The 144,179-nt window shown below is 44.2% G+C and overlaps 1 protein-coding gene and 1 pseudogene across 2 annotated transcripts in view; both read right to left on the reverse strand.

The window, feature by feature from the left end:
* Positions 1 to 979: 979 nt before the first annotated feature.
* magi1b (membrane associated guanylate kinase, WW and PDZ domain containing 1b) lies at positions 980 to 119,697 on the reverse strand (the record flags this gene model as incomplete). The annotated part of the gene is made up of 24 exons (XM_079218201.1): positions 980 to 2,903; positions 5,689 to 5,827; positions 7,693 to 7,836; positions 8,632 to 8,719; positions 8,883 to 8,976; positions 12,140 to 12,343; positions 14,190 to 14,567; positions 15,408 to 15,600; positions 16,153 to 16,244; positions 19,632 to 19,878; positions 21,733 to 21,777; positions 22,214 to 22,245; positions 30,719 to 31,375; positions 31,483 to 31,668; positions 33,485 to 33,607; positions 34,856 to 34,962; positions 35,917 to 35,974; positions 38,954 to 38,989; positions 39,763 to 39,845; positions 40,598 to 40,829; positions 43,214 to 43,453; positions 46,090 to 46,209; positions 66,188 to 66,310; positions 119,400 to 119,697. 24 exons carry the CDS (start codon positions 119,695 to 119,697, stop codon positions 1,705 to 1,707), a joined length of 5,118 nt encoding a protein of 1,705 aa, XP_079074327.1. The 3' UTR covers positions 980 to 1,704.
* Positions 119,698 to 129,211: 9,514 nt separating this feature from the next.
* The window catches only part of LOC306737055 (arg8-vasotocin receptor-like), a 26,940-nt pseudogene continuing 11,972 nt past the window's right edge, over positions 129,212 to 144,179 (reverse strand). Inside the window, exons 2-3 of the transcript in view lie at positions 129,512 to 129,666; positions 129,212 to 129,232 (exon numbers count right to left, since the gene is read on the reverse strand). The product of the transcript in view is annotated as an arg8-vasotocin receptor-like (transcript). The remainder of the gene's footprint in view (positions 129,233 to 129,511; positions 129,667 to 144,179) is intronic.

Consider the following 144,179-nt stretch of genomic DNA (forward strand, 5'->3'; position numbering starts at 1 on the left):
TTTGATCTTGATGCTTCATCTCTGACTCCCATTTCCTCTTATGAGCTGCACAGATTGTGTCCATGGGGTAATCTTGAATGCATACTTCTGAACATATGGTATTAAGTACCTTGGCATGCGTTGAAGCAACTGGAACAAAGCGCAGAAACTTGTTTCATAGTTCTCTGCATGTTAAAGCAGACATATGGGCATGCATTGAGGGAGTGAGGAAGGTTAACATGACCTTAACAGTCATGCACGTGCCCTCTTGCACATTTAAATGGCGGCATCTCAAAACTGAATCTATCTTGGATTGAAAGCAGCAGTTGCAAACGCACGCTGTGCCTCCTCTGTCTCTGAGTCTCAGCATCAAGCGACGCCCAGACGACACGTTTAATTTCTCTGCAGCAGTAAATCCCTGCCGGCGTTCACAGGTCACCAGGAGTGACCACTCGGTTCTCTGCTGTTTTCCTCTCCTCTCCCCAGAGACACGCACAGCCCTCCCCATCAGCTCTCACATACCTCTGTCACCGTCCTGAAATAGGGACGCAGCTTCTCCGCTGTCTGTTCTCTAATCTTTCAGCAAAGAGAGCGGATACAGGAAGAGGAGGAAGTGTTGAGGAAAACAGGAGAAATAGGGCAGAGAAAAGGCACAAATCAAAGTAAGCAGTGAGAGGAGGAACATTTTTCAAGAAGGGTCTATCCAGGCTTTGATGTTGTGAAAGGATGGGAGCTCCGTGCTTTACTTTTCTTCAAAGACTTTATTCCCACACACACACACTTTTGGGAGGCCTGCGATAACAATGTCAGCCTCTTTTGTTTGCCCAAATGATGAGAGCTGAGTACTCTACAGACTACCACCCAATATCTGTCTTGCTATAAGATTCACACTCCCATGTGTATTATTCCCCTGTTTGGAACCATAATGACTTAAATCTAAAGGGTTCCAATGGCTGTGAAGCAAAAAAAAAAAATAAGGACAAACTTGTTCATTCGTTGAATATATTATTTTATTTTAACATCATCATCATAGTTTAACTTTTAATTTCCCCTCATTCATTTAAAATGATCACCTCTGAATGTACACATACTGCAAACTGTCAAAAATATACAAACAAATGCAGGCTTGTGCTATAGTCTGGTCAAATGTCTAAAAAACAGTGGCACTGGGGAGGGGAGAGAGATAGAGATAGATGGAGAGAGAGAAAAAGAGAGAGAGAGACATTGAAACCGGTAAAGACATGCACAGCATCATTGTGAGCACCAGTTACATGATCAGGTGCGTGGTACTTCCATGGGATCCTCGTGGAAAAGTACATATACATTTCATTATCTGACAGTGCGGCACAAAACGCCCGTCACTTATCAAATCAAAAACAAAATGTTGCTCGTTAATGGAACTGTTAGGCACATCATTGTTTTTTTATGGTTTTACATTTTCTGCAAAAGTCAGAGTTACTGTAAATGTCGAATGCTTAACCAAAAACAAGAAGGAAAAAAAAGGGGAAAAACATACAAAATAATAATAATAAAAAAAAAAAGTTTTCAAAAGTCATTTTGGAATCACTGTCTTGTTAGTAACTCAACATTGTTACATAAAGTGTGTGTGTTGTCTGGTGTGTGTGTGTTCATAATTGGGTGCATTTCTGTAGAACCAAGTGGTGACGTAAATGAGTACTTGAGGTGTTTGCGGGTGGTGGTTTTGATTGGCTGGCAGCCGTCCATTCAGATGCTCAGGTCTTTGGGGTTATCCTTGTAGGTCTTCTTGGGCTCCGGCAGGGCGGATGAACGACTGCTGCCGGTCTGCAGCGTGCTGTAGTACTCCCTCACCTTGGCCGCTACAAAATTGTCATCGTCCTCTTCGTCCTCCGAGTCGTCCCTCCTGGAGATCCTGATCGGGGAGATGTCTCGTCCCAGGCTGCGGGCTCGGTACTGCGGCGCGGGAGAACTCTCTCGACTGCCGTAGCGCCCGTCCCTCTCCGTCCTCTCAGGCGAGCGCCCCCTCAGCAGTGAGCTGTACTTCTTGAAGGCTGAATCAGAGTCGGGGGTGCGCACTCTGGGCAAGGTAGCATCTTTGAAGGCGTCTCTCTGGCCGCGGGACGCCACGTCCCTCAGCAGGCTGTCCCCCTTGTAGGCTCTCTCCATGGAGGAGGCCCTCATCAGCAGACTGTCCTCCCCGTACAGGCGCTCATCCCTGCGTGGCGGCGGTAGCGTGGCCTCCCTGTTCAGGCGGTCCATGGCCGGGGCCTCACGGAGGACGCTGTCATCAAGAGTAAAGCTGAGCTCGGGAGTCCTGGGGGGCTCCCTCGATACGGCCTTGTCCCCGTTGGGCTTCTCGTTGCTGCGGCCCCGTCTCTCTGGGGAGGCGAAGCGGCGGTAGGGATCTGAGGAATGGGCGTGGCGTCTGGTTGGGGAGTGGTGTCGAGAGCGGTGGGGGGACCTGTGGCGGCGAGGCGAGCGGTAGGGAGAGCGTTGGCGTTGAGGAGAGGAGCGCTGACCGCGGTGTTTGTCGGGGGAGCGGCCGTGTCGGCGTCCGCCATGGCGGCTATCCAGGTTGTTTTCTGCACTGCGCGACCGGCCTTGCACCTTGTCAGGTGAGCGGTGGCGGCTACGGTGCTGCCCGCTGGAACGTTGGCGGTTGCCTTCACCTCCCTTGTCATCCTTCTTCTTTGACAGCTTGTTCTTATCCGTGGACTTCCTCCCCTTTTGTTTTCCCTTGCTGGTTTTCTTGTTGGGGGAGCGGTGTTTGGAATGGTGGTGCTTGCCGGTGCCGGTCGGCTCCTTCTTGCTCCGGGATGGTTGTTGGGGTTCTGGTGGGTAGCTTGACTCCGATGGCGCGTTGGTTGAGGGCAGGGCGCTCACTTCCGCAGCGTTTTGTAACCCTGCGGCTGGGTCTGCTGCGCTGCCGTCGTTGGGGCTGCCGTCTGTAACAAAGTGTGACATACAGACGAGGGCACGGGGATCAAACATGCATCGAGACTCGAAAAGAAACCCATCTGCTCTCACATCGACCATGCCCAATCATCCAGACATGAAGCCGAGAACATTTCCAATGGAAGCCATTCTGATGTTAATGCTAGCAAAGATGGCTAGTTGTTAGATGGCACAGAAACAGCCGATGGTAAAAACATTAGTGTGCTTTACACATGAGAATAAAAGGCAGTGACAGAGAGGCAGCCAGTACTTGTTGCCCACAACAAACCGGGGTCACCTCTCTGAAGCAGAACGGGACGCGGCTGGTCGGGCGGCTGGAACGGAGGCCGGTCACAGTGCTGCATGTTGATGATGCTGCTTGATTGTACTGATTAGCCATGCTCTTTCATGCGCTGCCATGATGCCTGAGACACTTTGTAAATGTTTAAAGCAACTTCAAATGCTCAAGATGAGATCCAAAAATGATTGCTGTGCTGTGCAGTAACGGTGTGTGCACTTAAGGTGGCATTTTACTAAGCCAAGAAGAATAAAACAATTCAGGAACATTTTTACCTTTTAGGAACTGCGCCGTTAGTCTCACTAAATCATCTACACATGCAGCTGCCACAATGCTTTGTTTATCAGATTCTTATGAGTTATCCGACCCATTTCTACTTGTAAATATGTCTTCAGTTCTACATTTAACTGCAGGAATACAACTACAACTGATACTAACAATAACAAAGAGGATGTTCTTTTACGGCCTAAAGCAGGGTAAATAGCAGGAACTAATTAACATGTTGCATTTCACCCTTGAACGTGTCGCCCAGAGGTTGAATGCAACCGGTGCTAACATTTGCATAAAAAGTATCCATAACGGCGGCTACGGCAGCGGCGGCACTGGCAATGGATTCTGGGTGGATGGATTTGTTTGTATGGCGTAGAGCATGGGCACATGTGAGCTGAGGCCACATCACACAGAGATCAGGATGGCGAAAGAGCGAGACGGAGAAAAAGAAAGTGAGGAGGGAGAGCCAGACGACATGGGAGGACAGTTACAAACCGTGGTCTGATTTTGGAGGACAGAGGCCTCCCCCATCTTGTCATTTCTCATACATGCAGTGAGATGGGGAACGACCATCCCTGAAGGAAGACAAGAGCCCAGTGCAATACAGGAGGAGAAAAAGAGAAGAGCACAGGGTTTAGATCGCTCGCAACCAACTTGAAGGAAGAAAAGGAGAATTATTGTGTTGATTTTTCAATGAAAAAAAAGTGTTTATTTGATCATTGAGACAGTCCAGGAAATTGCCCAAACCCTTCAGTGGAACCCCTCAGTTACAGAGAAAAGTCCTAGAACCAAGCGCACACACACTCTGACACAGTAACCCACACACACCTAAACATGTGGACAAAGAAGCAGCAGAAACCCAGAACCAAAGACAATAAAGACAGTGAGACTCACACCCACAACAACAGCGTATGAAGCAGTTTCACATTGCTGACAGAAATCAAAAGAAATACAGGCAAAGACTGTCAAAGGTTGTGCCAACTAAAAAGTACAAACAATGATCCAAAAATATACAAGTTCACATGATGTCATATTGGTGCAGGTTAAGACGGCACATTCTTAGCGCAAATTAAATTACATTGACGAACTTTTCAAGACTCCACTTAAAAAAACAAGAGTAACAAAAAGAAACACATTTAAGATGACTCGTGAATATCAATCAAAACTGGTCAGTACGATTTAAAAAAAAAAGAAGAAAGGTTCCATAAATATTATGGAAAATAGACAATAGAAGAAGAAAAAAATCCAATTTACACTTTTGACAAGTTCATGCAGCAATAGACTTTTATCCATTAATATGTGGCTTTGATCATGGCTCTGTACACGGAAACAAAAATACTTGTAAAAATGCCTCTATTCTTTTCATCACTGTACAAAAACGTCTCTATAACTGGAGCGATTCTTTTCGGTTCTGAATGGGGATGGGTGGCGTTCCTATCATCACAGCTTTTCAATGACATTAACAGTGTGGGTGCAAATAAAATCCATGGATTAGTGAGTAATGTCAAACACAGTATTGTGAGATTTTCCTCTTTAAAATAGCACAAAAAAAAAGCATCAGATTGCCTTTTCTTTTCAATACAGTTCTCACTTACAACCCTTAAGAGTTCAGTAGCTTACATTCACCTTCAATAAATATCATAAATACGTTTGTGTCACGTCCTAACCAAAGCTGCGAGATGTCCCATTTTATCATGGGATGCCAAGAATCAAGTTTTCCTTTTCCTCCTAACGCCAAATATGTGTTTAATGAGGATGTGGAGCCCTCGTACTCACAAGAAACCCTGATGTCTCACTACTCTGGTCATTCAAACCTTGTAAACAGTTTCTGCTTTCATGGAGCACTGAAATCAGACCCACCACCTTTCTGTAAAGTCCCAGCAGAGTGCTCTTGCTCACTGGCCAGAAGGTGAAAAGTGACAGCGGGATGACATGGAAACTGAGAGCAGGTGACAGCAGGAGGGGGCGACAGCATCCGGAGGAGCGAGCTCCACCTCTGCTACCCCCTCCAAAAAAATCCCAAAGCCCAGTAGTGACCGCCACCAGAAAGAGACCCAAGACCAACCAACCCCTCCCCCCTGCCTGGTGGGTTTGTCCCAGGGATGGTTGAAGGGTCCTGGGAGGGTAATATAGTTCTTTCCCCTTCGACCCACCACCGTCCACTGGGTGTCCCCCGGCTCAGGGTGTGAAGATGGGGGAGAAGGGAATGTTTTCGTAGATTGACCCACCATATTCAGGCACAGAGCCATCACCCCTCTTGAGCACCAGATGGACACGCCGGCCTCCACTCTTGATGAGCTCGATGGCTCGCGCGTGCTTCATGCCCTTGGTACTCTCGCCGTTGATCTCCAAGATTTCATCGCCGACCTACGGAGAAGGAAGAGGCCCGGGGAGGGGAAGGGAGCGAGGGAGGAAGCAAAAGGTGGGAGGCAGAGAGTCGTGACGAAATGACAGGTGAAGAGGAAGTAAACCAGAGGGGCGAAGGAGAGACAGCCAAAGCCAGAGGAAGGAGAGGAGACAACAGAGCGAGGAAGAGTGCAGAAAACAAGTGACAGTGGGGGGAGAAAGTACACAAGAGGGAAGATGACAGGCACGAAGGTTCAAAGGGACACGATGGCAGCAGAAGGGAAGGAAAGGGGGGACAGAATGAGGAAAAGTTACATGTCAAATCCTCTGAAAGACAAATCGCATTAACGTTTTCTAAATCTACAGTTTCCAGAGAGGGCAAATTGCGTCGAAAAAAAAAAGCAGCAACTGTGATGCTGAGAGAGGAAAACGAGGGAGAGAGGGAAACAGGAGCCAGAAGCTTCCCGGTTCTTTGCCTCTACGCCTCAAGTTATCCGACAGCGTCTGTCTGCGCCGAGGGAATTCCTCTCTGGCAGAATATGGATCTCTCTCTGACACCTCTCTCCCATCACAGAGCTGCTCCTATTAATATCTCTGCTAATAAGGTGCACAAGCACAAATGTATATTATGTGCTAATACATGCACACCCACACACTTCCTCGGTGTAGCATATTAACATAGACCAGAAAGTCACTTATAGCTCACATGCAAACAGTAACTGCCGACAGTTATATCACATGCAAACACATCAATTAATCACTTTAGCTCTCATGGTCTATTCAATCAAGCAGCCCAGGGGCAATGCTGCTGACTTCAAGCTGTTCATCAAAGTAAAGGTTAAATGTTACATTTTTATGACAGCTTCTGCAGCATGCATGAAAGCCACTTAACAAGCTAATAGACAAACATTAATCAATTAAAATGTATTTATTCTCTTCGCAGGTATCCTCCATGACTCTGCAACGTTTGCCTTGTGTTTTGATATTGCAGTCACACAATGAACCTCTTGTGTGCTGAAGCCTGGAGGTGGCCTTGTTTGTATTCAGTGAAGCATAGCTTGCAGTAATTGGGGGGTACATTATGCACAAGCAAATTTATTGATAGATAATATTATTCTGATGGCTGTAAAGTCTATGAGACAGTATCATCAGCCCCCCTTGTTAATCAACACAGTCAACTGGCTTAGACGGCACCTGAGAGTAGGGAATTATCAAACCAGAATCAGTAGAGTACATTAATCTCTTTGGAGACAAGTTGTTGTGCTAGAAGTGTAAAAATGCGCAGCACTGTCCAAACCCCATATCTCCAGCTTTGGTGTTTTTTCAGACAAATTGAAGGATTAAGTGTTCCTTTATGTGGTGAGAAAATTCTCCAACTTCTTGAGTTAAATAAACCTTTTAAAAACCCACTGGATTATCTGAAATGCACTGTTGCAAAACTGGAAGGACGTTTCTGGAGACACAAATGTCTCTCCATGTATTCTACAGACTTATTGCAAACCCGTGTATGTGCCATAATAAGTCAAAACAGTCCCAATGGACAATGGGCCCCAAGAGATCTTTTGGGTGGATCCAAAGAAAGCAGCTTAATAGTGCTCTAATGTAATTTATTGTTTACTTAAAGTATGACTATTGACAGTTGCATATATCCTTCATTCAAAGTAAGTCCCATTGAGCCTGATGACATCATCCGGGTCATTTTATAATATTAGAAAACTCCTCGAGAGGCACAGAGGACTTCATGCAACTGTTTTTCAGGGTATGGGTATTACTTCCTCGGACAAGTAAACTGAATAAATGTCTGTGGCATCTACTGGGACTAAACAAGGCCTTATATTTGGAAACACTAGACGACGTTCTGGCGTGTGAGTACACATCGTTCGTACCCTCATCTTTCCGTTGCGGACAGCTGCTCCGTCCTCAGCTTGCCTCAGCACGTACAGGTCCATGTTGTATTCTCTGCCTCCCCGCAGGCTGAAGCCAAAGCCTTTGTTGTCCCGGTCCAGGTCCACAGAGTAAAACTCAGCATCCTGATAGAAAAAGACCACACAGACAGACACACACACAGAAAGAGAGGGAGGGAGAAAGACACATTTTGCATCAAGGTTTGTGATCCAGATTTGAAGTGTGTGTGTGTGTGTGTGTGTCCTTTGAAGTGGGGTCCTATTTCAAGTGCATGGGACAAATGCCACCTTCAGGAAAGTCATACCTATCTGAAAGGTGTACCAGGCTCCGTGTGTGTGTGTGTGTGTGTGTGTGTGTGTGTGTGTGTGTGTGTGTGTGTGTGTGTGTGTGTGTGTGTGCGCACATGCATATGCTCAGGTGGTATAAGGATGCTGAATTATTGATGCTTTGGGCTCTGGGCCGGGCACCACAAGGACAGGCAGACAGCCACAGCAGCTCCCGTCTTCACGCTCTCCTAATCTCCTTTGCTGCGGGATCAATGCTATCTGAGCGAGCCATCTCCCAACCGCCAGATTAATTCAGCAATGAACACAGTGGGCTGAGGGGTTACTTTGAAAGCAAACAGGCTTTCCTTAATGCGGAAAGTCCGATAACGCCGGCAGGTAGAGGAAAAAGGAATAATAAATAAATAACAATGCACTTTGCTTGTCCTTGGGAAAGGGGGTGGCTACAGTATATCGGTTGATGCATGAAGAGACAGAAGGATCGGGTGCTCCAACAGCTGGATGGATGGATGAAAAGGCCGGTGTGGGGAGGGAGTTGTCGGAATGGAGATGGAGAGCGCAGATTGCTGGGTGTTTTATGAAGACATGAAATGGACGGGTGTGTGAATGAAGGATGACTGGAGTGTCCTTCCTTACCTGAGCTGAGACTTGTGTCGGGGGTTGAGGAGGAGGCCCTTGGGGTGCTTTAAATTCAAACGATTCCTGTTTTGGTTTGGTGTTGTTCCTGAGGCAGAAAGATAAAGCAGTCAGTGTCAAAAATAACAATCAGGGATTGAATGTGTTTCCGAGAGTTACAAAGGAATTTCATTTGCATATTTTTGACACTTTTTACTGCCTTTACATTACTTTTTGGCTCAAAACCCTCAATTACCCAGCGTGCCCCTTACCTGGCCTCAGGTGCAGCCTGTTGCTGAGATGTGTGAGTGGTGGTTATAGTGGCGATCTTCTCCGCATTGGTCAACAAAGACGCATTTGATGACTCTGTGGAAGGCGAGAGAAGGCCAGTTATTGCTTTTCATGTCAGACATTTTTCACACAGTCCAAGAGACTTTCTCCCTCATGCATGAATACACAAAACGTTCTTGCTACACTGAGGACATTTTACTGACTTTTGCTTTTTCCCACACCGCGCATAATACATCATCATTTCAACATAAAAATAATCATTCAGCAGCCGTCAGCTCCAAACATTTGCTGACCTACGCGAACCACAGCCAACTTCACCAGCTCCCAGGCTTCTTCCACAAGAATTTTACTGTACAGTGATTCACATCTGTGCTACCCATCACTTTGTGTTGGTGCTTGTAAAATTGCATTTCTTTTTGCAAAAGGTGTTAATCTCACTGTCGACTGAAACTCCGCCTGTGAGCTGTCGAACAGTACGCATGCCGACTTGCAGCCTTGAGGAAGATAAAAGCTCTCTTATCTTAACCCTGCTTCAATCATGTTGTGTCATCACTGAACAACGCTGGGCTCCAATGGCCAGAGCCCACTGTCATTACATCACTCTTGCTGCATAAAGAAACCCATCTTCCCCTATCAACTGTATATCTCTTGGCTAATTACAAGAATCCTTTATTGGATTACAGCTCTCCACTCTCCTCCAAGTCCCCTAATCGTCATTCTTCTCACGGTTCAGTTCCCCTTTTATCTATTTATCTCCTCCAGCAGCCCCCTTAGAGCCTGTTGGCTTAACTGTTTGATTGCCTGTTGACCAAAAGGTTCAAAGTCAACCAGTCAAGCTGCAGCGTGGGTGGGGCTCGCTAGGAGTACCATAGACTGTAAAGATATTGACGTAGTCTCCGTGACGTCACCCATAGGTTTCTCAAAGCTGGAGGGGCTCCAACTGTCCCCATCTTGGCAGTGAAGAACTCTAAAACTGAGGTGGATCTTCGGTGGAGCTGAGGCGGGCTGCCAGCGACCTTTTACGACACCCACCACGCTGTTAATTATGCATTACTTTTATACCTTGATACAATTTAAACAGGTGAAATTCACCCACTGTACGATTGTCATGAACTGGGGTATTAGCTGCAGAGACATTAACCGTTTGTTTGGTACCAGGCTGTAAAGTTTAACATGGCGGTCTATGGGGATTGACTCGCTTTTGGAGCCAGTGTCAAGTGACCATTTGAGGAACTGTAGTTTTTGGCACTTCAGTCGTTTCACTTTGATGAATATTTCATTCCTCAGCACGCGGTCCGTCCTGCATTCATTGGGTTTTCTGGCATCAACCGCAAACTGTGTTACAATCTCACACATTTTCTGTTGCTCATTTTTCACTTTCACTGCCTAAAATGTGTCCCTGTAAACACTATTCTCCCCTCCATCTGCTCATTTGCACTCCTTCCATTCTGTTGCCTCTCTCCATTCATCTCTCTTCCAACTGTTGTCTGTCTGGAAATTAATCGAATAAGCTCCATTTCTCCCCGTCCTTCCGCTCCGCCAGCGACCCACTGCCTCCTTTCTCTATACAGTGTTTCTGTAATTATGCCCTGGCCATATGTCCCTCTTGCCCTGAATGGACAGAGAGAAAGAAGAGCAGGTACAATCACAGGGAGAAATACGGGAGGGGGAAAGATGAGCGGGAAGGCAAAGAAAGGGAGAAGATATAAGAGAAGTGGAGGCAGGGGGCTGTACTACACAATATCCCTCAGGTTTTGCTAAAAAAAAAAAACAGCCACATCATATCAACTCAGGCACGTCTGTCTCCCTTCTCGAACACAATATGAAGCAATGAGGTGTGCTTGGTCTGCACCTCGACTCTACGCTGCAGACATCAGCTTTGATGAAAGTACGCGCTGTTTGTGCAACAGCAGGAAGACTTCCTGTTTTCCTTGTCATTGCAGTATTGAGCATCAGTCGCAAACAAAACACCGTCTGCGTTCCCACGCGGGGAGAGGCGAGCTCAGTGGAAAGGAGCTGAACCTGACTTCACCTTGAAAGAACCTCTTACGATGGTATTAATTCATGTCAGAAGGTTTAGACAGGATAGATCCACACAGAAATGCAGGCGCACTCAGTCATGTGTGAACAGACGCACACAACTGAGAAACACAAGCCACAATCTTCCCCCGTCACTCTCCCCATCTCCATGTCAGACAGCATCTGTTTGTTTGACACATGCACCTAAACACAAACCAGAACTTTTCGATAGAGCATATCTAGTTATTTCTCTCCGACGCCTTCACGCTTGCTCTCTGCGTCTTCTTGGCAGAGCAATTTTGACTCACTGTTCTCATCAAGCGCTCTATGAAAAAGAAGAAGAAAAAAAACTCTTCATCCACGAGAAGTGAGGCGGAAAGCAACGAGCGGTGGACAAATAGCTCCAATTTCTACCAGTGAGCACGTTGACAGGGAGTATCGCCTTCCTCGCGCACACACACACTTAATTAAACAGCATTTGTGAAGCATGCCAGGGTGATCTGTCAGCACAAAGTAGAGAGAGCTCTCAGCGGCACAGCACAACATAAAATGTGCACAAACCTTTCCTTAAAATCACTTTGACAATAGAGACACAGAAACAGAGGAAATTCTGCAACACACACACATACACACACACACTTTTAAAAGTAGCGATTTTGTCAACACAGCCGGAGTGTTTCTATTTGCTTTGAAAGTGAAGAAAGTGGAAGCGTTATATAAAACACTTCAGGTATACATAATAACCACTCAGGAAAGGGATGACTTGTCCTGCTTCTTAAAACCACTCAGACTATGTAATAATACTAACGACAGTTGATGATTTTATTATTTGACTGCCATAAATGTGCCAGTTAGCAAAGCAACTTGCTATGCACTCCTACTATGACAAGAACAAGCTCTTGTAAATAGTATATCAATATTTGGCTGAAGGCAACCAACTCAATGTGTCGGTTGGAAATATCCCACACTGTTGCAAGGACTCTGAAGGCACCTTTTAGGACCCTGTAGCAGGATACCCACCACTCAGTTGTGTGGAAATATGAACACCTTGCAAAGTATTAAAAACTTCTGGAGTAGTCGGGGTCTTAAGGACCACATTTTGCCATGATGACCTGCACACAAACACATGCACAGACTCACAAAGTGTCACGACTGATAACCGGTTATTATAATACACAATCTTGTAAAGTGGAGTCCTCAACTGTCGCTCTCTACTCACCGTCTCCAGGAATGATGCGTAGTGTGACGGTGTTCCCGGCCTCCTTGATGAGGTTGACGATGTCAGAGTGGGACTTGTTGGTGATGGAGACCCCGTTCACAGCCAGGATGCGGTCGCCAACCTTCAGCTTCCCGCAACGGTCCGCTGGGCTGCCCTCGATGATGCGCCCTATTTTGTGGGGCATGGCCACACATGCATTGCCAGCTATGGTCACCATTGACACGTTGTGATGCGCAATTCAGTGCGTTTATGTGCGTGTGTGTTTGGGGTGTGTTGGATTGCGTTTGGAGAGAGAAGGGAAAGGAAAGGGAAAGGAAAGGGAAAGGGGAAAGGAGTAGAAAGAGAGGATCAGAAGGTTAAGGATTAAATTCATAGACAGCCAACAGCCAGCCAAGCTGCAGTCACAGAGAAGCTGATCAGAGAAACGACGCAAGCGTTGGCAAAGAAGGGCAAATGTGTGCTCTGCAAAGAAATGAGAGCATCTGTCATACTATAGTTCTCAGGCTGTGATCTTTTTTTCAAATTAATCATTGGAAAAATTCATTTTCCAACGGGTTCGTCGTCGAACTCTGTCTCATAATTTGTCGAGCTGTTCCAGCACCTACTTTTTTTAAATGGGTGTCATTATTATATTTGCACGAGTCTCTCGGCAGCAGAAAGGTAATAATGAAGGAAATGTGTTGTGTCGTCTGCATCCCAAACACCTGCACCCGCATAAAAGTTGGAGACGACAAACATACATCAGAGCCGACGTCTCACCAACTACCCCGAGGTCTCTCAGTTTCTCTTCCTTACTCTCTCTCTGTCTATCTGCAGTCTGACATCAGTCACTGCAGAAAAAAGGATCGTGCAAGCGCTCCTTCCTTTCACCAATCTTCTTTATAATTTTAATTCATCTTCCCTTCAACTGCTTCTCTCTCTTTTATTCCCCTGACAAACTTGTCCAACCCTGACCCCTCTCCTGTCTTTTTCACTGCATATAGCTGTAAACAATTGAATGGAAAGTAGATGACGGAGGGTCAGGGAAAAAGAGGTGCTGTAACATTTCTGAACAAAATAAAAGGGCTTTTCCAACTACCAACAGTATGCGCGGACTGGTTTCATGTTGCCAATTGGTTTCCATTAGGTTTTATATGTCAGGTAAAATAAAGCTTATCTGCAGGCCCATGCTTTCCACACTGGCCTGCTAAAAGGGAGCTCTGGCACTTTATAAGCCAACCTGGAAAGTTGAGCATTTTCAGTCTACCCACACTGACAGAGATAAGAGCACAGAGGGAAGTGGAATGCCATAGTGGTGTAGGCAGAGAGCCGCGGCAGTAGGGAAAAGAGTGCCCTGCACAGAAAAGAGACAACTAGTTTGTAAAGCAACGTATTCATATGCCAAACAGTAAATACTGGAACATCGGAGTCTGTCAACAATACAATGATTCCTCTATCAGCTAAATGGTGCAAAATAACCTAAAAAGAAAGCGTAGAAAATGTGGTTTTGAGTCAGTGCATCTTCCTGATCTACGTTGTAACAAATACATATTATTCACACCGATCATTTCCCTTATCTATCCAGCTTATAACACTCATTCTCATTAAGTTGTCATTAGGCTTTTAGTGCCAACCTGCTCGGCAGGAGCCATTTAAGTTCAGCTGAATAATACAAATGCCTTATGTAAGCCCCACTTCACTTGTGATCAATTATAAAAAGCCATGTATGAGCGTAGCAGCGGCTGCAGGCGGAGAAAGGGTTTCAGTGTCTTGGCTTGACAGGCTCAGACGAAAATGAGAAAGAAGAACCACTTCTTTGAAGAGAGTTGGTATTGATCTGGTGGGACTGTAAATAGCCAAACCGGTGCTGGTTGTCAGGCTATTTAGTGTCTTAGTGGTTTTTATGGATGATACAAAGGCAGCCCATAAAGAAGATAGGAAGATAAAAGGCCCCAGTGATGAGGAGTGTGTTTCATGTTTTACTGGGTGGAACTGGTTTTTGTAGTATTGGCATGTACAATCAACGGCTGTGTGTGTAACACTCCGAGGAGAAAAGTGTGATTTTTCTTACCGAAGGTGGTGCCAGCTTCGGGCCGCGACACCGACGAGACGATGACGAAACCGAATCCCTCGTTCTCTCCGCGGCGGATCTCTACGTCGTAGGGCTGAAAGGCGGAGGGGGCGTTGGAGATGACGTTGGGTGGCTGAGAGGAGGTAGCAGCGACCGCTGAGGCCACCACGGCGTTCCCGCTGCCGCCCGCACCTCCACCTCCACCCCCTCCCCCGCTGCCGATGCCGGAGGTGGAGCCGCTGCCGGAGCTCACGGTATTGAGGGAGTTCTGGCTGCCCTGTGGGGTGCGCTTCCCCATCTCCTCCGTCAGGCTGGGTGCCTGGTTGCTGCTGTGGTGGGAGGACGCCGGCGATGGAGGCACATCTCCCTCTGCTTTAACTAGACACGGCAGAGGAGGAGGTTGGTGAGAGAGGAAGTGGTGTGGAGAATGAGATTTAAGGAAGGAAGAAAGAGGAAAACATTTTGGACAAAGGGGTGAGACGCGACAGATTCAGGAAGATCGGGAAAAGGCTGAAGATGGCTGGACAGTGTTACATCAGAAGCTCAGGGGATAATGGGACAGAAAGAGGCCGCTGCATAAAAGACACATTTAAATGTTACATCATCTGTACAATCTGAAAAAGCTTGTGAATAAACAGTTAGTACCGATATGATAAAGGACATCTTGGGGAAAAGAGCCCCGCCGTCAATAGCTCCCCTGATCTGTTTTGAACAAAAGATGAACTAAAGACACGGCTCGACAGTACTCTCTGGACATTTCATTCCACATTTAATTTCCTGTACAGCTGCTCGCGGAAGGCGCCTCATATTTTCGTTGCTCTGAGGCAGACGGGGAGCAGCAATGCACTAATGTCTGTCCGTTGTCATTGGGCCAAAGGTTGACCATCCTCTCCATCATATTTATGGGCCTTTCTTTATCGCCTGCTCAGGAGCGGGGTGGAGCTGAGCAGAGCAGTGGAATGGCAGTAATGAGCGTGGGGGCTGGCGTTCGCTCACTGTAGCGGCCGAGCGCAACCAAGCGTTTCACACCCAGACTATTACAGAGGGAAGCAATCCCTGCACATAGCAAGCAGGTTCGAGGGGCAATTACTGAAAGTTCAAATATGTTAACTATGCACTGTGATTGGGTATCTGTTTGACATATTGACCTATATCTCTATCTTTGTATGGTTGCCGATTGGCCCCGTCAGCAGGTCTCTGATCCCTCTCTCTTCTTACCGGCGTAGTTGGCTTTGCGGCGCACAGTGAGGTTGACGTGGCCCTGCTTGGCGGCCTGCTGCATCAGCTGCACCACCAGTTGGTGCGACTTGCCCACCACTGCTGTGCCGTCCACGCAGATCAGCTCGTCGCCGGAACGCAGACGTCCGTCCTCGTCTGCCGCGCCGTACTTCACGATGTGGCCGATGTAAATCTGAAGCGCAAGCAAAGCAGATGGATGATACGTGTGAGACTGCAAAAAGCAAAGACTTCCAAAAGTGTGTCAGGAAAAAATAATAATGAACCTGTCTCTGTTAAAGCATTGTTTAAACAATGCTTTAACAGAGACAGGGATTTTGTTTTATTAAGATATGACAAAATGCCCCAACTTTTCAGCAGGTATAACGTTGGCATGCAGTACTGGTCTTGTACAATTTAAAGCACACTACTACTTCCCAGCTCCAAGGTAAATCATTATTTATTTTTCCTTCAAGAAACGCAGTGCAGGACCGCAGGCCAGTGAATAAGAACAAACAACTTTGCCGCCTTAATAATGAGAAGAAAGAAGTTGTCTGTGATGCTTCTCTTTCCACAGAAGCTGTGTTGTAGAAATCACTGATATGAAGTTGATAATAAGCTCAGACCTCCAAACTGGTGTAAAACCCCATAGATGCTGCTCAGACTAGTACTCTGAATACAGAGTCCATTTCCTCATTCAGGTGACTGAATCTGGTCAGCTGTAGTTTATACATTGAGAGAGACTCACCGGCTCTCCTGGCTCATTGCCTCCGAGGATCCTGAAGCCGAACCCCGTGTCCTTCCTCCACAGGAAAATGTCCTGCTCTTGGAAGTCTGGAACTGGAAAAATCAACAGACCACCGTTAACATATCTACATTAACACCAACGGCCAGCACCAGTGCTGTACAAGAAGAGTTCAGTCCCAGCATGCAGTTCACCATTTAGTAGTATTGCAGCCAACGGTAAGGCCCCAATGGATGCACCCATTGTTTTGTTTTTTTAGGGACTCAAACCACCCGTCATGCAAATATTCATCCTCCCAACTGTTCCAAGCTTTGTCTCCAAGATAGCACTTTGGTGGAAGAACAAACAACTGATCCGTCAAAAGATGAAAGAGGATCTATTTTGGGTAAAGAGCACAGGTATAAAAGATGAAATAAGAAGACAGACTGCCAGAACAATTCAGAGCGCCTTCATTCGTTGGTCCCATAATTAGAAACAATCAGGCTGAAGTTTCACTCGGGAGTCTGAATTAGCATCGTTATATTTTGTTTCAGCTTTTTACAACATTTTCAGTGACGTTCCCACAGACTGGACATTACTATTCCACTGGCTGCTTCTTTTATGAAGTGATGTGTGACATGCAAGTCCATTTCTACTTGAACGTGTTGGGGAGCACTTCCCACTAGATGCTGGAATACGCCATATATTATTGAGCAGAGTATGGCTCACAGTCCAGCCCAAGCCACAGGAGAATACGTCTGTGTGTGTGTGTCTGTGCTAAGTCACTAGAAAGGCGCTGTGCTATAAAAGAGGCATTGCACTGCAGTGAATGACAGCTCATGGTTCATGTAGCAATGGAGGTGGGAGCAGCCTCGGGGGGGCTGCTGGGAGCCAGGGTAGAGACGGGTGAGCCTGCATGCGTGTGGCCTCATCTTGGCGCGTATGCAAGTATGTGCATGCATTCGGATGGTCGCAGCTGTGTTGTACTGGCTGACAAACATGCACCTCTGAGCGAACTCCCTGGGAGATTTCCTTTCGTTCCAACGAGGGCCACTGCTGCCAAGGCCACTGAAGCCACGAAAAGACAGCCTGCTCCCAATCTGTTCCTTCAGTCAACAGTTAAGAGTCCTTCCAATCTATCACAATGGGACTGCAGCGGACCCGGGAGAGGAAGAGTCGGAGGATAACTGTCGCAATCTGCACGGTCAACGGCGGGGTCAACTGGACAGTTGACCCCGCCGTGTGCCCCCCGCAGTGAGGCAACCGGGCGTGAATCGATCGATATTCTACTAAGATGGACGGACCTGCGCCGGGTTTATATACGCGAGGACTGCAAAGTTAAACTGGGAACATGTAGAACCAGACAACAATCAAAATGAAGGCCAATAAAGGATGAGAGAGTTCCCTATCCTTTCTGGCCCAGATTCTTCAGAGCAGGTCTGTGCGAGTTTTCTCTGCGAATGGAAATCGTTCACCCCATGGTGAGTTTAAAGACCTTGATCTCTGCAGAACTTTTCATTATAGCGAAAGCTGCGTGGAGAAATGTCTCTGCTGTGGCCGAGGCCTGAGCCCTGTGGGGTTGCACACAGCAGGATTTTAAGATGAGAGCTCAACACAGAGTGAGGAAACGGAGGATTTACACCTGCTGGTACAGGTCCGCTGGCCTTCCCGTCATTCTCTGTGCTCCCCTTTTCTTTTCTATACCTCAGAATCCCTTGATCTGGCAAAGCTCGACCTTTCTCTTTCGCTTCCCATTTCGCTGTTTCTGGTCCTCTCCGTCCTCCTTTGTGCTCTCTTTGCAGTCCTCCCATTTACTCTGGGCGAACTCAGGCTCAGGTCATATAGAAAACCCCTGTTGAGACTCGTCACCTCGGGGCAGAGTTGTAGACATAATCTCCCCCTTAATATTGTTTTTTTCCGCTCTCCTTTCACGACTCGTTATTTATTTTTAAAAATCAAACGGCGTTGTCCTCTCGGCCCTTCCCGGCGGCTTACCCACACTCAGCCCTCCCCTCCACATTCTTCTTGATCATAGGCATCTAAATAATGAAAATCCTTGACAAGTGTTGCCTGAGAAAGTGAGAAGATGTTCACAGCCCTTTCAGACTCACGGTTTTCCTCTTCCTCTCCTATTTTCTATTTGTTTTTAACCTGACAGTAGAGTTGAGGTTTGTTCTTTTTAATTAGAGCTATCCCTTTGCTTTGGCAAGGCTAGACAAATAGGAGGCGGGTTGGCAATCCAACGACTTCCACTCCACTGCTGCTGCTAATTATACGCCTGTGTGTCTCTTAAAGGAAGTCTAGTGTGAAAGTGTGTCAATGGTGGCAGTGTCGACGATTGGACCACAGTTAAGCCTATAGTAGTCGCTTTCAAACTACTGGACAAAGAACATGTGGGAGACGACGGCTTCTGATGCTGCTCGGAAATCAATGCTAACTTTGTAGCTTTGACGAACTGCTTGAAGAGGAATAACTCAACATTTTTGGGAAATTAATTAATTTACTTTCTTCCTGCTGTGCGTTACATGAGAAGATGGATCTTGCTAAAGCGGAAATTCAACGCATTTCATGTGGATGTCCAATCAGTGTTGTTGGTGAATGTGGTCGACTGAAGCAATACATTCCTCAGTGTGTGCCGTATTGACAGAGAAAGCTCAGTCCACCGCTGCAGAGTCTGTTGTTCCTCCTGCATCTACCGTCATCATTTGACGTGATGCATCATACAGTGTTTTGGCTGACTCAGACGTTCAGCCATATTTATTTTCGAGAGTATACAGCTGAAGAACTGCAGCTGAGAGTCTGAGACCACCGCCGTAGCAGGAGGATATGGCCGACAGGGACAAGAGCAGGAGAACTCAGCTTTCTCGGTCAATATAGCAGACTGAGGAATGTATTGCTTCAATGGATTACATTTACAAATCAACACTGACTGGATATCCACGTAAAAGATGACAAATTCACCCCATAAAGATAGAACCAGCAGGCGCTGGACTTAGCTTAGCACACAGATTGGAAGCAAGGGGAAACGTCTATCCTGGCTCTGTCCAACGTAAAACAAATCTGCTGACCAGCTTTAAAGCAACATCAAAAATAAATAATAAAAATACTTTGAACAAAGCCAAGCTGTCCGTTTCCCTCTGCTTTCTGAGCTAAGCGGAGCTAATCGCGTGCTGACTCAGGCTTTACATTTAGCGCACAGATATGTGAGCAAATAAGCACATTTCCACAAATGCTGAACTAGTTTCTAATTTTAACACATGTTCAAGTACCTTTAGAAATGTAATATAAATTGTATATTCTACGATGTTTTTTCACCTTAAACTCTATGTGAGTGTAGATGAATATGTGTGAATGTAATCCAGTTATTTACATGCACAATACTTATCTCTCACCCCCAATCTTGCTCCAAAAAGTGCAGTACCATTTAAAGACACCAGGCTTCTCTACTGAGCCAACAGCCCCATGCAGCCCTCATCCAACCGCCACCAAAAATATATACTTACGCCTACTTTCATACATGCTCCTGGACTGGGCCCAGATCTTAAAGGGGTCCGGTTTTCTTTGGATGGTGCCGTCTGCTGGGGAGTCCTGGGGTGGCAGGCCTGGCAGGGGCTGAGAGGGTGGCGGAGGAGCGATGCTCTCACTGAGAGGCGGCGCCAGGGACGGGTGCAAGGGCGAGTCTGTGTGGGCACTCCGGTGGCTGGAAACGCTGTGCTGGGAGCTGTTCTGACTGTCCTTTCTCGACAATTGCTGTTGGAGAAGCAGATCAATATCATTTGACGATTGAAAGCCAGCGGCGTCAGTACACCTGTGAACATGGAGGCTGAGCCAGATGGTTGGAGTCAAACAAAACAAACACTTCTTGCATGATCAGCAGTGGAAAGACAAGAAGTTGTGGTTGATGGAAGAAGAATCAGTGGGATTATGATAAGAATACAGAAGATGAGGAGCAGAACCTCAGCGTAACGCCAGCCATTGTTGCGTTGTTACCGGATCCAGCGCGACAACTAATCAACTTGTTTTATTCAGACAATTATTTTAGCATACAAAAATGGAGAAAAAAAAGACCTCAATGGTTTCTCATGATGAAGTCATTCGGATGTGGGAGAACCAAATTTAGCTCAACTTACAAGGGTGCATTGCCTATTCCTTTTGTTTAACAGAGTGGAATGTATTAACAAGGAACTGCATCCCATGCTGCATATGGGAATAGAGAATAGTGAATAGAGCACTCCTGGGGTTTGAAACGGAGGGAGGATTTTACTGGTGAAGCCAGAAATGTAAAACTCCTCATAAATTGCCACTGGCCCCCCCAATAACATGGGCACTTAAGCACCTGCTCGAGGATTTGAAGGGAGCGGTGCTTGAGCGGGGTAAAGCACACACAATCCTGAGCTCAAGTACAAGTACAAGTAAAAGTATAAATCCTTTCCATGCCACTTGTCACAGTCTCTTTCTTCACAGCCCCGTCTTCACCACTACGCTGCAGAATTATTCAAAAACAAAAACCAGCGAAGGGAAAGGGTTACAGGCGAGAGCACGAGAGAAAAAGAAAGATATTTTAAGACAATGAGCGAAAATGACAGCAGTTCAGTCTCTTCACATCACGTGACCTCCCGGTTCTTTGGATGCGGTGGACAAAAATACACCAGGAAGGGGCGGGGGCAAGCGGCTCATCAGCTCTCAGATATCAAAGCGTTTGGCCTTCAAAGTGCAGCCATGGCTTTAATAAATTCAGACTCATTACTCCCTGAATCAGCCTCCTACACCTCTGCAATTCATGTTTATATTCATCACGCTTGTTAGACATAAAAGAAGCTTGACGCTTTAGCAAATAGTAAGTCAGAGCCCGTGAATCCAGCTGGAATGCTTACTCTACTAGTGTTATGAGCGTAGCCTTACTGGGCTGTGTGGTCAAGTCAAATCAATGGATTCACATAATTAGTCACAAACGCAAGCCTCGTTTGGTGCTAAAGTTAAAACGTCGGGACTGATTCTGTCCCCTGACCGCAAACTGATTTTTTTTTTAGGTTAATTTCACTTCACTCGAACAAAACGGGGCTTCCATTAGCCAATGAAGCGGCATTTCTTTTTTGTGTATTTCTCTCTCAGTTTGATGTACACAAAGTCCAAATCCTATTCCACCACCAAATGAAAACAATTCTCCTGTTTTTGATGGATCTATTAGATTTGACCTTCCGCAGTCATTGTGTTCTCCTTCTGTGTTCCGGGACTGGTCTAATACATTTGTTTCTGCTGCTCCAATAACTTATTAAGGAGACAGAAGATGGGAGGGAGGGAGAAAGGGAGGGGGTGGGGGGAGGCAATCACAACAAACCCTCGCTGCTTCCTCAGACTCAGCTCAGTCCTGTTGTGCCACCAGCAGGCCACACTTGGGTTCAGTGCCTTAGCAGTCTTCTTTGGTGTTTTGTTGCACATCGACAGCAAACATCATGCATTGACACTATCATCCCCTCTATTATCTGCTTTAAGAATGCTATGCCACCACCATTATCACCTAACGCATTTCATCCCAGCACCAACACCACCACACCTCGTTCCCCCTCAAAAAAACATTTGCCCCAGCTGAACGGCATCACATACCCTCCTAGTGTAATCTCCGTATGGTGGAGCTCGCTCAAAATCATCCTGTAAAACAAAATTGACAAAGACACGTTCAGTCAGACACAGTCAATGGGGTCTCTCCATTCGTGCAGCAGATATCACGGGATGAGGCCAACTCTCAGCTGTGATCTCACATTCAACTCTCTCACACTGCAAGCTTAGCACTGCGCGCGATGCGATCATCAGTGTGTTAGCAACCGCTCTCACGCGGAGGGGAGGTTAACTACAGGGATCCACCCCCACAAAGCACAACATCCCATGACTCCAAACAGACCCAAAACATCAGCACAAGTAACACATTACAGGGGAGAGTAAGAGACGAGGCAGGAGAGGAGAGAGGTGGTGAAAGTGAGCCAGAAATCCCTCTGACAGACACACACCATGTAGATGAAGGACAGAAGAGTGGAGGAAGGATGTGAGAGGAGAAACGTAAAGGGGAGAGAGAACAACAACTACTTACCAGTTTTGGGCTCTTCTTTGCAGGTACCACCCCTGTGAAGCCAGACAGAGATGGGGGAAAAGAAGAAAGAAAAGAAGAAAAAAAAGGGAGAAGGTTACCGATGTAGTTTTAGTATAACATCCATGATCAGAAAAAAAAAAAAAAACTAAAGAAAAATAATGGAACAAAAACAACCAAACAAACAGGTAATGCAGACTCCAAAACAATGCTCATTTAGCCCTCGTCTCCTTCCCCCTCCTTTCCTCTCTCTCCCTGCTCGGATCCTTTGCTCGCCGTTCCGTGGCTGGCGTTTGAAGACGAAAGGATGGGAGGTGGCGGGGGGGTTAGGCAGCGCGATCTATCTGCATCACTGCCGCGGCCGGTGCTCGGCTTGTGTGGTGCAGCGGAAGAGTGGGGCCAGCCCCCCAGGGCTGAAAACCCTGCGCTCACTGGGAGCCTGGCTATCCGACAGTGGCGGAGCACGCATGTAAGTGAGTGTGTGTTTGAGGGAGGAAAGTGATAGTTAAGCAGAAAGAACAGAATCCTGGAGAGCAACTAAGCCAGAGGAAGGAAAAAAAGAGAGAGAGGAGAGGAGCGAGCTGTGCTCTGGAGTTCCCGGCCGTAGCATTACCCATGGAGAAGGAGTCCAAGATACTGAACATTAAATTATAGGCAACCGTCAGTTCCCCTCTTACTGAGACCATCTTCCTGTGTCCGCTGAGCGCCGCGCTCCGCTGTCGAAGGCTCCAGCATCTATAGGCAGTAGCAGCGTCCTCTCGTCGCTCCCTTTGCTGCTGCCTTTTCCTTTTTTTAACCCCCCCCTTCTCTTTTTCCCCTCTCTCCCTCTCCCTCTCTCTCACTCTCTCTCTTCACTGCACACTATCCTCCCTCCCTTTTCTTCCCTCAGCATCATCAGCCACCCACCCACCCCTCCCTCTCTCTCTCTCTCTCTCCATCTCAGTCTCCCTCCCACCCCTACATGCTGGTAAATATCCACGCAGCTGCACACACACACACACACACACACACACACACACACACACACACACACACACACACACACACACACACACACACACACACACACACACACACACACACAGCTTCCCGCTGCGCTCCCGACACAAATCAAAGTGTGCTTAAGGTATGACTGACGCGTTTCAGCTCGAGTGAGCAGTGACCAGAAAAACCATTGCAGAAATATCATTATAGGAGAGAAGCAGCAGACAAAGGAAGACTGACGGGCGACTAAAACACGAGCGCAGCTGGGATCTAGCCGGAGAAATTTGCTCCTTAAGCACATCACTGCCCCTCTCCCCCTTCCCCAATCCCTCCCTCTCGACTCTGCTTGAAATAAACAGATGTATGAAGTTATGGAAATGAGAACGGGAGAAGGAGCGCTTGAAACAAAGAGAAAATGCAAAAGTCGTGGTGTGTATTTACCTCTGTAATATTCTAAATGAGTGCTCTACGAACCACACACACCTCAATAGGGGTGTGTAACACATGTAAAGCATGATGGCGTCTAATCCAAGAAAAATGGGCCACTTTTATGTGTCAATCCTTCAGAGAAACCGAGGGGATAACATTTCTCTCTCACACACACACACACACACGTCTTTTTTATCTCTCAGACATCTGGGTTCATTCACAACTGACAGCTCCAACTGTGTTGCGTCTGCAGCTTTTTTCCCGTTCTCTCCTTCCTCTCCCTCGCCTATCTTTCTCCCTCTCATCTCTCTCCCCCCCTTTCAATCAATAGGAATCATTCATTCAGGAGTTCATCGCAATCCCCTAAATCAGACGCAGATGCACAGTGTCAATCCCGAGATATTCTCTCTGGGCTAAGCACGCTGTCAGTCAAGGTGTCAGGCCGGCGTTTGATTATCCTTCATCCATCCACTGCAACTAATCTGCTGCTGCTGTCCGTCATCGCCACTTAGCGCTCCAACTCCGAGCGCTTCGATCAGACACACTGATACACAAAACGGACTCAGACACAAGGCCGATTCAGGTCTTCGCAGTGCAGATGCGTTTTTGTTTTTTTTTGACCACGGAATCGTTATGGTTTACTGGAAAAGCAAATCACTGAATGAGATATTAATTTAAAAGATATAGCGCTCAACTAAACTGTGAGACCTCTGTGTGTGTGTGTGTGTGTGTGTGTGTGTGTGTGTGTGTGTGTGTGTGTGTGCGCGCGTGTGTGAGAGAATCACCAAAGTGTGTTTGAAGCTCCTACATCAAAAGGTATTGTAGAGCGGTTTTGGACAGGTGGACGACTTTGGCTGGCCTCCGCACTGATCGCCTGAGTGAGGGAGCGCCGACCAAGTCCTCAGCGCCTCCAGCTTTCAAATGCTGGACCAGCACCTCTATGGGGTGACCCCAGCTCATTTTATTCTGCTTACTAAAGCTAAAAATCTGTGGCATTATTCACTGCATTCTTAACGGTGAATAATGAACGACTGCTCAACCCACAGGGCAATACATTTGTATGATATGCGTTTTATTCGTGATTAATTATCTATCAAACGATTATTGTGAATTACATTAAAGCCAAGATTTGAGAACTGCAGCGAATCTTTTTTTTATTTTTATAAATGGCACAGAATATCAGTCATCTTCTTTCACCGCCTGAGGAAAAACTCAACTTGTGATTGAGCCCCACAGCTTCCAACGGCTCGGTTTCATGACAACAATGCACAGTGGAGTCTTTTGCAAACACTGGAAATAATGGTGTGGTGGGGAAAAAAACAGCAACTATGAAAGCACCGACACATTGATTTCTGCGCCAGAAATATGAACTCAGCACATAAAATGCTCGCAGAGGAGATCTGCTTTGGATTCTTTGCGACCCGTCGCACTGTGTTCAGGTCCCGTACGGTTCAACAGACAGGAGGTGTTGTAAAAACCTGGCAGCACAGCAGTCACTAAACGGAAGCCGTTAATAAGCAGATTATGTTGTCTGTCTCTAGTGTGTGTGTGCGCATGTTGGTGTATCTCAGCGAGGAGTGATGGCTTCCAACAGGCAGGTCCATCTGTCACTGTTGCGGAGGTGCCTGGTGACCGTGGGGGGACTGACAGACGGTCTCCAAGGAGTGAAAGGCTCACATCAGCTGTGTACATCAGCAGCCAGGAAGTGACAGCCCTGCAGAGTTCAGCTCTATTTAGCCTGTGTGTGTGTGTGTGTGTGTGTGTGTGTGCGTGTGTGTGTGTGTGCGTGCGTGTGTGTAAACAGTGAAATTAAATCTGACAGAGGAGCGTACCAATGTGACTAAATAAATGGCAAAGATGACCAGGGAGAGCATGCATGCAAAAAGTTTTTTTTAAAAAAGACACAAAAATTAACATAACATTCTCGCAAAGAAAGTCATGGTGCTTTATAATAATAATACTAATAATAAAAAAGATACCTAGGAATGTTTCGCTGCACTGAGCGGTCCTCCCACAAATGCACACATCCATCCAGAGGAGACCCCCAGCGCAGATTATCTGCAGAGCATTGTCATAGTAACAAAGGATGGTGCAATGGAGATTTACAACTCGCCCAATAGCTATGGTGGTGTGAAGACATGGGAGACCGGTGAGGGTTGAGGGGGAGAGAGGCTCACCTCCTGTTCTTCCTCTGCAACAAGCAGTGATTCACGGGCACAAGCCTCCGGCATGCCGAAAACGAGCGGAGGTGAATCGTGGGCACAGGTGGCGGGCGGGCCTCTCCCCCATCATTGCTTTTGAGGACAGCAATGCTGTTCGTTATGGTGCCACTGGAACTTGCAGTCAGCAGAATTTTTAATGTGAAGTGGGCAAAAATACGACGCTTCCTGCCTCATACCGGGAATTGATTTTCTGCTCTGGTCTGTGCAGGGACCCATCATCAACGTTTATCTCTTTCTAATGGGTGTGTACAAGACTGTCCACATTATACGGGCCTCATGCCGGTAACTGGGCGTCTGTGTGGGTTATGCAAGTTCACGTAATATCAGTGTGTGTCCTTAAAGATCCTGAGTCCGTGGAATTCTTTTGACATTGTCAAGCTGCTCAAGTGCCCAATATTAAGCCAATAAGAGCAATCTAATGTGGCGATGATCCACTTGGTGTTTTTACCCTCTTAAAGCCGCACGCCCATGAAAAAACAAAAAGGAGAAGGCACATTTCAACCGACTGTCTTTAAGAGTATAATAAATCTCTTTCAAACTGCACTTAAAGGCAATAGGAGGAAATACGCCCTTCTGTGCTTCAACACTATCAATGCTCTTAAGAGTTTTCCCAGTAGCCATGCAGATAACCTGCGGTCTCTGACATTTCTTTGGGTATTTAGATTCTTATTTATTTAAGAAGATAAGAAAAGTGCCTGTGCAGTGGAGGGGTTCATCAAATACACTGACATTTGCAAAATAGTTTAACACCTCTTGCCTGTGTTCGTCCCTCAGCCTGCCATTTGAAGTCCGCTGGCTACGTGGGAGGAGAGAAAGGGTCCATCTCTCATTCTGAGAGAAGAGTGCGAGGCCTGAATGCCCAGCAGGGACTAATGTGTCACCATTGATTGATGAGTCATGAAGTGTGTGTGTGTGTGTGTGTGTGTGTGTGTGTGTGTGTGTGTGTGTGTGTGTGTGTTGGGGGGGGGGGGGCGCATGAGCAGAGCATCATGGGGTTTTTGTTGCCGCTCTTTCATCATCTCTCTGATCCTCTGACATCCACCGTTCTCTTCCTCTCCCTTCTGTCTGCAGCTGCCTCTCTTTACGTTTTCTCTATATGGCTACAAGCAGTTGTTGCAGCCAAACACAATGCGCCTTTGCATTCATTGGAGCACCTGCCAGGTCTTAAAAAACGACAACCAGAACAACCCTGCATCCATGCTGAAACAAATGGGCATTACTTTGTTGTTGTTGTTTTTTTACAGCTGACAGCTATGACGTGAGCTGCTGGGCTATTGAGAGGCTGCGTTTCAGAGATCCGACTCCCACACCCCGGTTTTCACTGAGAAAAGGCTGCACAGCAGGAGTATGCGTGCCTCAAGACCCTGTTAACATTTACACCTGTTTAAAGGGAACACAGGAGAGGAAATTAGCGTCTATGCTACGGCAGGACATCAGGGGCCAAAATGAATTATGTGAGCTCATCAGTGAGGGCAGGAGACGACTGGCAGGGGAAAATTAGCACATTAGAGTGGTGTAATTAGACAAATGAAGGAACACTGTTTCACGAAACACAGACCTGATTGAGGTAATAAATCATAAAACCACTGTGTCTTGTGTGCATAACCGATGAAACCCCGTCAAATCCTAACGTGGCATTCTGCCCTCTGTGTCGATATGCAAGGAGGGTAAAACAGATAATTTTCAGATCAGACAAAAAAAGAAGCTGGAACCCTCAAACGAGATTCACAGAGAGAGTTTTCACACCGAGATCCCCCCAACGTTCAGCACACTGTGGCTGGTGAGGCATAAAAACACATGCTCACATTTTCACTCCAGCTGACTTGAGCACATGCTCATATGTGGTGAGAAAGTCAGTGGGAGAGAGGTTGAGGGGACACACTGTTGCGCATCGGCCGCCTTAATGAGTGTATCGCTGGCCCTCAGGGATTGGCTTCCATCTTCATGTGGGTGAGCGGGTGTGAATCTACATACTAACAGCAGGGGAATGGAAACGGAAAATGGGGATGGAGGAGGTGTGTATCTCCACCAATTAAGACTCTACCAGGCTCATTCTGCCTCGAATCCATAATTGAGCGTGTGTGTGTACGTACACGCACATGGTCAGGGAAGAAGAGATCCTAGATGGATGGGAGAAGAGAGTGAGAGTAAAAAGAGAGCACAAGAGAGAAAAAAGATGTATGTGTATGATAAGCAACGCTGACATCACGACCCCAATTAGAGGCCAGTGCGTCTTGTTGCTGCTGGTGGAGCGAACCAGAGAGAGAGAGAGAGAGAGCACAGAGGAGAGGAAGAGCGGGAGAATAATTAAGGCACCGTATCTGGAACCTTGGTTTTATGCTCTTATGAGTGCAGCAGTGTGTGTGTGTGTGTGTGTGTGTGTGTGTGTGTGTGTGTGTGTGTGTGTGTGTGTGTACAGTATGTCAGGCATGTATGAATGATGGCGCATGGGTGGTGCATTGACACCATGTCAAGCAGAAACACCAATCATTCTCTGGTCCCAGCGTTCCCGATGTGATAATTTGCGGTTTTATATAATTGGGAAGTGAATATTAGTTGGATAGACTTGAAGATGTCTTCTCTTGACTTTTCTCTTTGACAAAGAAATTAATCAACAGATCAAAGAAAACTTTGATTCATCAATAATATAAATAATCATTAGTTGCAACCAGAGATCAATAATGATTTGGGTTATTCATATCTACCACAAATTAAATTCTCACTCAGGCACTAAATTCACATCCCTGCCGAGAAGCTTGACAGGGATGGGTATTATAAAAAAAAATTCAATACTAGTCAAGTGTGAAAGAGCTCCCGTGCTTTTTCTACAAAAGCCTTTTGTCCGTTTAACAAATGTTGTTAAACAAACAAAATGTTGTTGTCTGATCAAAAAGCAATTATGAATCCGACAATTAATTAAATGGCAGGTTGGAGGACTTGACAGCTTTAGATGGGTGTAGTGCTACGGACGCAAGTTTGACATGATGCCCTAATGTGAGACCAATAAAGACTAAAAGTCAACCTACCACCCTGGTACAATTTGTAATTTGGCTCCATACGTACTGCCCGTGTTGTGATGTAGGAGCCAGAAGGCTCTTCATCACAAAGGATCTTTGTAAAACATACAGTAGCCAGCACTTGGTACGTGTAATGTGCAAATAGGAGAAGTGCAGTGAGCAGACTTTTGTTCTATTATTAATCTGCATGAAGTACTAGAAGGGCAGGTCCTGCTGGAAGACACTGTCCATTCAATTGGCTTTCATGATTTGCTTCCTGTGTTTCTCCGCTGACTGGCATCCTTTGTTCCAAAACCCTAAGTAGGAGAAGACCAACCTTTAAGGCATTTAGTAATGCTGCTTCAATTAAAATGCCCCATATACATGATCATCATCCATAACTTTAGTCTTTTAGCTCAGCTCCATTCCTTCCATCGCAGTCCTATCTGTCTGTCTGTGGCGATCAAAGCTAGTCCCTGCGTTTACACAAGCCTTTTTTTTATTTTATTGGCAGCCCATTAGGCCCTGCCCATAATCAGGCTGCATCCCATTGTACACTAATGTGATGAAGGAATACTACTCATTATCAAAAGGCAGTGAGGGCGAGTGGAACGGTTTGGGTGGCGTGTGTCCACATGAAGAAAGAAAGAGAGAGAAAGAGAGAGAGAGAGAGACACAGAGAGAGAGACAGGCGCGATGTGGTCGCCATTCATCTGACCGATTTCCCTCGACAGTTCTGATCACTTAACCCTACCAAGGAGATAAACTGCAAGTGTGAGTGAGTGAACGCACGCACACGCACACACGCACGCACGCACACACACCTTTTAGTTACTTGAATGAATAGGCTCCACACAGTGCGTTTAGAGCTCTGGAGGTCTGAGAGCCTGTTGGGGATTGGAGGGGAAACATCAAACTTCAATCATTCCAGTTTTATCCTCCGTTCACAGTTGCTTTGCTTCCATTTAGTGCTCCTGTGTGACAGACATTCTCCATCAGAAACCACCACTAAAGCGGGGATGTGCAAGCTGAACAGAGGCATTCACGTGCAAGTGCACTGTTTTCTGAGCATTGACTACTAACACTGGAAATGTATGTTAACAGCTCATATACCAGAGAGTCAAGTAGGTGGATGAAAGCCATGCCAGCTTAATCTGTGGCATCTTTAAAAAAATGACTAATTTTCACAGGAGAATACGCTAAAAGCCTCAAACTCAACATGCTTGTCAACAAACAAATAAATGCAGCAGACAGACACGAGGGGAGTGAACTAGAACCTTGTCAGAGAGCAACTGAGGATGGGGGAGAATATTCAGACTGACTGGAAACACCAGCTAAACCTTTCTCCTGTGAAGTTTCCCCTTCTTATCACAGTTCCTTCATCTCCCCTTTTAACTTTTCTTTCTCGCTGCCTCCTTTCAATTTCAAGACGGATTCCGTGCTCTGACAAGAGCAATACTGTTCAGTGTAAACACCTCTCTCACCACTTCCCTTTCAACCACGTCCTCAAATGTTATTTCAACTTTCTCTTCTTCCTTCTTCCATATCATAATAATCCCTCTATCTTGCCATCTCTCCTTTGCTTCCAACCTCTATTTACATTAAGAAATAAATATGTGAGTCAATAAAAGAGCTCTCTGTGAGCTGGGACGGCCTAATTATTTTTCTGTCATCAGCATTGAGCAGATTCATGGGAAAGGTTTGTTTGGTTCTTGCAATGCTTCAACACATGGGCACATAAATCAGAAACCAGGCGTATAACTCGGCACCTGTTTCCTCCATCTTCCTCATCTCCATCTGCTCTCATCACTTACAATAGCAATGGCACATTTACTGAGACAATAAGCATGCATATGGAGGGATCAGCCTCCTCTCACCTCTCTGCACCAGCATGGTGACCTCGCTGCCTTTGGGACATTTGCTGAGCAGGTCAACCACCTGGTTGTGCGACATGCTCTGCACATTTCTCTTGTTCACCTCCACGATAATGTCGCCCTCCTTGAGGCCGCGGCAGCGCGGGTAGTCCACGATCTGCTTCACTCTCTGCCCTCCGCCCCCGGGACTGTCGGCGATGGTGAAGCCGAAGCCCTTGTCTCCTTTCTCCATGTGCACAGTGATGAGCTCTGGTTGTGTCGCGATGGATGAGGCCAGGGTGACCACATCGCTGGGGTAGCCGTGCTGGGAGGAACTGTCGGAGGCCAACTCCGCCGAGGGGCTGTGGGGCCGGTGGAGGCCGTTGAGGGGCGGCCCGCCGTTGGTCGAGCCGATGTTGTTGTGACTGCCGTGGCTGGACGGCGAGTTGTAGCTGTTGGAGCCCTCCTGGCCGTTGATGATAATCGGGTCTTTGTTGTCGATAATGGCCACCGAGGTGACCAGGCTAGTGTTGGGGTCATCGGGGTCAAAGGGCAGCGGGTAGCCGCGGCACAGCTCCAAGTTGACCATGGAGCCGATTGGGATGGACTGGAAGATCTTCACAACTTGGGCATGGGTGTATCCCAGCACACATGTGTCGTTGACGCTCACAATCACATCCCCTTAAAAGGTGGAGAAGAGGGAGAAATTGTATTCCTTATGTCTGGAATTCATTTGTCAAGACAAGTGTTTTAGCGTCCTTACTTATAACCATATTGGGTGCACCAACCTGTCTCCATTTTGCCATCGAGGGCGGCCGGTCCATCCAGGACCAGGCTCTTGATTTGCAGGAACTCGTCTGGCTCGTCGCCTCCAACAACAGTGAAGCCGAACCCCCGACGACTCTTTTTCAGCTTGGTGTTGATGAAAGTCCCCTTCAGCTCGGATCGGTTCCGGGTAAAGAAAGGCTTCCCTCCTGAACACAGACAATTACATTTATATCTTTGTGATACACCAATGTAACAACCCGAACTGAATGAAGCAGCTTTGGATTCAGCAAAACTGTTCTCCATCTGGTGAAAAAGGAACGTAATGGCTATTGACCGTGTTCTGGTCTGATGACATAACATGATGGTATTCTATATACACACATATATACATTCATATAAATATATATATCTATATATAAATATATATTATCCTTAGCGAATGATGGTCAGATGATATGAGAGCGGGTTCTGCCTCAGTGAACAGCTCTTATCATTCTACACTGGTTGTGAGGGTTTAATTAACACAGAGATATCCACAATACACATTTCAAAGTGGTCTTAAGTCATTAGAATAATCTAAATCCCATTACTCATTCATCCTTTCTCCACCTCATTATCTGGCATTAAGGACACAATGAAGAAAGATACGAGATGGGATCAGTCTAAATCAAAAGCTTGAGTGAGATATTCATCCACTGCTGAGAATGTGGAGGAGCGGGGAACGACCGCGGAATACAAGGACTGGCTGAGCTCTCGCCGTTTATTAAGCCACATGGAAGCCACATGCCACAGAAGATGACTTCACACGCTTCGCAAAAATGTATACAGGGATGTTAGCAAAGGTGAAGGAAAGAATAAAAGCTTGTACATTATAGAGAAGGGATCACAGAGGAATGTGTGCTTAGTGACCAGCAGCACCACATTAGGTTATGCTCGTGCTAGTTTATGCATTCAATGAAAAATGTATTACCTTTGGAGTCAGTAAGTGCCCCTGTGTTTGAGTTTGTGGAGGGTGTGTGTCAGTGAGTGCAATGCCTAGTTTGAAGATTATTATTTATTTCCGCCTTTATTTGACAGCGTAGAAATGGCGTGGGGGGGGGGTTATGACATGCAACAAACGATCCAAGGATGTTTTTGGTTACATGGCATGCGCTGTAACCACTCAGCTTCATGAAAAGCATTTTTCAGAACAGAAGAGCTGTAACTAAACTATGAACATAGATGGCGGCTTTATCCACAAGGGATCCAGAGATGTAAGAGCAAACCAGGAAGCAGGAGAAATATGAAATGCAAGGAGATGGAAACAGAGATTTTGAATGACGCCTTTCTCGAGAGGAATGTCAAGGCCATGGACGGCACGGAGTGGGGAGAGACAGAGGGTGGAAGCAAAAGATAGACAGAACCGAAGCAGAGAATGAGAGAGCGAGTGGGGATGTGAGCTAGAACATAAAGAGATTGATGAGAGAAAAGGCAAAGACGTCCCGCAGAGCAGCAAGGGAGAGTAAGCGGGAGAGACGGGTTGAAGCAGTTAATTCTCTGCCATGGCTGAGCTAATTAGACAAGCTGCTAGTGGGAGGCTGGAATAAAAGGAGCTGGCAACACACAGTAACGGCTAGACACTGTGTCTGGAGGTGTTGGTTTCACTTAATGGTGGGAGAAATCAGGCCATTATTTCATACTGAACACATAGCAACATATCAGGGGTTCCATGTAAATCAACATGTAGACAGAATCGACAATGCAACTCTCCCTCACAGAGTTTGTTAAGAAAATACAAACACTGCTCTCTTGGAACAAATGTAGTCTAATGTACATACTAGATGAGTGGAATTAATATTAAGACTATATGATGAAATGTATACAGAGAGCAGTCTGAGGCAGTGGCTGAGGAAAACAAACTAATGAATTTGGTTTAGCTCGTGATAAGTTGATCTGGGTGACACAGCCTGGAAATAGAAAAGTAACGAGCGATCCGGTTTTCATGAAGTTTCACACTGTAGTTTTATTTAAATGGGAACTTACGTTTCTGCCCCATGGCGTTGGGCATCGGAGGAGGTCCTTTCCTAGGGTCCCTGTAGGTCTCCTGGTGGTTGGCAGCATAGCTGGCCAGTGGGGCCCCCGCCAACACCGAATCCTCGATCCATTCTGAAACGGCAAGAGGCATATGTTCTCTAGACGAGGTCTGGGCAGGTGCACAGTTGCCCTACTTGTGGAAGAAACTGGGGCTAAGGGCTCCGGGACAACGCGGCCTACTGTGCTGTGTATTTGGGGGGGGGGGGACACTTTGCTTTCTATGATGCCAGAGGAACTTGTGATGGATTGGTTCTGAAACGTCTCCGTGCAAATAAAACTTTTGCTGGTCTAGTGTCTGCCTGAAATTCAGGAACAAAACATTCCCACCGAGCAACAAGTGAAGGAACGTGGTTCAACAACTCTAACTAAACATTGCATGTATACATTACATTATAACAGCTTGAACAAACTTCATGGAGCTTTTAGCGCTGTTTCACATCTCCTCACGTGTGAAAAATAGAGACCCATTTCCTCATAATGGCCCGCGTGATTGATTAATCACCTTGTTACGACATCGTGACACCAATCAGACGGCTACCGTCATTAATATTCTAAACAGTGTGATGGAATCAGTGCAGGAGTGAAAAGAATTGGGAAAAGCCCCGGCTTGATAGTATTGAGTTTTTCTGAAGAGAGATTGAGCTTTCAGACGAGGAGTGAAATCAGTGGAATCGAATGATTTCTGCTGACCGAGCAGAAGGTGGAGCCCGATAGGAGACTTCCCATGTGGGCCGGCCTGCATTTACAATTAATCTCGGCCTTCGGGGCGTCCTGTGAATGCATAAGGTTTTTTGACGGGAAGCAGGAGCGACCCAAGGTTATCAATTAGCTGTATGGTGGCAGCTTTGCGAGCTAAACCCATGACTGTTAATACTAGTAGCACTTAGAGCTAATTAAGAAAAAGGCTGTCTTTAGCAAGCAGATAATTTTCAGGTGAAGACAAACTTACCTTTCTTTCTTTAGGAAATAAGCTTCCACGTTATTGCCACAAACAAGTGTCCGAAAGCAACACGTAAAATAAAAATTAACTTCTCAAAAAGGCTGGGTATTACAGCCGCAAATAATAATTATGCCTTTATGGAAGGGCACTTAGCAAATCATAAGGCAGTAGCAGGCAACGCCAAGAAATACTGTAGCAGTAGTTATAAAGACACAATCTCTCACACACACACACACACACACACACACACACACACACACACACACACACACACACACACACACACACATGCAGGTAACTCAGTCAAAAACATGAAGAGAAAGAAAGGAAATGACGCCCTTTGAGGGGGCTTGAGAACGAACCTCGGATGTAGCGCTCACCTTCGGGTGGCTGCTGGCTTTGGGGCTGAGGCTGCTGCTGTTCCAGCTGCCTGCGCCTCTTAGCCTCCAACACTGGATTCTCATACTGGGTCTTCCTGTTGATGTGACTATTGGGACGGCGGAAGGAGGGACGAGTGGATGGAGGTAGAGGAATAAGAAATTAAGGAGGGGGGAGGGGAATAATAGGAAGCAGAAAATAAGAATAGAAAACAAGATGAAGGAGGAGAAGTAAATATCAGCAGGAAAAGTGGAGCACAGACAGTGGAGAAGATACGGTAAAAAGTAAAAGAGGAGTGAGATTGGATCAAGAGAGGGAGGGGACACATGGCGATAAGCTTTGATTAATACAGAGTGGAGCAATATCCATGCATACACAGGAACCCCTCTCTGAGACGCACAAGTCACGTCAAAATAAATCCAAAGTTTTAATGAGGGCTTAATTCGCAGACGTTACACATCTTCCATACCACACATGCCACTAACCTACCTGCACTGAGAAATTACACCTAAAAGCACCACATTCTACACCACATGAAGGAGATGAACAGGAGGAGAACATTGCAGAGACAAAGAGGGGGAAAACATAAAAAATGCCAGTCTCTAGCCCCCAGGTGCTGCTTTGAACGACATCAAAACGCTTGAAACACATTCGTATTAATGCTGAAGCCCTGGGGCTTTACACGAGATGTAGACACACACACACACACACACACACACACACACACACACACACATACACACACACACACACACACACACACACACACGCGAATGATAACGACACAAACAAAATGGCCTACATTTTAGAGTACACAAAAGACCAAAATAGCTGCAGCGAAACTCTCGCTTTAACGTCTCACAGCAGCACTGCACATGCATTAGAGCTGCTCCTATTTACAGTAAGGTCAACAGTTTCTGCTGCTGGAATGAAAACGAGGGAAATTATTGCTTTCGAAGTATCAGAAGAAAAATGCAAGGCCATTTCTTCTTCATTCTTGCAGCGTCAGCATGTACATTTACAAAAGAGTGTTGGATTCCTTCACATACTGTGCGTCACTTACTCAACATAGTAGACCCCGTATACTGGATCGTCTATTTTCTCCCATCCTGGTGGAAGTTCTAAAATAAAAAAAATAAAAACAGGACAAATTGTGAGTGAAACGGAGGAAACGGTGAAAACTCAAGGCTGTCAAGTTGCTGCGGGCCGTGTATCCAGCCATCAGAGACCAGGCCAGTGGAGACCTTTTGCCTCTGCATTGTGCCAGTCAGTCTCCAGGGCCAGAGTGACTCAACAGCTTCACAGGTTGTCTGGCCGCCCTTGTCCCCTCACATTGCTGACATTTCCACACATCAGATAAGAACGGTGCGAGACCCCCTTGGGCGGCGATGAATGGAGGGATGGAGAGGTGCAAGGAGGTGAGAGAAAGGAGTGGTGGTGTGGTCAGAGAGAGGACGGGAAGACGAGAAGAAGAAAGCAATGAAGGAAAAACAGAGTAAGAAGGAGGGAGGGAACTGCTTCATTTGAAAACGACTTGAGTCTTACGATGTGCAGAGAAAACTGAGAAAATTAAGTTTGAAATGAAACCTTATCTTTTCCTCATATGAATGATAAACACCTGGCAGAGAAGCACATTTCTTACTAATCAAATGCCTATATTAGTGAAAGCCTTGCTTCATGTGAGGAGATGGCATTGAAAGCAGCCGCTTTCTCTCAGTTGCAGACACTTATACAGACTTATTTCAGAGAAAGTACAGAAAATAATGAATATGACTAGGCCCACTTTAGTAGCCTGCAATTGCCCGATGGAGCAATCTCACTGTATTTCCATCGTGTTTACCAGAGAAAGTGACGTCGTCGTCTCCGACAAAGCCGTCCGATTACAGCAGCATTGATTATTGGCTGGCCTTCACATAGATAATGTCAGAGGCTTCTAATTGGCTACAAACACAGATTGTCCAATAATCTCCTGTAATGTATCAGTTTTACATATCATCACCCTCCGCCAATTAAGCCTCGCCCTGCGTGCAAGTAGATGGTAATTACAATCATGAAACTTGAAGAGCCTCCCTCTGCTTTCGAATGAGGAGGGCCCTTAGTTAGAGTAGTCAGCAGCAGATGCAAAAAAAAGCCAGATGGGAATGTTTAAATTGTGCGTACGTGACACACACCACTACCGATTACAGTCTGTTAGACCAGGTAGTAAGCAAAACTGATTTAGAGCGACCACGGACAAATCTGCATTTAGAGTCAATTTTGTTCCATATTTTCAACAACTGCTAAAAGCAGCGAACACAAAACTGCACATGCAGCAAAAAAGAAAAAAAAGGAATGCAAGGTTACAGCGTCAGTGCTGTTGAACAGGGTGAACCCACAAAGCGTGCATGGTGAATTATCATTCAGATTTCTCAACTGGAACGTGAAATGGAACGCGGTCCCGCATCGCCTCCCGCAAAATTTTAATCACCCACTTGATTTCACACTGCGCTGGTTCCGCTCCTGGAGGAGCACCTGTGATTGTGTGCATGTATGTGTCTCTGTGTGTGTGAGTGAGTGAGAGTGAGAGAGGACATTTAGTGCTCCAACATTCTTAACAGTATGATATACATTTCAGCGAGTGTAACCGCAAATGAGAAAAGACAAAGAGAAAGAAATGTGTCCCTTATCCAGTGTTTCCTGCTCACACCGTGTCCTCACATGGTCGTTCAGCCCAACTTCAGGAATGTATTGTGAATTCAAGCATGATGAATGACAAGTTTAACTATTTGCATCTCATTCTCTTGATACTGTGCTGCAATTGATTTCTCTTGGGTAAGCATGTACTGCAGAGGCACTTTGAGAGTGTGTGTGTGTGCGTGTGCGTGTGTGTGTTCATAAAATGCTTGAGTCTGCTCCTCCTCAGAGAACTGAAGTGAATTGCGTTCCTTTGCCCACCTCTATTGGATTGTATTGATCAATAATTATTTAACATGATCCGATCAAGGGCAGTCTTATGGACTCGTCTGATCCGATGGCTCTAACATGGCAGCTGATAACATGGCAGCAGTTTCACACAATAACCGATGGGAGCTGCTAACAAGACTGAAGCCCTGTGATGTAGAACTTTCTTTGCGTGTTTGTGCTGCTGTATTTCTGAGATGATGTGCGCTAGAAAGAAGCTAAACAGTGTGTGATGTTTCTCTGTGGGTTTCCCCTTTTGCATGACATTTAGTCATCTGATTTAATGTTAATATTAAAAAAATATTGATTAATGCAGCTTTGCCAGATGATGAAAAAAAATACTCGATTCCGATACATATTTAGGGCTCCTATACAAGTCTCTGAGGCTGACGTTTCCAATCCCATTTTACAAAACTGAAACTAATTACAAATCAAGTTAAAAGAAGACGTTTCATTCCTTCACTTGTCAATAGCAATACACAGTACATTTGGTGAAATGTGTGTATTTTGTTGTCCCCGTATTTCAATGAACTACAATGATGAATCAGATATCTCCTCTAATGGAATGACATCATCCACTATCTGTGCACGGTCTCCAGACACCGTGCATCCTGCAGTGGCCGCGCTGCTGTGTCTGATAGGCCAGTTAGCGTGCTGATGGGGCACAGCTAAAAGAAGAAGAGAAAAAAGGCCTGTTGTCGTCTGGCTCAGACAGACGGCCAATAGGAAATCATCATTGGAACATCGGCCCTCGTCTCTTATGTATGAAATGACGTGTGAACGTGTCCAGTTTGCTGGTTGCATGGGGGCAAGTTGACACTTTCTAATCACACCCAGTGTGTGCTTGATAAAACATATAAGCCACACACTGAGAACAGACAAGGTAAAGATCAGATCTTTGTCAGCCTGGCATAATGTGTCATTGCTAGATAAATGACGCATTTCTTGTCATCTCTCACCACCAGCAAATGACTCTGTATGAGCCTCTGGTGGCGGTGTTTTCATGTCAGCATGTAGATGTGCGCTATTAACTGTTGTTGAGACTCCACTTACAAATGTATAAATTCAGCTGGAAGTTTTTGAATTGCAACAGGGAATCAGAGTGGTATAGTGACACAGAGTGATATAGTGAGAGTGTAACATATGAGAGAAGATCCTACCTAGGTCATTGTCCAGCTCCTCTGTGTGTACCCCTTCTACTCAGCAGGATGGACAGCAGAGCAGCACAGCATCGTTGTGAAATGGAAAGAGAGAGAGGGGGGCACATCTGTGAGTCAGTCAACAACATCTGAGAGCCGCAGCCTCATGTGACAAATCACAAGGCAAGTTTTTCCCTAACGACTGGATCCGTGTGTGTGATTTGTGGTTTGATCCAGCAGAACACGTCATTTTGTGAGTAGTAATGCACCTAACAGACGGGAAATAAGTGATAGCAAAAATCCCACAACCTCATGATAAACTGTATTAATGTATTTCCCATTTCCCTTTTGTTTTGGTAAAACATCTGTGAGCAGGCGTGGTGGTCAGGGAGGGCGTTGCTCGTTTGAGCTACACGATGCGACTGATGCCGACAATTACACAGAGCTGTGGGGCATCTTGCTCCGACAAACAGCTGAGGGAAGGAGCAGAGCAGTGCCACCAAATGACTTCTCGCCATTTTTCATGACCCAACACTGACACGCGAAGGCTGCTGAGGGAACCACTGCTCTCTGGGATTTTGCTGAAGAAAGGGGTTCTCTAACCCAGGCATAACACTAGAATCTAAATATAGGGTTAGTTAATTGGCCACAGATGAGAAGGATCTAAAACTAGTAATTTAGATACTGAACAGGTGTTTGTTTCTGACAGTTCTTTAAAAATAATGAGACAATATGGGAGAAACCTGTATATGTTCAATGGGTCCGTATTTGAAAAGAGGATTTTACATAAACACAGAGAATCCTGTCGTTAGTCATGCTCATGAACGTACCATCGTCTTCACATTCTTCAAGGGGTTTCTGAGGCTTTTCCAGGCACCGAGGGTCTATCCAGGAGGTGGTCTTTGTGTTGTGGCTGAACAGAAAATACACACAAATAAAATGATGGAAATAATGAGAAATGTCCTTGCATCCTCGTATGTAGCAAGAAGGGTCTCTAAGATGCTGACAGAATTTAAAGATCATATTTCTAGATGATTTGCTGGTTTGACACAAACTAACTAGTTAATGATGTTAATATTAGGTCATAACAATTTAGCACAAATATTGGCCCAAAGGAATCACAAATAACTACAGTGTGACCTCATAGAGGAAAAGCTCTTCCATCATTTACTTTAGAAACAGACTGCAGATAATTAGAGTCTGTGCTTTTAGAGTATTCATGAATGACAACAGAATATCACAAGGTCACAGCACTTAGAACAGGCGTACCTCTTTGTCGATGTTTTAGGATCGAGGTCGAATGAATAACAACAAAAGATTGCAAAACGGAACCGCAACTAAATGTACCTGCGATACATTTTTCCTGCAGTCTCAATTTCCCAATTTCTTATTCAAGTCTGCCCATGTGCCTCAGAGTATAGTGGCTGCATGTGACTAACATGCTGAACCTAATTAACGGTGGTGTTCATTGATTCTCCGTTACATTGTTTGTGATGTCGGGCTAGCGTGTCTTTGAAATAATGTCCACAACCACACACATCACATGGAGCAGAAACATGGAGCTGCAACTACAAAGTGAGTACGTAACTGAAGCCTGAGAAAATGTGTCAGAAAAAACAAAAGAGGAAGCTGGAAATGTTGCGTCTAGACTTTGAGTGAACTTACTCTATGAAGTAGACCTCTCCGTTCTCGGTGTAGGCCATCTCCCAGTTGTCGGGCAGAGTTCCCAGAGGATCCTCCGGTGGAGGATGGCTCAGGTGAGAGTGTGACTGCTGAGTGCTCTCCGTGGTGGCCGATGGAGAGGGGGTCCTCCCAACGTAGGGCGGGTCACTCTTGCGCAAAGGAGGGGCGAAGGGGCGCACAGAGTGAGGAATCTCGTCTAATTCACTAGAATCTCCTAGAGAATTGAAGGCACAGAGGATTCGGTGTCAAGAACATTTTGGTTACACGATGCAGAAACGCGTTCCACGTTCAAAAAGTAGCAGTGGAAACAAAATCAAATAACGTCAACTAAAAATGGATTTCGGAGAAACGACTGCTGGGTAGAGAACGACACTTTTGATGCCACTGTGTCTCATTTACTTGTGCAGTGAAACTTCCTCCAGGACGGGAGCCGTTCACAAGTTTTTAGAAAGCCTCATCTTGCGACTATCTAGCCTCGGCCCAAGGACTCTCCAAAGCATTCACATAATTTTTTAACTAAAATCACTTACAGCTATAGAGACATTTACTTAGACAAGACTACTGAGTGGGCCGTTCACACCTACAGCTATGGCTTCTGAAATGCTCGCACCTAATTTCCTGTTATCTAATGTTCACACTCACACTTGACTGGCACCTTCAGAGCTGACGCAATCACAGGCGGCAAATAAACAACTTTTGGTCCCACCTTCTCAAAACACATGGCAGAAACAGCTTTAGGGCTGAGTCAACCTCCATACAATGCCTACTGACCTACTAACACATAAGAGGAGAAATACAATTTAAAAAAAGGCTAAATATTATTACAAAAACATTCAGAGAAATGAAATTTAAAAAAAACAGCACTGATGTCAGCATAGTGCTTCCAAACAATGAGTTCCTTTAATAAAATCTCCCTCTAATTCATGAAACACAAATGATTGACCAAGTACTAATGCAATTTAAGACTTGTACAGAAATGGAGGTTGCTCAGTCATCCACCCTCTGCTGTTTGCAGCCAGATGGCACTATTTTACATTTTTTGACGCATTGATACAGGCAGATGTAGTCAAACCCAGAGACCACTTACTTACCAATCAAAGACGCTCTTGTATGACGCTGCCTCTCATCACACCAAAGTGCTCTCTCCACCTCCTTTGTGCTCTTTCTCCTACTTCTTCATTTATGAGCTGATCCTTCTTCACAAAACACAATTCTCCCTTTGCCTCGCTTTCTTTCTCTGTCCAATCCTTTACAGACTGCCCACTTTGCTTTTTCCCGGCCACTCCCTCTTTTTTCTATTTAATTTCCTGCTACCTTGTCTCCGCTTGCATTCCCTCCCACTTCATCCATCACAACTAAATATTCAGTTTTTTCCTCTCTTTCCAAACAGAGCTGCAGAAAGCAGGGTCGCATTCCAGTGTTACGCTCTAGAATAAACAGAACGCTGCATGTTCTCAGGCTGCTGTTGAGGACGGCTCTGCAAGCAACTGCCTGTGTACTCACTGACTTCAGGTCTGTTTGTTTTTCAAGGTGTCCACACCAGCTGAAGAAGCATGCAAGTCATGGTGTAAGTTCCGAAAAGAAAACGGCAATAAACCAACAGAAAGTCGTTTGACAGTTAGTTGCAGGCAAAATTGTGAAAAGGTGGAAAAACCTGTGTGAAAATATAGACAGGTGACACGAGATAGCCTGTGTGCCGATGCCAAATGTGGCACTTCATATTAGCTGTTACCTGTGCGAAGCTGCCAATTTTAATTTAATGTGGAGTAGAGTACCGACCTGCTAGTTTGGATCCAAGTAAATTAAAATTGTGCCGAAATCCATTGGAGACAGGCTGTTGTTTACACTTGGCTCTAGAATGTGTTTCAAATGTGCCTTGAGTGACACGAAAAGCGACTTGTTTTTGGATTTCACCTCCGCGGAAAAGAAATGCACATCTGTCCTCAACTAAAGAGCCAAAGAAAAAGAGGACTGTGCAGGCGGTTCAGTAGCCCAGTTGAGGTGCAGACTTCAAATCCACTGCACGCGTGAGGTTTAGCATTCCCTTTTGCATTACACCGTTGTCGTGAGTAGTTTAGGGTGTGGTCGGTTGCTTTCATGGTCAATTCACCCATTAAATATAGTCAGATTAAATCTGTGGTTTAGTCAGGTGTGAGGTCTTCAAATTCCTTGTTTGTCCTACACAAAAATTCAATGGTATTTACGTAAAGGGTTATTCCAGCTATTTAGTATTTAAATCTATATAAAATTGGGGGGACCTGATATCCTGACACAAGTCCTTATCATGGCTCAAAACTCCAAAATACTGGATGCTACATTTCCATAATACTGGATAATTATTAGACCCTACCTGCCTGGTAAAGGCCCATTAAAGACGTGTAGTCCCCAAATCTAAGCAGAAATAAAGTAACCCTGATGACATCATCATCAGAGTTATTTTCTCAGACTTGACAAAGCTCCCTCAAGAGTCACAGAAGATGTCAAATAAATGTTTTCACAAGCCGTGAAAATAGTTGAACTCTTCATCAGGAGAAAACACAAAGAAATCTAGTACGATCTGTACTAGATCCTCCTCGGCCTCCCGCCTGCTGCACATACCTGTAAAGCTACTGTTCATGTCAGGGAGGTCCTCGTCGTCCTCCTGCTGCTCTCCAGGCCCTATTCCGGCATTGTGCATGTCATTGTAGGACTTGGAGCGTCGGGGAGTGGAGTGCTGCGAGCCCGGCAGGCTACCGCTGAGCTCGTCTGGCAGTGGGGCATCACCGCCGCTACCACTACTGTTAATTACTTTCCCACTGGGGGGCTGCACCGGTGGCTTGGGCGTCCCATAATAGTTTCCTAGGCAACAAAAGGAGAAGGCAGGGATTTAAAAAAGACAGAGAAAAGAAGTTTTTTTTTTAGTAGGAGGGGTCAAAAGGTTTTGTGTGTGTGTGTGTGTTTGGGGGGGGGGGTTGGGGGGGCTTTAGTTAAAGCCTTTGTATGCAAATAGAGAGGGTGGGTTTGTCTGTGGAAGAATGTGAATCTCTTTCTTGTTAGACCCAAATAAAGTTCAGAACACTTTGTTTTAACTTAAGACAAACTAATGAATGTTTTACCTTAAACGGTGTTTCTAAAATAATATTACAGAATTTTTCCACAATTTGAGAGTCAGAGTTGATACAAAGAAATGTTTTGCATTTGGAGACACAAGCAAAGTGGTAGTTTTCTTCCAAATAGTTAGCAGTTTGCAGTCAGGCTGTCTTCCAGTGCCACATTTCAGCCAAACTGACGAGAGGATAAAACGTGCAGAGATGATTTTGAATTTATTTTGACAAACGGAGTCATTTTCCTCCAACGTCAGACCAGGCAGACTTAAGGAGACGGCATCATCCGAAAACCAGAATAAAAAGCCAATGTCTCAATGGGACAGAGCGGCATTAGAGTCCAAAACAACAATCGAAGAATACATCTTCTTGTCCGGGTGGAAAAGTTACATTCAAAAGGATAAATTGGCCAACAACTTAAATGGAGAATTCACTGTTTTTCCCAGCAGACATTTTGGCATCGCAGGAAAAGCACATGAAAACAATAATAATAATAATTAATACTGACTGCCATGAAAAAGGTTTATCAGCGGTTCTCAAAATAGCTTTTCTATGATAAAACCTGTCCAAACATTTAAAGTGCCAACACACATGGTATTATTTATAGTCGTCTCTAATAAATTGAGTATGCAAGCCAAAGCTGCTTTTCCATGCTGCAGAAAATAAGCTATTTGAATTGAGTGAATGTCGAGGCCTTTAAAGTTGCACATATCTGAAAGTTTCTGATTTCCTCCATACAGTCATCAACGGAGTTGAGTAAGTAAGTTGCCCGTCAGAAGTCCATTGGACCCGTTTGCTTCTCCTGGTTTGGTATTGTAGGGAAATCCTTTGTTATGGAACAGTGACCCAGCTAAGTGGACACAGCAGACACTTAATTAAACATCATCTGACTGAATGGAGATGATGTGCGGTAGTGTTGTTGTTTACAGTCCTTTCAGTGTGTTCGCAGTGACTCTGGTTTATCAGCAAACATTCTCACTTTTCTTAGCTTCCTTCTTTTTGGATGTCCGGCGCTCCAATGAGTCAAACACGGAAAATGCATTCCTTCAGTTCGTCCTACTGTGTGATAAACTGGAGCATCGAAACAAATGCATTTTCAAATGGTGGCAACTTGTTTGATGCAGAGTCGTCATTTTTTGCCTTGATTTGAATGTCATGTTCAGAGGTTGTTTAGAGGCATCAGGAACAAACCATGAATGTAGTTAGTAGATTCTATATGCACTCAAATGGCTAGTAGGGAGGAGTTGCACCGGGAATGGATTATTGAAACCCTCTAACACTAGATAACCTGCACATGACGACTTTTTCCATCAACATTGTTTTGTTTTGGCAACTAGAAAGGAGCACTATATTGTCAACTGATGTACTGAGGTAGGATGTGATTACAGAAATGTTGCAAGGCAACTTTCAGTCACGTATTAGACTGAAAGCCCCTTGATAGAACCTAAAAGGCTTGTGTGTGTCTGTGTCAGTGTGTCTAGCCTGCAAACCCAACCGAAATCAACCAAACACTGGTCTAGAACCTCGATGCAGTATATACTATACACCACATCCATTTTTCATGAATATACCTTTGTGATGTCGTTTCCATGAAAGACAAAGCGCATCAAGATTTTGACAGCAACCTTTTGAACTTTCCCATCAACTTTTTCTCGTCCACTTTTGCTTAAAAAAAGTGTGACAGAGAGCTACTTCCAACAAGCCCCAGAGAAAAAGGAGGTAAACATATTGCTGAGAGCCGTCTGACCTATATTTGTGCTGGACGGAGTGATCGGGATATCGGCAAATACCAAAACAAGCAAGCGTATTACAACATCTCCCAAGTCTCTCTGGGACTCTCTGTTCAGACGTTCGTTTATCCGTCTTTCTGCGATGGGTTCACTTTGATGTAAAAGCAGAATCTAGAGTGAAGAATGGGCTCTTCGAATTGAGGGGACTGACACCAAAACTTGACTGTTGCGGGGGCGGACATGTTTTTATCGCCAGCTGGAGGCACCGAGGAGACATGGCTCCCTCCCTCTGTGCCAGCAGTTGCACCTGTCCAGAAGCCATCTGATTGGCCTGGACAGGGACACAACACGGCTGCTTGCTGACGATGTACCATGGGTGGGCGAGTTTAAGCAATGGCTGGTGGTACAGAGGGACTTGGTCATTATCTGCCACGCGAGCAGGCACATCTGTCCAAAGTCAGGTTCAATGCCATTCGACTATTTAAGCATGTTCATGTATTAACGCACAGAGAGGAGAAGAGTGAAAGTCTTGGCTGAGAACTCCTCCACTAAAAAGGTTTGAACGGAAGCATGCCTCGTTTGAAACCTTGTTTAAAACCTTCAAAACGTTCACAGCGTTGCATACAATGCACCCGACCAAGTGTGGGATTTTGGGATTTACCGTCATACGTTCCGATCTCCAACAGGGTCCCACTCTTCTCCAACTCCAGAAAGTCCTCTCTTGAGAGGAAGTTGTAGTCCACGCCGGAAACTTCTCCGTCACGTGGGGAGCGGGTTGTACCTGGACAAAGGATCAGAGAGAGAGAGAGTGGAAGTTAGCGGACGAGAAAGAATAGCATTAAATACTGATGGAGATTTCTTAGTGGCAGCTGGCGTGGTATAATTCACTGGAAGCATTGCTTTCATCTTGGTATTCACTCCACTTTTCTTTTAAGATGTTAGTATCTGAAAATTGGTTTACCAGCCATATATGCTTACTACCATCTCAAAATGAGTATGCAGTGTCACATATAGCATCTCTATTGTTTGCCATGCTCTTCCTTCACACTGGGGTAGTGTGAGGTATCGTAGTAGCACCTTACTGGGATCCTGCCATATGTGGGGGTACATGGGAGTGTGTGTGAGTGTGTGTGTGTGTGTGCGTGTGTGTGTGTGTGGTTTGGCATGTAGCCTGTGAGATTGTAGCGCTTGTCTTTTAATGACTGTTGACAGTTGGCCAGCGCAGCGTCGATTGTAAACAGCTTTACAGCTGAGATGACAACACCGCAAATTTAGCTGATGATAAAAGTCGGGCGGTCTTTCTTTTGTTTTAAACTTTCTTTGCCCCACGAGTGCACATTTCTTGCGAGGTGTCTCACTCTCGACTGCATTTATTGTGTCCTGCTACAAAAATCAAATGATTCTTTAAGTGCTGAAAAAAGCACGGCAAATAATCGTTCTCGTCTTCTGTCTGCGACAACAGAGGGCTTTCCCTTCTTTGCTACCTTCCCTTGCTTTCCTCTCTTAATCTATGCCAACTTGTCTCCCCATCACTCCGTCTCCAGTGGGCCGGGAAGCAATAAACTGGTAAAAATAGATGTGGGGAAAAGGGGAGAGACTCCCCACTGCAGCCACGTTCAGTGACACTGGTGATAAATCACAGATGTGAAGATCCGTACACATGTGGATTACACTTACACAAGCATACACTACATGTAAAAAAAAAGAAAAGACACAAAATCTCTCACACAAAATAATCTTGGCATCATTCGTTTGATCACAGCTATTGCAATCCCTCTATTCTTCCATGTTAGCCCTGTTATAAGCTGCTGTATGGGCACAACCAAAGAGCGCTTCCTGTTCATCACTTGCAATACCTCCCAAACTCCACTCTTTGTGGCCAGACACTCGTGCAGCGAGAGGAAATTGATCTAAAAAGGCCAACAAATCCCATCTGAAGTCTATCAAACAAACAAGTCTGCCCGCTCTTTTCCCAGGCTCTGAGTCTTTTACAGAACGTCAACCTTGGAGAGTCCTCAGCCGAGCCCGAGCCTTCAGCCGACTGTCAGTTCACTTCCCACACAAAAGTGGCCATTGATTGGACTCCATTTAGACACTGCTGCTCTTAGAAAACCAAGTAGGAAGCGGAATTGTGACCAGTGTTTCAAAAGGGATAGAAAAGCAGAGCCTTGGCTCAGAACCGAGGGGTGAGACACTCATCGCTATAGGCCTAATTCATTCAATAACACCCCCCCACACACACCAAACGCTTCATTGACACCAAGCTGGCTGTGAACTAGTGTGAGAAGGAGGTTGGGACTGAGAGTCATGCAAAAAGCCTACAGCCTAGAGTTGGGATTGGAAGAGCCCAAAGACGACTAAAATGCAGAGGAAGCCAGAGAAGGAGTGAGACTCTACCAAAGCTAAGAGTTAGCATAATCCAGCGCCTGGCACACACAAAGGAGCCTTGAAGATTTGCTGTGAGGGTGTTCGTCTAGTGCTGGCTGGCTCATGGCTTAACGGCTATAACATCTTCACCAGCTGAGATGGCTGGGTGTGCGTTGTTAAAAAAATAAATCATCATTAGTAATTCAAGAAAATTTTCAAGGAAACAAGTGTTGAGATATTGGCAGTCGTACTGTAGCGCGCACACACACACACACACACACAACTGTATAATGCACAATAATAAATGCTGCAGGACTGTATGTTCTTAAAAACAACAACAAAGACAAGAAAAAGGAAAGTCATTTCAGTGTCTTCATGCATCATGCCACTGGGTCTCTGCTGTTGCTAGGGACAACCCAGGAAGGATGGGGGGAGATATGTAGGGGAGCTGTGAGGGCAAGTTTGTCCTCCAGTGATGACACAGTCCTCTACACAGCCCTTTTCAATTCCATGACAGGAATATGAAGTACCACAGAGTTATGACTGGTCCGTATGAGAAAGCATGAATGATAAAGAGGCATGTAAAATGAGACGAACGGAGAGATACGAAGAGAGAATGGCGTTGTGGAGAAGTAAAAGAGATTTGAATGACACATGGTCTGCAATGATTTTGACGCTGACCTCAGTCTAAATAAAGCCGGCCTCCTTATTAAACTCCTCAAACCTCTTCGTTCTTTCACGTGTCCACAGTTGTATATCCTTACCGCAACTGTGACCTTTTAGTAATCGGTGACCCATAAAATGAAGGTGCATGCATACACCTTCATTTTATGTGTCACAGATTACAAAAAGGAACCGAAGTGTATACATTAATTGCTTGCTATGCCTGTAAAACATACATTCGGGGGACAACAACTTCTTTGTCTGACACACATTGTTTCCAGTACATTCATGAAACCAACATTGGACCAGAAGCAGCAAAACCTGTGCCAACCATCATGCCCTTTCACACACAAGGAGTGTCTGTTGGAAGGCTGTATGTTATATTAGATCACAATATAATTTGTGGGCGTTCATGTTATTGTCAGTTATTGCCTCAGTATAGTGGTATTTTCAAAGCTCATGCATGCTGTCAGTCGGGCGGCACATTTGAACTATCAAGCCAATTAGTTGAGCGTTATTTGAGACTTGTGGGAGCCGAAGTGCATAAACTCTAGTGTTGAAGCAAAGTGAGCATTTTGTGAAACTGTCATGTATGTGGAAAAATAATTTGGCAGATTTGAACATGTATGGTTTAAAACAGCAGTGAAGCAGGAGTCTAAAATGTTGAGCACTTGCGACATGCTGTTTGGTTCAAAACAAAATCTGCTTTTGAACACTAGTGCTTTATGTCAAATCTGTATTCATACTGGGTGAGGGTTGACATGAATGTGAAGCTGGGTGCAGGACTGCTAAATTTCCATAGAGGAAGGCTGCTTTTTTTTGGGTGCAGTAAGACTTTTGTAATTCATGTTTAAACATGTGGAGCTCTACATAACCACACATTATAATTGGTTCTGTGCCCATCTCTCTATGTTCATCTTCTTGTCTGTCCCTTCGCACAGATGAGGACACAATGCTGAGCCACGTCTTCCCTCAGGCGATCCAGCGGAGGGTTGACTCAGATACCAGCAGTCACAGAAGGGTGACGTGGTGCGGATGTGTGTGAATGGCTGGTAATGGTACAAAAAGGAAACACCTACTGCTATAATCAGCAGCTGTTTCACCCCCTGCCAGCCAGCACATACACATGTACACACAGACAATGGGGAGGAGGGGCATGGACACCAAATGGTATGGTCTGGGGCTAAACGGGAGCTGTGAGCGGAGGGTAATCACTTAATGGAGCTTTATACACACACACACACACACACACACACACACACACACACACACACACACACACACACACACACACACACACACACACACACACACAGCGAGAGGCTGCAGGCAACAAACAGACAGGGCCACCAAAAGCAACTACATAGTTCATAGACTGTAGATGTCAATCACATTGCCCTTTGTTTCTCAGGCTTCACTCGGATGTTTGACTCAAATTCATTCAAACTGCCCTGTCCTGTCCCGTCTCTGCCGTGAACCACCTACGGTGACTCCATTGGACCCCCACAATGAGAGCGACATAGAGCTCAGCACTTCTGCACTGTATCTACAGTCGCTGATCACTAAATAACCATGTTGTAGTTAAGGCTGACCACATCCCAGCCACACCACAAAAGGGAACCATGGGGCGGGCTGTGTTGCTACTATTTTTTTTTCTGGGATATGGGTTTAAATGAGTCTCCAGCGACTCACTGGGGGTAAGGGCACTTTCAGACTTGGGATGGGTTTCATTGGGATTTGTGTGTGTGTGTGTGTGTGTGTGTGTGTGTGTGTGTGTGTGTGTGTGTGTGTGTGTGTGTGTGTGCGTGTGTGTGTGCGTGTCAAAGCTCCATTAAGTGATTACCATGGAAACAATCATCTCCTCCCATGTCTCAAAGCTTGCAAGGTAAAATGTGCTAAATGCTGCAAGTATACGCTTTTAGGACATCTTTAATATGTGGTGTCTCCCAGATGTCCATTCCTGATTGTGTCAAAGCTGCTACTATCGTTTCTGTGATGTAGAAGCCTACAGGATCAGATTCCAGACAATCACTGCCTTGTGCCTCTCACAATAGCCATAATAAACTGCTTGGAGCGACTTCAGTGGTCATAGAAGTCATCAAATCTATCTCATTAGATCCCTTCAGCTGCCTTATTGCTCCAGTTTCCTCAGCCAATGCCATACTTCTACTGCATGGTACGTCGGTGCCCGATTCGACTACCATGTCCTTTTCTCTCTCTGTTTTCCACTGCAGATCGTTCCCATTCAGTCAGTGTAGGCAGGATTCTCAGCTAATCTGCACAGCACCACCACATGAAACTGCATTGAGATCATCTTCAAAACTTACACTTGCTGAATAATTTTATCGGCAACAAAGCAAAAGGAACATCAATGTAGTTTTGTTGGCGGAAAAAAATATTTAACCACCTGGGTCGAGCGAATAAAAAATTTCAAAAATGCAACAAAATTGAATGGCTATTTAAAAATGTAAGGTTTGTGCAGGATGTCCCATGTTGCATTGGTGACAATTCTCTCAGCTCAGCCCGCCAGGAACCTCGACTGAGAGGGTACCAAAGGACCAGGTACTACCCGGTTCTTGATGGAAACACAGATCAAGTCTCAAGACTAGGCGTGTCGATCCCATTGCTATTCCTGCTGTGACTGGCCTTATCAGCAGTGGTGGTATGTGGTGGCTGGTGGGCGGGTGCAAAGATAATAACTTGCTTCTCAAGGTGATTGAAACAAATCAGGTGACAGCTGACTTCAACCAGGCCCCACCTGACCAAACCCCACTGGATATCGGCACTTTTGTTGAGAAACGTGGACCATTCCATTTTACCTGGAGTCATGCATCTCATTCTTGCTGGCTCTTACTTCTACTTCTTGCCAACCCTAATCTTGTCTACAATCTACAGAGGTACCATAAAAAGTGTACTGAGTCACTACCTCAAGATCTGGGGCCTGCAAAGGCTCAGACCCCAAGTCACAACAGGACATAACGAGAACAACAGAAAACATAATACAGGCTTCTCTGCATCCTCAAAGCTTCCTGTATTATCAAGGACCCCTGACATCCTTCCCTCAATGTATCCAATTTCTCTGCCATCTAGTAGGAAAACCCCTGTTTTGCTGTGAAAGGGTTCTTTTCCAATAGCAGAGGCAGACTTACTTAGAGGCTTGCTTACGTTTTCTACAGTTCTGCGCTTATGCAACGTGTTGTATGTCGACCTTATATTCCAGCCAGTATCACTGGGGATGAAAAACTTAAGCCGGAAAAAGAGAACAATCAACAATTTGGTGTCAGTGCGGTTTAGTAGTGCGGTTTAGTTAGATCTGTCCCTCATTTACTGACTTAACCTTGACTATCCTAACCAGTGACTGAGAGAAGCTGTGTATGGCTTACTTCCTCTCCATTAGATTTGGAGAACTGGTTGTGAAAAGATTTATTTGCTGACTCTGTTTTACTAAACACGAGTCCAAAGCATAATATTGTCTTCTATGGCCGATATCAATGCATATTCAGGGTTTCCAAGCTCATGGAAAATTGTAATGTCATTTGAGAGCCATGACATATTATGTAGTATGTAGGCTACGTACGTATGATGTAGGATTGTGTATCATGATTGAAAAAGGTTGACGTTTAAGTTTTGTACAATAAATACATTTGGATTAAAGTGTACTATGCAGTTCTGTTTGTGGTCAGGTTTGGAAATGTTTTCCATGAAAATGTTTGGGAACCCTGATATATGCACACATTAAAAACTCTATTCAGCATATATCAATGAAAACATCAAAATTAATTGTTGTTTATTCAGTCAGTATTTAGACTGTATTGGGGCCTTTTGATGGCTCTCCATTTACTGAACGCAGACTTGCAGCTATTATTAAAGCTAGCCAAATATCCTGAACGCTGAATAAAGCCACATATTTATTTATTTCGAACTAGCTGGACTAACCCAGAGCTAAACATGGAGAATTACATTCATAGCTGAGCTAGAACTACATTTACATTAGGATGCTAATGTTGCTCTGTTTCTTCAGGATGTACATGGGTAACTGCTTGCTGACACTCAAGCCATAACCACTTGCCAAATAGATCTCACATGTCCAATAAATCTCTGATGTATCGTCGATATGTCTAAATTTAGAGAGACTGGATTTATTAATTTTCAGCTACAGTTATGTGCTGGAGAGAAACACTTCTAGACCACAGTAAAACACACTATTTTTAAAAGGCTAAATGCCAAAAAAATGTATGTCAATTGAAGCAGAATTTCTTTGCATATTGTTTTTTTGCAATATCGTCAGACTTGATAATAAAAATATTATAATTACATCTGTAGCTTTTCTGTTGAAAGATAAAACCTGCCTAATTCAAATGTTAAGTTAGGAAAACAGAATTTGCTTGTGACAGTATTTCGCCGTGACGAAACCCAAAACCAACCCTGTGACCTTGGCACTGCCAGTCAAAAGCGTCGTTCCCCTCCACACTGCATCTTAGGACTGGGCTTTTCAACGCCAGAGAGCATCTGGTTACACCATCATGTCTTTCAAATCACAATCAATACATGACAACAAATGGTCACAACCCTTGCTTTGACCTTGTCCTTCCCAGTTGGTCTCCACTGTCACACGGCTTACAGGGGATCAATATCAAATGGTCTCCTTCTGTCACTTTCCTGTCATCTCAACTGAATTGATTCAACTGAGGTGTTCATATCTTGGGTCAAAGACACCAATGAGGGCACAGTTTGTATTTTTGCTTGTGTTGCCATATTGAATACAAACATCACCAGCAAATAGCTCCAACAGTCCATTGTCAAGGTGACTAATGATAACAAATCTAGCGCTATAACTAAACATCTCTGTCTCCAACTAGCTCTCCTATAAAGCCTCCATCTAGTTAACATGACAGCACAGACATTACTTTCCTTCTTACACTCTATATCAGATCTGTTGGTCACCTCTCAAGCTAGTGCTGAACAATAGTGAGCCTCTCATGCTACATTTATGGGAATAAATTAACGACAAAAGTGTTTGTATGTCTTGCACTGAACAAACCACCCACCTGCAGATCCTGAAATAGGCTTCATGATTTAAAATATTGGAAAAGAAAATGGATTGCTTTGATGCACTTAATATAAGGAAGATATTCACCCTTCCCTCTCCAAGCACAAATAGCACTCACTGGCAGACAAACCCAAGCATCTCATCTATATTTAATTGATGTCAGACTATTTTCAGGGAGCATCTGCCCTTCTGGTAGCATGACAGACTCAGACTAAGGTTGCTGACATTTTTTAGGACAGAGGACGGCACTAATAGTAGGTGCGCCACTACAATAGCATTACGTGAATGACCAGAATTACTATATTATTCAATTAGGAATCACAAACACATATTCCACAATATGATAAAAGACATGGTAAAGTATGAGAACTGTGCTATATCTTCCAGAAAGACAAAAATGCTAGCAATGACAGAGGAAAACACATCAAATCTGTGATCTTTCTTCTTCTTTTTTACGCCATCGTACAACGTACATGCATATACACAGAGAAAACCTAGCTTCTAAAAATAACCATGTGTGAAAAATCTGTTTTTTCCCCTGCGCTTGCGTTCCCCCAGAGCAATAGAGCACCCTGGGCCCGCATATCCCCCAGGCCTGGCCTCGCATTTGAGCTGTGACCTACATTTAATTCCCTCCACAAGGACAATGTTGGGCTTGACTCCTTGGACGACTTTGGGTTTATAGCTGGGAGGCGGGAAGTTATCTTGCTTGACATTTTCTTTGGATCCAGTTTGGTGGTATAGTTTGTCATTTTTTCTAGGTCTGTCTTCATCTTGCTTAGAATGCACCGCTTTCTTGAGATTGAAGGATGTGAGGGAACCAGACTGAAATACTTCTTTCATGTTCGTAGCAGGCTTCCTTCGCTTCTTGCGGACTCCAAAACATCCACAAAGATTGAGAGAAAAGAGACTGAACATGACTTTATGCTGGTTCTAAAATAGAGATCCAGGTAACTGTGTCCTAATGTCCTCGAATGTCACTGCTCAGACAGTGAAAACTGGTTTGACGACGGCAAGCTGAAGCACCAAAACATCCAAATTCATATACCGTTTGTCTTTGTTCAAAGAAATCGGATAAAAAGACATCGTGAAAAAAAAGCAGCTAAAATTGCACGTCTCCCTTGGTGAATTCTTGCTTTTAGGGTGACGAAACAAACCCTCTGTGACATTATACACAGTAGCAGTACTGCAGCACAATGTGGTAAAAACACAAAGAGGATTCGCCTAACTTTTTATTTGCTCGACAAACTAGGAGGAGGACCTTGTTCTGACCCTCGGGCGCCGAAGACTTTGAGGGAAGTATCAGTGAAAGATCACCAAATCACAAATGTTGTCAGTATCCACAAGCAAAGGAAGGCATGCAAAACATATGGGGATGAGTTAAGAGAGTTTGTATCCATATGCAAGATGACATCATGAAAACATGAACAATAAGGTAATTTTTATTAACAACCAAACAAGGAGTTTATAACTGACTTGGCTTTGACCAGCGTTCACACTCTAACTGCCTCACACATGTCGGAGCGTGACGATGACATAACCGCATCATCTGTTAGAGAAGCAAGACCAATTGGGTTAATGCACACACACCCTGGACGGCACACTGTGTGGTTGTATTTTTGCAATATTGTGCACGCCGCTGCTATTTCTGTACTTGAAATTAGCAAATGTTTAGAGAGTATGGTAATGTTTATGCCAAATTGGCTAAACATTCTTGGATCGATATAAAATACCTGTTATGGAACGTAATTGATAGCAAACTACACTTCCTTTATTTCTCATCATGAACCACTAAGGATGAGGTATCCTCTGCCCTGCCGTTCAGCTAGTTAAACCTGAAATTACTGAGCATCAGAAGGGAAGTGACCAAACGAGTTAGTCAGGCTCTTAAGAAAACACACCTTCTCAAAAAAGAAATGACATTCAGGAGCAGTTTTTTTTTTTTTTGCATAAGCTAAGACGACAAAGATAATTATGACGTTTGCGTGCAAGTCTGATCATTTCAAACACAGTGAGAATTGAAAGACATACAATAATTTGATACTGTAAAGATAACTTTACAGTATCAGACAGCCCTTTCCATCACAATCAATCTAAAAAAATGCAGGATTGAAAACAACACAAACAAAACGAGGGCGGAAAGGAAGGATTCACCATGGTGAACTGATCAGTGCATTGGGGGGAAAGTAGGTCATCACAAATGTGTTTGGTAATGATTCATTATCATAATTGTTCTATTAATAGGCCCAGCTGTTCTTATTCGGCTTGTGTGCTGATCCACTTCGGTCATTCAGGACAGGAGTGATTTGAAAGAGTGCATTTTAAGTAGTTTGCGGCTGGCGTGGAAACAGTTAGACTCCGACAGTGTTTTGGGAATTTGTTGTTTTGTTTTTCACAAGACGCATGAACCATTGACAGAGTTAAATGTATATGCTAGGTTAGAGAGGAAGCTGTTCTCTGCAATGCCTGTGTAAGGCCTCTGCACCCCGACACTTCCAGCTTTCCTTTCCACGTACGTTACGTTTGCTCCCTCTTTCATTTGGTCCTCACACTTGACCCAGGCAATCAAATCTGCAACACCGGAAAACAACTCTCTCTTTTAATTCTGAATATTAAGAAAGTTATCATGACAGACTCCTCCATCCATCTGCTGGTTTGTGTTTCCTTGGGCTGCATCGCGTTTGGCAGATGTGACGACTGCTTGTGTGGCCGGGCAAAACTGTTCCTGCTTAGGTTTGACTGGAAGACAACTGTGGGTTTTTGCTCAAGCCGCTGACTGGGTCCTGCCAAAAGCCCAAGCTCCAATGATGTCATGTAAACCAGAGGTACAGCAAATAACTGCTGCTTCATTGCTATTGGCTGCCACACTCATTCAAATGACCAGCTATACCAAAATCCAGATGTGACTAAATATTTTGGGTTGTGGCTAATACACGCTGATTATACTGGAGGACTGACTAGGAAATAGTATTGAATCCAATGTGAGGTCCCAGGACAGGGATGTTATGTGTACAGATTGTAAAGCCCCCTGAGGCAAATTTGTATTTGTGATGTTGGGCTATATAAAATAAACTGAATTGTGTCCTAACCATCAATGATATAAGAAATTAAATGCCATATTGATACATATGATCTGTGGATTGTTGCCCAAAATCGATGCAGCAGAACCAGAAACATCCTCTTATCTATTCCATGCATTCCTCTTCCTCGTTAAAAGATTGAAGCCTACATTACCCACGATGCCACCCAACTGCTGACAGCGCACGTGTGTTACACTGGAGACAGCTAATGTACAGTAGCAGCGAGCCGCCGGCCTCAAACAGGGATGAGGTGCGGGTCACAGAGGGCAGGTGAGGTCACTTCTTTCAAACTCCATTACTCCTGTGCAGACTCTTTGTTTTACCCGGTTAAGTAATATCAATAGTCAGAAAGAAGTGAGGGAGCAGGTCACAGTCTGGCTTCTTCTTCTTTTATCTTTCGCATGATGTATGCATCCCTCATTTGTCCACCGTATGTAGTCTGGGCACGTCTCACGTGAGAAAGTGGAGCGAAGGGGTGAAGCAGTGGGCCAATGTGATGTGTACGCTAACAGCTCTGGCTCCCTCTCTAATAAAGATGGGTGCCTCAACATACAGCAAGCAAAGGCTTTCCCTTAGTCCTGCCTGTATGAAGTGAAAAACAAAAATTGCCCCGTGCACTGAATCATGCTTCTTTGAAATGAAATGACTGCGTTACATTCCAAGGCGGCCCAGTAGAGGCTTGAATTAGCCAGCTGTATGTCGTTCAAAGAGTCAAGTCATCAAATTATTTTTACACACACACACACACACACACACACACACACACACACACACACACACACACACACACACACACACACACACACACACACACACACACACACACACACACACACTGCCGTCATATTCCAAAACCAAAACAGATCCATCCACCATCTTCGCCACAGCTTGCCTGCCAGTGCTTCTCTCCTTTTCTTTTTTTGGGGGTGAAACGCATGCACACACACTCACAAGGGGTGGCGAGTTGACTGGGGTTTGTCAGCACGGCAGGGGGATGGAGCCATCTGTCCCAGTGCAGGGTTAATCCAACCCAAAGCACAGGCCGCAGATACCAGCATTTTCCAGTCTACACATTTCTAGCTCCATGGTGGCAATGTTATTTTCTTTTAGTTTTGTGGGAAGGAGGACCGATTACAGTCTGTCGTCCAGCCGTAAGGACACCCCAATCATTCCACCTGATTCCTAACCCCCCCCCAAATCTCTCCATGTGGTGGTGGCAGGGAATTAAACATTGAAGGGAACCGTTTTAGAGATGGTTTTTCAATGATTGGAACGGATGCTTTTCATTTGGGATGGAGTGTTTTGTGTTGAGGGGGGGATTTCACTGCTCTGGCTGGCTGACAGAGGCTCGCAATGAAGAGACGATTCACACACATACACACCACAATGAGATCAAAACAGGCCTTTCCCTGGATCTGTGACATGCTTCAATCTTTTCCCCCCTTCCTGAGCAATGCTTTCAGCTCTAAATGATTCACATTTAGGGGTCTGAGGACCGGGGGAAGGGAATAAAAAGAGGGAGAGTAGAGTGAGAAACAAAAAAACCTGAAGGGCAGTAGTGCAGTGTGAAGCTAAATCAGCCAGAAACTGCCTGAAAATGCCCCCCGCACACATACCCAGCCGGCCTTTGTCTTTTTAGTCCACCCAGGAAAAAAAAAGAAGCACCGTGGGCAAGCTGCTACCTACAGCAACATGGAAATGGAAGAGAGAGGCTTTAAAACGATACATTTAGAGGAGCGGGGAGGGAGGGATGGAGATGAAGGGGGGGTGGGGGTCGACACAGGAGATGGATCGAGAGGGAGAGAAAGAAAGAGGGAGGTTGAAGGAGAAGCAGAAGCTAATCTTAGCATCCTGGAAGCTCCAGACAGACAAACAGACAAGGCAGCAGTTTGCTGCTGGAGGTAATGGCTTCCGTTATGATCAAGCATGTCAACAGATGCAGACATCGCAGAGCTGGAGCGCTTGCACCACAAACACATACTGTACATACGCACACGGGAAGTGACAGTTTGCACACACGCACGGACGGACACACGGGCACACACACACACACACGGACACACACACACACACACACATACATTCACGCACAGACACGCGCATACCTGAGACAGACAGAGGCAGGCAGACACACACAGCTTCCGTTTGACCACAACACATCAGCCTCCATTACTGCCAGCGATGTGCCTCCGTCTCCATCGCTCTGCCCTGGATGCCTTCCGCCTGATGCACAGCCATCCTGACCGCCTGCCTCTCCATCTCCCTTCCATCCCAACCCCCAACCGTTAAATCACAGCAACCCACGGCATCCCCACTCCGAATGAAACACAGAACAAAATACCTCAGTCAGGAGCCCGTGAGGGGGGCTTTCTTCTCCTTTACCTTACAGTCCACGGAATAACACCACGTCGACAGGAGACAGAGGGAGCAACAACAAAAAGAAGAAAAAAAAGATCCAATCAGGTGTGGATGAGGGCAAGGAATGCCGGTGCAGCTTTACATTTCCTTCTCCTTTCCACCCTCCCCTTCCTCCTCCCGTGCGTCTGTCCTCTGTCCAGCTTTGGCTTTGTGATGCTAAGCTAATGGGAGCTAAGCTAAGCAGCATCCACACATAGGCTTATAATGCGCTCCGTCTCAGACCCACACACACACACACACACACACGCACACACACCAACGTTAGGCTTCTGTCTCGCTCTCTCACTGACTGAGCCCCGCTGTCTCCCGTCTCGCAGGCACCCACATGCACCCACCCACCTCGCTCTTCTCTCTTTCTCCCCCCCACCTCCCTCGCTCGCCCTTCTCTCCGCTGTTCACCCCATTCTTTCTTGTTCTCACAGATCCCATCAATTTGTTTTTTTTTCTCTGCCCACACCTCGGTTTCTTTTCGCCCTCCCCCAGACACTGATGTCTGTTATCTTACACACACAGACTCATGTGCATGCTTTGGGTGTTGAATAACTTCCAGACAACTCATCCTTGACCAACATGTGAAGAGGACGGGAGTCAGAGGGAGAATCCTTTGGGCGAGTGAGGAGTAGACAGAGTTGAAATATCTGTGACGAGAGCCGAGCCCGGACTTGAATAAGGCTCGAACCGTATACATTTATAGTTATCCACAGTACATAGCACATCAGCAATTATTACAGGTGTTACAAGGGTAAACACGAGATAGTAACACAAAGCCAGGACGAGGTCAGTGGGAATGAGTCTATACTACTCAAAAGAAGGAGCTCCTTGTATTCATACAGGATTCAACATAACCCTCCTCCCAAAAAAAAAGAAAGACTGACCAACTGGTACACATTTGCATGCACAAGTTAAAGAAAGAGAGCATGGGTAGGATTCTTTTGTTATGCTCTATGGTCAGAGGAGGGGGTTGGGAACAGCAGTGAGAAAATGCAAAACGCAGGAAGGCCAAAGGTCAGATACCCTTTATGTGAGTTCCAGATCCATACTTTGAGACATAATTCACATGATGCAAATTAAACTAAATGTGGGTGGTGGTGAGGAAACTCCAGAAAGAGTTAAATCCTTCGACACAATTTAGGCTTTTGCTTTGCTATTCTTCCAAGTTTTACATCGGCGGTGGCTTCAAAGTCACAATTGAAGAGACGTACTACAAAGCAACTCTTCTTTTATCTACCATCAGTACAAAAGAGTAGGACACATTTGTTACTGCAAAAACATGATATAGTGTATAGCCTCCAATATAGTTTGGATTGGGGAACTCCATCTTTGCACTGACCGCAATCCCACCACGTCAGGGTTCGGATGTCAGCATCCAAACACACAGTCGCTAGTTTCTCCAGCTGAGTCAATGCAATCCAACTCAACATAACAGCAATACACAATTGATTGAATACATGAATGAATGTTATAATGTTAAGCCTGACTTGAAATTGTTTCAGAGAGGTGTTGATTCAATTTCATGTTGGAGGCTCTAGTTTGTGCCATTTAACTGTATTGCTTTATACTGAGAGGTCAGGTGTTTCTAATATGTTGTCTTCCCTGAATGATATGAATGGGGGAAATACTATTAGTAATACAACTCATTAATAAAACAGTCAGTGCTTTAATAATGCCAAATTGTTTGTTAGCATTATGTCATATATAATATAATGACATCACAAACCGTTTTGTGATTGTCCATTTCTATAAATGGAAATTAACTATTTGTCAAACGATATATCCGATACTGCCTGTACTGAGGAAAAGGCACACGTTTCCCAAACTACCTCTATGTGCAACAGTGTCAGTGATTGAGTGTGTGCATACAATAGGAACTCCACCCATCATTCACTCTCTGTTTGACAGCATTCCTTTGACTTCTCCTCACGCTGTTAGCTGCACACACACACAAAAAACTTCCCCACCAGCATCAATTTAGCTGCTATTGTCTCTGTCACAACCTCCCTCTGATCAACCTGCGGCATGCTGGGATCCCCTTGGCCAGATGTGATCAAAGACTTTCATAAGTGAGGGAAGACGTCAACGTGTATCACGACACATGTAGTAAATGAATGAGTGAATAAGCATATTTCTCAAGATGTCAAACTATTCCTTCAATCTAAACAAAGTTTAGACGTATGATTTGTTTCTACCAGCTAATTACAATCAGGTAATAATATATGCCTCCGCATTTATGAGGGAAAGCAGGCCCATGATGCCAGTATGTACCAGTAGCCTAACAAGAGTTACTTGCCTCCTTACTTGTAGTCTCAGGTCAACAGAGATTCAGTCCATGGATGTATCAACTGCTCCCAAGTCTAGGTGAACTGTTTTAATGCAAAAGTTTGATTCAACTGTGGCCATCACATCAGCTGTAGGGAGAAGTCAGACGCTGGGCAAACCGGTATTTATATGATAATGAGAACTAGTATAACAGGGAGGATGCGTCACAGGAAACACGTGCAAATGTGTTTACCTAACCTCAACAAAGACAACATTCTCACCTTGTGTCATGCATGTCAAACAGCAGACACACACAGTACTATATTGACATACGTCCCCTTTCTGCCTGATAAAAGTCAACAATCCAAAAGGGTCTGAAGTTCCCTTCTACAGCTCCCTTGAGCTTCATTCCCCCATCTTGATTCACCACCTTCTGCTGTTTAGGAATGGCACAAGGAGTGACAGCGGTTCTTTTGTTCAGGTGACACAATGTGATTGCATCAGTGGCTGCAACCAAACCAGCACCAGAAAATACTACTTTTGTATAAGCTGGATGGAAACACACAGGCAGAAACATGCCCAAATCAGACGGCACGCCGAAGTCCCCGTGCAGTCGCAAATCATACATGGGTGCATATGTTTATGTTAGCTCGGCTGGCTAGCTTGAGGCAGCGTTGATTGGAGTGTGTGAGTGTTTTTTTGCATCTCTCCTTCCCCCTTCCCCTCTCTCCCTCCTCCCCCCCTCCTTCTTGACCTCCCCCTCCACCCCAAACTTCACTCTACCCCACCCCCATCTGCATCCCCGTGGCTTCAGCCCCCACCTCCCTTCCAGCCGTCCTCTTAGCCTATATACGGGGTCGTCAAATCGGCGGTGCTGCCAGCCCCGCGATTCATCACACGCGCACGTGAACGCGACCACTCTGCAGACCCTCGCCCGCTTGAGAAGCAAAACACCAAACCATCAGCATCACAACAGCCACAGCAGACAATACTGCTACTTGCCTAGATGCCGGGTAGACCAGAGCTCCCTTTTCAAGACTCGTAGACACAGAATGCTGAGCTTTAATCTCAGGTACAAGTCTCTTCTTCTTCTTCTCCCTCTTCGTCTTCGTCTTCTTGCCACTGCTCCGATCAACTGGCAGGAAAAATGAGAGAGAAAGAGCGATACAGAGGGAGCAGCAGTGGCAGCGACAGGACGAGAGGCAGCGGTGTCATGAGTTGGGAGGGGTGGGTGTCAGGAATGAGAGAGGGATGGAGGGTTGGTGGGGATAATGGGAGATTGGGAATGCTGAACGCGCGGATGGGTTGACCACAAGGGAAGCCAACGGACGCCTCAGCAGATGGGGGAGGGTGAGAGTGCTGTGCTTCAAATGTTAACAGGGTTATGGGAGCGACTGACTTTCGGGAGACATGAATGAGGTGGGCAGTTTATGTTTACAACCAATTTCACGAATCTTGTGCATCTGCAGAGAACTACCTGCAGGTACGGCTCCAGTGTGCTTCACTGCCCTGTGCACACTGATTCTCCAAAAGCAGTTCATCAAGTTATTTCTTAGTGTTTTAATGGTTTATATTAGCTACTTTTTAACAGAGTAGACACTCAATCTGTTGTGGTGCATACGGCATGGCGGCACACCAAACACAATTGGAAGTTATCAAGGGCGGGAAGCCAGTGAGGGATCATCTTTATCGCTCGCCTTATGATTCCTATGCTGATTTTTTTCCTTTGCCTGGCTCTACTCGCGCTTATGGTTTCCATTAGCAAAAGTTGTGGATAGTATTTGGTACTTTTTTTGTTAATACCTCGTGGTCGAGATTGAACTGATACTAGAAGGTGGAGTTAAAACACTTCATGCCACTGGTCAGAGAGAAACCGTCACTAACACATCACAGGATGTCCTGCACATGTCCGGCATTTTTAAATAGCCATGCTACCGTCACCCAGGCACCCAATTATTTGACTTAACCCAGATTTTTTAAATCATTTGCCCTCAAACAATTAAGAAACAGACATTCCTCCATTTTGTTGTTGATGGAAGGATTCAACGAGTTTCTTGTTGATGATGATGTCACGGCAGTTTTACGTGGCGGGGGCTACGTGATCAGCTGAGAATCCCGTCAACACTGAGGGGGCTTACGGTCCGCAGAAAATTAAAATATACAAAACATAACCTGGTACCAAAAGTGAGTTGAGCCAAGTTGAGCTGAACCGTGCAGTGGTAATGAGGCACTATTGAAGCTCCTTGCCGTCAGGTAAAAAGAAACAACAGCACTAATATATGAAGCATCGAATCAGAGATAATGCCACACCGTGCACTGGCAAACACAGCGAAATAGCAGTGACTGTACGTGGAGAGTTGGCCGAAGAAGAGAAGGAAATGTCTCAGTAAATGTGAAAGCCTCCGTTTCTTCCATTACAACACCATATAGACGACAACATTTATGGCATTAAAACAATATTGCAGATAACAGGAAATGGTAATATATATTGCTTTTTAACAATACATTCCTCCTGCGGCTGCAAAGCTATGAAAAACAACCAGTATGTTCAATTACATCCAGTTGACAAATCCACAAAATGCATATTTTCTATAACTCGGTCAGTCAGATTGGACCTTGAATAGACTTTTGTCTGTAATATTGTGAACCAGAATAGGTAACATGAGCCATGTTACCATTTGGCCCGATTCAGATGCAGGAAAAGCCCCAACATCCACACACTTCTCCATCTGTTTCTCCACCTGCTTGCTGTGCATTCATCACACCTACACACGCACATGGACAGTGCTTCGAACAACCTTTGGACATACGTCAACATGGACACACGCAGACCTCCCCCAATCACGGGCCAACAGTTGCAGCAAATCCATCTCACTTATGCATTAACGGTACAAAAATAAACATGTGCATTCCTATACGATGCCTGTATTGGTCTTGTATTATTCTGTGATTGAGAAGGGCGTGGAGTATTTATTCATAGACGTAGCCCAGTGTAACAGAAATGTCCATGCGTAACAGAAAGAAGAAGGAGAAAAAAAAGCTTAATTATTTGTAAATTCAATATTCCAGTGAGAATCTCACATTCCTCTACGAGTGCAACAACAACTTCACAGTCCTATAAAACATAAGGCCTGGGGAACCACTTCATGCTTTGTTTACTGCTAACAACACCAGGCTTCTTTTACTAGTGTGCCATAGACCACTCAGTGATTAAAATGGCCATTATGGCCAGACCCCCACCCTCCACCGGTGTCTGGCTGACATATGGCAGTGGAGGTAATACAGATAAAGTCCCTTAAACAAGCCCCCTGAATACAGATAGTAATTTGCGTGAGAGAGCCATGAATAAACTAATTGAAAAGCCAACAGATGTAAACTATTAAGGTGGAAAAACATAGGTTTGGGTAGACGAAAGGGCGCTTCCTTTCAAGTCTGAAATTAACTGCAAAACAAAGAATCCAATATGCTCGTGCTTTGGAAAATATATAAGGATGGAGAGGGTAAAGAGTAATTCCTAACATGAAAACGGTTTAAAATTGTTTTTTTTTTACTCAAAATACTGAATGTGTTTATTGCAGAGTATGAAATGCCACTACTGTGAATACTTGAATTCAGTGAATATTACAGTACTGTAAAGGAAGGTAAGAAACTAATTAACATAAAAATGGCATACAGCCCCGTCATTTCTTCTGTTACACCTCTTATCTTCTTGTTCAGTCTCTTCCCGACTTCCTCCATCATCATCATAAGTGAGGCATGCTGGGTCCAAAGCCAGCAGGGATTTCCGACTCCGGCATCATGACAGTACTGAGCCTGGCTGTGATTGGTCCACCCAGTTGATTTTGGTTGTATATGCAAATCGGGGATAACACAAGATTGGCATCATGCAGCATAGTTCGTCAGTCTAACCATCTCTCTGTCCTCCCCGCCCCCCCACCCACAGAGGGAGCTGCACAGTTATGGCATTTATCCCTATACTATTATGGTGCTAATGCCACATCCTTAGCACCAGCAGCATCTTCAAGGGTTGTTTTTCATAGCAAGGATGGCTAAAGCACTTCAAATATCTACTTCAGCTTTTGAGCAGCAGCAGATACAACAGAAATATGCAACGTCAAAAAACAAATGTGCCTTTAGATCTTATATCGACACTGAGAAGGGAAAAGGAGTCAAAGAGACGAGCCTCTATTCATGGATCACACAGCCAGCTCTGGCAGAGGAGATACTGCTTAGTGATTGAGGATGAGGGATGAAGCCACACCACCTATAATTATGATATAATATGAGATACTCACCAGACCTCTCCTCTACCTGATCAGACAATATCAATATAGCAAGCACTGTGTTGCGAGAATGGATGGAGGGCGGTCGACTTTGTATCAACTCACTGCTCGTTATCAGCTTGGGAGGCGGACGGAGAAGTTCATTGTGGGATGAAGAGGAATGATGTGCGCTAAAACCGATCAAGATGAGTTTGGTTGCAATGAGAGTATGAAAGAATCTGCCCGGACTCACAGCACAGCCAAATGCGGTCAAAAGGCAAGTGGAACCGTGCTCGGATTAGGCTGAAATAATCAGGCTTAATTAGATAACCATCCAAAGTGTCTGTGTGAGGCAGCTGTACTCACAATCACGGCTTGGATCTAAAACTGAGCATGCCAGAAGCTGTGGCTCAATCTCGCCTCACATAGGGGTTAGTTTTTCATGATGAAGTAAAAAAAAAAAAAAAAGAAAAGAAAAAAGGCAATATCTGAAGCCACAATAATGTTCAGTGGGATCTCCCGCAAACAAAGCCAACGCAGCATCTGGAGCTGAAAGAATGGTTCACAGAAATGGCGGGAAATGGAGAAGACGGTCGAGCAGCGAATGGAAAACATGAAAGTGAGGAGTGACAGAGTGAAGTGTGGAGCAGTCGTGGAACTCACAAGGCACGGCGTGGCGATAGAGGTTGTCTCGGATGGTCTGCTGCAGTTCGTGGTCAGGCGAGGACTTCTGGAAGCGCTGGCTCAGATAATGCTTCAGGTCCTTGTTCAGCTTACTTCCCGTCTCTGTGGACACAAACACAGAAGCATGTGGTAACTGCATCAAAACAACACAAGCACAAGTAAAGGCTAGCAGACATGGGAACATCACACGGGTCAAAGCGGCGCTGCTATAATTCACAGTGACGTGTCAAACGGTCACATAGTCTGACGTGTATCCTGCAACCACAGCGGCGCTCGGTGCGTCGCCGTGAATTGTACACTTGCCATCGTCACTCGGAGGGGAAGCTGGCTGCAGACTCTCCAACGAGCCGGGCCTCGCCAAAACCCAAGACTGCTGGCTCTACGGCTAGCGCTGTGAATCAGCCCTCCTACGGCTACGCCATCTGGGCCTCAGACACACATTAGGTCGCTTAAGGGCAGCGTGGCTGGAAAGTGACCGTTTCTGTGTGTGTACGCTTTTGGTTTAAACGCGCGTCTGTGTTCACGTTACAGGCCGAGTGCTGCATGTGTGCAGACGCAGCACAAACAGCATGACAACAAAACAGGAAAGAGAGGAGATGCATGATGTCACACAAATAGAAGATTGAGAAAATGTACCTGATGAGTATGACAATGTCGTGATCTACGTTCAATAATAATAACGCTGCTTGAGGCCACAACGAACGGCGTATCACGTTCGTAGGTGTCTCGTTATTTATTATCCAAATGATTTATCTCCCATCTTTGCATGGCTGCTGAGACCATTTTTAGTTGTCTTGGGCAAACAACCAGTCATAAAGGGCTGTGGATCCTGTTTCCATGGAAACTGCGTATGTGTATGTGTGTGTGTGTGTGTGTGTGTGTGTGTGTGTGTTTAATAAAATTATTGAGATTGTTAGCGTAGTACAGAAGAGCATTCTGCACTGGTTGGCAGAATGATTGTAGATTCATTACATTTTTATCTATTAAATCAAAACATGCTCATTAGGACTGCATTATTATTGTATCGTGACCCCATATGTTGTCTTTCATGTCAATATAAGTTACAAGAGTGGGAGGGATGCCAAAATGAAACGAGGAACCCCTTGCTAATTGTCAGATTGTCAATATCTGGTTTGGAAGCTGTCACACACTGCAATTAAAATGTCAATAGTCAACCCTGGTGGAAACCCTTCTTTACAGATATTTTTAAAGAAAAATAAAGGCATTTACTGTTAGGATTTTGACAAATAGTATCGTCTTAAAATTGTAATTATCCCAGACAAATATTGAAATACTTGAATTTTGTTTATTTTTCAAAAAAGCTCTCAAATTAAATAAAACTTTAAAATGTTCATGAAGATTATTATTTCCAGGCTGGATAATAGTATATTTTAGAACGTTTTATTGATAAAGAGTATATCTGGTTGTATTACTTGTTAATACCACAGTTACTGTCCGAGGTTACACTTTTCTAAAAAACATTGGTGAATCCAGGCTCATGTCTACAAACACATTGTGAGTAATGAGTTGCTTTTTGGACAAAGCATAATTATTCTCACAGCTAATAGACGATGTGGCTGTCTACTTGATTAGTTGTGCTTTAACGCTTTTTCATGCTAAGACATCTTAGTCGACTGAGACAAATACTAATTGCTTCCATTTGTTTGGGGTCTGTATATATTTCCAGGTCTAAAGTGGATGTCTTACAAGCCCCCTGAATGTTAAGGTTTTTCTACTTCTAGGAACAAAACTGACTGGCTGGCTGAGTGCTTTGTCAATTCTTTGGTGGGCAAAAAGTTCTTAGCAATCAATTCAGAAAAAGAACAATAAAACAAAATTGTTAATTTTGGACAGTGGAGTATGTGAGCCATGTTTAAGAATGTTAAGCTAAGTGAGGCCTCCTGTGTGGGTGCTCCATCATTGGCGTGCAAACAACAGCGCCCCGAGGAGCTATAACATGAGCCGTTCTCTCTTTATGCATACCTATTTTAAAGAAAACAACACTGTTTCAATAAATCTGAGCATAAAGGCAGAACAGTGTGAATGAAGGGCCCTGAAAGAACCGCTGCATCGATGACAATTCAGTAGAACTGTCCTCTAGCTGTTTTAGGCTGCTTTCAGTCATGAAGCGCCATCATGGAATATCTGGATGTTTACTAATCAGAACCTGGTCTGGATGTATTAAAGTAGATGATGAATGAGCAGATGTCCTTTGCTGATGTAGACCAGGTTGGGACTAACACCTGACATTAAAGGATGGCTGATTTAGACATAGAAGGAAGACCAATTTGTGGGATATTTAAACAATTCAGTCTTTAGGTCCCGGATAGCGGTCAGCCCCTCTTTCCTCTAGCCTGCACACTACTTTGAACAGTATCTTCAATGCCCTCCCAAGGAATGGAGGAGAACTGCCCACTAGCTTTTCATTGGCCTGCGCTGAGGTGTTAGCTGGGACCAAAGTATGCATGAGGTCTGGATGTCAAACTCAAAGTCATTTTGCGGCAGCCTACCCAACAGAATATGTTGTTTCTGGTCTGAGGTCAAATTCCTCTCCACCACATTTCCTTTCTCTTTTCTGTACACTACTTAAAATAACAACAGACTACTTTAAAACCACTCTCCTTCAGTGCACAAGTTCAGTATTTTGGTTGGCTCTAAATTAAGTCTAGATTGGTCCAACTGTAGTACAAAAAGAGATCAACGTCCTGTGGATGCTTCACCTGCAATATGTCATCCATCTTATGTGCGAGAAGGTCAAGAAGATCACTACTCACCTCCATTTAAGCCTTTAAGGCAGCTAGTCAGCCCCTTCGAACCAATGATGAGTACATTAACACCATAAGCCCATTAACTGCTACTATGGTGCCTCCCTCTGCTTTGGTACTGTGTACAGGCAGAATAGGGGTGTTCGATTTAGGAATCTTAGATTGGAAGCGAGTACAAATGTCTCCATGATCTGCCTTCACAGAGATCGATCAGTTGCAGTTCTACGGCTGCAGTGTTTCCCTCTAAACAATGAGCAAAACTGCGACATGAAAAATATTGCAATAAACTCGCTATCTCTACTTCAGTAGTCACGGACGAGTGAGGAACATCTGAAGAGATTGCCACCGTTTAGTAGGGGTGGGGGAAAAAATCGATTCAGCATAGTATCGCGATACTTTGCGTGGCGATTTTTTTATTATATAAATTACAAACTTTTTGGTCCAAAATCAATTGCTTTTTCAGTCCACTAGATGGTGCTGTGTTATTTTCTGGTGAGGTCAGCAGAGGTCCCGGATCAGCGTGATCCGTAGGAAGGAAACAAAAATGGCGACACCGGAGAAAGAATTTAGAAATGCGACGTACGTCTTGACTTCCTGTCACTCGTCGTGCCGCTGCTCGCATAGCTGTTGCTTGACACATAGGACAATACTCGCGAGACTGCGCCGGTCAAAGACATAAAAAAAAGCATGCATCAAACCGGCTGCTGGTGCTCTAGTAGCGCTGGAAGCGGCCGCCATTCAGACGCACTTCCTGGTGAAGTCGGTGAAATTCACTGAGCTGTGTGCGCCTACGGAAAATATTATAAACCCAGACACAAGGACATTTGATGTTCCGGCGAATTTGGGAATTCCACAACAAGTATAAAGTAGAACTAGTGGTTATTTCCATGGTGGATGGTGTAAATGAGAACTGTTTACACGCACAGAGATAAGCCCCGCCCCCTCTCTGGCACAAATTACGCGACTATGTAGACTGTAATACAAACAGTAATACAAGCAGTTCAGTTCGTCAGGTGCAACATTTATGACATGTTGCTCGTTTTGTCTGCTTGACAATCACATTTTGCTGCAATAAAAATTATTGAAGTGAGATGAACAGACTGAAAACTTTATCTTATTAGATCAAATGATGTTGAAGTTTTCAAGTATCGCAGTATTGTGATAGTATCGAATCGCGACTCAAGTATCGTGATAGTATCGAATCATGGGACCTCTGGTGATTCCCACCTCTACCGTTTAGCAGTCTGTTATTGGTCCTTTGAAGGCTTTGTTTCACAGAGAGCGAGGCTTAAGCCTAGTTAATGGTTCTCCGTCACGTCGACGGCGTACCACAATAAACAATGGCGACCAAGTTGGAGCGGCTGGAGCTCATCAATATTGAAGAGCAAATGCCTATATTGCAAATGTTGAAGCGCAGGCGACAGAGAAGACGTTTGCGGAGGTGGTCTGTACGACCACTAAACCGGTCGTGGCTGGGAAAAAGCAACTGCCAGAAATTACGTTCTGAGCGGACCAATCACAGCGCTTGCGGTCCGCGTCAACGCGACGCGTAGTTAGGATTTTTTGGAGGTGCGCGTCAGGCTACGGCGTAGGGGTCTGCGTCGACGGCGTACCTACGCCGTACCTACGCCGTCGACCTGACGGAGAACCATAAATTAGGCTTTAGGCCCTCCACACACGGAGCGGAAGAGAGACGTTTGAGGTGAAGATAGCGTTGAGGGCAGCGGTTACGAACGGGCTCAGTAGTGAACGACACGCTATGTTTTTTGGTTTTAGCCGAGCTAGACCAGAAAATATTCAGTTGAAACACATCCTTGATATTGTTTTGCCCTCATTCTTGTCCAGCACTCCTTTGATTGCTGCATTGTTTGCGAAAAAAAAAAAAACACATGAATGAGAATTGTGACAACATCACGAATCATATGATCCTGCCTGAAGAAATTGTGGCATCACATGTTAGCCGTGTGTCCCGGACAGAGCAGAGCATGCTGGCCCTGAGAGCAAACAAAGGACGCTGCACTGACCCAAAACGTAGACATGGATGGACTTGATCAGACCACCCAAAAACACCAGAGACCTGAAATGTTTAAACACCTCAAATATCCTGCGGTAGTTTAGATTGACTGGGTTGTTTAGTTTCTGAGGCCTCATCATGACCTCATTTACTCCCGTTTAACATTATTCAAATATCGTATGGTACTTTTTTTGTGACCAAAACGACGACTAACTCTCGGTGCCTAATCGTGTGTTCATGCATAGTTCAATTCCTTGATTATGTGAATTCTATTCAACTTATAGGCAACAAATAGCAGCAAGCAGCGAAGCTGGGTTTGGTTTGGGAAAACATTTGACCTAATGACGGCCCACCCAAATCCCTCTGCAAACAGATAATTAGAGACGACATATCCTTCAAACACAGCCCACCTGTTATAGATTTTCCATAAGCCCCTCGAAAAAGAAGCAAGATGTTGAGAAGGAGACACACAATCCACGGCAGAAGGGAAGTGGGTGAGAAAGGGTTTATGCGGGGGAGAGAGAAAGGCAGAGTGCATCAGTATAAGCCACACAACACATCAAGAGAGTTTTAGACACAGCTGGAAGGGGAAAGGCTCTGCTGCTTTCTAGGCATCTTCCATTGAGCCAATCCCCACACCCTTCAGCTCAGATCAGCCAGCCAAGGCCCCCGCTCAGACATGCGGGGCCAGACATGGCACCAGCCAGACCCTCCACTAACATCTGCATTCACAGCATTGGAAAAACCCCAACTTCCCTGAAACTCTATCCTCATGCTCGTAGTGGGAAAGGAAAAGGGTTTGGCCGGTTTCTGCTGATTTGGAAATGGCAGGCCGAGCAGTGTCGTTACATAGTGGGACAGCCCCGGTGACTTGCTTGATATTCAAAACCCACGGCTATGTTAGTGCCACATGGATGTCATTGTGCGTGCCGTGCCTGAAATCAATCTTTCTTGTGTGTACTGTAGGAAGAGTAGCTGAGGTTGTCGATTCGAGACCTGGGCTCGGGCCAAAATCCAAACTTCTTACACTTCATCACTTTCACTGGCAGAAGCCAAGTAATGGAAGTTGTGCATGCTGTACGTGCAGGTCCAGAGGAACATGCAAATGTGAACAAGGACCTTTTCCTCAAATTACTGTTCATGACTTAGTTGCCAAATATTGGCCCAGCATTTATGATTATAATTACTTTTTTTGTGCACACGGGACAGTGGTGTCAATTCAATTTAAAGTTCTACTTCCAATTTTAGCGGTGTTAACGCCGCGCCTCAAGGGATCACCCGGTCCATCCGTCTGTTCAACAGACTGAAATATTTCAACAACTATTGGATAGATTGCCATGATATGCGGTACAAACGTCCATGGTCCCCAGAGGATGACACCCATCAACATTGGTGATCCCCTGACCTCTCCTCTTGTGACGGTTTCTTGGGGTGTCTCACTATCAAGTAAATTGTTTGGTGGCTTTAATGGTTCCCTTACATTTTCTCTTGCACCACCAGCAGGTAACACACATTTATGTTTGTCCTAATCCAGCTTTCCCTCCAGCGTAAGGGTGTGCGGCTGAGAGTGAAATGTCTGCCCAATTACTTGGATGGATTGTGTCCATTGCCTCAGGATAAATTGTTAAAACTTTGGTGATCCCTGAACTTGTCAGACCGAAAAGAAAAAGAAGCCTGTGCGTTTAGCGTTGGTAACACAAGAGAGTGCTGTGTGCACTAGATTATAATCACATGGACCGTTGGTAATTAAAATGCATGACCTGCCCTGAAATAAATAGCCTTATATAGTTGTCTAAGCACACTGGGCAACGGTAGATAGTCACACCCTCTTAACACAAAGAACAGTGACAAAGCAGAAAAGACAGTAATAGGCTATGGTGCCAGCCATAGGCTATGGTGCGTAGCCAAGTCAGATTTGGCAGCGCCATCATGTTTGGCTGGGCACTGAGTTGTATCGATGTAGAATACACAGTCTGGCATACATGGCAGCAAACTTTGTATTTTTTTACCCTTTCCTCTCTGCAATTGTATTTTTAACATCAAGGGACATGTTGCCAGGCAAAGGCTATGATTAGAATAAAGTCCTCTTTCAGTGCTGTTTATTGCTAAATTTAGATTCTCCAAAGTGGGACATAGTAAAGAAGTGGGCTTTAAAGGCAAATTGATTTATGCCATTCAAATATGACCTACTACTGTATACAAGTTTAATTTAGCTATGAACCGAACACAGGCTGTCCAAAGGAATGTCTTAAGTAATCAACTCCTAAGTGAGCGGTCTATCCATGGCTCTAGTTAATCAGATAATCAGGGCTAATCACCATTTAATTGATTCAACCAGCAGCAGCTATCTACAGTTAACATGTCCATCACCACCGATCAGAGCTTAACCATATGTCATAATGATTTAGGGCCTGTCGAGAGGTCAGAGAGAGCTCAATCGGACCCACGATGGGTGATTAAGGATTATATTCTCCATCAGGCGTATTAAGTGCATTTCCAGGTGATGACTGGTGACTAAACCAGCTTAAGTAGATCCATCCACACCAGCAAAGTTTACGCATGACGACTGAAACACTGCAGTTAGAGGAAAATGGTTATAGAGAAAATACAGACTGTAACCATACTTTTCATTTCCAGCTCTCACGTGAAGCAGTGGACAGAACACTATACTGCAGAGATGTGGAGACCAATCTTTCATATTCCCCCAGCACACAGGTGTGTGTGTGTGTGTGTGTGTGTGTGTGTGTGTGTGTGTGTGTGTGTGTGTGTGTGTGCGCTGTATCCATAGCAACAGCTGCCAGATGAGTACAGACTTTTGTGAAGGTGGTGACGGTCACAGCCAGTCATGGTCTGCTGCCCCCATCTGGACGAAGAGAATATTACAAAAACAAAGGAGAGATTTTCCCAACAGAAAGAGGTAACAAGCAACACTGATTGTGTCAGAGGTTTCAGTGACGCTGGGCTTCTCAGTGTCATGTGATGCGCTGTCTTTAGAAGACTTTACCACCCCAAAAACAACCACGTAGAACTACATATGCATATGAAGTGAAAGCCTAAAAACAGGTGCTCTGTGTTCTGGTTGATGGTTTGCCATGAGCCAAGGAAAATCTGTTGCACCCAGAAATGTATTTTTCCCTCAAAAACAGCAAATAAAAACTCAAGGGGTATTATGAAGCATACCCGCTCCTGAGGACCTGAATTGGAGCTTTTCTTTGTTAGATTGGAACCGAAATTGCCTCAGAAATCATGATCTACCCAGAGAGAGAAGATATGAGTGAAGGATCCAATGGCTCAGCTGTGCCATAGCATGCTTCTTTAAATCCCCTGAGCTGCTGCTGGGTGTGAATCTTGAATTAGGCACATGACCCAATGGCAATAATCAATGTGGCTCTCTGAGTCGAGGCTGTGGAGACCACCACGGGATGAAGTGGAGGCTTCTCAGTACAGACGTGGAAGAGCAAAAAAATAATGTTCATCCTTTGTCATCTGCTCGTTGTTGAGGCGAGATAGAGAAACATCAGGGTTAAATCACCGGGCTCTGTCAGACCGTCTATGGTTGGTTGTGTGTCATGGAGATGCTTGCCTGTTTATTACTATGTCCCAGATTGCTTTCATTGATCGTAGTCCTCCACATGTGGAGAAGGAATCCTCAGAGGATTCATTTCATCACGAACAGCAGCAAAAGGACTGCAGGAGGGGCGTCGATGGTCTTGCTGCAGGCCAACACGTTTATGGGTCTGATCATGTGTTTGTGTGTGTGTATGTGCTAGATTTGATGCTTCACATGCATCTTGTCCGTGTGTGACTATTTGTTAAGTCCATTATTCACACAACCCAAGCGTCTATATCTAATTTGGCAAACATCAGCATCCGCTAACCAAGGACTCCAATGCTATAAACAACAATACCTGCATTATGATTTGTGTCTGCTCAACAGAAGGCTATTGATATTCCTGTGATGATACCTACATAGAGGAGGAGCCTCTACATTGAAGATGCCCCTCAGAAAAAGAACTTGTGAATGAAAGGATCCATCGCCCACAAACACGCAGGATGGTTTTCTGTTTACAAGTATTGCAGTAGATGAGTGTCAGCATTTGTATTTAAAGTCCAAATATATATATATATATATATATATATATATATATATATATATATATATATATATCCAAGACTAACCACTACATGATTCAGCCACAACACCGACTAGAAGTCTCTTTAAAGGCAAACTTTCTTGACTGACTGATGAATCCACTGAAAGCAAAAGAACATTCTTCTACCTTCACCTTTATTGGCATATATACTGTATATGTATGTATGAATGAGTATACCATGAGATATGTCTTGATATAATAATCAATGGGCCTTGCCGAAATTCATTTCATGTTTAGGAATTTTATGGTCTTGATATAAAATCCAGAGTCCTCTTTGCCTGAGACAGAGACGAGACCTTAAACAACGGTCTTGAATACCTCACCGCCGGTAATTACCTCTCCATCACGGCCACTCTTTCCAGACCAATATGAGTATTAGACTCATGTGATAGGCCAGCTGATTGGCTCCTGGAATTAAACCAGGGCCGATCAACACTTTTACACAAAGACGGGGGACATTAGGAGGAGAGCATAAAGACAGGTGGAATGAGCAACAACAGTTGAGGATGACAAGAGAAGGTTGAAATGACCAAAAACTAATACATTTACAGTCAGTGAGAGACGTGACACCGAAGGCCTCAGTGTGTGTGCGTGTGCGTGTACACGGGAAGACATCTAGACACTGATAAGGGGATCCTGGGACACGGCAAGATTAAACCTTCACACACACACTTCAACTGTCATTTAGCAAAGTGCTCTTCAAACACAACCGAAGATGCATGTGTCAGCACAAAGATTAGGCACTGGAAGGCTCCCATAAACACAAGCAGCACGGCAGTGCTACTCTATTAATTTTATTAAAGCATCAAATCCATTTGGAAAATAGATGAATTCTTTACTTGATGTATTGATTTAAGTACAGTATAATTTAATTACCATGAACAATAAGTTAAGAATGCAACAAAGAGGGCATGCTGGTGTGTTAACAGGAACAATTAGTCAACAAGGGCATGTTTTCTGTCATTAAAATACAGACAACTACAGACATTCAAGGAAAAATATCACAATAATATATATATATATATATATATATATATATATATATATATATATATATATATATATATATATACAAATGAAAGCGATCTGGAGAGAAGATATCACACTGAAATAAAAATCAAGGAAAAGACCATCAGCAAATTACCACCACAGCTCCAAATGAATGACAAACAACGCATGACCAAGCTGAAAATGTCCACGTTCGTTACGCCATCACAGTGCTGAGAGATGTGTCATCATACTTTCTCCCCTCTCCACCCTTATTCCATTCCAAGATGAATGGGCAACTGCTGGGGTGTAATCACAGGCAGTGTGCTAAGTCACCCACGTCCCACAGTGGGTGAACGCTGTGCTGACAGACTGAGGCCGCTGGTCACAGCGAGGGTGGTGGAATAAAAACAACAACAGGAGCGAAGACACCGGAAAATTAGGGGCTGAGGAGATGGAGGCTGCATGTTTTAAAGCTGGGGGGGGGGGACACAGACAGACCAGGAGTGAGGCACGCTCCTCCTGTCTGTCTGCAACTGTAAAACCAGCTGTTGGGACTCTGTCTTCATCCCTCTGTCTTCATCACAGGTTTTTTGGCATCTAATTGGCCACTTGGGGTAGAGTCGGTTATTCTCTATGATTAACAAGGGCAAGCTCATTAACTCTGCCACCAGGGGGCATATGTCAGTCATTAAGGGTGAGGGACAGCATGCAGTGTGTGTGTGTGTGTGTGTGTGTGTGTGTGTGTGTGTGTGTGTGTGTGTGTGTGTGTGTGTGTGTGTGTGTGTGTGTGTGTGTGTGTGTGTGTGTGTGTGTGTGTGATAAAATGATTGAGATTGTTAGCGTAGTACAGAAGAGCATTCTACACCGGTTGGCAGAATGATTGTAGATTCATTACATTTTTATCTATTAAATCAAAACATGCTCATTAGGACTGCATTATTATTTTATCGTGACCCCAGATGTTGTCTTTTATGTCAGTCATTAAGGGTGAGGGACAGCATGCACTGTGTGTGTGTGTGTAAGTGTGTTCCTGTATGAAGCTGATTAGCAATGTCGCCTTCACAGATTCAATCAATTCAGCCTTTGAGCTGATCTGAAGTTACTTCACGGAGGAAAATAAACTTTCCAGCACTGGGTTGCACAAGCCCACTTTTTTTTAATTAACCCATTAATCATTCATTCTATAAAATGTCAGAAAAGAGTGATAATGGCCAAATGCAATCTCCTGGAGCCCAAAACACTGTCTTCAAATTTCCTGCTTTGTGTGATCAACAACCCAAATCCCTAAAATATTCAATTTAAAATAGAAAAAAAAAATGTAAATCCTCACATTTAAGAAGCTCACTCTAGTGACTGTTCGGCATCGATCAACAAAATCAACGGTGAATCATTTTCTGTTGATCAACTAAAAAAAAATGTATTGACTAATCATGTCAGCATTACAGACATGATCATTGTTTATATATATATATAGTTACGAGATTAATATTTATATTGGCACAATGTTTTTCTCATCCGTTTAGCTAAAACGAACCTTATCAAAACGATTGTCCAGCTGAAGATGTGGCAAATGTCAGTTTACTTTTTTTGCGTCATCACCACTGATCTCAGCCTTCAGCTGTCCCAACGTATTCTCTTTTCCTCTCTCTCATGCTTTCTTCCTTTGCCTCTTCCTTTCTTAAGTTACCCCCACTTGCATCCTCAAAACACTTATTTCCTGCCCTCATCCACGTCCCTTGAGCTGCTGTCATCTCCTTCAGTCCATCCTCCCATTCGTCTGTCTCCATCATGCCCGGAGAGGGCATGACTGACCCACTTTCTTGCCCCCGTCACCCCTGCTACACTGCTGACTCAAGACGCGCTCAAGATGCTGTGTGAACGCACAACTACGGACATACAGCCGTGCTAATGCGGATGAATACATTTGGCAACACATGCATACAAAAGGGACACTCAAACACACCACATCTGCTCAGAGATCTAATTTTAGATGGGAGCGCACTATAGTGGAGCATAAACAGAAGCAGAGGGAAGTCCATTCATCATGTTTGACAGGACAAAATGAAAGCAGAATGAAAACAAAAAGGCCGACGCGTGCATCAGACGACACTTTGCGACACGTGTGCCCCACAATTGTGTGCAGCAACGTTCACATGCCAGGTTGTCTGCTCTTGACGCAGAGAAGGAACTTCCAGAAAAAGCAAATACATGCACACAAGTACACACACACACACACACTTCAGGGTTGTGGGCTAATGGGGCAGCAGTCACTGCTTGTTACGTCTGCAGTCGTTTCTGGGTCAGCATCAGGCAGCGCTCATCCAGCAGTGCATCCCTTAACAGCTGACTCCAGGCCAGACATGGAGAAAGGCCCAAACACACGTGCGCGCGCACAAACAGCCCGAGAGGATTTCATTTATAAATTACTCCACATTGTACTCCTGCATTCATGCCTTGCGAGTGCATATGTCCATGCGAGGCTGCATGTGTGCATTGTGCCATGTGCTGTGCGCGTGTGTACTTCTGTTCACAGCCTGTGAACAGAAGTACACACGTATTCAGATGTGAACTATCTGTGGCGTCCTAGCACGATGAGGAAGATGAATCCCAGTGAACCGTGACAAGGGCTTTGTGTGTGTGTGCGTGCGTGCGTGCGTGCGTGCATGTTCATTTGGTGTGCAACTTGGTTGCTCAGCACAACGCTGTCTCAAACTCCCCGTCACCGGCGTATCACGACGGAGACTCACGCTGTACCGGGCCGTCGGTTTCGCAGCCGTAATCCATCACAAAAGGTCTACTTCCAAACTGTGACGACTCACTGACGGACAGGCTCTCCTCCCGCTCTGCCTTCAAGCACCGTCACTGCTTTGTAAAGCATTGCTTCTTGAGCGATGAATAGGAAACGATGAACTGCCTCTTTTTAACGGGATAAATGACGGGCAAACCAAAGTCATGACCTAACTCAAGATCAAATGTGAAAGAAATAGTTAAATATTTTTGGAAAATACACTTTGTCAGGCACTGATACCACTCCCCATCTCTGTATGGGTAGACACGCCATTAGCTTAGCTTGTACAGCATGTGAACAAAATGGGAAATCTAATTTAATGGATTTATTTCATTTGAATATTGGTCAGGGTGTGTTTCTTTTGCACGCCTTTTATCTGTCACCGTTATGGATTCAAAATAATGAAGTAAAATGCTCATTCTTAGCATTTCCTTATTTTGTCCTTTTAAAGCTTCCATATTCTCCATACATGCCCCTCTTAATAGTGAAATATGTCACTGTTGTTAACTGAAGCAGATGATCCACCACGGACACATGCATGATGTTTATGTTCACATTAACTTATTACTTTTTCAGTTGAACCAAGAGATAGGAAACCATTCCCTTTTAATTTCCCCCAAACAAATTGGATTGATTTCACATGTACTTGTTCTATACTTGTGGTCAATGACATATTTGTACTCAGAGCAGAGAGCAGCAGACAAAGCGGTGTGCCGCTGAGCCATGGGAGAATTTCAGCCAAAGAAGAGGATGAGGCAGAGAGCGGAGCTGGACAGCAGACAGACAGACAGACGGGGATCAGCTGGCTGGGAACCCGCCGCCAGTAATCACTGTCAGCAGCTCACATTGTGCGCGATCATGTGCCTGAATGTAGCCATGTGAATGTGTCCAAACTCAACAAATAAAATAAATAAAAACTCCCCACACATGAACTAGTATTAATAAAAGAAGACTACGCTGTGAGAATGTGGGAACCTCACGCATGCTTCAGACCTGGCGCACACGTGGTTCTCCAAAAGCAAGCATCTTGGCCCCATATCTTGTGCTTATTGTATACTGGACAAACCCAGACCGACAATACAAAACTTGTTTCACTGTGACAACTACAAATCCACAGAACAAAGAGATAAATACAAAGTGAATTAATGTTTTCCGACCACATGACAACATAACCACTCCTCCATGCAGACAGACTATTGAACCGCTCTACCACACGGCCCACTACTGTGTGTGTGTGGCAGTTGCAAGCGCTAATGGAGGTCCAGTCAGAAGTCCGTTTCCAAGGGCCAACATCCTCACAGTACATCTGCATGTCATTTAAATATAAAGGAAACCAACGCGTTTTCGAATCGTTACACGCCAACCCGTCGGCACTTTGGTGTTAAGAGCAGACGGGAGTACGCTGAACTATCTGGTAGTTTTTGTTTTGGTCAGACATTCATCTGTAAGAAGTAGAAAAAAAATGGTAATTTGGTGAACGACGCGTGGAGGAAGGAATGGAGTACAAGGTCTCAGCTACAACTGAGTTTGAGTTTTTTCTATGTGACTCGAAGGATTGGAGGAGCTGTGTTGGTGGAATGTTTCAAAGGCAGGAGGAGCTCAGTTGGAGGAAGGTGGGGAATGAAAAGGTGAGAAAGCGAAGAGGCCAGAGGGAAGGATGACAAGTGGCGGTAGGAGCACAAAGGAAAGGACAGAATAATTGGATTCAAGATTTATCAGCCTTAATTTCGACAAAAAAATGTTTTGTTGAGACCTATTAAAAAAACGAAGACAAAGAAACAAAGTTGGACAAAACTAGTTTGCCCCTAAAAATAAAGATAGATTTGAAGCTAAAATTGTGCTGCTCCATATTTAAGGAAGTCTCGTTTCTAGTGACTCATCATGGGGCGTTACTACACACCCTGTGCAAACAGTTGTACAGTGTCTTCTGTGGCTCTGAAGGCAGCTTTCAAAAGTTGGAGAAAATAACCCCAATGATGTCATTCGGGATTTTTTGGTTTCTAGTTTTAGGCAAGGCAAGGCAAGTTTATTTGTATAGCACATTTCAACAACAAGGCGATTCAAAGTGCTTCACATGAAACCATTAAAAGCATCAAAACATAATGCAGATTTAAAAACAGTTAAGAAAACATTAAAACAGTCAAAAAACAAAATAAAAGTAGAAAAAGCAACTTAAAAAATAAAAGTTGAATAAAAGTTGCAGTGCAGTTAAAGAAATAAAATGCAGTAGTAAGATGCAGTAATTGAATCTGGTTCAGTTAAAGGCAGCAGCAAACAGAAAAGTCTTCAATGTGGACTTAAAGGAGCTGAGGGTCTCAGCAGACCTGCAGCTTTCAGGGACCTTGTTCCAGATGTGTGGAGCAGAAAAGCTGAACGCTGCTTCTCCATGTTTAGTTCTGACTCTTGGAACAGAAAGTAGACCCGTCCCAGACGACCTGAGGGGTCAGGTTCATAAGGTAGCAGCAGATCACAAACATACTTAGGCCCTAAACCATTCAGTGCTCTATAAACCAGCAGCAGGATTTTAAAGTCAATTCTTTGTTTGACAGGGAGCCAGTGCAAAGACCTCAGAACTGGAGTGATGTGATCCACTTTCCTGGTCTTAGTGAGGACTCGAGCTGCAGCGTTCTGAATCAGCTGCAGCTTTCTGATTGGCTTTTTACAGAGGCCTGTGAACACACCGTTACAGTAGTCAAGTCTACTGAAGATAAATGCATGGACAAGATTCTCTAGATCCTGTGGAGACATAAGTCCTCTAACCCTTGATATATTCTTCAGGTGGTAGTAGGCTGATTTTGTAATTGTCTTGATATGGCTGTTCAGGTTGAGGTCTGAATCCATAACTACACCTAGATTTCTAGCTTGGTTTGAGGTTTTTAACATTAGTGATTGAAGCTGAGCGCTGACTTTCAATCGTTCGTCCTTGGGACCAAAAACAATTACTTCTGTTTTATCTTGATTTAATTGAAGAAAATTCTGGCACATCCAGTTATTGATTTCTTCAATGCATTTAGCCAGCCCTTGTATGGGACTATAGTCCCCTGGTGATATAGTTATGTAGAGTTGTGTGTCATCTGCATAATTATGATAACACACTTTGTTGTTTTTCATAATCTGAGCCAGTGGAAGCATGTAGATGTTGAACAGAAGAGGCCCCAGTATTGAACCTTGGGGAACACCACATGTCATCCTAGTCAGCTCTGATGTGTAATTAGCTACCGACACAAAGTATTGTCGGTCCTTCAAGTAGGATTCAAACCAGTTAAGTGCTGCGCCAGAGAGTCCTACCCAGACTTTCAGTCTTAAGTTTTAACAGAAAGCCTGCAGTACAGATGATCCAGCAGGACAGATAGTAGGAACTAAAAGTAATCATATCTTAGACTTTGCTGGTTGGATTTGGACCTTTTTCTTTTAATCTGTCTCTTGCAAGTCTTCCAGCTTTATGTAAGAGCACAAACACAGTAATCCGTTATCACATGCTGAATGTAACTTTTGACAAAACTTCAGACGCATGTATATATCCTCCAGGAGGAGACGGGGCAAGAGGAATATTTGGAAAGACAGAGAGGATGACAGAGAGGCGGGAGAAGAACTGAAGCACAGCCAAAAAGAGGAAGAGGAAGGACGAGCAAAAAACAGAGGAAGGGGAAAGGGAGGAGAAAAGAGTGGAGAGTGTGCCACAGATGTGCCCCCGCCACCCGGAAGGGGAATGTGCTGAGTGGACGGAAATGCCCTCCTCACACACACACACACACACACACACACACACACACACACACACACAGTAGATGTCAATCACATTGCCCCGTATTTCTCAGGCTTCACTTGGGTGTTGGATTCAAAATCATTCACGCTGAATAAAGGCTCACTTCTTTCGGACTCTAATACTGTTGGGAGCACTATTTATTACTCAGCTGCTGACAGTAATTCATGAGGTAAATTACGGAAATCTGAATTATGGGATTACAGCAGTGCACAAGGTAGGTTCGTCAATGGTATAGAATTATAGATTTTTACCGATTTTTCCCTTTTTGCAGAGTTGCATAAGTAATTACCTTGATTGACATTGAACTGTGCTGTCCCCTGTTGGTCATGTGTAGCAATGCACAACCAGTGCTGTGGTTCAACCCTCAGTCGAGCCACTTGATAAGAATGTCACTGTGGTCCTCCATGCCAAAAGAAATGTATGCACCACAAGTAATATAACTCAACTGTGTCCAAAAGTGTCATATCCATGAGTTAAAATGGATGAAAATTGCATATTTTCCTGGAGAAGACCTCCTCCTGAGAGCTTTATTGTGCTGCCGTTTCACGTTAGCTTTATCTACGGTCCTTTTGGTGAGCCGTGAAGGCTGGCTCCTCACCATGGCTCTGGATTTTTAGGGAGATCAAGAGGAATGGGACGGAAAACGTACTACACGTCAGAAACGGTGACACAGCCAGCGTGGTTGCGGTGAGGGATTGTGGGCCGTTAAAAATTGGTAAGGGGATGAAGAAGAAAAAAAGATGTCGTCATTTCGACGAAATATTGAAATTCCATCTGAATTAAGCCTCTGTGACTTTATGTGTGTGTTATACAGAAGACTCTCTCAACCCGTCCACCTGACTGTGTCACTACCGCTACCATCATCAGGCGTCTGGTATGCAGACAGATACAGTCACCCACTGTTTAAATATTATTCTAAACCCCCACTGAAGAGACAGCAGTGCGGAAATATCTGCCTCATTCCTCATCTTCATGACTTCCTCTGGTCTTTTGTCTAAAGTTTGTGGAAAGATTGAAATTCCACATCTTTATCTCCCGTCATGGCAGGTGGGTGAAAGGAAGTGGGCTTTGCTGTAAAACAACAATCTTTACGATGTGGGGGACAGGGGTTGCACATTCATCATCATACTACACCAAAAACACAGCGAAGGCAGTATTTTTCTTACCTGATAAGGTGATGGCGGAAGAGTCATCATCATTGTCAAGCAACATCAGGAAAAAGCAGGACCATAGAAGAGAGACAAAGAAAGAGAGGGAAAGGAAACAAATGTTTATGGTTAGAACGCATTAGGCATTTTGGCATTTCGGCATTTTCGCTTTGAGCTAAATGCTAGCGTAAACATGCTAATGGAAATGTTCATATGCAGATGTTACAGAGATGTGACATTAATCATTGTTCACCATCTTACATGTCAGCATCTTAACATTACTTTTGTTTTCTAATGAACCAAAGTAAAGCTGAAACTAATACCGTGGCCGTCATTGTTTTTGCAGGTATTTAGTCTTAAACCAAAGCATTGGACAAATTACAATTTAAAAAAGTTAAGGAATCACCTAAAGTGTTGCTATTCATCCTAAGGAAGACATCAATGTCTGTGCCAAAATAGCCAAGCCATCCATCCAAAAGTTGTCCATGCTCTTCTGGGTCGGCACCATGGCCGAAGCAATCCACAGTAGGCGAGATCAGCCGACCGTCTCCATCCATTGACCCGCACTGCCATCAACAGAGCCCTGCCGCTAGTGTTGCTAAAAATGTAATATCCACGGAGCATCCCATCTATTGTAACCTCTACATGTATAAATATGAAAAGCTCCGTAGGGAGAATAAACTGCACGAGAGCAAATCCAGATATTGACAAATACAACCGGAGACCAAGATAAAACAGGGATCAGTTGTGCGGTGTATTGATCCCCAACATTTATTTTGCACAAACACACAACCCAACTGACTTATGTGCTGACTCGAACACTGCGCATCTAATAATGGCCTTCACAGACGACGTGTCGACGGAGACCGCTTGCATCTTCACAAGCTCTCGTGAAGTCCACGGACAAAAAGGCCACGTTCAGCAGAACTGCTCAAAGTACATCGAGGTGAAACAGAAAGCCATAAACCGAGGTGACGCTCACGGGCAGCACTAAAGCTTTCCCTGTGTTGTGGTGAGCAGCGGGAGTGTCAGCACGGATTCTTTTCAAAATGTGCGATTAGGATCCCAATACAAATCCTCTCAATGCAAGAGAATCCGTCCGAGGTAACCCAAGACCAACACTTAACGGGTTTCGCACTAAACACCATCACAACAAGCCGTCGCCGCAGGTCCTGGCAAGGCCCTGTGGAGTCGCAGATGAAAAATGTGAGTCGTGGTGGAAATTGACTTTATTTTAATTAGGTGACGAGGGCTCGTGGTGTTGATGTTAGCGCTCACGCTAAGTCCCGGGCACAGTCAGACTTAGCGTTAACTCAAGAAATGTGCGAGAGCCAGACCCAAAGCTAACATTACACAGAGCTGAAGCTGCTGAGGCTTACGTACGTGTTTGCCTTCGAGGCTGGCTGAGCAAATGGGGAGGTGGAACACAGCTACGCTCTCAACTCATAAAAGCTAAAGAAAGACACCAAGACTCAACAGCTCTAATAAAACACAGTGACACACAATTGGACAGGGACACATGCGCACAAAATCACATGGGAAAAAGATACACATAGAAATGTTAAAAATACAAATGCCAGCTGCAAAAGAAAAAAAAAACAGCCTTTTCTCTTAAATTTGGACCCAAACAAAGTCAGCCAAAGACTACAGAAGCAACAGGTTAGCTTTTTTAAATGGACAGCTGACACCTCTCACAAAAATCCCCCCCAAAATTAAAAAAAAAGACCAAACATCTGAGAGTACAAAGGTTAGTTAGAGTCTTGTTAATGAGAGGAGGTAACGAGTGTTTGTGACTGAATGCTTCTTGATGCAATTCATATTTTTCAAAACCGGGGCGTGCTTTCCATTTCTGCCTACTCAGACATTGTGCCTCATTAATCATTGTTTTGGACGCAGGGAAACTAAATCCTCCGGCAACTGTGGGTGCAGGTAGAGCCCAGATAATGATGCTGACTCGTAATGAGGGGGAAGAGATGGACGAGCGAGGAAGAGGAGTAGACGTTAGGAGAGCGTGGGGTGGCGGGTGACACTGACGGCCTCATCGGGAGGATTAATCTGATAAGGAAGCGGGATGGGGGAGAGATGAGACAACCAGAAACTCAAAAGGTCAATTTTGAGACTATTCGCTGTCAGACACGAGGCTTCCACTCTCTCGCTCAAAATGCTGCATTCATATCGATTTAAACGAAGGGCTTCCCCTTAGACAACAAGCACAGTACTGACAGAAAGGTTCAATAAAACAAACTTCAGCCAGTGAGTGAACGGCTCACAAGAAGCTACAACTATCAGACCGCAGGAGAAACACCAGCCTGCCTCAGTTTTTCAGTCTCTTGCTGATGCAGCAAAAACATGTGGTAATGAGAAGTTGTGGGATTCTAGATGTATTTAAAGTGTGTGTGTGTGTGTTGTGTGTGTGTGTGTGTGTGTGTGTGTGTGTGTGTGTGTGTGTGTGTGTGTGTGTGTGTGTGTGTGTGTGTGTGTGTGTGTGTGTGTGTGTGTGTGTGTTTAAAGTGTGCGTGTAAAGTGTGTGTGTGTGTGTGTGTGTGTTACCAGTGTCAGCTCCAGCTGCTGCCTGACAGGACGGGGGCAGAGTGAACGGTCAGCCTTTTATGCAACTCTGTCGTCCCGTGGTTTCTGCCCTCTGTCCCTCTCCGTAATAAACACAAGTGTTGACAAAGGTTTACTTATCCCCCAAATTAGAAACTTTTTTTTTTTATTATGTAGAAATGATCACCTAAAACTGAACCAATTGATGGATGTAGCAGCAATAGCTAGCCAAGATTACATGTTGAGAATAAAGAGTAAAAGACGTTATGGGATATACTAGACACTTTTGACCTGACACTGGATTCAAATGCAGTTTAATAAGTAGGAAGACTTAATTACATTTCCCGAAAAAAATACGTCTGACTTTAATAAGTCGTCGTCACCCCTTAAAACTGTTGTATTTGAATGTTAAGTTCCTGCTTTTGGTTCTAAAGGGAAGTCTTGTTAATACTGTAGATGGGTTCTGATTGGACAGCACTACAGGAGTTTCCCAGCAACTGATTTACACATCACTAAAGACTTGCCGAGCACGTTCCTCAACATTCCTCACGCCTTCTGGTAACACCTGTTCCCGGCCTACTAAACCACGTCTTTTCCTGACCACTATTCTCTGGAAACGTCTTCCGGTGTAGACAGAGATGTTGAGGAGGATTTAAGGGACAGAGGAAAAGACAACCGCAGCGCTAACAGTGAATTAATGCAACTGTGGCCGCTATTGACGTGGGTCTGCCGAGGCTCCGCCGCAAGGAATTGTGGGACGGCATCTCCATTCCTTTCATAAGAGGAAGGTCATGTGGAAGCATTTAGATCAAATTCGACCAGCTCTCATCATGGCAACCACTTAGAAACATACAGGTCAATCTGTAAGGAACCTTCCTAAAGAAAAACGTTCTCTTATGTGCATAATTTAGTTACTTTACCGAGTAGTTACTAAAACCTTAGAAGAGACTTTGGACACAAACTTAGGTTGGATTATGAATTTACAGCTGGTGCAATGGAGAAGCAGTGATGGTCAGCGACTTGAAAATAGGCTTACACGCTACTATTCTGAAAAGGTTGTGTTATTTAGAAAAGTAGTGCAGCTTAACTGGGGGAAATTATGTTCTGTACATTAGCAATGTCATCAGAAGTATTAGAACTAAAAATAAAATAAAAAAATGAATCAAAGTGCAGGGAAAGTTCACCAATATGAAGTACTTGGGATGCAAAGGCAGAATAAACAGTGCTGTGGTGCTGTATCATGTTGCAACTGTCTGTTCCCATAAATAGCTAGCATTTACATGCAGCTATGCCTCATAATTATAAATGAGGATGTTTGGAATTGACTCAAGTGACCATGTGGAAAACCAGTGATAAGCAGCCACTGTAGTAACATGAAGGGAAAGTACACCAATCGCTGTTTACAAGAAATGAAATAAAAAATAGTTTGGATAAAGACCTTGAGGATATTGGGTGAGGAACAAGAGGAGGAAAGAGGAGAAGGAATGCAGAAAGGATATGAGTCAGAGAGGAGGGGAGGAGAGGCAGAATGTCAGGGAAAAGAAGGGGTAGGAGGTGAGAGAGGAGAGGAGAGAGGAGAGTTCCATATGTTTGCCAAAGACTTGGGTTTCTTCTCCTTTACCAGCCTCCATTTGACCTTTGCCCCGTCCGGGTGCGCTTAATGGACGGAGCAGAAATAAGAGGACCGGAGTGGAAACTGTCCAGAGAGAAACAAAGAGAGATCCATCTGTCCCCCAAATGAGATCTTTGCCGTGCACTCTGGGAGAAAGAGGGAGAGAAAGACAGAAACACCCAGAAAGAGACGAGAGAGATAGCATGGTGAACTAAGATGGCCTGTCTGGACCCCACATTAGTGCAATCACATTATATGCTCTATCAGATGTAGACGCACACTCAGGAACAAGCACTTTTTAAAGTTTCGATTGAAAACAAAAGACTTCAATTTGTCAAATGTGGAGTCGTGGCCAAAACTTTGCAACTAACTTTTTTTCCTTTTGTGTAGAAATCTTTCAATCAAGTACAATTAAGGAGAAGAGAATTAGTTGTCAATTTATATGCAAATGAGCTTAAACCAGGGGACGGCTCATTGAAAAGGGTGAATGCAGCGAGGCGCGGCTAACCCCTCGAGCCACCGGAGCACGTGTGGAGGAGACGGGAGGTGAATGACGGGAGGTGAATGACGGGAGGTGAGGCCGCGTGCATCAGGAAGAACGGGAGCATCAAGTGTGCAGCTCCAGTTAAGAGAATGCAGGGCCAATGTGTTGTAATGCTGGTATGTTGTTCGTTCTGATCACATGACGTCTATTGCACTTCTATGAGGTTATGAGGGTATGAGGGTCCCTGGCATGTGTACTGATTGTAAAGCCCTCTGATTTTGGGGCGATACTACATACATGTAATTGAATAGCACAGGGGCAATGAGTAAAGTTGCAAATTACTTAATTTAAAAAAGGTTCCTACAACCATATATTGCTAAATAGTCATGGAAATACAAAACTGCAAGTCCAGCACATTTCAAACCCAGGACATGAAAACTACATTTCTTTCCTGTGAATGCCTGCAAGAGAATCAACCTCCCTCACCGTCACAAAAGTTCTCACCATTTCTCTTTAGTGAGCCATACAGGAAACACAGAGGACTCCATCATTTCACAGCATGCAATCCGCCATTACAGCTAACCAGAGCTGAAGTCAATAGCAGCACTTAACGGTGGAAGACTGCAGGGGATTCGGAGGGGAAATCACGCCTGATGACATAAACGCAGGAAAAGCAAACATTGAGAGGGAGCGGATAAACTTAATGATTTTGGTTCGACTCCCCTGGGAGGTGAATGAGGTGTGTGTGTGCATGCGCTTGTGTGTGTGTGTGTGTGTGTGTGTGTGTGTGTGTGTCAGTCCTTCTGCAGCTCTCATATGTGCATGCGTGCATGACAAAGTGTGCATTCCAGACGACTGAGGAGAGAAGCACTCCGAGGCAAGTTGACGCAGAACGGTGGAGACGGAGCAAGTGAGAGTCGTGCACCAACAATTAGTAGACTAAACCCCCCTCATAATACTCAACCCCTCCACGTCACCGTTCTTACTTACCCTGCAGGGGAATCTGAACGTAATGTTGATAGAAACAGCTCTCCAAAGAATTTAATTGAATGTCCGACTTCACCCCTACATAACTCCAGCTAACAGGTCAGACACCCAAAGCCGTCACGTTGCCTTGCTGAACAGAAACGCCTTTCCCCTTCCATGTGTGCTTTTAAATACGTCTTAGTCTTACTGGTTCTATGGTATGTTGTGAAAATACAAAAAAAACATTACAGTTAAATTGTTTTGGGGATTTCTCTCGTCTTTAAAACTCAAAAAAGTATCCAAATGAAACAGCAGCATGTGGGGGTTCGAGAAGACTTCACAAAAGGAAGGCTTCACATGACGGGGTGACAAATAAAAAAGGGTGGGAGCCACATCGGGACAAGCAATATGGGAATAAATACAAAAATGTAGCTGCTTGGAGGAATTTCTTTGAACCATTTAATTTAAGTGCTGTAAAATTTAAGCTGTATGAACTGTGTTTCAAAAGAATTTACTCAAACTCAAAGCTGGTCCCTCAGCAGTCAAATTAACGACTAAAGTTGACTCAAACATACCTGAACATCCCTGTTTAATTGCCCAAACAGTGAATTAAGTCATTAAAAAACAATTTGGCCATTTGGTGATCACGGAGCTGTAATCTTGTGTAATGACGTAAATTCATTCTTGAACTGGCAGTTACTCGGAGTGGCAGTATTTAATAGCCCACAGCAGCAGCTCAAAGATAGATGAATCAACAAGTCGGGTTGGACACAGTGTGGTTTGTGGGAGTGTGCAGGAATCTTGGAGAGTGATTAATTAGCCGAAGCATTAGTAAGACATCAGCACGGCGCCCTGCCCGTGCCCTCTCCCGTCCTCTCATCCTCCAGATTCCCACACAACCTTCTGAACTGGATGACTTTGATGTTTGTTTTTGTTATCTTCTTCTTTGCAATAAGGGCGTGGAGGATGGTGGTGTTGTTGGGAGGAGGGGCAAGAGAGACTAGACAGTCATGGGGGAGGGCACAGGTCAAAAAAAGGATCACAAGAGAAATTGAGCAGGTAGAAGGAGACGCTGGGTATCAAAGAAATAACGCCTTGAAGCGTTTGGGTTCCCCTAACATATCTCCATGAGAACATTTATTCTGTGACAAATGGACCAGGACACCGAAAGGTCCATACCAGGTCACATTTTCAGCTCGGCAGCCAAATCGATTAAACTATTTCTTCGACCTGGGCCCGGAGAACCTTTAAGCATTTTTAGAAAGCCGTGGTCAAAGTCAAACTCACAGTAATGGGAACCCTGAAATAGGCCGTCGGGGATCAAGGTAGAAGGATGCCCAGTACTGAGAAGGTAAGCAAAATACAAACTAATAGAAGGTCACACCCGTCTCCCTGGCCTCCTAGAAAAACGGAATAATTTCAACAAAGAGTTTATCAGGATCCAGTGAAACGTCAGCAGTTTTATTGTTGCAGAAGGGTCGAGCGCTCTCATTCATTTGAATGGAGCAGCAGTGATGCCATCGCATGGATCCGACATTAATCTGGAACTCCAACTGATCTCGTATTTCATGGTCTCACCGCCACCTGAAAACAACATGTCCCCCACCAACGCAGCCCTGTTCTGGTGCAGTTTTCTGGCTGAATCCCTCAATCCCTAATAATGAGCAGACATCACTTACAATTTGTTTGCTTTGATTACATTCTACTTGACCGATAGCACCACAAGGCTTCGCCGCCATGACCCATGAAGACAGTCTTGTCTGAATGCAGCTCTAAAATGATGTCATTATTTTTTGGGGGAAGGTTTATTGAAAAAGACGGATCAACCGTTGACGTTTCTATTCGGAGCAGAAAACTTGCTTGGATTTTGGCTGAAGGAGCCGCTGTAATGCACAGCACTGGTCCTTCACTGTGAAAACTACGAGCTTAGATACGGTGATAAATGGCTATAATGCAGCGTGATTGTTTAACAAGAAAGCGCCAGCGCTCAAGTGAACCGTCTTAAATATTAGGACACGAAAAAAGTCAGGAGTTAAAGAGGGTTCTTAATTCTCATTGGAAAGGTTGGAGCATGTGCTCATAATTTAAATGTGTACTGTACAAGCAGCAGTAACAATGCACACCAACAGAACGACGTTATACTCTCTGCCTTCCCCTCTTCTCCAACCCGATGACGTCAACAAATGGCAACGGTTAAAAATGATCTCGATGCCATTTGAAATCAGACTTTAATAATGTAAAGATGTAATGCTTTCAGATCCTCTTTGTTATTTGGCAACATCAGTGACTGTCAAAGCTTTGTTATTTCTGCACTGCACTTCCAAGAATTCACTTTCAATTAAACTTCAGTCACTGCTCCTTTTTCCTTGGAGTTTCTGATGAGTTATTTTTTTTTCTCTTTTGATGGGCTGTTTAGTGTTGGTGGTACCAAAGGGAATTCTAAATAATTGCATTGCTTCCTGAAGTCCAAAGTATATTTCCCACCAAGTTTTAATCAGCAAATACAAAAGCTCTCATTATCTGGGTGTAGACTGAATCACTACACAGAGAAATCAGAGACACAAAGACAATTCATTCTTGAAAAAGATTCAGATAACAAATTCATTTGGTGGAAGTTCCACCAAATTAGTCTTTTTTGTTTACTGCTTCCTCAATAATTCAAATCACATTTTTCATCCACGGCTGACGAGAAGTTAAGAAAAAACATAAATTGAAACCAAATTTAATTAAGTGCATCGTTTTTAGTGAGTGGCCCTTGGTCCTCTAAATTACATCTCGTGAAATAATAAAAAAAAACCTGGAGCTCTCTGATGTCCATCAATGCCCCACTCCAAAGAAAGAAGGCCCTCCACAGGTTTTAATGCGAGTCATCGCTCAGTGCCGACCACATTAGCTCATCAGCCTCACGCTTTGATAGCAGATCTATGCTAAGAACGTAGCGGTGTAGCTGTACTGCGCTGAGGTAAAAAGGTCATCAGGGAACGTAAATTAGGCCGGAGCCAACAGATGGAAGTGGAAAAAGAATCGATGACTAATCGAGATGTATAAGGAGAGAACTGAGGATGGCATGCTGTGTGCTTGTGATGGCGGGAATAGGACGTTATGAAAAAGAGATGAGTGATGAACTAGGGGTTGAAAGTAAGATAGATCAAAAGGTGCAAAGTGGTCTGCATCGTGTGGCATTTCAACTTGAGGCTTCACAAGAGAAAAGGAACAAGTAAAGAGGCCGCAAAGACCATATGGGAGGAGGAGGAAGAATATGTTGAACATGAATAAATTACATACTAAATCATTCTGAGTCATAGCTGCTGCTGCTGCTGCTGCCGCCGACTTCTCAAAGAGCCGGCCAGCGGGTCATTTAATGCTGCCTCAGGAGCCTTGATTACACAGAGTGAGAGAGAGACTTAACACCTTTTAGATTGTAAATCAAGGGAAACTGGAAACACGACAAGATTGGTTTTGAACCCTGTTGGCTTGAGACCTAGATGTCGGGTGCTATACATCTCCTTATGGAGCCTCGTTGATTTTCGACCAATGAAAAGCCGTGGTTACAGCCAGGTTGAGCCAATACAAACATAATTTGCCTGAAGTACGGTTCATGTCATCTGGTCCTATCAAACTAAAAACAAGGCTTCTTTATGGCACAAACACCATTCTACCCGCTGTTAAGTTATTTAATTTTGGAAAAAATGTGGAAAGACCGGGAACCCCATGCTATTTAATTAGTATTCCCGACTCGTTATCGGTGCTATCACACCCTATTATTTGGGATGCTCGAAGAGGTCTACCAAGGCGAACACCGTCATCGTTTGCAATTAAGGAAACAATAATGACAAAGACGGCGATAAAGCTCTCCATTACGGTCGGTGCCGGAGGAATCAGTCTCCTGGTAACCTCCATTTGATTGGACACTTTAATCAAGGGACCAAATGTCTGTGGCCCAATCTTATTATGCGACAGAGCAGAGCAGAACACACCATTGAATTAGCTTCAAAGCCCTGGCGCATCATCCGGCCTCTGTATCTGCAGAGCCTCTGCAGTGCTTCTTGCCTGTCGGCGCAAACTGGGAAGGAGACGGAACTGCTTCTGGGAAACTTTAGCTGAGAGGTATTTTTTGTCCTTCAGGGTCAGTCACTGTTGCTTTCGCTCTTCAGCATTTCCTTCCATCGATGTTGATTAATGCACTTGCACTTTCTCGTTTTCCCCCTCTACGGCTCGTCATCTGGACCGGCCCACCTCAGCACCTGGATGGCATGCGGTCTACATGACTTTTGGAGCACACACACACACATACACATAACTGTAGAAAGTGGTGTCTCCTCACAAGCACAGAGCATAGTCCATCAAGGCCAGTGTCTGGGCATTGGTGTTACCAAACACCTCAAGTGTCCTGGAACACTCTGCAGGACATAAAAGCATAACTGGTGGAAAGCTGAGGGAGATAAATCACTGTGTCGAGTTGCTGTCAAAGTTGGAGAGCTGGGCAGTAAATGAAGTTAGCTTTGATTTCAGTACGCCATGCCAGGAGGCTGCACTGCAACCGGCCTCAGAGATAGATTTGTGAAGTCAAAATTTGGAAAATCAATAGAGGGTGAGTGCCAACTCGGGTGCTGCCTCAACTAAGTGTCACTCTTGACGTCTCACTCCAGATGCGTTCTATACATCTCCGAAGAAATGCAATTAAAGCGCAATGCCTCTATATTAAATATATAAAACAGTCTTTCAAACCATGAGTCAAGTGAGTTAACATGAGACATAAGTAGCTCGGTCCACTGCTCCTTCAGCTTCAAGCTGTGAACATTAAATGTTTTTGCCTGCCAAACAGCAGCGACCGGTATGACGGTATATGAAAAATTCATACTCTACGGGAAACTGAAACCTGTATACCGCACAGCCCTATGTCACAGTGCACTTCAAATTAGTTCACAAAGTTGCAATTTGTCCAAACTCCTCAAATATCAACACAATCAGTTTTCATATGTGTTGTCTGAGCTATGTGAAGTGATAACAAGCTATAAACAAGTCATAACAAATCCTAACTGGGGGATGCAAAAGTCGAGATTGCTGCCCGTTTCAAGATGGCGTGGGGATTCGCAGCTGACACAATGAGTTCAAGTCGACACAAACTTGGAAAAGCTCTTTTGCAGTATGCTGGTGTGTCTAAAAGTTAACCTGCTGCTGACCACAGAGTTCTGGGCGCCAGCTGCTGACATGCTCATTCGCCTCTACGCAAATTCCTCGCATTCCACAAATGAGTGCAGAGTCGACTGGGGCTGGACCGTCTGCCCTGCAGATATCCGCCCCAGCCCCTGCCCTCCTAATGAGGCCCTTTAATTAGTCGTTAAACATGGGGAGCGACCAGTGTTTTTTTTTTTTTTTTTTGCCCTCGCTCTTTGATCAATAGCCATGACATTTCTGTTTTCAACTCCTCTAAATTACATTTAGGAGGAGATAGAGTTTTCATTCTGATGTTGCTACGATTTAGCTGCAGTATAAATATCACAGGTGGGACAAAAAACATAAAACTGACTGACCTTAAATATGAATAACGCACAATGTGTAGTGTAATCCAATGTAAAGGCTTGTGCGAGGAAACCTCTTCATTCGGAATCAACCCAGGGCCGTGGTGGCCTTGTATTGGTTTGCATTTCACCCACATTTACACGCATGAGAACACCTTCACATTCAGGGCAAAACAGAGACAAAAGTGGACACTACACTGGAGAGAAAGGGAAAGCTTCTCTATTGATTTGTGTGTGTTCGTGCTGGGACAGCCGTTCCTATGGAGTGCATGTGTACATGTGTGTCGACAGCATGCGGTGGCCCCCGGCTGCTGAGCTCCCCGTGTCATCCATTACACACGGAGCCACCACCGACTAGCGGTTGTATCATAGCAACCAGAGTACTGGGGGCGGGTCTCCGGCCTCGTGGCACGATCGGCAAGGGGGTTGAGGGTCCATCTGTGGTGCGTTGTGGCACCAGGGACACGCATTTCCTCAATGCATATATACGTCCTTCCCGTATTGCTTCTGACGGTGCACACCGCGGCTCAATCAACCTCCGTGACGACCCCATCTCACTTTGCATTACATCACTCCCCTCATGAGCTTTTGAAGTAATCACGTCTGCATAAAGCAGACCGGAGTGCGATCGATTACTGTATCCTCTTACAGCGGGGACACACCTCTGAGGTCTACACGTGGTAGTGGTAACCCAGTCTTGACCTCAGCCTGACTAAATGCCCCGAGCTGCTGCCGGCACTGCAGCGCGAGGACAGCTGGAATAATAAGCCACTGCACTGCAAATGACACAAAGAATGCGTGGAAGTAAAAGGAGACTTCAATAGGCGGCGATAAAAAAAAAGAAAAAAAAAGAAGAAGTGTGGAGACTAAAGTGTTTATGGCCCTTTTCACTGCAGGTCAGACGACTGGTCTGGAGAATGAGATATTTCGAATCGTGAATTGGAATCGACAGAAACATGACACAGACTCCTTCTCACAGTTGTTGTTTTTTCCACCGTCATCTCTTCCACTGGTCCAGTGATTACAGAGAGACTGAAGCACCACGTGGCTGCATGCTGCTGCAGCTACACTGGGACGCAGCAGCTGGCCCGCCCACCACACCGAGTGAAGCACAGCAAGGAGTGTGTTCTCACTTTTCAACTTCCTAGACGGAACAATTTATTGTTCAACTGATTAATTATCTTGGAGACATCAGCATAAAAAAAAAAGATTATCAGCAATAAGACCGGCAGTTTATTAAAAGCCTTTGGACTACGTTTAATATTCTGACCTCACAATTTCGAGAGTAAACTTGGATTACTGATTAAACAAAAGGAGATCGATTTAAGCGCTAAGAAAGCGTTTTCCTCTATGAGGAGCAAGTAGCAACATCATCTTATGAGGCAAAGTAACTGGCTTCATGGGGAATGTTGTCCAAGTGGAAGAGCACAACAAAACGCCTTCAGTTTTTTCTCAAAGCAGGGTCGGACCTCATGGACTGAAAACCAGCAATTTACAACCGTTAGGATTAATGATTTAAATAAGAGCTATTCAAGTGTTCTAACTGGAGAGTTGATTTATAAAAAAAAGAAAGAAAAATTAATGGTATCTTTACAAACGTCTCCTTCCCAATGGAAGTCTACGGGGGAAAGTCCCCCATGGCATCACGTGACGGATCGGTAGGTTGTAATTCCACCGTTTGGCCACTATGTCAAATTCGCTTCCAAGACCGCCGTTTGTCCTGTGGGCTTGCAGGGAAAGCAAAACCAAAGAAATAGGCTCGGTGGTGAAGCAAGCCTTTCTCTACCTGTCAGCACTTCCATAGCCCACGTTAACAATTGCATCAACAAGCCCTCATAAAGAATATATTACAGTGAGAACTGTATTTCTGAAACGTTCCCACCTGGTCTTGAATTGTGTAATAATCGCAGTGGAAAGAAGAGTACTGCTTGCCCCCGCACGATGGAAAGCATCATAAGCAGCAGGCGGGATGTGTGTCCTACCTGAGGCCAGCTATTAAAACTGTGACTGTTCGGGGATGACAAATACAACTTTTTCAGAGTTCGTATTCAGCTGAGGCAATTTTCCTGGAAGAAGAGCCAAAGGAAGGATCTTACACTCACCCGATCTTGTCCAAAGAAAGATGGATTGTTTCTGCGTTATGTGGGAATATCAGCGTGCCTCCTGAGCAAGTCTATTGTGACTGAACCAGTATGGGACACTTGCTGGGAGTATGTCACAGAGCTCCAGTGGGGAGGGCCATGAGCATGATGCTGTCCCTACTGCCTTTAAGAGAGGCAAACCCCCATAACCAGAGTGGTGATTTGGGAAGTTTCCCTCAGCACGCCGATACACGAGAGAAGAGCTGATAATTCACAGCTGAACAAAAGGCCGCCAGTGTTCTTTCAGGATATCTTCTTTGTTAAGTAGTGTCAAAGGGTTGGGAACATACCATTCCTTGAAAAATGGAAGTGGTGGCCTGGGATCAGAGCGCACATCTGTTGTTTGTCCAGCTATTTTCTCCCCATCAGAGTCTTGAGGAGTGGAAGAGAAAAAAGGGGCCTTGAATTGCTCTCTGAGTGCCCCAACAGTAGATGCGATGAAAGATCAAAGAATACGCTGAGTGGGAATTGAGCACGTGAACAGTGAAACTGAAGCAGGGCCGTGCAGCACAAAGGCAGAAACTGGCTGCATGATGAATGATGACATCAGACCACCCACAATCCAACTGAGCAGGTCCAACCGCATTCGTAGCATTCGTTGAGTGCGTCTCTCTCAGCATGCACACACATCTCCTGTTTTCCACTTTGCAAATCTGGACCCGACTGGCCTTGTCTTGAATTAAAGTTAATGAAACCGCTTCTTGTTCTATTCCACAATGAAATACATCACATGGCATATAAAACACACAAAGATAATATGGCCGTTATTCAGGTTACATGGTTGCAAAACAAAACAAAACAAAATCTAGTTCTTCTTGAATAGACTGTATATAAAAAGGAGTAGACATTCCAGACCGGGCAACAAAAAGGTAGTCACGCCCAAAAGCACACCCTGCTTTATTCTCCATTTTATTCAAAGTGCGGCCATAATGTACAAAATGAACATTATGCGGTATTGAAGAAGACTTTAAACTAGAGATTGAGACGTTGAGAAGTAGGTTCAGTCTCTCATACAATCAATTCTTTCTTTTTTTTTTATGCAACTAGAGAAGTTAGCTTTGACGCAGCCTCTTTGAGCTTTGAGCCTCTTTGAGCTTTTTTTCAGACCCGGAGGTTGCCAACTGGTTTATTGATAGATGGTGAAAAGAAAAAAAATGTGAATTTAATGAAAAATCATCAAATGTTTGTCAAATCACCCAGCCGAGGTGATGAATGCAGCGCTATTAGCGGAGTGAAAACGATCCATCACAGCCTCAGAAGACAAAGCAGAGGAAAAATGTAAAACGTCAAGACAAACAAGAGCGATTGTGCTCAAGTAAACGGACAACAGGAGAAGACCCAAAGAAAAGAAAACTGGGGTAAAAGAGAGACAGAGAGAGAGAAATTATGCATGAAAACAGGTAATGTGTTATGAGACAAACACACACCAGGTCACCATCTGCCTGCCACAGTGGTCTGTTGCATTGTGTTCTCCGATAACCTCGGTCTCTAATTAAGCACGGAGCCTGATGGAGCTGCAAATAATCAGCCCGTCAGTCACACCAACAACAACGTACACACACCTACCGTCAACGAGCCACATGAATGAGCAACACCAACAATACATCACGGCCAGGTGTGTATGCACCATTACTCAGAAAGAAGTGTGACCCCCACAAAGTGAGGCTCTTCCAAGGAACAATCTTTCTGCTCACGTTCCGGCTCTGTGTTGCTAAACTCTGAATATTCCTAATTGGAGCCTCTCACAAACTAGAATAGCATTATTGCTAAATATATATAAAAATGTTTAGAACCACTTTGGTCCAGACTGAAAATATCCCCAAAACTATTGCATGAATGATCACAATGGGATAACTCCTACTGACTTGAGTCAACTTCTTCACCTGTCCAACGGTACGTCTCAACCAAATGACGCAGCACGTTTTGACATTCGTGTTCCCCAGAGGGTGAATCCTGAGCACTTTGATGATCCCTTTTGGCTTCTCAAGTGGCACCGACCGGTCCAAATGTGTCCAAAACTTTTGTTTACGCCCAAATACCTGCAAAACCAACGGCGGCGTCATCATCTACGAGCAGATGGTGCACGTGGGAGACAAAACTTCATGGGCAGGGAGATTACGGGGTTGAATGCCTTGCTCAAGGGTACAACGGCTGCAACATGAAATAGCGGAGTGCATTATTTATCCACTTTGCCTTTGCTGCTGACGACAGTCCGACCGCAAGCTTGCTTGCTTGCTTGCTTTTACAACTGTGAGTCTCCTGCCTCCTCAGGTGTGATATGAACTCCACTGAAATATCATATTTAAAAAGGGCGGTCTGCTGTTACGAGGCGTTTCAGCCGAGCAGCCCAACAAGCTCCCTGACAGAGTGGCTGTCGTTTTACTGGCTGACTGTAGGCAGAACCGGGGTCCGGATCCCGGGTGGGAGGGGAGGAATGCAAGGCATATGGTTGTGATTAAAACAGGGGCAACAGAGCACGGCGTTTACATTTGCATGCGGCCTGAGGGGCTGAGGAGCTTGATGAAGGGCTGTGCCAGTCACGGCGCTCAGTCTATGTTGCACCCTTGAAACGAACTGTCCACAAACACGTCCTTCTTCAGTTTTGCAACTTTTATTTAACAAATCCCAGTTTAGTAACAAGCATACGTTTTTGTCTTCAGCCAGTATACAGCACGTCTGCTTCACCTCTCTCTTAAAGAGACAGCAGCTCTTTTCTAAGCTGCATGCAATACTGTCTGCCCTTGACAGCCAGTATGTGTACAGGTAATGTAATGTTCTCAAACATTGGAACAACAACATATGACTTAACTTAAACACACCATTTAAAGTAAATTGTAAGTAATGGACACAGTTGTATTAAATTAGTAAGACATATGAAATAACATATTTCAGGGCGCTACACCTACCAGAGGCAGAACTGAGAGCTGAAATATGAGGATGATCAGTTAATTTGAGAAATTAATTATCTCTCTGTCAACATGCATGTATCAGTCTCAATGTGTGCCATGCATGAATGGTCTTTTAAATTCACATTTGTTTGAGTGGGATTAAAGACGAGCACCCACATCTGACACAATTACACACAAACACACACATCCTACCACAGACACTCTTGTGCTGTACAGTATAACCTCGACCTGCAGCCCATAATCTGTTTGGGCAGGAAGTTGTACTTTGTTATTTTTACCAAGTTTCCTGCCAATCAGCCACATCCACGGTGAAGAGGTGTATGAGCGCCTTGCATTGAGCGGTGGGTTTTACATGTATACAAAGCAGGAGCAGGAGTTTTTCATGTTGTGGTTTTTCAGTCACGCCTACTAAACAGGAATTCCACCATTTTTACACATCAAAGTGTGTTTAAAGATGTTGGTTGTGGTGGGGTGGGGACATTGTATAAGAGGGAGCTGATGAAAAAGGCCTGAAGAATGAAGAATACAAAAAAATAATGTGTGGAGGTGTGGAGTGTCGGCCAATCCTTATCTCTGCTGGAGGGCTGTCGGCTGTCAGGTTGTATTGTGGGTAATGTAGGCACCCGGTTTTGAAACTTGATTTTAAGTTGGTGGATGACCGTTTTGAAAGCAAGCCGTGCCGAGCAGCTCCAGAGTGAGAACAAGTTCTCTGGCTTTATTGTCTTTTATCTTTTTGACAAACATATGATGCCCCTTGGTGAGAGGTCATATATTTTTTATAAAAGAATCAAATCAATCTATCAAAGCTGCTTTACTTTCTCCTCTACTCAGGCTGTTGTTGGTGAACAGATCTTCTTCACTGGATTTCTCCTAGTGCGTCAGCCACGACGAGTACTTTTAATTAGCCCCTGCTCTTGGACAATCAGGTCATTTTAGTTTTTATTATCCTCTGAACCCACTCCAAGCCATTTAATAGCAACAACCTTCCCAGATGTTTTTCACATAATAAAGCTTATGGAAGAGTAGGCCTATAATAAAATCAATGAAGCCAATCCAATTTAAAAGTCTGACAGAATTAAGAAGGAAGAGCCGACATCACAGCTGTCTTTTCACGGCTATATGGTGTCTTGTATATTGTCATATCCACACAGAGAGGAGCTTCAGTATGCAACTGTTGTGGGCTCTGTCTATTTTTCCCAGTATATGAATGAAATTGCAGTATCCAACATACAGCTGCAGGCAAAGTCTTGCATATTAGCTCAGGAACACGGTGGAGCTTAAACTTTCAGCGCAATTAATTTTTAAACGTTCTAGTTGTGGGAACTGTACAAAAAACAAAAACATAAAATAGACCAAGAATTGCACTGCAAGTGCAAAACCATTGGTCATGAGTTTTTCCACAGATGTATGCACACCTCGATGGATGGAATCACACGAACAGCATATGTGTACACGTAATATCTCACCCACTGGCCCTCCTCCTATCCATCATTAGCACATTCCCACCGCCTGCAAAGCATGCTGCCGACTGAAAGGCATGGTGGACTTTGTGAGGAAAAGAATACAACAACAACAACATCAACACACCTCACCCCTTGAAACAGGAAATGAGAGTGATTTGTGGCCGCTGATTATTGGCACAGTCCACTTTGGGCTGACAGACAGCGGGACTGGCGGGGCACGTCCACTCCTCCCAACATGAAATATGGAGGTAATAGCTGTTGCCTCCTGTTAGAGGATCTCGACAGCTTAATGATTCAAGGCAATATCTCTCTCTCACACACTCACACACTCTCTCTCTCTCAAACACACACAAACACACACACTTTAGCGGTGGGGCCGGGTGTTTGATCATGTAAAGAAAATTTATAGTCCAATTTACATCTCCATGAATTTCACAAACACTGTGAATAACACCACTGTTAATTTTCAGAGACGCATCATTTTCTCCCCACAGTCAAAAAACATGTAAGTCATCATTTCTGATGACTTATTTTTTTTTTTTTTTAAGATATCCCACTAAATCAAGTCAATAATGACAATACTGGCTCAACCTTCTCCCCCAATATCACCACTGCCAACATCAACCCATCCATGGCCTTGCTTTGACCTTGTTCTCATTCATGGTTCACCTGCTGTGTGTCAGAAAAGACGTGACAGCAGCACTCGAGCAGTGTCAACACAGCCACTGTTTAGTGTGGGAACGCAAAGAAAGCCAAGCACCCATAGCACAGAGAGGAGGGGACCCGAGGTGACCCTGACCCAAGACAAAGTGACACCCCATGGGGGGCAAATGGCACAGGGGGTGGCGGATTGTCCTTTACAGCTGGGAGAAGAAGTATGAAGAATAAATATATATAAATAAATATATGAGAGAGAGAGAGAGAGAGAGAGAGAGAGAGAGAGAGAGAGAGAGAGAGAGAGAGAGGGGCGGGATCTCATGTGATGTAATTGGATTCCTGGTAATATGGGCTTGGGGAAAAGGACGGAGGACAGGAGGAGGTGACTGAACAGAGAGAGGGAGTGAGGGAGCTGAGAGGAGGAGTAGGGCAGTGACAGGGAGGAGGATTGATTTCAGTTTGAACGCTGGAATGAGTCTCGGGGGAGGGAAGGGGCTTGGTTGGTGCTGAAGCCGCGCCAGTTTTCTCCCCAACTCCTCGGCACTCCTCAGACTCGGTCAAGCCAACTACGGCCGCAGGAAACCCTAAACGCCCAGATTTTATGACCCACAACATTTTCCGTTTAATCAGTAAAGGAGAGAGAGACGAAAGAGAGTTGAATTAAGTTAAAATGGGTGTGAGCTGAAATGTTCATGAGAGCAAAATTAGGTAATCTCTCAATGTTCTTTGTGGTTCCTACGACTCAAGGCAGAGAACCTTGTAATGGGCACTTGTTATTTTATTGTATACAATATAAAAATAATTCACTTGCATATAAAATGAATTTGACCACAAGAGGAGAGGCCGCCATAGTGCACCATCTTGGACATGACACTGCAGCATCAGTTGGGTTGGTCCGTGCAATTGAAGGCGAGCATGAAGTCCTTATTATAAAACGTCCGTTTACAATCTGCATGTCACAATAAGGGGAACAGATGTCAGCATGCAGTGGGAACAGCTGGAGAAAGACAACTTTCGTGAACTTTTCGTGAACTTTCGCACATTCGTGAGACATTTCTTCGTCTGTTAGAGCTCAGCATATATTGTCAGCCAGGAATCAGATGTCAAAATAAAAAGCAAAGAACTTCTGGTGTATACGAAACAGACGCTGATGAAAGCATGAACATCCAACGAGACCAGTGTTGTCCACTGGCTGTTGTTCATTCCACTACAAACCGAGCGATGGCTCTGCGGTTGACCGGGGCCGTGGTGCCGAGCGCTCTTTCCTCGGTCAGGTGGACTGAAATACCTCCCTGTACAGCTGGCGCTTAGCAGGGCAGAAACATGTGAGAGAAACGGACCAGATGAGCAGGTGCACACACACACACACACACACACACACACACACACACACACACACACACACACACACACAGATCTAACCTCTCTTTCTGTGTCTGCTCTAATTCATCTGAGTGTCAGGCAGATGGGGAAATGTGGTAGGGTTGATGTGTATGTGTGCGTGTTTTTGCCTCCTAGCTTCCAAAAAGAGTGACTTGGGGTTAAGCCAGGATACACACACACACACACACACACACACACACACACACACACACACACACACCCCCCTAAATACAAGTTGGTTACATATTGATCTTGCAGAGGTCACCAACTCTGTGAATCATGACCACCTAAAAGAATATCTACGATAGCAGGGTTGAATCCATTTAGAAAAACAACATGTAGCCAAGTCACATTGCGTAGGGTTGACATCTGAACAGTGGCTGAGTGCAGATCTGTCGCCGACTCACATCCAACAAAGACACAATCGCCTGTGGAAAACGGGATCAAAATATAGAGCTGGTCTATGTTTAGAGCGACAATACAAAGTCACATTTATGACCTTGTTTATGCCTTTTGGCGCACAATGGTTTGGGCAACAGTAAAGAGCTGTATTTAGACCACACACACACACACACACACACACACACACACACACTTTGTTTTCCCTCTGCTCTCTTTTTACAATGCAGAGCAAAGCTATGACATAATTTGTTTAAAACTGCATTATAAATGTACCTACCTTCCCAGCAACAATTTTCCTGTGGAAACATTAATGCTACTTTCCCATATTTCCCTGCTGCTCTTCAACTCTCTCAAGTAAACTCTGGGTTAATTTACATCTTGCACAGTTTACATTAATTGCAGCCTGTATTTCTTACATTTGTATTTCAATCTTTGTAAAATGTAGGTTCACTAATAATTACACTTCAAATGGTAGAACTAAAAAAATATTCCCACATGTATAATGACTGAAGCAAGTCATCATCAGACAGTTTTCCATGCTAATCCCTTGGTCTTCTCTCTGCTGCATGTCATAGATTAGTAGAAGCTGGAGGAGCCGCCAACCTATTGCTTATCTGTGAGGGCAAAGGGGCAGCAGAGTCCTGATGAATCCACTTCCTCGGGCTGTGTTTCTATTCACGACGAGATGGAGGCTGAATTAAGTAGTAAAGGGCTGTATACTATGACTATGGACCTCATTTTGAATTAAGGGGTGCAACTAACAATTCATTTTGATCATCAATTCACTATAATTAATAATATGCCTAGAAAACATCAGAAAACGGTGAAAGATACACAGAGAAATGTCTTACAGCCCGCGGTGTTCGGTCTTGTCTGACCAACAGTGCATAACCCCCAAATTATACGGTATTATAATAACAAAAAAATAAAATAAAACAACTTAAATAATAAATTGCAGCTCTAACTGGATTTAAAATATTGATGGAAAACCTCTGTTAGACATTTTTTTATAATTAACTTTGTTAAACGTCCAGTATATCTCCAGACTATTTAACGATTTCATACCCATCCTCTACAAAATGACACAAGTGTCAGTGCACACTGGCTCAACTCCAACCAGATGTGGACAATAATGCGGTCGTACCTCTCAGTCTACGCAGAGAGACATCAGGAATGCGGTCTGTCCGTACTCAGACAGCTAAACAAAGTTATCTGGCTGCAACATCATGGGACTAAAAGCTACTCCTCTCTCCCCACCTCTGTTTATCTACCGCTTTCCAAGTCTGTGGGAGTGAGTGAGTGAGTGAGTGAGTTTTATTTTGAATTTAGTAATCAACCAAGCCTTTGGAGATGACCGGCGCCTTGGGATTTAGGTCACCTGACACCAATCACCTCAGACATCAACTTTACACTTCCCAGATGAACGGAAGAGATAAGAGTGAAGTGTGGTATTTAACCAGAGAAAAGATAAACATTCCAAACAGTCTCTCTCTTCAACAGAGAACACATAGTTTGACTGAAACTGGGCAACAAAAATCAAATGAGGACTCCATGAGAGGTTTCACTCGCTCTCGAGAATTTACCTTTACCACTGGTGGAACATGGGTGCGGTAAAAAAAACAGGACGTATGTGGGTGTGGTCACATTTCCAGGAAGCACTGATCTGATCTCTCATCTCCCTTCCACTCTCATGATGCTCTCTGCCAGCGAGCGGCGCCCGGTGCACCTGCTGACAGGTGGAGCGGAGATATGTTGTAGTTTCACCCCAACCTGTCCAACTGGATCAGCAGGTGTCACCACGCACGCACGCACGCACGCACGCACGCACGCACGCACGCACACACGCACACACACACACACACACACGTGCACACACACACGAGAAGATGATATAACTGCAATTACAGATCATTAATGTCCCCAAAAAGAACAGATATAGGAAATAACTTACAAATTGCATCTCTATTGATAAGCAGACACTTGCGTCACTCTTTCAGTCCACACCTACAAATTAAAGCTGTTACAGCTAACAGTATGTGTGGTCCTGTGACACACCTGGACTCAAACCATCCATTAATGTTTCTCAATGTTCCCCTTGTGTTGTAAATTACAAAGAATGTCCCCGTTCTGCTTACTGACAGCAGACCAGAGAGGTGATGGAAGAACAGCCCCGACTGGCTCTCTAGGATTCCAACCATTCCTCATAAAAGGGACAATGAACCGGCTGAGGCCGCACGCAGCTCAAAACACAGACTTACTGAGCATGGGTGGGGTCTTTCTACTGCAGGTACATGTGGGAGTTCAGATTCTGAACAATACAGGGCAAATATCAGTATTTGAATGGACATAGGAGAGTGTCAATAGTAAATATCATCTTGCCATGGAGTTACTGAGGTGTTGACTAAAACTTGAGCCTTGAATTATTTTGCCTGTACTTTTAAAAATGTTAAAAATGTTGCCAAATTAAATGTATGCAAAACTAGCTCTCAGCAATTTCTCTTTGGAATATGCATGTACAAGCAATCACCACTACTTTGGTAATGAACAAATCATTAAAAACAGGATGATTCACAAGCAAGTTCTGGAGTTAAAAGAGGGTCTTTTTTCTATGATTTATGGGCATTTATAGTCTATGGACATTGGGGATAATGGTATCCTGAGAAGTCACACTGAAACTAAAACCTTGATTGTCATGTCTGTGTTCATATCTTAACGAGTTATGGCGCTGAGAACAAGAACACATTCTGACACAAATTGTGGTTCACGACTCATGTCTCTCTCGCACGCAAAAAAATACCATCGTACTTCAGACATCGAGCGCTAAGCAGTGCAACTGAATGTACAGCTGTGAAGTTGTGCCGTTTTTTTCCCCATGTAAAATAATAATAATAAAGCTGATAAAGCTGTGATTTTGAAACAGTGGCGCAAAAATAAAGTCGAAGGGATTATTACAAGATTGTTTGCTTATGTAAGGCATTTACGTTTAAAAAAAAAAATTAAAATCACCGTCTGCCAATATATCAGATTGTTTTGACTACCAAATAACAATATCAGTGTCGGCCATAAAAATCCATATGCAGAGTTTACATAATGCAAAATACAGGTCAGGGGAATATCAATAACGTTCTATTTTACACTGATAATTTCACAGGGGGAAACCAACAGCCACTCTTGGCGTTCAGGAGCCTAAAATAACTGTGTCTTTAAATCTTCAGAGGAGATGAGGCAACTATTGGCCATTGAGACTCATTGTGTTTTAATGGTGGAAAAGGGGAGGTTGAACATGAATAATAATACAAACAAATCTATGGCTCGCGTCCCTGTATTGCCTTCAAGCAAACAAGCGCACGGCAGGAGTCGGAGAGAGATTGACTGAGTCACCGGTTGGCACGTTTCGTCCAGATACAGTTGGATCGCTCGATTTGTATTTGAACACTGAAAACGGTACACATCCCTTACACAGGTGTCGTTTCACAACCTTTACAACAGGGATCTTACCAAGTCTCAAACTTCACCTTTACAACGCAGCAAACGTCCAGAGTAGACAGAACAAAGAGCCTGGTGAAGGAGACTCGCTGGATTGAGGAAGTGCCACACGGGAAGTAGAGTGGGAGCAATGGAGAGGCAGAGATAGTGGAAATGGATCTAAAGAAAAGCTGAGCAGCAACAACCACAACCACAACAACAACAACAACAAAAAAAAGCCCCTTCAAAGAGAGACAATAACTCGACAGCCAAGCTCAGTAACACATGGCGATGCTGAAAATGACTACCCTTATTGCAGTCATTCTCACTCCAAAGTTTTCCAGCTGCTCTCTGTGATAACATTGTTTAAAAGTGTGCTGTGCTTTTAGTGGCCCTCACAAGTATTGGGACCACAACAACTCACCGCTTAACTCCCTCTCACAACAGCAGCAGCTCCAGCTGCAAGGAGACATAATGGTCCTGTTATGTGCACTTTAACAAAAATAAAAACAGTCCGTTTGACAGAAAGAGAGTACTACTTGTCCACTGTGACTCAGCAAGCAACTAGGCCACAATCCAGTTCCAACAGTCCCCTTATCATCCCATTTACATCAAGAAGAATAGAAATCAACCGCCCCTGAAAAGAAACAGTGCGTCTGTGAGCACTCGGAGCCGAAGAGCCCCACAGGGAAATTAGATTTCTTGTCTAATTTATGAGCTCTGGAGCCCAGTAGAGCTCCAGGTCATGGCGGGACGTCTGTGTTCGACAGCAATCTTCTGCCTATTTGCACCAATGAGATTTAAGAAAATGGGTGAGTCTCTTTGTGTCGAACAGCTTTGTGCAGCACGTCCCCAGAGCAGGAACTGTTAGAAAAGCACAAAAATACATACTAGAATTATGTTTACCAGCTGCATCTCTAACCCTTTATGGCTGTACTGGCTCGGGTTAAACCCTTTGTAAAACATGATAACGGCATATCGGATTGATGTGAATAGATGGCATACTCGCCGACACCCAATCTAGCATTTTAGTCTTTATCAGAGGCTTTTCTGATACCGGTATCGAGATCACTCTGGTAGACAGCCCCATTCTGTTTGACCATCTGTGTGGGCCTTGTTCGACGCACACAGTCTCATCGGTCGGCTTTCTGCAGTCAGTCGCATAAAGTAGCTCAATCGCATCTGTAGCGCTGACAAATGATGTCAGGTAAAGAAGTATCGGGCTGAAAAAAGGCATGTTGTGTATGCCATTGTGTCCTCCAGAGGAGAGTTTAAGGTAAGGTGCAGCAGCATTTGCTTGCGTAGGAGCCATACCAGGGCCTATAAAATAACTGTCAGTGACATACAGCAGACACCTGAGACACTAAAATACTAATCTTGGCCAGCTCCAGCTATGTAAACAGAGCATTCCTGAGCAGGACAGAGTGCAAGGGAACAGTGCTGTGTGCATGAGTGTGTGCGCATGCATGCAAATTTATAGGGACAATATCTGCATGCAATGAGCTTACATATTTATCCAAAGGGCGTGGATTATGGATTTAACTTTAAATGTTAGTGTATGTCTGCCTGTGTGTGTGTGTGTCTAAAAGCTGCAGTGATAGTAGTGTGGCATTACAAAGTGACAAATGGAATTCAGATGCAGCTCACCCGACTCTGCACATTTGACCCAACACAGTTAACATGCCCACAGGCCCACATGAGAGCCTTGCAAATAGCAACAACAGTGTGCAGTAAACCTCAGCGTCACCAAGCCTCCACCAAGACCACCGACAGTCAGTCAATGTGCTGCTGAGGAATCTTCAGATGAACTTAATGCTGTGTGGCACTATTTCCATACAGAAAAATCAATGGTGGCCGCCACTAGCGATGACACCAGTGTACCTTTACCATGAAGACGCAAGAACTCCACGCTGTGGAGCGGGAGCTGGATCCGGGTGCCGACTCGGCTTCTAAAACCACACGCACAACTGCTCCAGTGTCAGTTTTTGTAAGGCGGCTGTGTTACTTTAATTACGACTACAAAGTCCAAAGTGGCGAGCTCGGGAATTTGTTTACAACACGCAGTTGAGAAATGGGTGTTTCATCTTAAAATATTAAAACTTGTGGACGAAGCCAAGGCTTTCCGTCTCGTAATGTTTGTTCACTGCAGGGCAGGGAAGCAATTTAAGTCAGTAATTCCAGTATTTCATGGTGTGTCAACAAGTCTATGTAAGATTAGAGATGGAAAGAAACTAGACTGGCAAAATACTGCTCACAACAAACACGTTTTGTAGGCATACTGCAGCAAAACTGTCATTGTATTGTAGTGAAACCTCAACAGATTATAGTTGAGTCATTGAGGATAATACAGTCCTGACAAGATAACACAGAGAAAGGCCCCATCAAGACTCTCCGCTGTCAGCAGATTGGAAAACGTCTGATAGATGTCTGGCTGGTGAGTCGCACACAGTAGTACGAGTTCTTGAATTATGAACGCAAATGGCCTCCTTTCAGCTTTCACAGAAACGCTGCACTGGAGTTTCAACTGCAGTGTGGATTTAACTCAATGTCAAATAAACTGAGGAGGGGGAACGTCAGAATAAGAGAGTTGAGGTGACGATGTACAATATCTTCTTCTTAAGGGAGGGTGGGATTATCATAATCATGTGGAAAGGTGTAGTCAATGTGTGAACATTTACATAAAGAGTAGGGTGAACTGCTGGAACATGAGCCTAAACTTCCAAGATCTATCGTCAGGCACATTTACCAGCTTTGATCAAAATAAAAAAAAAAAAGTAAAAACAGAGCAATGGAAATAAGCAGGCAGACATGCTGCTCGTTGGGATGTACAGTATTTACATTGCGTTTTCCATCTTGTAGTGTGAATAAGTGGCATATAGAGAGGGGGAGCGGTCACATGAACAGACATCCCCTCTACAGGCGAGATACTGATGCCAACAGTGAAGAGAGAAGGTGGACACCAGTGACCTCTTAATTAAGACTCAAGCCTTTCCCCGTCTTTGCTAATTAGTCTCTGCCTGTCTAATTAAGATTCCATCAGCGAGCCGTCACATTTCCCTCACTCGTTCAGTAAATGATGAGGGCATGGACGCCTCTGCCTGTGGGAAAGGAGGACACAGTTTCTGCGTCGTCGTTCTCATACAGTACTGTACGTTCGCTGACCTTAAAGTGCTCATGTGCATACTGACCTTCACACTCGACTATCAGGCGCACGCACACGCACACACACACACACACACACACACACACGCTTGGTGCTACCAAGACAATCCAAGCAGCAAATGCGTAAAATTCGGATAAAATTTGCAAACGCTTTGTCTCATTTTGACTTTTCAAGAGCAATATATTGTGCAGTGTGTCCTATGACCAAAGGAAAATATAAATTAAATCACATTTGGCCCACATTCTTAGTGTTTTATTAGGCCAAGTAATGCACAGAGCTCTCCCACGTGTTCAGTGTCTATGTGCGTGTGCGTGTGTGTGGTCCCCAGCATGCAGTTAATCGTTTGGTGTGTGCACCGCTAAGTTGAAGAGGCATGACACGACTGGAAACAAAAGACTTCAAAGTGAGCGGCGCAGGGATCAGTGGTGATGGAGTCATGCGGTGAGGGCCCAGCTTTAAGGGACACACAAGCGCCAAGTCATCTGGTAGAGCCACGTAGGTCGGCACAGGGATATCAGACAGTTGCCATAGCCGTGGAACGTGGTGTCACTGGGCCATTAGCCGCTAAGCACAGGGAGGCTGATGACACAGCCGTATCGCCCCCCTGTCATCGTCAGGGATTAACGGTCTTCCAGCTAACGCGTGCTTTCTCAATCAAGGAGGTGTCCGCGCTGGTCACCACCATACATGGAAAGAACTGCAGGCACCTTTTATTTTATTTATTTTTTAACAGTGCATTCGCCATCTACGTACAAACACAGGAAGATCACTTCCATGAACAGTGCTCAGGTCAGTTTTAGTGACAGCGCTGCAGGTTCCTACATTAATAGCAAATCACTGATGCTTTCTCAGGGAGATTCAAAAGGAATAGTTTGGAATAATATTCACTTTCGTATAGAAAAAAGAAAGTGTGAGAGCATTTTTAGGCGAGATTATGTGCCGGACTAAGTCTTGCCTGGCAACCGCTCCAATAATCGGGTCGAATAATGAATTTTCTTTTTGTTTTCAAGTCGAATTAGATGTATTTGTGTGTAATAGTGAACGTTTCCTCTCCAGACCTGAGATCAGAATCAATCTTTTCCGTTCACTCTCTGCAAGAAAACGAACAAGCATCTTTCCCAAAACGTGGAAGAGCGATAGAGCCTCACTGACTCGCTGCTTCAAGGACTAAAAGCCTTCTGGGCAAAACACCACTATCATCAAGAGATAGAGAGCCAGAGTCAGTGGTCATTTCCTCACCGCAAATCTGAACACATGTTGCTAATACTCCTTGCTTCCTTGAAATCCTTCTCTGCCAATTGTTCAGCCAATAATCCAGCACTCTCTCCCTTCACAGTGACTGCCGCCCACATAAAGCCGTCTTCAGTGCTTTGCCACACACCGTCAACCAATAACCGCCGTGAAGTGACCTGTTGGAACGATTCTTTTCGTTAGGTCTCAAGCAGGAAAAGGACAGGGTGGGGGCTGCCCCTTAATTAGAGCCGTCACAATTGGACAATGGGTGGTGAGAGAATAGATGAAGACTTGAGAGGGGGAAGCGATAAAGGGAGCAGACGAGATGAATAGAGCGAGGAAAGATGAGGAGGAGGAATGAGGCAGCGTGGCTCAACGAGGCATTGTTTGTGTGCCACTGCAGGAAGACCCTGGGAGTTTGGGCCTGTGAGTGTTTGCGTGTGTGTTCAGTGCTGGGCACAAACAGGCAGACTTGTGTCTAAATCCTCTTAATCAGGGCTAGACTGTTCTCTAAACCTGTGGATACTCCCTTGTTTTGTCTGCGTGTGCACATGATGTGCGCGAGTAAGCTTCCCAAAGACTTTACATTAATTGGATTTGTGTAAACAGACCCAGAGGCCTCCACCAGAACGTAATTAAAAGTAAAGAAAAGACGGAAGCAGGCTGGAGAAGAAAGGCCTTTATATCTCAAGGAGCCCGGGAGATGAATTATAGATTTTCTGGGTGCAACCACCGCTGGAAAGATAACAAGCGGACGGTTAGCTTTAACGACAACAAATTACAGCTGTGTAGGCTTTCAAGTGTCTTTTCACCATCATGTGTGTGTGAAGAAGTCAAAAGTGCTGCAGCGTGTTAATACAGGAGCATGAGGTCGAGTTAAAAATGTACAAGCACTTTACTACGTTTCTTTGTGCAGAAGTGAAGTCCCTGCTGACTTAAAAAAAAAAAAAGGTTAAAAAAAAAAAAATGCATAAAACTTTCAACTGGTGGCATTTTTCTCGAGCAATTCCACTTGCTACTAGTCTCGGCCATATTAATGCCCAACAACCACTAGTCTGCCGCTACAGGCATCACCACGTCTCATATGGGGCGAAGAAATACTGTATTTTCTATAGAAAATAGGGAAAACAAACACTTATTTGAATGAACACTATTGAAACAGGGCCCAGCTGGTGGCCTTTAGTCACTCAAAAAGATGCCATTTTGTGTCAAGTTACTTTTTAAAGCACTTTTTCAGGATCTTAACGCTTCATAAAAGAAGAAAAAAAACATTGATTAAGACGTCCACCTGCTCGGAGATCGGAGGCTAATTTCGCTAACACTGAGCAGCATCGCACCCCAGATGGGGGATTATGCTAACCAAGCAGTGGGACTGACAGTGTGGGAATAAGTGAAGGCCTTTTAAGCAGATCTGTCAACTCATCCTATAGGTTAACGTTTACTTTCGGCACTGAAACCAACGCAGCCTGATATTAAGCTCGGAGCTTTCATTTCCCTGTGTGTTCTGACACTCATAAGGAGCTCAGCATTTCATGGTTTCACGGCGGAGGCTTTGATTTCCAGTGCAGACCGTAGTAAAGGTCGCCCCGGAAAAAAAACAGCAATCCATAATGTCACCTAGTCAACTCGTGTTTGAAGAACCAACCAACTGTTTCTCTTTGGTCCCGACGTTCCTCTCTGTTACAAGACCGTCTATGGGAACTTTTGTCAACCATGTCTAAGTCTTGATGCGTTCCTCAGAAATGCGCACTCCTCTGCTGTGCATGTACACAATTTGAGGGCACTGGATAAGAGCAGTCTTCAAAGGAAATGAAAGGAAACTGCCCCCCCTCCTCCTCCTGCTCCTCCTCCTCACTCTACTAAACTCGCTATCGTAAATTAGTTGGCCTTTCTTTTCCTCTGACAGAGTGTGTAACGGCAAGCAACAAGTGTGGCCAATCCGCATTCACACTCAATACAACAACCTACACTTGAGCTAATTACCAAAAAAGAAAGCCCATTCTTCAGTAAACAAAACATAAAACACTGCACACACACACACACACACACACACACACACACACACACACACACATGCATGTGTACCTATTTAGTGTAGCATTACAAAACAGTGCTGCATTAGTGAGTAGGGTTGGGTACCGAAAACCGGTGCGACTATGACCAATCTGACCGGTACCTTTTTTTTTTTACACTACTCTGATGAGCCCTTCCTGGCAGCAGGTTGTATAGCTACAGTTGCTAGCTAGCCATCAACCTTTTAACAGAGAAAAGTCTGAAAGGTAAACGGTCAAAAGTGTGGTTGTATTGTGTGATTCGAACAACGCTGCGTGCAGCAAATGCAACAAAACAACTGCGTGTAAAGAAGAAGAGCCGAACTCCGAGAGAGAAACGCTCCATTTCCTCCACCAAACCTCGTTGAGGAAACGCCTGTTTTAAACGCTGGAATCTGGACGAGAAAGCTGCAGAAAAGACTCCTGAACTAGAAACCGCAGCTGACCGGCAAGAACATCAGCTGAGAAACGCTCCAAGCAGCGACACAAAGTGAGATTATTAGGAGACGTGTTTGTTCCTCGGTTCATTTGATGTTTGCCGAATTCATGAGCAGCTCTGTCTGGTTCAGAAAAGCTCTCCCAGTTGATATTAATGATGAAGTGTAGTCCAGTAAAGCAGGGGAGTTTGTAGAATCCAACAGTTTCTGAGAGGAGTTGCACACGTTCCCAATCAGGCCACCTAATGCTTTTTTCTGTTTGTTTTGAGGGACAGAGCGTCCCTCCACTGTGTCTAAATGCAGAGCTTAAACTAGGCACCGACACACATAAACACAAATTAGGCAAGATGATTATACTGTACATGTGACTTCTATCTCTCCTTGTCTCTTGCTCTCATACCCACCCTCCCCAACACACACTGAAATTGAAGCCAGAGATCTTTCCTGAAGCCTGCTACGAGGGAGGAAGTGAAGTCGTTCCACCGCTGTCAGGGAATACAAAGGTGGAGGAGCGGCTGGGGCGAAGAGGGGTGTCCAACATCCTGCTGAGAGAAAGGAAATAAACACTTCCATATGCAATGCCTGCCAGAAATACTCACTCAATCTCTCTCTCACTCACACACACACACACACACACACACACACACCCCTCAGAGTTACTGCATTAACACAGTGTTGTAAATTTGAGCAGCCCCGGTTCGCAGCTTGCACCGCCATTATGAAAGGGAGAATATTTTCTGCTTCCAGAAATGTATAGCTTGTGAGGCCTCGTTCATCACACCAGCTCCGCGATACAATGCGGCTCGGGGAGAAATACACTCTTCTGGAACCGTAGTTCCTCAATCCCATGATTGGTCTGGGAGAGCAATGGTTGTTTTAGGGAAAGAGGATTCATATCGTGTGAGAGCGTTGGTCACATGCAGCAAATCCTGTTTATCAGAGCGACACACACACACACACACACACACACACATACACATACACACACACACACACACACACACACACACACACACACACCTCTTCCCCCGGGAAACCCATGAACTCTGGGCCACTTTTCATCCAGAAAAACACACACATTCATTCAGTTGGATAGTCCTTGTGAAGACCTTCGTTGGCTACAATCCCAAGCCCGACAACACACACCGAACTCTAAAGTCCAATTCTAATCCTAACCGTAGACCGCAATGGCCGCCATATTTCTGTACAGAGGAAAAATACAGTGCAAGAACACACACAAACACCGCTTATCTACACACCAAACATGTGTACTAACGCCAGAGAGAGCAGGACTCTAATCTGCTCTCCATCTGAAACCTGTCTGTTGTGTGCCGGTGCAGGTGATTGTGCTACTGTGTGTGTGTGTGTGTGTGTGTGTGTGTGTGTGTGTGTGTGTGTGTGTGTGTGTGTGTGTGTATTCCATAGTGTGACACAGTAATCGTTTTGCATATGTGGAGCACACTAGGTTATTTTCTTAAGGGGATTATCCATAAAGTGGCAGCGGTGTTTATCCAATCGACAAGTTTTATCATCGCGAGTTTCTGCTTTCAAACACAGCAAACGGTCTTTGTCAGAACAGTATTATTGGACCGCTTTATGGCAGAGTTAGTAGCTGCTGGTTTAAAGAGAAGAAAGAAAAGACGCGAGAGTGTGCTTGTATGAAAATAGTCCATAATTATATAATCCGGTTATTTTCCCACAGCTTCTGTCCGATCGATACACAGCGAAGTGGGCTTCCCATGGCTTGGACTCGGGAGCAGTGCACACATGTGCAGTGAGTGTGTGTCTGTGTGTGTCTCCAGCATTTTTTCCAGATACCCAAAGCAAACAATACAATCTCTGCAGCAGAACTGGTTAGAGCCTTTCATCTGCTCAGACTGGAAGTGTCCGTGTGTGTGTGTGTGTGTTCACAGGTCTGAATAGAGCGATGAAGGTCCCGACCAAACGCTTTTCAACAAGTCTTTATACGGTTGGCAGCTACTTTGTGAAGTGAGCCAACACGCAGCAGCAGCACATCTCCACACATCCCACTTGATTAAAGTGAGAAAATGGCACAAGCACTGGGTAAAATTAGGTCACTTAGATTTTACAGATGGCCCTTGTTGCCGAGCATATTTTCTCAATTAGGGCCGATTAGGGAGGGAAATTCCCAGACAGCGTGAATTATTAAAAAACTTGAAATGGATTCTGATCATGTGATGTTGTATGGCGGTGACATACGACATCCCCAGATGGGTCCTGGAAAAGGGGTGGGGGAACCACTGAAACTTCTGATTGGTCCAAAGTGAGCTTCCTCCTATTGTCTAAAGTCATTAAAGCATAGAAAGGATTGGGGGTGGCGGCGGCAGCAGCATAATCAACACTTGCTGATGTTACAAGACAGGAATTTTAAAATTCTGAATTCACACTAGCGACTTCCTCAGAGGTTTTTACACAAGTGTTAATTCAAATTTAAGAAATAACTCCAGAATTCAACGACAAGCAAACTTTTGAAACCAATGCGCAACACATGACCCTAAGTTTGTGTTTATTAACTTGATTTTCTCCTGCAGCAAGAGTTGTATCAGAACTACCTCTGCAGTTACTGAAGCGGGAGCGGGCGAGCTACCACAATAGTGAGCCACCAGGAAACTAAACAATGCCGTAACTCAAGTGCCTGAGCAACCAAAAACGCAGAGATCCTGAAGAATTCAAAGCAGCCGACGTCAGTTGTTCAAATGATATTTCAGATCTGTGGAGTCAATTCTAAAACATTAAGAGCAGCCCTTTCACAACTAATTACAGTCCCCTCTACCGCTCTGACCCTACCTGTCCTGTTAGTTTTATTACACTCGTCGGGGAATTGACGACATGCACCTTCATTATTTGTAGAAAAGGCCCCTTTTATTTCTTACACAAAAGTAATTTTAAGCTGACACCGTAGGAAAAGCGGTTTTAAAATGGTTTAAAATGTTGGCTCGCGGTCACGCCTCACTGGGATGGCTGAATAAAACAGAGCCATCATTAACGTCGTTAGCAAACACCTGGGCCTTTTTCCTCTGTCATGCCGTGTTCACACCAAAAGAGTTGCGAAATTTTTCGCCGGGCGGCACGATAGAGGCGACAAACCGTTGCGAATATTCGCTTTTTCGCGAAAATATTTCGTTGAAATATTTCAACTCTGGTATAGAATTCGCCCGACGCTGAGTTACGAAAGTTAATAAGAGTTGAGAAGCTCCGCCTGGCATCACCGCCGTCCTGCCGTTACTGAATCAAACTGCTGGTCCGATGAAGTAGCGCTGGAAGCGGCTTCATTCAGACACTCGTCCTGGAGGAGTCGGAGCTGGGTGCGACTATTATACACTTGAGCCAAAGTGTATAATATGTTCACATTACCTCAATCAATCTGTATATTCCGTATTTATAATTACAGTTCCACTTGGAGCGTTAACTTATTATCTATAAAATACTTACTTATTATCTGTATATTGGTACTACTATTGCACTTCTGGTTGGATGTTAAACTGCATTTTGTGGCTCTGTACTTGTACATGTGTAATGACAATAAAGTTGAATATAATCTAATAATATTATGAACCCAGACACAGGGGCGTTTGATGTTCCGACGTTTGTGGGACTTCCTCAACAAGTATAAAGCAAAACTAGTGGTTATTTCAATGATGAATGGTGGAAATGGTAAATGTTTTCACAGAGTAAAGCCACGGTGATAAGCCGCGCCCCCTTTCTGCAGGAATGGTTGCGAAAAAGCGAATGAACCACATAAAGTCAAGCGAGTAAACTCAGGCGAAAAAGCGTTGCGAAAATTCGCAACGGTTTTGGTGTGAACACGGCATCAGAGTTCCAAAAACGTCTGCGGTGTCCAGTGACGTCACACAATCGCCTGCATTGCTGTGCTCATCTTCAGCCTGAGAAGGTGTGTAATCAGTCAATAAGTGAAAACACCTGTGTGCGTGACCCTCATGTAGTTGTTGCCCCGTTTTGTGCCAAAGTGTGTAAATAAATAAATCAGTGTGCCACTTTTGAGCTGGCCCAGACAATATGGCCGCTAGCCAAATTCACAGGTTCTAAATATGTGAAATTGTCCTTGAAGAGTTGCTGCTCTTTTGTCCGTCTCTACGCGAAGTTAGAGTGGCCCTGAGCATCCCTTCAGCGGTCTGCTTCACCACTGCTGGGAGCCTGTCAGAGAGCTTCAGTGTCAAACAGCCCGGCCCTGCTGAGCCAAGCTGACCACGAACTAGACAGACCAGCCACACTGGCCCGGCCTTCTCCTCCTGTGGGTGACTGATTGTTCCCATTCTTGTGAAGCGCTACAGAAGTGTTGCCAGTCTAGCCTGTTTGAGTACTCGACAGATGCAGAGGCCTAACCAGAACACAGCCACACAAGAGCCAGGCCAACTCTGGCATGTATAGATAAATATGTATAGACCCTCACTTGTGCCAGTGTATGCAATATCCTACAGCAGCATGATAGTGACCTGGTATTGATACAAGAACCCTGAAGGTCAAAGTGCAGCCCAATTAATTATATTCAAAGTAATGGGATGAGCGACACCTGGAAGGATGTGATTATTTCAGGTGTTGAATGTATTGTTCAAAGATGTCAGAGTTCAAAAAAAAAAACCTGTGACTTTCTTGAACATGCAAGCCATTTCAAACGGAGTTGGTAAAGAGACCAAAACAAAGGGAAGCTGAATAAACGGAATTTGAGAACCTGTGCCGTTTCCATCTCTCTGGACAAGACAGGTGCAGTAAACGCCAAACAAAAATCTATCAATTTAACGTGTCCATGCCCATCGCCAGGTGTACAATGTGCCGAAGTAATTTCACCCATTCGACAGTTGAATGAACAGATTTTGCGCCTGGAATAACGTATTTCAACATATTACTAACTCGAAGATTAAGGCACAGAACTCCTCTCGGGAAGCAAAGACAACTCTTTATGTTCCATTTTGAGCCAACTTTTCACCTTAATTAAATATTTCATGTGAGCCGAATTGACGAGTGCTTCCTTCTGTTCCAATACACACACAACAAATATAGTGTTACTTTTTCAGAAAACTGTGCAACATTAAAAAGGGGGAGAAGTTTGAACGGAGTTTTGCGCGCGGCCGCTGCGTCTCCAGGTCCTTACCTTGCCTGACAGTTTTCAACCTGACGGGACCTTTGCAGTTCTTTATCACGGTCTGTACGTCGTACAAGGGTAATCCCGAAATCGAGAGATTCTCCACCTCCAGCAGCAGTTCTACTACGTCTATTTCCCCAATTTTGTAAACCGCGATGTCCTCGTCAACTTGCCCGATGTAGGCGAACTCCCCGTTCTCCGCTCCGCCGCGCAGCGGCACGTTCACGTCGCCGCGGGCGTCTTTGGAGACGGAGTACTCGCTCACTCTGGAGGTCCAATGTTTCTTTTTCAGCGCGGGGTTGGACATTGTGAACAGTTTCAGAGCCGAAAATAATACAAAAAACCGGCGGGCTCTGCCGCTGAGGGTGAGAAGTAAGTCACAGCAGCGATGCCTCTCAGAAAGTCGACTTGTATCCGGGTGAAGCGCAGCAAACTTTCTTTCTCTTCCACGGAAACATGAGTGCCTCTGACAGTATTGTCTCTCTCCCGGGGTGAGAAATCACGCCATACCCGTCGGATCTGAAGTCACTCCTTACTGCGTTATTCCCTTAACGTCTCCGCAGTTTTAATTCATGTTTATCGGCGTCCTTTCACATGTGCCAAGGCTCCACTCGCGCCCACTTAATAAATTCTCCCGGTTCTTCAAAAAAACTCACTTTAAACGGCGTTTCTTTCTTTTCTCCAGTTAAACTGCTACTTTGTCGGAGGTTGACAGCGTCCGCGGCTGCTTCGACCAGGTACAACGCTCTCGCGCACTTAGCCGAGTCTCATTCCCAGTCCGTGCTCTTGTGTGGCGCTGGGAATGTGTGTTGCTGTTCGTGGCGCATTCAGGTGCTGTCGGAAAGTTTCAGTTAGGATCACGCGAACTACACTGTGGGTGGGAGTTTGTTAAAATATGGACATATTATTCGAATAAATATAAGTAAAATAGAGGTGCACATCGTCAGTAATGCCTTAAATTTCTAAATATGTAGCCTAAATTAATTTGTGTCGTGTATTTTTATTTTAAAACGAAGTATTCTCAATTAATTATGTTTTTATAACTACTTTTTAAATAGAAAATCTACTTTTAACTTCATAAATCCAGATTAGCGCATGGTACCTATAGCCTACTTATTTACCATATTTTGAAGCAGATGCATGTACAAATGCAAACATTAAAAATTATCAAACATGCTTTTATTAAATGCTACGTTTTAGAAAACAGTAAGTAACTAATTAATCCACTGAATTTATATGTCAATCACTATATCACAATAGACTTCATTTGAAGTGAAAGCTTCATTGAGGTTTGCCAATGTATGTCTTAATTAACCTAATTTCTTGTCACCCAGTATCCCATATGAGAAAGCATTGCATCTATGTTTCGTTGGGAGACCATTAAACCACCACTAAATGTGTACAACAGTTATAACGATACAATAGGTTGTGCTTAATTTACAGTGTCAGCATTGTATTGATGAGGACGTTGGCATTTTGCGGAAAATCGGAGTCTACAAAGAGTACATGAAGGCAGCAATATCAAGCGCATGCGTGGTGCTCAGGGCAAAATGGGTTATCTTGGCTGTACCCTTTACATGAGAGAGCTGTTGGCTTCCCTAAATTAGAGACTGATGTAATTGTGTGTTTACCTCAATAAATTAAAGCTATTGACTTGAAATTTAGATCTGATTAAAACCCACTTGTGAAAAAATAGATTGTATTGTGATGTCTTTGTCAGATTTGTAACTCTTTGGAGATATTTGTCAAGGAATTGTCATTATTTGAGCTGATATTCAAAGAAAAGGAGTTCATCAAACTGAAGGGGATGGTTTTGACTGAACTGCAATATTGATTATGACCTCATCGGTCAAGGCTGATACCTGCAAACCTGCCTGACGGTGTGTGTGTGTGTGTGTGTGTGTGTGTGTGTGTGTGTGTGTGTGTGTGTGTGTGTGTGTGTGTGTGTGTGTGTGTGTGTGTGTGTGTGTGTGAGAGAGTGTGAGAGAGAGAGAGAAACAAGCAGCTGAAGGATTTGGGCTTTGTTTCTTTTCTCCAGCGACACAATTTCATATCTACATGGCGAAAGACTTGATGGCAACATTATCAGTATAATCAAAAAGTAACCACCTATTCTTGCTTACTCTACAAGCGATGGGGTGGGGGAAAGAGATGATTGTTGAGTCATAGAACAGCAAAATAAAACTTAAAAGGGCCATAAGTGTAAGGCAGGTTTGTAATCCAAGAAATAACGAAAGCAAGACGGTAAAGACGATGATATATCGATGGACAATCAGCGAGATAGACAGTGGGCTCGGACAGCAGGGATGAATACGCTGCTTGATGGGATCAGATGGGCCAGGCCTCTCACCTAGGGAACAGCAGATGAGCGTCTCCCAACCTAAAAATAAATGTGAAAGTACTCTTTGTCTCTTGGGAGGAAGAACCATTGGCCTGGATGGGACGGGAAATAGTAAGTGCACTTTTAAGATGAAAAGGTAAAACAATCTTCATCCTTTTATCAGCTGCTCACATAAGAATTGCATGTTTAGTATTGTGTTCAGTTCATTGCGGTTCCCTCCAATGGGAAATTCTCTTTGTAGGCAATTGATGGACAATAAACATTAATATATAAAAGTGCTTAAAACACAATAAAACCCTCAAGATTCATAAATTATGAACATCTTCATATTCATCTATAGAGCACCATTAAAATAAACAGCGCTAACACTGCATTTCTAACTATCCTATAAAAAATACATTAACCAGAGGTAAGCTATTAAATAGTACAAGAAACAAAAGAGCTTCTGTCCTTGTGGGAGTTTTCCTTGAGTTGTTTGAACCTTCCGATAAAAGGGAGAACAACTTAACGGATGGTTGGTGTCATGCTAGTGGCTTTAGAAGGAAATATCTCACCAGCAGTTGGATGGATTGCTATCGCATTTGCGTACACATATTCATGGTCCCTAAATGATGAATCCTACCTTAAGTGACCCCACCGGATTTTTCCTCTCGCACCACCACCAGGTCACAGTTTTCTCATACTCAGTGAAATACCTATTTAATAACATTATTTTGTGCACACGTTCATGGTTCCCAGAGGATGTATCCTACTAACGTAACACATTCTCGGACATTCCCTTTAGCGCCGCCATATTGACATTTGTGTGTCTTGTCAGATGGATTGCGATGAAAGTTGGTGAGATGTCCCCAAAGGATGAATCAAACTAGCTGAAGTGAACTTCTGACCTCAGCGCCACCATCAGGTCAGAATGTGTAATAGTTCAATCTGATATGTTTTATGACCAATTACGTGCGAAACCAAAGACATTTTCATCAGCTTCAGCGGTGCTAATTATAATATGTTAGCATGGTAACACACTAAACTAAGATAGTGAACATGTAGACATGCACTGTGAAACATCAGCTCGTTAGCATTGTTAGCATGTGAGCATACTGATGATAAACTCGTTCTGTTCAGCATTCAAGCGCTAGGATTGTCCGGGCGTCCGTGCCATGCATACCTTGATATGTTATGCCCTGACCAATAAGCTATCCTTACCCTAACTGCTTGAGATTAATACCAAACCGTAACCAACTGCCTCTGCCTTAACCAGCTGCACAGTGCGGGTCTTGCCAAGAAGAGCAGTGTGAGTCATAATTACCCCAAAGCACTACTGTGCCTAAATTCAGCTTCACAGAGGCACCAGCATGACTGCAGACTCTCTATATTCACATTTCTGCAAACTCTGAGGGGGTTGATTCTTCTTTCTGGCCCGTAATAACTGATAAAGAATATTTGAGGTCCTCATCAGGCACAGGGTAACTGCCCGTTTCCACACGTTGTCTCCGGTTTAATGTGAGCTCCATTCGCCATGTAAGAGTTAGCAGTTCTACTGTGAGTGGTTTTTAGGGCTGATACAAAGTAAAGGGTAGAAGAAGTTTTCGACTTGGAGACGGGGTTTGATGTTTGTGTGTGTTTGAATATGAATATGTGTCCGTCACTTCCATTGTGACCTCCCGTGTGTGAGAGCATGTGTGATGGGGGTTCCAGCTCTGCTCGCTTCCTGTCACCCAAATCAGATCGACACAGGCAGACACATTGCCACAGGCCCAACATTTCCTATTCCCTTTCCACCCATCCATCAATCTGTACGTGTCAACGCTGCCTTGCTGAGCGCTTGCTGCCGCTCTGTATTTCCCTGTCACGTTCCGCCCTTCACTCTCTTGCACACGTTAATAAATGCAAATGTCTGCATGTTCATCCAAAACAGTAAATACACGCGCTGACTCAGCTGCGTGATGTGTTTCGTCCATGTGAATCAAATCAAACCACATAGTGCGCACACACTACACCATCTGGTCTGCTCTGGTCAGGTACGCAACAGCCATTATTACATGTATTTCTTGTTGACATTACAATCAAAATGCTTTGTTTTTACAACCATGCATGACAGTTTACACAACATCTCCAGCTACACTGCACTAACAGGCTCGACAGCCCTCAGCCCCACAGCGCATGCAATACATGTCAGTGTGAATCCTTAGGAGTTGCATCGAAAAGTCAGGACCTCGTCAGGGAGACGAAAGCAGTGATTTCATCGTTATTATTTTCTGCCGCTGTGTTGTGACACCAGTATTATGTAATGAGGAAGACCTGGACGAGAATGGCTTGTTTATCATAAACTATTATTAGCCATTATTTCCATTCAAGTGAGACGTTTTGCTTGTTGCACTGGTTTCTCTTGTTTCTACGTAGAGGCATGCACATACCTACTCCTCAACCAGCCACATACTGCTTCTTTTCCCTCTCAGCTTCCACTACATTTGGACCTTACATTTGGACGAACATTGATGTCGTATGCAGTTGCATTTCTGAGCATAACAGCATTGAATTACTTTGAAATGCCTGATGCACCCGGTCGCCCCCGTTGACACGTAATGACACAGTTGAACCTAATGGTCAACAGTCATAATGTAGCCTTCAATTGACTTTGGTGCTACACTCTGGCGGTCCTCCACCATTAGTAGCTTTTATGATGTACACAGTGGGTGACCCATCCATCACCTCTGACTTCAAGTTGTGTAATGTGATATACGCATTAGGGTCTGTCCCAATAGTCACATCTGCAGCATTTGCTAAGTAGTTAAGAGCCCTTACTTGAGTGCTGTATTTTCACTATTAGTGCCTGGAATGATTGCAAACATGTGGAAGATTTTGAGAACACACTCTGTGAATGAGGTCATCTCATCACTCAGACAAATGGCTGTGTCTCTGGTTCAGGCGTTGTATGTTCGATTTTTGCATGCATTGGTTTAAAGTACAGAAAACAAAAAACATATTTAGAACTTATTTACATGGAGTTATCAAGGAAAAGTGTTACTGTACAAATATTATAGGGGACACACTGGTGCATGATATTTTTGTCAGTTCCCGTGTTTTTCGCCTAATAGTTTTAAACAAAGAAAGAAGAAGAAAGGATCCTACAAACTAATGATGTTGACAATGCCGCACTATACTACTTCTATTTGTGATTTCTTTCATATCAATGAGATGCTGAGCTGAGCTGGTAAAAATTGCATAGCACTTCGGTGTGAATTAAATATAAAGGATCACATTTGGAAGACCAACCACTTGATGGATTGGCACAAAATATGCAACAGAAATGATTGATTCCCAGAGGATGCGCACTAACTTTGGTGACACCCTGACTATTCACCCATCACCATTATCGGTTCAAAACCTTAATGCGTCCAATACGTTGGATTATGATCAAATACTTGCAAAACTAATGACATACCCATGAGCCTTGACTGTTTTGCTAATTAGCTAATGTTAGCGTCTAACACACTAAAACAAGATGGTGAACATGGTAAACGTTAAACCTGCTAAACATCAACATGTTAGTGTTGTCATTGTGATAAACTGATTCACAGAGAAAGAAAGAGAGGACATAATGTTTTATATGATCTGTGGCTGTCATAGACAAGAAACAGAGAGAAATGTACAAACTGATGTGGCCTGACATGTGACCTTTGAATACATCCATCCTGGAAGGAACCTCTCTCCATTCCCCACAAGCCATGGCTCAAAGCTCCCTTCTGTTTGGAAACTTCTTTAATGTTTTTGCTATCTTTTTTTATACATTATCAAATTACACGCAGTGAACTTTGTATAAATATTTCAACGAACTCCCTATTTCTTTTTAATTCCTAGAACTCTAATGGGTCAATGTCGTCGCCAAAACCAGCAGTCTGTCACGTTTTTTCAGGGCACATCTATCCGTGATGAATTCATCTATTGATGGAGATCGGCTAGCCGTCGTTGCTCCTCGAAATCAAGAGACACAAAAATGTGTTTTGATTGGTGAAAACCCAACAGTGTTATGCATGTGTGTAATCCTATATATGCAGCCAGCAGGTCGCACATGACCTCATATCCTCTGTGGTGTGAGATCGTATTGATGCACCGTTTTGTGCATCTGAAAGGCAGCTTGTGCATCATTTACAAGTCATTAAAACCAACTTTTTACATCGGAGGTGCATCATGGCATAACTCCCTGTGTGGCCCCGGCGTTGTGTACAAGAATTCCGCTCGAGTCATGTTCCCCGACCCGTGACTTATCTGTGCTCATCACTTAGCACAGCCTCTGTAAATGAGTAGGGTCATTTTTCTGCTTTAGATGCCACTTTAATCTACTTTACCTCTGTGCCCTGATAATGCCTCATTCATCATAATATCTACAAAGCGTAGGAGCGAGAGAGAGGGAGAGAGAGAGGGGGAGTGGGAGTGTAAAATCCTTCTTTTAACTAAAGCAGTGCTGCAAAGCTCAGTGTTGCCCTGGAAGATTAAGGATGAATGGCTCGGCACAAAAAGGCCATCAGATTATGTGACTGGGTTACGGAGAGCTGTCACATCACAGTCAATGACACGAGGGAGGCTCATAACTGGGACTAATGAGGTGAAGTTAGGACTCTATTCTACTGTAAGATCTACTGTACTGAAACCCTCGAAATAGAGGTTCCCACCCTCCCCCCGCCCCAGTTTATAAATCTGCAGCAGGGGCCGGGGCTCTTTGGGCCAGGACAGGGGTGGGACATTGAGTGAATTATACACATTATTCAGCATATTTAACTGCCTAAATTCACGTCAGCACATTTTTAAAGCTGGCTTTGGTCCCAAGCAGTAAAACATCATCTGGATCTGGATGCTGTGAATGTTTGGCTCCTCCATAATGTTGATGAGGCACAGAACAGCTTGCCCCCGCCTTGCTCTCTCTAGTCCTTATCGATTCCCAAAGATATAAAGGGACATGTCATCTTTACATTTAATTGTAGACAGAGACAATCACATCCTCAGAATTGGGATCCACATTGAATCCTATCCTAAAGCAACAGGGAAGACTGTTTGCTCTGCTGCTATAGAAGAAACACACCTCTGCTCAATCACCCAGGTCTGCACATTCGAGAAATATCAACAAATGAGCATCATCTCCAACGCTCTGAATACAAGAACCCGCCCTCATTGTGGTCCTCGACACGTCTCTCAACACTTTGATGAAACATTCAGACACGTGACATGTGGGTCACCGTGTCAGGAGCGCTCCGAACCGCTCTCTAAAGCTTCTCCCGTCAGCAGGAACCCGGAGAGGATCATCTCCTTTTTTGGAGCTGGTAGCTGAGCACAGCTAAGTATCGTTTTTATCTGCATTTCCAGAGCCTTAGGGAGGGGATTTACTGCATTTGGATGAAGACTGGTCGACATTTGTTTACATAACAAGTGAGACGTTTTGCTTGTTGCCCTGGTTTTTCTTGTTTCTACGTAGAGGCATGCACATACCTACTCCTCAACCAGCCACATACTGTTTCTTTTCCCTCTCTGCTTCCACTAAATTTGGACCTTACATTTGGATGAACATTAATGTCGCATGCAGTTGCATTTCTGAGCATAACAGCATTGAATTACTTTGAAATGCAATAGCCACAACAGTTATCTTCTCTAAATGGGTACTTCTTAGACTCTGGAGCTTACATAAAGGATCAAAATGCCACTTTTCCGCAAGCACTGTGTCAAAGATGATAAATAGGTACTGGAAATGGGAGCCGTAAATGTGCACATTTAAAGCAGCTGTTAGGCAAACAATAACTACTCATTTCTAGTGACAAACCCACAGACATATCACTCACCTGAGCAGTCCTCGTCTAAGCTCTTGAGCGACTTCCAGCTCATTCGTTTTCTTTTTCTAGCCCGCAACTTTATTCATTTTTTTTACCTTTTGACCTCATGCACTTTGCAGACACATCAGCAAACTGATAAATCATGACGCTTTTGATGAGCTTTTGTTTCATATGTGTATTTGGTATTTAAGCCAGTGTATTTCTGTTTGTAGCACACACTTTTAGTTAACTTCTGCACAGTCGACACTCTGTCAGAGCTAAAGTTATCTTACGATGCTCTCGTTTTGCTTCTTTTGAGGGTGCTGATGCTGGTTGCTGCTGCTGGAGGAGCAGCTGCTGCTTCAGCCCTCCCCCAAAGCAAAGCTGTTAAATACAAGGAGGGTTTAAATAGCAAATGTCTCACGTCATATCATTGGGGTACAACACATGCGCAGTAAAAACTGGTCTACGTTTGTCAAATGGCCCACTAGCTGGCAAACAAGCAGACACAAAAAGTTCTGTCAAGACAAGCGCACCTGATTGGACACCGTCCAATCCCCTGTATTTCTAGCCCAGCTCCAGTTACACTGTGCATGTGCCATACTGAATAAATCATAATAATATATGTATTAGCCCTACACCTTGTCCCAGGCTTCATTCAAAGTCTCAGGTTAATATAGGAAGTGGACAATTGGACTATACCAGATGCCCGTGACATTATGGGAGGGATTAGGATCGCAGATTTTGTTTATTTCTGTAGACCATATTAGCTTTAGATTTGTGATTGTTTCAGTCAATTATGAAAATATTTAAACTATTTTGTTGTAGTTATAGTTCATATTCAAACTTTCTTTTGTACAATTTTGATTGGATTAAACCCCCCTGTGACTCCTCAAGCCTGCCAGCTTGGTCCCTCGCTAAAAACACACTGCATGCTACATACCCAGCAAAGAATGACAGGCAGACAAAGTTTGTAATTAGCTAGTAAACGTTGCGTAGCATTTAGTAGCTACGCAACATTGGCGGAGACCAAAAACAGAGCTAAAATGAAAGAGAATATTGGACTTACATTTGCTAAGAGACCAAGTGAAAGCTAATGCTGCTCCATGTCGTCTGATGTGTAAATTGTTTACTTTCACGTTTACCATTCGGACTTCAAAAAGTTATATTATTATGTCAGTGCTCAAAGCTAATTTCAGCTGTGCCCATTTGACTGTAAAATATCTGTTATTACAAGTGTACAGCAAAATACAAACATCATTGTGAATCATTTCCATCCCCTTCTACAAATACCAAGACGTATTTATTGACTCTTCACTCTTAACCAACATTAATAACACAAATCAAAGCATTTCACAGCACAGTTGAACCTTAAATTGCTGCATTAGGACCAACTTGTGCTCTCACACACATCATACAAACCCTTCACCCCCTGGTGCTACACTACAATTACAGAGCTTTCATGTCTGAATCTTTGGTTTTGAACATCTTTGTTGAGAAAGGAAGTAAAAAGGAAAGAGCAAAGAGAAGCAGAGATGATGATGATGATTCATCATGATTAGCAGGGTATGACTGGGTTAGGTCACGTGTGCCGTGCTTTAGCGAAACTGAATAATTCAAAGCAACACAACACAATGTCTGAACTGAACGGGGGTTTTCTTAGTGCTCTTCTATAGACTCCCATGTCAGCTCCGCAGCCACACTGTCTGGAATAAAACAGAAGCAAGTCAAGTGGACATTTTAGGGTTAGAGCCCAGCTGTAATGGGTGATGATGTACTCTACATGACATGGTCCACGTTCTTGCGTGTTTGAAAGGGGAATTGTTGAGGAGCAAGCTCGATCGTATACTACTGTCACTTAAAAGAAAGTTCTGTCTCGTAAAAAACACCACTAGAGATTAATAAAAAGACTAAATTAATGGATTGTGAAGAGGACAATGTGCTTTATTCACAGATGGATGGTCCATTTGAGCCGCCCAACTCACCCTCTCGCCTTGAGAAACTGCTTTGCGTTTCCTTTTGACTCCATCTGTAATACCTTGAAGCTGCTCGGCCAGGACGCATGAGATGGCACTCGCCCTCCTCTTCACCTCCGTCCCGCTCGCTATCTGCTCCACGTCGCAGTATGTTTCAATTGCAGCTGAAGAAGGCCACACAGAGAAACCATGAATTCAATTGGAAATAATATAATTGCGAGAGTCGCATGAGGTAATGTTTTCAAAGGGGCTGTGTAACATCGTCCAATAAAACATTTGGGGGTTTTTAATAACATTTTATTAGAATCAAAGTAGTTTTAATATACGTTTTCCTCTGATCCTTTGAAAGTGACAAAAAAATGTGTAACTATCTTTGGAGAAGAAGCGTACTTAAAATGTTTATGCTAATCTTTGACATCACTTCCCACCACACCCATCAGCACCTTTTGGATGTGGTCAACAAACTGAAACAAGAGGTCAGAGGTCAGAGCAACAACGCTTTTCCACTTGATGTTGCTGCTCCCTGAGAGATGTTGGTGCATTTGTTGAACATGCAGATGAGAATCAAGAGCTTGTTTGATATAACCTGCTCATGCATTTGCAGTCTTCACATGGGTCTGCCAGTACTTTCCGACTGTGGAATACAATACAGTGTCAATGACCTCAGAGCAGCTCGCCAGCAGCCCGTTCTTAGTGTCAGCCTTGAAATACCTGTCATGTCGTCACACAGTGGCAAACAAGGCGACCATTGTGTCCAGGTGCTCCTTTGTTTGCTTGACCCGGCCGGGTTGCTCGGCATGACGGAAGACCAAAGCCCACTTTGGGGGTAGAGGGGCGGGAGGTAGTGGCCTTGGCAAATTCCTCACCAGACCAGGCGAGACTACATTCCCCACCGCTGCTCTGTTTGGAGACGGCGGGGAATCATGGGAACTGATAAACACCTGGAAAGTTATACACATTTGTACAGAGGTACAGTAACTGCTCTGCTGATTTGTGTTACATTCTGGTATCAGCTTTCTTACCAAATGTACCCACTATCCTCCTCATGATGAATTTTTAAATATGAATCTACTGTTACTGCTGGCCTGTATCCTTTTCTATTTCACCCAGACAGTGAACCATTTTCAAAAAGACACACACACGCACACACACGCACACACACACACACACACACACACACACACACACACACACACACACACACACACACACACACACACACAGCTTTTTCCAGTGTCCCTGCAGACCTAACAGGGAAACCAGTGGAATCTGGATGGGATCCAAAGCACACTAAACAGAATGGTCCTCATAAGTTCTTCATACGGTATGTTGCTAATGGTAATTTCCTGTGGCTGGATCCGGAGGCCTTGAATCAGAACTTTTATGGTAATCTTTGCTCGAAACTCTAATGGGGAAACATTTGGGTGACAACTATGACAGCAGATAGACCCCTTTTAGTTTTTTTTATGAGAGTAGACTGATTGGCTGCAAGCACAGGGTCTCAAATGGAAACATTTGTTCCGGATTATGAGGATTCCTAAACTGGCAATCTCATCCAGGGCACAAAGCAGGTTTGTCTGAGTGTGCATTAAACACTAGTGGATGAAGCATATGAGCCCCTCTGTCTGAGTGCAGGTGGTTCCCCTCTCGCTAACTCAAGCAGAATGGACCCGCTCCATCAAACACCCAACAAAGAGCTTTGTTCTGCAGCAGTGGAAACGGATACAGTCCAGCTACATCTGTTCTGTGCACTGTAAACGTCTCAGAGTTTCTGATTAATCAGGTGTGCTCTGTGTTGGAGGGATTGATCACAATGTGAGACGTGACTCTGGCACTTTGTGTGTCCTTTCTGCGCATTTTCAAAGTTTGATGTGAGATTGATTGCACATATAAATCACTGAAGAATTGTCCCCACAATACTTGTTAATATGAGAGTTAAAGTAGCAGTGTGCAGGATTTACAGAGATGTATTGGCAGAAATTGAATATAATACCATAACTATGTTTTTAATTAGTGCATAATCGACTGAAATAAAGAATTATTGTGTTTTTTTTTAGCTTCAAACAGTTTTTTTGCCAGTCACATCGATACATACACCCACTCACTACTCGCTCGGTGTGAATTCTGCAGCACATGCCCGGCTCTATCCACACAGACATGGGCTCAACCTTATAGCTGGTAAAGTCTGTTTAATGTCCGATAACAGACTTTACCTTGATAACCTAGGTAACCCGTGGTGGATGTGTGAAAGTGGCTCACACATTGGTCCTTAGGACTATTTGGCTTGTATGCGCTCGTGCACTTTCATGCAAACGCTCACTTTAATTTATTTCAGTAATTTATGGAACCCAATAAAAATCTAACTTATCTCTTATGTTGGAAAAACATGAATGCATCAGCACCTTTGACACATACTCTCACATACAGCACCCACACGCATACCAACTCACATATACAAAAAGACATCTAATCACACACACTACAAATTCTGTCCCATTTACTATCCAGCAGGGAGACTGACAACAACACAGCAAGACAGAAACGGGCGAGCGACTACCACAACAGATTTGCAAACACATGAACAGAGACGGACAGCTGAACAAATGCATCGACAGACCGACTAGACCCTGGCTGCACTCACAGCCAGCTGACCTGCCTGCAGCAGTGAATGGCCCTCCAACCATCCTCTGTTTGCAGTGCAGCACAGAGACCCACGTTGTGCTTGAACAGAAGCTGATTAGAGGATGGTGGAGTCAACATGAAGAATTGTTGTCATGGGTTCACTGTCTGGAGCACAGTTTGTTTGTTGCGTATGATTATGAGGCTATGCTGCTGTCTCTTCTTATAATACAGTGTCTGGAACATGTGTGACGTGGCAGTGTTTTGATATAAGTCACAGCAACAACAAAAAAAAGGCAATCAACCATGTGAAGCATGGAGCTTTTTGTTGAGACTGCAGTCGGGAGACGCTACTTCAACTCAACTGTTTTATTCATACGCATATATACTGTATTTGTGAGGCTTCTTTGTGATTTAGTAAGGGTGGTGATTGTCACCAGAAGCAGTTAAAAAATCAACTGTGGCTACGTCAGCGATTGTAAACAGTAAGTTGTAGATGAGTCACTTGTAAAAATGTATTTACTTTGACCTGTATTAAGCTCAATATTACTTTGACTCAATATTATGACTGGTCATCAGTGAGTGTACGCGTGTGTCTGTCCACAGCTTATCTCGCATTCAGCTGCAGCAAACTGCATAATATTTTGGGGGCCCGTTCAAGGCTGGATGCTCAAATACTGCTCGAGGTTGCGTTGACTCACACTTTCTCCAAACACCGTTCATTACCGGTTTCATACTGTTATTGACTTCCTGCTGCAGCGTCGAACCATTCAGTCACTGCTCTGCAGCCAGAGACCACAGAATGTGTGTCTATGGGGTAAACAGTTAGCTCACTTTTATTGTTTTGAACACTCCGCTAACGGACCTGAGACACAATTATTCTGTCCCTTTTTGGTAAAATAAATCGACTTTAAGCCCAAATAAACGCTTCAAGTCGGGGTTGTGATTACAGACACATAGAGAACTGCACTGAATGCACATTTCGTAGATAATATTGTGCTTGCATAGTTAATCTAAATCACTACTGGTGTTGGCATGAATTTCCAGCCTGTGCAAAATTATATATTTTGTGTCTGTTATGTCAATGGGTGTCAATAAGTGAATCACGATGGTCGATAAGTCGTTTTCTGCTTTATTTTGAGTCAACCTTTGCTCCTCTGTTCTGATTTAAACCAGTCCACGCCTTTCATTTCTGCAAACAAATCAAGAGAAAGGTAATGTTTTCATCTGGGCCTTCTACACCAGGAACAGTCGTCTTCTTCTTCTATTCCCTTGTTGATGGAAGCCTTGGCAGAAGTCCAGGAGATGCAGGAGGAGATTGGGCGAATTGTCCCTCTGAGAGAGCGGCTGTGGGCCGCGGGACCCGGGGAGTGCCGTGTTGTTACTATGCTCCAGTTATGTGTGTCGAGGCTGTATAAGGTTTCACATGGAGAGGCAGGGGACTAGCCTGGGAGAACATTCAACTGCAGGGAAGTGAGCAGTCAGGAAGTGAACAATAATTCAAAACAGAGCTCCCAACAAAAGGGGGCCCTCAAATGTGTTGACTTTAAACCATATCATCTATCCGTGCATTCATGGTAGCCCTGAAAATACACTGGCACAAAGAATATATAGTAAGGTCATGTTGGAGTGGACATTTTCACACTTGTATTACTTTTCAAGCCGACGTGGCGCGAGTAATTGATACTCCAAAGATGGATTATAAGAGGAGTTTCACTTCACACTGAAAAAGTATCAAAATATGAACAGCTGGGCTGTGATAGACATTACAGAGTTATTCACCTGTTATGTACATGGGCAGGGTCTTATCTTACAAATCATTTCATGATGACATACCTCTCATTCTCATGTTGGAGGATTGGCTCTTGATCAATTGGCACCGAACCCCCAATTGTTTGGGGCCCCTGACTATGGCAGCCCCGTCCCTCGCACTTTCTCCACAACAATAATGCATATCTATAGGTGTGTATGTCTGGCCTATGCATCAGTGCCTGTGCATGTAAAAAGCTGAACTTCCCCAAAAGGGATTAATAAAGTCTATCTTCACCTCTTTCCACTTTTTCTCATGGCACAGTGGAACAACACCACAAAGGGGCCGCGAATCCATTCATGTCCACTTTGACGCAGCGGAGTTTGAATATTTTATGTTTTACTATTTTCAAAAGCATTAAAGTTCATAACGCTCTGAAATTCCAACCCGAGACGTGCACATGCACAGAGGGCACGCACACCCATATCAGCGAAGCTTGCACGCTAACCACACACACACACACACACACACAAAGCATAACAAAAAGCATAACGAGAAGGCTGTGTGTGTTCATACACACACAGCCTTCTCGTTATGCTTTTTGTGTAACTCTGGGAACAAAGTGATCCATCTCAACGAGCAGTCAGTTCCACGTGAGCAGCTCTGGTCGGGTTGATTCCGTGCTGAGCGGGATCCTCTGCTCCGTCACGGTGCTGCGCTGCGTTCACTGTCCTCAGCTGGAAGCCGCCTCGCTCACTCTGCCATGGGCTCCAAAGCTGCAGGTCATCATTGGCTTTTCATTCTGATCCAATGTGGCACTGCTGCTGCACTGACTCAGGCATATAGTGAGTGTGTGTGTGTGTGTGTGTGTGTGTGTGTGTGTGTGTGTGTGTGTGTGTGTGTGTGTGTGTGTGTGTGTGTGTGTGTGTGTGTTCTGGATTCATGTAAAAGGGAGAGGATGGTGTGCCATTTTTCATGTGGAGAATTTTGTACTTGCTTGAAAATAAATGCAAGCACAGACCGGACGTTTCTGCCTGTGTGAGTGTAACGTGTGCTGATACGTGTGTGTTGCTTCGGTCAAGGTTTGTCACCATTACAAGGTGAGAGACTGCATTATCGCTGAGAGGCAAGTTGTCATGACTGTGTCTTTTCCTGGAGGAACGGCACTCTCATTACCAGTCTTTGGATCCTTCGGGAAAAGATCTGTGTAGACAGGAGCCATGGTGGCCCCAGTGGCACACTAACCCAGAAGACGAGAGAGACAATTATAGTTTTAAAAAGGAAAATCTAAACTTTGATACCATCGATATTTGCAGTTTCAATAGAATCAAATAAACGCTGTGATGGAAATTCCAGCAAGCTCTCTTTTCAGGGGAGGGGAGTTAATTTGCAGTATTTATGTGTTGATTTTTGCATGAATGTCTGAGAGAGAGACAGTTATGGTGGAGCACATTGGGGGTAAGAGGAAAGAAGTCCAGTGAGTGACTCCATTAAAGCTCAACATCGATTGTGTCTGTCTCAAGGCATCTTTGAGAGCGGAACTGGTCTCTCGTCATCTCTTCCGCTGTGGTGTTCTCCCTGTGTGAATCTTGTTATTTCGATGGTGCAAAAATAATGAGGCCAGCGAGAGCCACAGCTCTTTGACCCAGGGGGAAGATTTTATGCTGCTAAAGTTAATTTTGTAGTTGTGCTGAAAATATTTTGCACATGACCGCAGGTCATCTATGTTTGGCCTGTTATCATGGGGAGCAAGAAAAGTGCTTTATGTGGAATATCCTTTATATCTCACAACTATTGTGCATGGTATGCAAGATATGACATTGTCATATGTGTATGTACTCAAAACTGCCTCACAAGGTGGAAACAGTACAAGCGTCGCTGTTGTGGCTGGTAAAAATGTATATTCAATAATAATATTAATTATTTTATATTAATAATGGATCAAATAATTGTTGTGCAATTGTTTGCTAACAGGTTGTATTATATGGTAACGATGTGTTTACAACTTGTTAAACACAGAGAGAACAGCTATTGCTGCTTTTAAAGCTATTAACAGCCATGTGCAAGAAAAAGAAAGTTATCATATAATGACATGTTTCATTAAAGAGGCACACACAATTAACAGAATGATACATGACTGCATGACTGTGATGAAACACCTTAAGCCCTGCGTCGCCCATTATCGGACAAGAAAAGAGAAAAATAAGTCAAGTGACGTTACCTAAAGGATCTCCGTAACCACAACGTTGATTAACTTCATTTAAATTGCTGAAATACAGTAAAGCCTTGTGGGAAAAGTCTATCGGCTCAGATAAAATAAAACTTACGGTTAAGTTTATGTAATTAGATAAACTCTGTAACCTCGCCGTCACTTCTCACTAGATGGTTGATAAGTACACTTTACTGTTATGATGTTGGTTTGTTTGGTGTCCTGTCTTATTGTGAAGTCCTTGTCTTGTGTGTCCTCTGTGTTTCTGCACTTCCTGTCCCCGTGATTGTCCTGTGATCTGCCCGTCTCTGCCCTGTTCCCTGATTGTGTATTCCTTTCACCTGTGCTGCCCTCATTGTTTCCACCTGTTCCTCGTTACCCTTCTCTTGTATTTAAACCCTGTTTGTCTCCTGGCCAGACTGTTTTTTTCTTCCCTACTCTCCTTCGGCATTTTCGACTGCGCAGGCTTCCATGATCCGTTTCTTAGAACTCGTCGCACGTCTTAAGCGGAAATATGTGGACAGCTAGATACCCAGCATGCACCAATCCGACCATGTTTAGGAATAACGGTTACAACTTTTACACATGCGTCTAGAAAAACTCAGGGGTGGCTCGAGAAGGCCTTTTTGGGGAATCTTGATCAAATTATGCTCAGATCATGCTAGCTGTTTATAGTTATGATCAAAATATGGTATAAAGTTTCATTTTTGGACTACTTGAACAGACCTCACTAAGGCCTCTAGAAGTCCCCCCTCCCCCCAGGGGGCGACTTGGGGCTCAGAAGGTTAATGGTGCTGATTTAAAATAAAATCTACATTTCATGGGTTGAAAATGGTTCTAAATCAGCCCTAAACTTTGACAGAGAGTCAAACGGTTGGGACATTTATATAAAAAAAACTGAACCAGGGAACAACTTCTGCCCCTCCTCAAAAAAAAACAATATCACTGATGCCTAGCACTCAGTCCCCCACCACTGCAGCTTACACATATTGATCTCCATAAACATGCCCATAAACTACCTTTAACACCTCTCGCCCTTGAGGCTTACATGGTGCCACTGGGGCTCGGGCCTGGAGATTAGTTGGTTTATCTAATAACCTCTTGGCAGCATCCTTCATCTCTCTCTCTCTTTCTCTAGATGAGTAGCCAGTACTCACAGCCCATAGCACCTCATCTCTGATTTACTACTTCTGTTTCTTCCTCTTTGAGCCCCGTTCCCCACCCATCGGCAATAAAGTGACCGCTCAACATATGGGCAAATAAATGCTCTTTGTCGCCATTACTGATATTAATCCCTCTGACACACACACTCACAAACCAACACGCAATCTCAGGAACTCCACCCTTGAGCGAACAAGGCAGGGAGGAGGCAGCGAAAGACAAACAACATGGAAAGAATGTGTGTGAAAGGCTGCCGTGGAGGAGTCAAGTCATTTTACGTCCCTCTGCAAATGTGTTGCGCCTGCTTTTATGTGTGGTGGCTCCCCGTGATCAAATACACCAGCCCACTTCGAACCAAAAAGGCTTTGCATCCAGATGTGGCCAGTTGAAGACGTAAATGGAACGCTATGTGTTCTATGCACTCTGTTTATTAAACTGAATTATTCCATGAATACTGGATAGCAGACCTGAGAGGCGAGTGCAATTGATATTCCCAAGACTTAGTGGAAACCCAAGAGAAGCAGAGTAAATGAGATCCCCCGAGGACTGAGTTCACTGTACGACTGGTCATATGGACGCACACAGTGCACAGCAATTCCTCTGTGACATGGAAACCTTTTCAACACGAGGGGTGATACAGTGTATGGATATGTGGGTAGAAGAATTGAAGATTTCTACAAGATGTGGACACCTTTATTCCATTTTGTGAACAACCTGACTGTAGAGGCCTGAGATCAGACGAGGATTGGTGCTGCCAGCGTCACTCAACTTGTTATTTGTACTCCAGTAACATGATAATACGAGGAATGAATGAATGAATGAATGAATATATACTTTATTAATCCCCAAGGGGAAATTTTTTTGGCATCATCAGTAGCGCCTTACAATTGAAGATACAAACACACAAGATAAAAGATCAAATATATAAAGAAGCAACAGGGATGAAAGATATATACAAATTAAAATAAAGTCATATGTATGTATATATATATATATATATTTAAATATACACAATAAAATAGAATAGAATACAACTAACTGGAGAATATATTTATATTTACAGCCACAGAGTGTATTCATTAATTAAGTAAATTAGATAAACAGTAGAAAGTGCAAAAAGTAAAGTATGTATGGTACAGTGATGAATTAATCCACAGAGGAACTAGCAAGCGGTGACTTGTTATAAAGCCGTATTGCTGTCGGCAGGAATGTTCTCCTGTAACGGTCCTTATTGCAGCGGAGCGTGAGGAATCTCTTGGAGAATGTGCTCCTCTGGCCCTGCAGCAGGTGGTAGAGAGGGTGGTCCAGGTTGTCCAATATGGACAAAAGTTTCTTCAGCCTTCTCCTCTCCACCACCTGCTCCAGAAACTCCTGCTTCAGCCGATGATGGAGCCTTCTTAACTAGCTTGTTAAGTCTGTTGGTGTCACCGGCTCCAATGCTGCTCCACCAGCAAACAATGGCGAAGTACAGGGCGCTGGCCACAACCGACTGGTTGAACATCTCCAGCATCTTGCTGCACACATTGAAGGATCGAAGCTTCCTCAGGAAAAAGTGTCGACTCATCCCCTTCTTGTAGACAGGTTGATGTTGGCCTTCCAGTTCAGTCGGCTGTCGATGGCAACAGAAATGGCACAGAGAATAGGATGTTGACTGAATGGCATTTAAATAATGAATTGTAATGTTTAAATGTGTATATATATGGATATGTATATTCTCTTTATGGGTATACAACTTTATTGTCCTCCTTGTTTAAATATTTATACTTGTGTATATTCTTTCTTTTGTGTCTTAAACATGTGTTTGTATGCTTTTCTGTGAGGCGTTTATTTAATTTAAGTCCTTAATGAATACTTAATGTTTGTTGGTTTGTTCAATTTCTCTTCTTACCGAGAATGTTGTGTTATTTATAGGATGTTGTTCTGTTTATTCAACAAATAAAAAACAATACACAGTATGCCAATAAGTACACAATTCATGGCCACCAGTGTGTTTTCACTTGTTGGGATGCAGCTAGTTGAACCAGCTGTTTTCAGGTTCAAACTTAACCATGTTAGCACTAAGTGGAGGTAAACACATCACTAAATAAAAACGTCTTATCCCACTGGGACTTTAGCCCAGAAAAACTACGTTTATCCTGATATGTCCCCTTTAAGTTACTAAAATCTTCACACACAAACATTGTTTTTCTAATGGTCGGTGCATCCCATTCCTGGTTGTTAAGTCAGTGCAAAATGAGATCCTGCCACACAAAGCACAGTGTGAGAGAGTAATCATATGCTAATGTCCCGGGGAAATCACCTCTCCAGCTGAATAACTTTCCAATCCAATCGCTATTATGTTGCCTTATTTTGAAGACAAGTTATCCCAAACCCCAACAGCACTCTCTCAAGTGGAAATACATTAGTGGATCTGCCTGGGACAATGCAGCTTGACAGATTGGTGAAAGAGGACTACTTTCTCCTCTTTGTTCGGAGCCTTTTGATCGGATTACAATGTGAACGAGGGAGGATCACTGCATATATTTACTATAGAAGTTGTTTAATAAGATTAGCTTTATTGTATCCTATCTGTCTCAGACGCAAAGCTTTACTGGCTCATTCTTTATACGATCTGATTATCCGCAGATGCAATCTTAACGAGCCAAAGCCCTTGAAATCAAAGGAGTGAACATGCGGGCAAGAGAGCATGAGAAAGTTTTTACCAACATACTTTGCCTTTGAATATTCAAATGAGTTCTTGGAGCATGCAAAAATGGATGACCTCGACAGTGAGACACTGTCCTCCGTGAGGAATTCCTCCACATGGACAGAGGACAACAGTTTCGAAAAGCTACCATGGAGCTCTTCTTTAGATCAGGTTTAGTAACGTTTTTTGGGAGGTCAATGTCAGTCTCAACAACTTGAGCGATACTTTGACTTTTCTTTAGTCCCATCGTCTCGTCAAAATCTCTATTTGTCCAATACCTGCTACATTTACTTGAAAAATAAATCCAGCTTTGTGTTAATTGTAGACTGTTATTTGGTACATTCTGACATTAGCACGCTGACGTTAGCACGCTGACGTTAGCACGCTGACGTTAGCACTCTGACGTTAGCACTTTAACGTTAGCATGCTGACGTTAGCATTCAGCAGCTTTAGCCTGTCTCAGTAATGCTCAGCCCCCACAGAGCTGCAAGCATGGCTGCAGACAGTCGTCACAAAGCAGATTTGTGTTGTGGATTAGATCGGGTATCTCAGTGTGCTGGTTGTTCATGTTCTTTGCTCATATTCTGAGTTGCACCACAGCTCATAGCAGGCTGCAAAGAGTTGCATTGCTTAGTCGACTGTTAAATGTGTAACAAAGTCCAAGGGCTATTACAAAATGTTTTTTTTTTTTTTTAAATGGCTGCTATTAAATTAAGCACATGCAACTGCAAGAACCGAGACGCGGAATACAGCTTAAATATATGAGATACTTTCCATTAAGCAGAAAGCCTGTGAGGAAAGTGGACCGGAGATCCTATTAATCTCTTCATAAACTGAAAAAATAATCTTTGCATGCAGAAGAAAGCTATGCCTATACCTTGAGTCAGTCCCAATATTTCAGTGAGTGCAACATGGAAGCAGCGTGGCTTTCAGGCTTTATTTCAGCGTATGAACTCTCAAACTGACTCTGAAGCTCAAGAGCAGTATGGTGATCACTCTGTCATGCCATCAAAAAAAAGCTTTCCACATATCTATTCATCTCTCCCTCACTGTCTCTCTTTCACTGTGTCTCTGGGCAGGTAAAAGAAAAATAATCCTCATATCCAGCCTATTAGTCACAGAGGATTAGACCCGTGGCAGAGATGGGAGGTGAGCAGAGAAAGAGAGACAGATTAAATGCCTATGGTGTTAACTTATGAGGTAATATTCAGGGGCCCAGAGGAAAAGTGTCATCTACGAAACTAACGTGTGGAGATACAGAGATACAGTTTGATGAATGAAAAATATTTACAACATGAAGTTTGTTGCTTTGCGCACTATAGGAGATGCACTTACACTGCAGGAACATGACCCTGCAGGGATACTGTACGTGTTTCTGTCATGGTTGCATTCGTATATGAGGCAGAAAGCACATCCATCCCAGGCCTGTACAGCGCTCCCTGATGAACTGCAGACTCGGGTCAACTTTATTATCGGTGTAATAGAGATCTCTCCACCTCCAACCCTTTGAGAAGCTCATTTGAAAGTCAAGACTCATTTATCAGCGTTTGATCTAATTAAACAACTTGGAGCTGGGATGAAAAGCAGGGCCTGGCCATTATCTGACTCCATTAGCTACAGGCACAGCAGAAAATAAAATCACTCCCCAGTCCCCACCCTTCATGTCGAAAGGCCAACTTTCTCACTATTTCTGCTCCTGCAACCGCTGTTAATAAATGTGATTTCATCTCACCTTTTGTTGCTTTGCTGCTGGCTAACTCTTGTTTTATACCTTTCCCTCGTGAAACGGTTCATGTCATCCTGGCTGACTTAATTCCTGCTTAGTCAGGTCAACCTACGATGATACCGGTATTCACTCCCCTTATGTGAACATGGCAAAGGGCTGTAAGTCCACAGCTCTTATTTGTTACTCTGTCTGTGTGATCGGATCAGGGATTGGCTCCTCTCCTCTTCCTCATGAGTGATATCAAAAGCCAGAGGAAGAACCTGTATCAATTTAGCCTGACGTCAAAGATCCCTCTGTTTTCACATCGGAAACAGAATGACATGTGCCCCCTCTGCTGGTAATGTGAGGTATTGCATCATGGATCATCAAAATACAGAAAACTGTACATAAAGACCTTTTGGAGATAAAAAAATGTCCATTATGTTTTACCAAATGACATGACTGCAAGCATGTGTTATTGTTATTATTGCCAAGCATAATTACACATGCCAGCCTTTTCCCATACATTTATAGCCCCTTGTGTTGATTGCTTACATCAAACCACAGAGCGCCTTGCATATTCAGTAATCATTGAACACATCACAGGAGTCATTTCCAGAAGGCCTGCAGGCAGCTAGGAACATTACTACTGGGAAAATGAGTGGGCAGCAGTTTCCTAAAATGAGAGAAGTTGAGGAGACCAATTAGGGTGGAGAGACACATTCCCTCAGTGGGGAAAGATACCGTTGGAGATGGGGGTGGAGTGTAATTAGCCATGTTAACTGTCCAAGCTATCAACGATAATTTGTGATGCTTGAAAACAAGGTGTTTGAAGTAATGGGCCCGAGCCTTGCTCGGAAGAGTAAATAATACTAGTGTCATGTAATTACATGCACAATTCAACAAACTGTGTCTCCATGGTTTCACTTTGTGGGAATCAATAACATGAACGAAAATAAACTATCACATCTGGTCGATCCATCATCCGTACATTCGGCAGGTTGGTACGGTGCAATGGTGAGAGGATCATTCACTTCAGCAAAAGTACCAATACAAAACAGGAATTATATTCCATTAATAGTCTAGTTTTTTTTTTTTTTTTTAAAAGTCTTGCATTTTAAATCCCAGTTCAGTAAACATCTAAGTGTTATCAGCAAATTATGAATTGATACATCAATGTGAACGCTGCGTTCTAGTGTAAATGCCAGCAATGGAGCTAGTTTTAATACTTTATATGCAGTGGGGTTGTTCAGTCTAATGCTCCCCCACCAGGCCAGGCCTCTCCAAAGGGTCACGGGACAAACCCGAGGGGTCACGTGATGAATAATGGGAGAAGGAGTGTCTTACATGAATGCATAACGTACAATAATGCTGAGAAATAGAAGAAGGAGTTTACCCACAATGAGATAGTTGGCATGATCACTCTCTGGTCGACGTCACATTCAAAACAGTCCAATGCGCCACTCTTCAGCTTTACTGATTTAAAACATCAATTGGTATGCAAAGTGAAGGTCAGTACATTTTCATTGGATTGGTTTGTCAGCAGAAAATGGATATTAGCTGGCTTCCTCAAATTAATCGCTGGTAATGATTGAGGGAAGGAATTGATTGCAAACAATCAAATACTTAAATGAGCTTGAACAGAAGGCAGGCTTACCCTTTATCATCATGTTGAATTACTCAACAGATCTATCGTTTAACATGTTGCACGTATACTAATGACACTGACATGACTGAGGTCTGTTCCCTGAACTACACACACACACACACACGCGCACACGCGCGCGCACTCACTCACTCACTCACTCACTACCGTTCAAAGGTTTGAGGTCACCCAGACAATTTTTCAGTTTCTTCGCAATTTCTCGCATGGAATAGCCTTCATTTCTAAGAACAATAACAGACTGGTGAGTTTCACATGAAAGTTCTCTTTTTCTGGCCATTTTGAAAGTATAATCGAACCCACAAATGTGATGCTCCAGATACTCAACTAACTCAAAGGAAGGCCAGTTGTATAGCTTCTCTAACCAGCATAACTGTTTTAAACTGTGCTAATATAATTGCACAAGGGTTTTCAAGGGTTTTCTAATCATCCATTAGTCTTCTATGCGATGAGCAAACACAATGTACCATAAAAACACTGGAGTGATAGTTGCTGGAAATGGGCATCTATACACCTATGTAGATATTTCATTATAAACCAGGCGTTTCCACCTAGAATAGTCATTTACCACATTAACAATGTATAGAGTATTCTCTGATTAATTTAATGTTATCTTCATTGAAAAAAACTGTGCTTTTCTTTGAAAATTTCTAAGTGACCCCAAACCTTTGAACGGTAATGTACATACATACACACATAAACACATCCACACATACTTACTCAATCCCATAAATAATTAATTAAAACAATAAATATATATATATATATATATATATATATATATATATATATATATATATTTTTTTTTTTTTCACCCTCAAGTGTTGACATCTTCCAGCCATATGAGGCGCAGACGGATGCATCTTCATTTTGCTCTTATTGAG

The sequence above is a fragment of the Taurulus bubalis genome, assembly GCF_910589615.1.
Source record: "Taurulus bubalis genome assembly, chromosome: 5".
NCBI classification, from domain to species: domain Eukaryota; kingdom Metazoa; phylum Chordata; class Actinopteri; order Perciformes; family Cottidae; genus Taurulus; species Taurulus bubalis.